At 45.1% G+C, this 137,585-nt stretch overlaps 1 protein-coding gene across 3 annotated transcripts; it reads right to left on the bottom strand.

Moving 5' to 3' along the window:
* Window positions 1-32,746: 32,746 nt before the first annotated feature.
* Window positions 32,747-116,918, bottom strand: CFLAR (CASP8 and FADD like apoptosis regulator). 3 transcript variants are annotated; one of them, XM_040357208.1, is made up of 11 exons: window positions 116,818-116,918; window positions 62,716-63,077; window positions 57,366-57,468; window positions 50,471-50,606; window positions 45,752-45,837; window positions 44,504-44,534; window positions 42,973-43,010; window positions 40,963-41,013; window positions 39,655-39,739; window positions 37,343-37,859; window positions 32,747-32,910 (listed from the first exon to the last, which is right to left on the bottom strand). In XM_040357208.1, the coding sequence occupies exons 1-11, from the start codon at window positions 116,845-116,847 to the stop codon at window positions 32,787-32,789; spliced, it is 1,563 nt and encodes a 520-aa protein (XP_040213142.1). In that variant the 5' UTR covers window positions 116,848-116,918; the 3' UTR covers window positions 32,747-32,786. The 3 variants fall into 3 exon arrangements, with proteins under 3 accessions (XP_040213142.1, XP_040213144.1, XP_040213143.1); XM_040357210.1 differs by lacking the exon at window positions 116,818-116,918 and adding an exon at window positions 92,175-92,644 and having other exon boundaries at window positions 32,767-32,910; XM_040357209.1 differs by lacking the exon at window positions 116,818-116,918 and adding an exon at window positions 78,606-78,638 and having other exon boundaries at window positions 32,767-32,910.
* Between the last annotated feature and the right edge of the window lie 20,667 nt (window positions 116,919-137,585).

The raw sequence follows: 137,585 nt of genomic DNA, 5'->3' as shown, positions 1-137,585 counted from the left end.
ACACCGCCGCAGGTTTACAGCTTAAGTGCCTGATTCAGAAAGCTCTTACCTGTAAACTTGCGGTGGTGTAACGTAAATCCGCTCGGCGCAAGCCCGCCTAATTCAAATGGGGCGGGCACCATTTAAATTAGGCGCATTCCCGCGCCGGACGTACTGCGCATGCTCCGTCCGTCAATTTACCCGACGTGCATTGCGCTAAATGACGTCGCAAGGACGTCATTGGTTTCGACGTTAACGTAAATGGCGTCCAGCGCCATTCACGGACGACTTACGCAAACGACGTGAAATTAAAAATTTCGACACGGGAACGACGGCCATACTTAACATGGGTTACACCACCTAGAGGGCAGCCATAGTTTTACGCGGCGTATCTCAAAGGAAACAACGTAAATTTAGAGCGACGGGTAAAGCGTACGTTCGTGAATCGCCGTAACTAATCATTTGCATATTCTACACTGACCGCAATGGAATCGCCACCTAGCGGCCGGCCTAGAATTGCATCCTAAGATCCAACGGTGTAAGTCAATTACACCTGTCGGATCTTAGGGCTATCTATGCGTAACTGATCCTATGAATCAGCCGCATAGTTACGATGGGCGGATTACAGAGATACGACGGCGTATCAGGAGATACGCCGTCGTATCTCTTTTGTGAATCTGGCCCTCTTAATTAAAAAAAAAATAGATAAAGGAAAACTACTTTTAGTGCACACAAACGGCAGATATAAAAGGTTAGACTGTTATAAAATACCATATTCTGTGTGCCCACTAAACTATGATTGGCGGTTATAGAGGAATGTGATTCGTTGCATGTTAGATGTGATTTCGGCATGATATATGCTCAAAGTTTTATGAATTCTTCATGTAAAAAAAAAGTAATAAATTTAATTCTTCATTTAAAAAATAAAAATAAAGGAAAACTACTTTTAGTGCACACAAACATCAGATATTAAAGGTTAGACTGTTATAAAATACCATATTCTGTGTGCCCACTAAACTATGATTGGCGGTTATATAGGAATGTGATTTGTTAAAGGATCACTAAAGGAATTTTTTTTTTTTAGCTAAATAGCTTCCTTTACCTTACTGCAGTACTGGTTTCATGTCCTCATTGTTCGTTTTTGCTTTGAAGTAGCTGTAATTCTGCTGTGATCTCCACACTTCCTGCTTGTCTGGTTCCTTATGAATAATCTCATGGCAGCTTTTCACTGTGGTCTAAGCTGTGTGTCTAAAACTCCTCAGAACCAATCAGATTCATTTTAAAAACAAAACACGGCCCTGGATTTGTTTGTTTTCGTTCTGTGGGTCTCTTTACTTCACATAAACATGAAACCAGTTTAAAAACGAAAGTGAAACTGCAGGTACATTATATGATTGAATTTAATCTATTTTTAATCATTTTTAAAATGAATCAGTTAACTTTTATGTCTCTATACCCTGTAAACAGTCATTTCACAAAACATTTTTTTTTTCTTTAGTGACCCTTTAAATTGCAAATATACTGTTATGTCGCAGCACATATTTGGTGGGATTGGGATATAAGAAAGGTAAACTACATGTTTTACTTAGGAATGGGGATAATTTGAAACAATCAACTATTTTATATAGTAGAAAATGCATGTCTGTACTGAAAGAATGTGGCTCCCAGCAGGGGTTTCAGTCCAGATTTCAATGTTTCAGTCCCGATTTCAACCCGATTTTTGGGCTGAATTCGGTCCCGAAATGGACCAAAAGACTCACAGGACTCCTCTGCAAATTTGCAGCGGAGCCGCAGCGGAGATATGTGAACCGGCTCCATAGAGAGCTGGTCAAAATCTCCTGCTATTGCAAATTGGATGAGGAGAATCCACATCAAATTCGCAATAGTGTGAACCCAGCCTAAGGACTTGTTTACACAAGATGTACTGAAGTATGTTTTTAAAGCGAACTTACACCAACATTTTTTTATTTTAAAGTCAGCAGCTACAAATACTGCAGCTGCTGACTTTTAATATAAGGACACTTACCTGCCCAGGGCGCCCGCGATGTCCTCACCCGAAGCCGATCTGTCCCTTGGCTCTCGGGTGGAGATGCCGCCATCTTTGGTAAGGGAATCAGGAAGTGAAGCCTTGTGGCTTCACTTCCTGGTTCCCTACTGCGCATGTACGAGTCGCTCTGTGCTATTTTACTGGTCCCTGCTGTCTTGTGGGACCTGTGTGTCTCCCAGAAGACAGTGGGGGGGCCAGAGGAGGGGCCGGACATGGTGTAGATATCCGCGGATACTGCGGAGATCTATGCCCAGAAGTGGAAGCAAATACCTGTATTACACAGGTATCTGCTCCCCCCTCCCCCCTGAAAGGTGCCAAATGTGACACTGAAGGGGGGGAGGATTCCGAAAAGTGGAAGTTCCATTTTTGGGTGGAACGCTTTATCCTCCCTAGCGGTATGATTATGTCAGATTTTTGATGCTGAAAGCGGTACATTGTTTCGCATTGAAATTTGGCGTTTTATATTGTAGGCCTGTAATTCTTAGGAATAACTCACGTAAATCTGTCCAAACAAGAGTCTAGTAGACATCCCGGGTATGATAAAGTTTGAAACGCAAAATCATAAATTATAATAAATAATTATTAAAAATAATATTAGAATAATAATAAAATTGATTCAATAATGTAATCAACTCAAAAACACTGAAATTTGAACAACTGTCGCTGTCATCACTTTCAGTGTCTAATGATGAATTTCCCTACAAATCACAAAATTCTGCAAGTGATTCTAATTTATTATTGCTGTTTTCTAGCTGGTCTATCAGGTAGGGGCGTGCATTGTTACGGCGGTGCAGCGTATCGTATTTACGCTACGCCGCCGTAAGTTAGAGAGGCAAGCGCTGTATTCACAAAGCACTTGCCTCCTAAGTTACGGCGGTGTAGCGTAATTCAAATGAGGATGAGGGGGCGTGTTTTATGTTAATTCTTGGTGACCCGACGTGATTGACGTTTTTCCCGAACGGCGCATGCGACGTCCGTGGAATTTCCCAGTGTGCATTGCTCCAAAGTACGCCGCAAGGACGTCATTGGTTTCGACGTGAACATAAATTACGTCCAGCCCTATTCGCGAACGACTTACGCAAACGACGTAAAAAATTCAAAATTTGACGCGGCAACGACGTCCATACTTAACATTGCATACGCCTCATAATAGCAGGAGCAACCTTACGCCGAAAAAGCCTAACGTAAACGACGTAAAAAAATAGTGCCGGGCGTACGTAAATTTGTGAATCGGCGTATCTAGGTCATTTGCATATTCTATGCCGAAAACGACGTAAATATGCACCCTAAGATACGACGGTGTAAGAGACTTACGCCAGTCGGATCTTAGGCTAATGTCGGCGTATCTTGCTTTCTAAATGCCGGCGCAGCTTTGAATTTACGCGGCGTATCTATAGATACGCCGGCGTAATTCAATGCTGAATCTAGCCCATGGTCTTTCTCAATTTTTTTTTTTAGTTGCCATAAACTGGCATTTTTTTTTTACCAAAAATAAAAACAGATTCTTATATAGCACAAAATGTAACAATGTAAACCTCTAGGCAATAACGCAGACTTTTTTTTTTTTTAACAAAATTGTCTATCTGCCCATATTACGATGGGGTGTTGGCACCCCTGAACAAGCCACATTTTGAGGATGCACACAGTCTTTTTAGGGTCAACATCTGCTATCTGCCATCATAGGTGATCAATGGTCATGTTTTGTGGGTGCAACCCCTTCTTCCTTTCACCTACTTGAGTAGCGAGGAAGGGGTTGCACCCACAAAACACGGAGCTAGATATCCCGAGATGGCAGATAGCACATGTTGACCCACTGTGTGCATCCACAAATTTGGGCTTGAATGAAAAAAATCACAAATTTGTGTGTAAAACTGGGAACCCAAACATTTTTAATTTTTATTTGCCCCCCAAGTCCTCCATTATGTCCTTCAAGCTTTTATCAATAAAGGCCATTTTTTGCTTGATTTCTGACATATCCCTACTGCACGCCTTTATTTGTAGGAGGAGATTTTGGGTTTTGGAATGGGAGGATCGAGGCCTTTTCTCTGGCACATAATCATCCCCTAAAAAAAAGGGGGGGGGAATTACACATCTGCAGGCCTACATCTCGTATTACCTGAAGCTGTAGTGACAGATACTGACCTGTTGTAACTTCAACCACTTCTCCTTCCTCCACATGGGTGGGCGGTTAGGTGTGGGCTCCTTGCGAGGTCGGTTTTTTTGGGGCTCAGAGGAGTGGTTTCCTCCCAGTCTTCTTTCTGAGAGTGAAACAAAAAGTACATTTATCACACACACATATTTGAGGGCAAAAATCGGAAGATAAACATTGCTTGGAAGTGGGGTACAAGTTTGGGCAGTTACAAGCAGAAGACATGTTTTTTTGGCAAACTCTATTCTTGAACACTCACCTTTTTGGGACACGTTTCACACATGTAGACACCCCCAAAAATGCACAGGAGCACCTGTGTAGGTCACCCTAAAAAGGTTGTTCTGGTGGCCCACACTAGTGTTCCTGAGTGCAGATGTGTTAAAAGCTGTGGAGTGTCCTCTCCTTTAGACTGATCTAATTTTGATTTAAATTGTAGTTACAAACACATCAGCTAGACACCTATTTAAAGGGTCACTAAAGGAAAAAAATGTTTTAGCTGAAATGGCTGTTTACAGGGTATAGAGACATAATAGTTAACTGATTCCTTTTAAAAATGATTAAAAATAGATAAAAACCAATCATATAATGTGCCTGCAGTTTCGTTTCGTTTTTGCTGTTGTTTCCTGGTTCTCTGATGTACAGAGCCAGAGAGCCAATAGAGGGCAGTGATGGATTGTAAAACGAAACTGGATTGGTGCTGAGGAGTTTTGGACACACAGTAATCACACCTCCTTGATTAGTGACCACAGTGAGAAATCTCCCAGTAGTGTGGTTATCAGGAAACAGACAACTGGGAAGTGTCCAGAACAGAGAGGAATTACAGCAACATCAAAGCAAAAACGAACAATGAGGACATGAAACCAGGACTGCAGTAAGGTAAAGGAAACTATTTAGCTAAAAAAAAATCCTTTAGTGACCCTTTAAAGATATTTTTGGAATATAAGTAATCAATCCAAGATAAATAAAGTTAACCCTGTATCTTCTAAAAACATTGTATGTAGTGGACGAACGGATGTGTTTCCTCATCAGGCTCCGGGCTTGTTGTGTCGTCGTTAGACAAATTTATAAGTACAGACACCTGCTCATCTGACTCCGCCACGTCGTAGTTTCTGGATGATTTAGGCCGAATTGGAGTCACCTGCTCATGTGATACCGCCACGTCGTCTTTTCTGGATGAACTAGGCCGAATTGGAGACACCTGCTCAAGTGATACCACCACATCGGGTTTTCGGGATGATCTAGGCCTCATTACAGACACCTGCTCATCTGATTCCGCCATATCGTCGTTTTCTGATGAACTTGGCCTAATATCAGACACCTGCTCAGCTAATTCCGCCATGACGTCGTGTTTAGACGAACTTGGCAGAGTATCACACACCTGCTCAGCTAATCCCGCTATGTCGTTTGCGCACCGAAAGAGAAGGGGCGGGCAAACATCGAGTAAGAAGGTCATGGGAGGGCAATGTGTGTGGAGTGTCACGCATGCGTAGTGTATATAAAGCTTTAACACACATGTGTCGTACGTACGTTCGGGGTGCGGAGGAAGACGTTTGAACGACGAGCGTGTGGACGAAGGTATGCTTTGAACTTGGGACATCAGTGGCCTATACTGCAAAGAGATTTAAGGGCTATATGGAGATAAAGATTACTAGAGTTTATAGACTGTGATTGACATTAGTATATTTGTCTTTGATTGGCAGAAAAGATTAATCCATTCAAAGAAAAGCCATTCCTGGGGGAATTCATTGATAGGCTAAGGGAGCCGCCCGTTCTTTGGGCGACAAAAGACCCCAACCACAGGAACAAAGAGCTAAGGACAGCAGCACTGAATAGCCTGCTCCCATTTGTGCACACTCGCATGCCCAATGTAACAGCTGCACAGCTGGAGAGTAAAATTTCGACCTTGAGAGGCACATACAGGAATGCGCGCAACAAGGTACTGGCTTCTCAGAGGTCTTGAGCAGCAGCAGGGAGGGTATATGTCCCGAAGTTGTGGTACTACAGCAGAATGTCCTTTCTGGATGACCACCTTGAAGTAAGGGAATCACTTTCCAGCCTTCCCCCCAGACAACCCACCCGAAATACCACAAGACAAAGCTCCAGCCTTCCCTGCAGCCAAGCTGATCCTTCTCTAGGTGAGCCCTCTCAGGAGCAAGAGGAGCCTTCCATCCTGGAGGAAGACCCGGATTTGGCTGTCTGGAGCCAGGTATCGTATTTTAAATCTATTTTTTTTTTTAAAAGGCTGCAAAATAGATGTTAATATGTAAAAAACAAAGAATGTTTGATCTAAAAGTGTTTTCCATATAATTAGTCAGTAGTGGCTGAAAAAGTTGGGGAGAAAAGAATGCAAACTGCTGGGGTCAGAATGATTGTCTTTTCAATTTATTGAAAATCCTTTTGCAACAGTCATGAGCTGCAAAGTGTGTGTGATTTTTGAACCCAAAATTGAAACTGTCCCTTTTTTAAACACAGGAGGACATCAGCCAGGATGAGGGTCTGGAAAGTGCCAGGCAGGAGGAGGCCAGGGTGAGTGTCACAGAGGAGGTGACAGGAGTGAGTGTCACAGAGGAGGTGGCAGGAGTGAGTGGCACAGAGGAGGTGGCAGGGCCAAGTGGCAGCACAAGGTGCCAGGTGCCTCCCATCCGCCCTCCTACAAGAAGGGCCAGGAGGGATATGCGGGTGAGCGAGGCAGCACTGGCCCTGATTAGAGAGGCACAGGCCACCCTCCAGCAGCCAATCACCCCTGAAGAGGGCTATGGCACCCTTGTAATGGCCAAAATGAGCCAAATGAGCAAGGACCAACGCCTCTTATTTGAGCCCCTTCTTATCAGTTTGGCGAATAAGGGGGTGAGGTGGATACTTACTGAGGACACGGTAATTTGTAGCCATGGCCATCCTCCCCCACCAGCTTTTTCCCAACCTCCTCCTCCTCATTCTTCTCCTCCTCCTCCTCCACCTTCTTCTCCTCCTCCTGGCACGAGTACACCTCCGGAGGCACAGCCTCCAGTCAAGCAGAGAAGGAAGGCTGCAGAGAAGGCTGCAGAGAAGGAAGCAAGGAAGGCTGTCAGGAAGACCAGGAAGTGATGGCCCTGCTTCAAGGTGGTCTGACAGAAGGCAGCCTGCTGTAGTACCACAACCTTGGGACATCTATCTGACCTGCTGCTGTTCCTGACCTCTGGGAGTCCAAGACCAGATTGGGCTCCCTCCTTTATGTGCCTCTCAATGTCCCAATTTTAGTCTCAACACAAGACTGCACAAATGGCAGCAGGTTATTCAGTGATGCCTTGTATTTATTTCCTTTATATTCTTTACCAGAATAAATGGTCATTGTTGGTTTACAGTTCATACTTGTCTATGTGTTTTTCCTCCAACCAAAAATGTAGCTTGTGAGTAGTCAGGTTAACTTTAAAATAATACAAAAGGTGTAATTATAAAGGGACAGATCAGATAAGACCAAACAATAATGTTACAATGGTGGTAACTTGACACCAAAAACAAACAAACATGGAGATGACTAGAAATGTAATGATAAATAATTAAAAATGAAGATCTGTATTTGAAAAAAGAAAAAAGATTTTGGGCTATATAAAATATTCCAAAATATTCATGAGATCAGCATGAAAAAGGTTTCAAAAAGTTAGTCAGAACTCTGTATGAATATCAGCAGCAAAAGAAGATAATTATTTTTCATTTTTGTCCCATTTTAAAGATGATTTAAATGCGCAGCTTTTAAACGATGCAATAATTTTGGCAACGTAACGAATGTGCTATCTCCATTACAAATGCTACTTTTACCGAAGGTGCGCTCCCGTCTCATACTTTATTCTGAGCATGCACAGGTTTCTTAGCATACACACGTTTGCGTTTCTCGTCGAAAAACCAGCCCGACGAGAAACACGACGAGGAGGTTGAGACTCCCGTCGAGGAAAAAGAGAACGGGAGTTCCTCAACAGTTTCCTCGATGAAAAACGTACACACGACCGTTTTCCTCGGCAAAAAGGCTCTCCCACCAAGTTTCTTGGAAAACTGTTGTGTGTACGAGGCCTGAGAAGACTTCAACAGGGGCATCTTAGACTAAACCGGTCGGGCACATACATTGGTCCACACCACTTCCACACTGCGCAAATTGTGTAATTATGACATCTATCTTTATTTTGGATGCGGTGTTGTGAGATGATTACTTTTTAATTTGACATTTTTTGCATTTAATGTCTGGCCGTTTTTGGATTTTAAGAATTTATTTTTAATCTTTTTTATGCTATGAGGAGTCCTTCTCCTTGTTTTTTCCAGTTTTCCCCCCATGTTTGGAGCTCATTTGGTCTAGCACTAGCTGGTGTTGTTTCACCCACGGTCCTATTCTGAGTTGGAGCAGAGTGAGTCACCAGGAGGTTGATTCATACAGCATCCTGCCAAGGAGATTATCAATCCAGTGGAAGCGAGGAACACCATTACAGCAAAGACCAGATCGGGCAATTGGCCCTCTATGCAAGTATGACCCACCACCATATGGTGTAGTTTGGGTTCACTTTATCTGGTAAGGGTATCTCACCTGACTATTTGTTTCTGGAGGGATCACGTTTCTTTGAAAATACATTTTCCATATTGATTCTACAAGATTGCCCCATTTGGACTGTTTCATTTTTATGGACACATATATATATATATATATATATATATATATATATATATATATATATATGTCACGTATAATAAAGGAGTTGTAAAGGAAACATTTTTTTTTGCTGAAATTACTGTTTACAGGGTATAGAGACATAATAGTTAACTGATTCCTTTTAAAAATTATTAAAAATAGATACAAATTAATCATATAATGTACCTTCAGTTTCTAGTTTCGTTTTTGCATGTTGTTTCCTGCTTCTGTGATGTACAGAGCACAGAGCCAATACAGGGCAGTGATGGTTTGGAAAACGAAACTGATTGGTGCTGAGGGGTTTTAGACACACAGTAATCACACCTCCTTGATTAGTGACCACAGAGAGAAAGCTCCCAGTACTGTGGTTATCAGAAAACAGACAACCAGGAAGTGTGGAGATCAGAGAAGAATTACAGCAACTTGAGAGCAAAAACGAACAATGAGGACATGAAAACAGCACTGCATTAAGGTAAAGGAAGCTATTAAGATAAAAAAAAAATCCTTTACAAACCCTTTAAGTTGTTTATTACACATTCACAGTGATACGTTTGAATTTGTTTATTACACTTTAGTAATTTTAGGACTCCGGTTACAGGAGTCCCTGTTATAGGCGCTGCACTTTTATTTACTTAGTTTGTCACAAACATCTGTTGGATGTCTGATATGAAGGCAATATAGTCTTTGCGGAAGCGTAAGAGTACTCCCAGGAGTTTGATGTTGAGGTCTGGACCTGTCAAGAGGACATCGTTTAAGGAGACACCCTTGAATTTGGCACTAGAGTCAAACACTACTCTGATTTGACCTGGCTTTTTGGGATGGTACACCCCGAATATAGGGAGGTACCAACATTCTTCAGAGTATTTAAGGGCGGGAGCTATCTCGGCGTGACCGTTCTCAAAGATCTTCCCCATAAAAGAAAAGAAATGTTCTTTCATCTCTGGCTTTCTTTGTAAATTACGTATAAGGGAAGCAAAACGTTGTAGCCCTTGTTCTCTGTTAATAGGGTAAATGTTGTCTCTGAGGTCTGAAGGGAAGAGGTGCGACCCAGCTGTTTATGCTATCTTTGACTAGTCCTTTCTCCATTATTTCTAAGAAGAATTTGCCCTCAATAGACGTTGCCACACGATTGTCATCTTTAGTTCTTTGGAAGACTGTGCACCCTAAATGGTCTCGGTCACTGTCATAGGCAAAGTTGTCACTAGCGAGGCTTGTGAAGGGACAAGCCAAGTGGGTGGTGTAGGCCGATCCCTTAACAAGGAACTGGTTGTGGCATGGCTGGAAAAGAGAGGGACGCCTATTCTCTAGGGTATTTGTGAGCATGTTGCTAACGGGGTTAGGTTTGTGCACACTTCCTAGACAGACATCTCCTATGATGACCCATCCGAGATCTAACCTCTGAGCATAAGGAGCGTTGTTGGGACCATTAATTTGAGCTCTTAATTTGTGGACTCGCAAGATATCTCTCCCAAGGAGTAGGATAATCTGAGCCTGAGGATCAAGTTCTGGTATCAGATGCGCTGTGCGTTCCAAGTGTGGGTGATGGACTCAACTTGGTACCCGGATGCTCTCCTCCCTGTCGTCTCCACTATTCCTGCACAAGTTTTTAAGGAGTAGGGAATGCTGGGGCCTTTAATTCCAAAGATGTAAAAGAAGGTTGAGCTGGCTAATGACTTGTTACTTTGGTTATCCAAAATTGCGTAGAGCTTAATATCTTTGTCTTTTTGGCCTGCTAGGTAGACTTGACTAGGGATATTTTGGAGCAGGACCTGCCACCTATGACCCCTTTGCAGACCTCTGTACATGAGTGAAGTGATCTCTGGTGCAGTTGAAAATGGTGTACTCTTCCTCTCCGCCATGCTCACTAGTGCTGAGAGTGTGTTGTAAAGTCCATGGAGCTGGCCCAGGATGTAAACCTGTGTTGTGATCTGAGCTGTCACATTCTGTGCATTTTAAACTGACCTTACAGTCCTTCTTGAGGTGAGATGTTAAAGAGCAGCATCTGTAACAGATGTGGTTCTCCTTGAGTAAGGCCTTGCGGTCCTGTAGGGTTTTCTCTCTGAAGGCTCTGCATTTTAGGAGAGGATGTGGTTTCCGATGCAAGGGGCACTGCTTACCAGGATCTTCAACCTTTGTCTCCAAGTTAGAGAAGCTGGCAGACCTGTGAAAAGAATCTGGAGGATTTACGTTAGTTTTGTGTAGTGCTACTGGAGGTTTACGAGGGTTAAGTCCTGAAGGAGCAGCACATGACAACGTAAAATCAAAACTTGGATCATTTCTTATTTTAGCTTGCTGACACACAAAGTCCACAAAAACAGAAAAAGGAGGGAATGGAACATCATGCTGTCTTTTAAATCGAGGTCCCTGTGTAATCCACTGCTCTTGCAAGTTATAGGGTAACTTTTGTACAATGGGGTTGACACCTCTGGCTGTGTCAAGGAATGAAAGTCCGTGTAAGTCCTCCTCGGATTTAGCTACTTGAAGTTCCATTAGCAAGTCACTTAGCTTCCTAAGTTTCTGGTAGGCTTTGTTGGGTATTTTGGGGAAGTTATCAAGTCTTGAATAGTGCACTTTCTACTGCTTCTGCTGAACCATAAACACTCATCAAGTCTAACCCAGATCGTTTTAAGACCAATTTCTGGGTGGTTTATATTTATTGTCCTTATTCGCCTGGCGTGCTCGGCAGACTAATTTCCAAGCCATTTGATCAGGAGGTCTATCTCTTCACTGCAAGAAAAACCTAGGTCTCTGATGGCATTTTGAAAGGAAGACCGCCAGGCTCGGTAGCTTTCAGGGCAGTCATTAAACTTTGCAAGTCCTTTGGTGACTAGCTCACGTCGTGCAAAGAACCTTGCAAAGTCTATGGTGGCTTGGTTAACCTGCTGTGTGTTCCCATAGTGATATGGCTGTGTATAGTCATACCTTTTGAGGGTGTCCAACCGGCCTCTGTCATACCGTTCTGACTTGGACGTTGGTTCCGGAGGATGATTAGAAGGCTCTGTTACCTCACGTATAGGGAGTCTGTCGTAGGAGGCATGTATTTCTCCTATTTGTAGGCTGGAGACTTGTCGCTGACTTGCGGAGGTACCGTGTAATGTCTTTGGCTTGTCTCTTTGACGTCATCTTTGTCACTGCTTGGCTTAAAATGTTGACTGATGTAATCTGAAGTTCGTTGTAGAGAATATTGAGTTTCAGCTTCTGGGTTGAGAATATTGCTGCGACTGCTGCATTCGCTTCTCGGGTATACAGCTAATTCTAAGGCCTTTGCTTCAGGTATGGTAGCTGCTGCTTTCTTTTCTACGGTGAGTTTCTCTAGGGCTACTTCTAGGAGGGCTTCCTCGGCCTCTAACTGTGCCTCTTGCTGCGCTTTCTGTGCGTCTAACTGTACTTTCTGTGCCTCTAACTGTGCTTGTTGCTGCGCTTTCTGCGCTTCTAACTGTGCCTTCTATGCCTCTAACTGTGCTTGTTGTTGCACTTTCTGTGCCTCTTGCTGCACTCTCTCTGTCTTTAGCTTCACTTTCTCCCTCTTAATCTGCATTTCTTGCTCTGCAAAGGCTGCTCGGGTCTTGGCGGCTTTGGCTTTTGCACGTGCGATAGCGAGTGCATTGCTTGCGGAGGACGATCTAGAGGAGCCAAAAACTTGGGACCTTGTCTTGAGTGAGGATGCCTGGCTATGTAAAATGTTGCTTGCAGGAATGCTTGACTGTGTAGAGACTGCTGTGTCGCTGTATGCAGGTGGCTGCGCTGACAGGATAGCAGGCCTCTGTGTAGTCACTGTCCTAAATCCCACTTGCTGGATAGCCGCATGTTTGCCCCTGGCGTATATGTAGCTCAACATACAGCTTAAACCTTGCATCCCAAATAACCAGACTGTCTAACTTTGGATCTTTATTACGATGAACAGGTGGTGGCCATATAAGATGCGTATGAATAATGGTGAAACTAGAGATAAACAAATAAATGAACATATAAGAATTATATGAACACAAACAAATGTATACTAGGCATATAGATAAACAGTCTTTATCATACCAGCGATGCTGTCCCAGGAGGATCAGGACTTAGGAAACATGTTATGCAGGCTTAGCTGACTCCATGTGGACTGTCCAGTGGAAAAGAAATGAAAGAGTGGTGATAGGAAATAACACGACAGGAAATGTACATTACCATAGAACTTGCCCATCAACAGTCCTTTGTTAAGTGACATCTAGTGGACAATATTTGAATTACAAGTCCAGAAGATATTACTGCATTTCCTTATAGGCCAAAGGCATGACAAGCCCAGTAAGCAAGTGGTTAAAGAACATATATACAGGAAAGGTTACCACTCCTTAAACATTTAGGTCACAGGTGTCAAACACAAGGCCCGCAGACTGAATCCAGCCCTCCAGGCCATATCATGTGGCCCTCACACCTCTCCTGCAGCTGCAGGAGAGCTCCAGCCTACCTCTGGTCATCCTCCAGACCCTTACTGTCTGCTTTCAAGCAATACATCCAGCTTCTTCCCAGTAGCAGCATAAGGAAAGGGGGGTACACTGTGATGTAAGGGAGAGTGGGAGACTCAACTTCTGATGGTGGGGTGGCTCCTGAAATCTAATGTAAGTGGAGGGGATGCGCTGGACATCTAATCTTACAGATACAACCAGCCCTTTTGAGGGCAATCATAATGCTGATGTGGCCCACAATGAAATTGAGCTGGACACCCCTGATTTAGGTGGTTTGTGATGCCAATCTAATCATCAGGAAAGTTGTCACAGGATTTGCGGGATCTGTGCATGATGCACACATATTACGCCAATCTCTAATCTATGAGAATTTCGAGGTTCAAAATATATCTGCAGGTTGGTTGATGGGCAAGATGCCTTCCTTTTTAAGCTTGTTTTTTAAACGTTGTGCGATATGTTACCGCATACTCGAATGAGGTACTATATCACTTCATGAATTGTGCCCTTGATTACAGTGGCCCAGATTCAGGTAGATCCGCGCAATATTTGCGTGGGCAAAGGGCAACGATTTTTGCTCTGCGCCCACGCAAATATTTCGATTTGCCCGCGATTCACGGAGCAGCAGCTCCGTAAATTGCGCGGGCGCTATGCTAATTAGCCCTGCGTAAGGGCGCCTAATGTAAATGATCCCGCCGGGGGCGGGAATCATTTAAATTAGGCGCGCTCCCGCGCCGAGCGAACAGCGCATGCTCCGTCGGGAAACTTTCCCGACGTGCATTGCGGCAAATGACGTCGCAAGGACGTCATTTGCTTCTAAGTTAACGTGAATGGCGTCCAGCGCCATTCACGAATCACTTACGTAAACGACGTGAAATTTAAATTTCACGAGCGGGAAGGGCGGCTATACTTTAGCATTGGCTGCCCCTGCTATTAGCAGGAGCAACCTTGCGCTAAAGTCGCCGTACGGAAACTCCGTACCTTGCGTGCGCAGGGCCCGCGCAACTTTTGTGAATCGGTGGTAGTATGCAATTTGCATACTATACGCCGATCACAATGGCCGCGCCCCCTAGCGGCCAACGCAAGAATGCAGCCTGAGATATGAAGGCATAAGGAGGCTTATGTCTGTCATATCCTAGGCTGCAGTCCGCGTAGCGATGTTCCTGAATCAGGGGCATTCGCTACGCGGGAGCAAAACAGCTATTGCGCCGCGCAACTATGGTTGCGCGGGCGCAATAGCTTCTTGAATCTGGGCCAGTATTTACCTACCTAGTATTATATGTGACTTTTGTTCAGAAGATTGCACTTCTGCTCTGCTGTTTGACATGTACAGTTTGTAGATTAACCACTAGAGGGAGCTCTATGGTCACTTCCTAAGGCTGGATTCACACTTATGCATATTTGGTGCTTTTTGCATTTTGCAGATTTGCACTACAGATTGTGTTCCATAGGAAACTATGTAAAATGGACTGCAGTGCAAACCTGCAAAATGCAAAAAGCACTTAAACTGCATAGGTGTGAATCGAGCCTAAAATAGAATTAAAGATGATCGTTATGCAGCAAGTGGGTTATGTTTTTATTGAATCTGATTTAATGAAAGACCCATTTCCTGGGTGGCAAGTATCAATTGCCCAACTCATAGATATGAAGTGAGAGAAGAAAGCACAACCATTGTGTACAATTAAAAAAATCAGTAAGCAGGACTTGCTGGTGTAATCATAAATAATATGTTTTGTCCCAAATCCATAGAAAATTACAGAAACTAGGAAATACATCATTTATTTTTTTATAGTTTTAAAAGGGTGTTTATGCCATGAATAGGGATGAGATCTGAGACGTTGGCTCGTAAAAAACAAAACAAAAAAAGGTTCATGAATTTTGACATTGTAGACAAGGGCCTCCTTTGGCTTCAGTCATAGATGGGATTTCATTTTAAATGTGTAGATGTATTTTACATTCTGCTTTATTTATTATGTTGTAACAACTGTAATGGGGTTAATTGTTAGTTATAGGCCGACTGTCATTACACTGTAATTTACAGAGAAGTTTTTTTAATGGGATTTTTGGCAGTGCAAATTGTACCAAAAAAGTTTCTTTAAAACTTAATACATTTTATTTGTACATCATTAAAAAGTTTGTATGACATAAAAAAAAGTTACCAGGTTATCATTTTATCACGTCATAGAGAGCATTCTCAAACTAGGTGAGGATGTGACATTTTTAACCTGACATGTTTCGCCCAAAAGGGCTTCCTCAGGGGATTGGTTAAAAGATCACTGTTCAAAGTTCAAAGAAAAAGGAATACCATAATAATGGGAAACAATATACACTTATACAGAGAATATACAGAGAAGAAAACAAGAAAAAACACATAATGGTACAACCAATACTATTTATATTTATTATTCGCCATGTCCAGCCATTCAGTAGCTTGACCAGGTAAAGTACCCAGGTACACTGTAATATGTTTGTAACATTTTAATCTTGGATTGGTTTTCATGTACTTGTTCGTAATTACTTGAGTTGTCATTCCAGTAAGTGTTCACTTTAGGAATTCCATTTGTCGCTGTTTGCACTGAGTGTGGGGTGGTATTTAAAGTGTCATTAAGTACTTTCAGTCCGGGCCTTTTCTGGCACTTTTTGTTCACATATAACAGTTTTTTGCTAAAAAATTACTTAGAACCCCAAAACATTAAATATATTTTTTTAAAGCAGAGACTCAAGAGAATAAATTGGTGGGTTTTGTAATTTTTTCATGTCACATGATAGTTGCACAGCAGTTTTTCAAACGCAATTTTTTGTGAAACAAATACAATTTTTTGAATTTTAATACAAAATACACAACCACATTTTTTAGTAATATATGAAAGACGATGTTACACAGAGTAAATAGATACCAAACATGTCACGCTTTAAAATTGCGCACGCCCATGCAACGGCAACAAACTACGTAAATGTTACTATCCATAGACGACATTTTAAAAGCCCTTAAAGCTTACCATTTTAGATTTACAGAGAAGGTCTGGTGCTAGAATTACCGCCCATGATCTGATGTTTGCAGCATCACGTGTCGGATAATCGCTGTTTGCATTCTTGCAGGACCACAGCGCGCGTTCACCTTTGCACGCAAGCACGGGAGGATGGGGGCTCTTTGAATTTTTTTCCTTTTTTTTTTAAAGATGCAGCATGCAGGACTTTTGGAGTGCCTTCAGAAAATGTGGCAAAAATGTGCAACCTAATAGTAGTCTATGAGACTGCGGCTAACCAGAAGTAACATGCAGGAAAACTGCGAGTACACCACCACTGCGGCCAAACCACAGCATACCAGTGTGAACCCAAAGGATTGTTTACACTTGCATCCGGCACTGTCACTCCACTGAAAAGTGATCCATGATGAGGTCTTTTTAGAGGCATTTGACAGTTAGTGAGGAGGTGATATCACATTTCCTCACTGCCTGTTTTAACTTCCTAAATGCATGGTAAGCCCACTTAAATGCACAAAGAACCAAGTACAATTATAGCCAGAAGAAAGAAAGCTCTATACTTGCAGTTAAGAAAAGGTTCTGCTGGGGGACAACATAAGGAAGAGGATGGAAAGGGATTGGGCATAAAGATGGCAAGAAGGCATTGAAGGAAAAGTGAGACTGAAGTAAGTAGGGAGGCTCTCTTGGGACCCTGATGTAAGTAGGGAGGCTCTCTTGGGACCCTGATGTAAGTAAGGAGGCTCTCTGGGGACACTGATTTAAGGGGGGCTCTGGAGACCCTGATGTAAGTGGGGGGGCTCTCTGGGGACCCTGAAGTGAGGGGCTCTATGGGGAACCTGATGTAAGTGGGGGGCTTACTGGGGACCCTGATGTAAGTGGGGGGCTCTCTGGGGACCCTGATGTAAGTGGGGGGCTCTCTGGGGAACTTGATGTAAGGGGAGGCACTCTGGAGACCCTGATGTAAGCAGGGAGGCTCTCTGGGGACCCTGGTGTAAGTGGGGGGGGCTCTTTGGGGACCCTGATGTAATGAGGGGGGCTCTGGGGACCCTGATGTATACATGTGTATGCCCATCCAAACATATGACTTTGTTTACTTCGCTGTTATGGGCTCTGGCCCCAGATCTTTTGTAGACCTAGCAACGCCTCAGGACAGCAATGAGCTCACTGGTGTCTCTGGAAATAGGCAGAGGGGCATTTTTTTTTTTAAATGCTTCATTTTTTTTTCTTTCTTATTTGGGGGCTGGCAGGCAGTCATTTAAAGCTGACCCAGTAACGCTGACAAGTTAATGTCCTTGATACACAAAAAGTGAGCCAACAATTCAGCCTACCATAATCCACCTACAACTGAAATATCAGTTTTGGGTGCACTGACCCTACAATAATGCCACCAAAATAATAGACAAATAATCCTGCTTTCACATAAGATTGCTTTATTTTATAAATGATAACAGTGATATAATAATATAAGAAAACAATAGTTCATACTTGTAATAATTAGTATATTTTAGTACATAAATATAAAAAAAGTTCTGCATTTACTACTAGCAACTCATAAATGAACCTTACAATGGCTCTTTAATTTAATGTTTAGTAATGGTCAGTAAAATAGATGTACTATTTTAAAAGTGTGTATAGACCTGAACCAGCATGCCAAGAACTAGTTACAACTCCATAGTGAGAAAGTATGAGCAATGACACTGACACCAGGAGCAGAATAGATATGCATACAGGTATATGGAGTGAATGGCTTGCTTCTGTGGTCATTTTGTTATTCAGCCAAGTAGACCTTTTTTCTCCCCCTCCCAGTGCTTTAAGTGGGCCAAAAGAGGTGCCGGTACTCTATTAGGCGCCGGTGCTCCCCCCCCCCCCAATACTGAACATGAAAATACCCTTGGCTGCGTGTGATGGGCACAGTGGCTGCATTTGATGGGCACAGTGGCTGCATTAGATGGGCACAGTGGCGACAATTGATGGTGGCACAGTGGCTGCGTGTGGTGGCACAGTGGCTGCGTGTGGTGGCACAGTGGCTGCGTGTGATGGCACAGTGGGTGCGTGTGATGGCACAGTGGCTGCGTGTGATGGCACAGTGGCTGTGTGTGATGGCACAGTGGCTGTGTGTGATGGCACAGTGGCTGCGTTTTATGGGCACAGTGGCTGCGTTTTATGGGCACAGTGGCTGCATGTGATGGCACAGTGGCGACAATTGATGGCACAGTGGCAGTGTGAGTTGGCACAGTGGCTGCATGTGATGGCACAGTGGCGACAATTGATGGCACTGTGGCTGCGTGTGTTCGCACAGTGGCTGCATGTGATGGCACAGTGGCTGCGTTTGGTGGCACAGTGGCTGCGTGTGATGGGCAGAGTGGCGACAATTGATGGCACAGTGGCTGCGTTTGATGGGCACAGTGGCTGCGTTTGATTGGCACAGTGGCTGCGTTTGGTGGCACAGTGAGGCTGCAATTAATGGGGGGTTTTTTTAGTTAGAGAAGGCAAGCTCAAAATAACTCAAAAATATGCCATTTTTTAATTAAAAAACTGATGGTCACCTCAGTCCAACCCCCCCTCCCTCCAATACAGTCAATTCTTTTCTTACTTTCTTCTGTTGCAGTCCTGAGTACAGGATCCAGACAGAAGCAGCACTAGGAACTGTAGACGCAGGCTGAGCTGAGGCTCCTCATGACTTGGGCTTCTTTACTTGCCGCGGACACAGCTCCCTGCGCGAGTCCTCCTCTCACCTCGCCTCCGGCGTGATGTCACGCGGCGCACGCCGGGGAATGAACCAACTCTCCTCCATGGGGGGGGGGTCAAGGAAACGCACAGGACAGGAGTGACAGGACAGAGGAAAGGGAGCCAGGAGCGCACTCAGCAGCAGTGAGTCGGCTCCGGCGGGGCGGCATACAGTTTCTATTGTGACTGCGCTGCCTGTCTGACACACATTACCGGCCCGCAACTCGACAAGCCCACCGGCTGCGTTCCGGTACTGTAAACCCACGTACTGGGCGCATGGAGAGGTGCTGGTACTCTCCAGGGCCATTTTTGGAAGTGGCGGTACTGAGTACCGCCGCGTTCCGGCCCAGTTAAAGCACTGCCCCCTCCTGTAGTCAAAGGGAGGGGGAGAGAACGGCACTCCACACCAGGGAGAAAGCCTTGCATTACGGTGGTGAGTTACAGACAGAAGAACAGGAAGTGAGGATTTCTCAGAAGAAATAAGGACATTTAAAAGCAAAATCAAAGGATGAGGTAAGTGAAGGAGGACTGCACTAAGGTAAAGGAGGCTATTTAGGAAAAAATGTACCTTTACAACCCCTTTAAAGTACAACATGAATAATCTGCAACACAATACTACACTCTCAAACATATTAATGTAATTCAAATATTGTTTTTAACAATATTTTCAATTTGCTGCTTTAAAATACCATGAAAGTCCTTGTTCGGGCACTTCCTGTCATGAGTTAAACAACTGTCTCACAATTGTACCCTTGCGTTGTCACCCTGTTACATGTGTCTTAGGTGGAGACTACAAGTGGCATAAGTGAAAACATGTGGTACAGGCTTGGTCTTCTGTTGTAATTATTAGGATGCAATTCTCGAGCAATGATATGAAGCCACTGCTAAAGCGAGTGTATGTAAACAGGAAAAAAAGGGGAAAAAAAGGAAAAAAATAAAATAGAAAAAAAGGAAAAGGGTAAAGCACTACCATGTATTAAGATGTGCTGCATTACCAAATAAAAGTACATGCACCCTTTTAGGTGCATTTTTTTGCCTTAAAGTGACACTAAAGGATCATTTTTTTTTTAAATAACAAACATGTCATACTTACCTCCACTGTACAGCTCGTTTTGCACAGAGTGACCCTGAACATTCTCTTCTGGGGTCCCTTGGTGGCTCTCGTGGCTCCTCTCCACATTCGATAACCCCTCTTGGAGAAGAGCTCTCCCGAGGGGGTTACCTTGCGGGTGCACTCCTGAGTCATACACTAGGCGTCCATAGACGCTGAGTCTATGACTCGGCCCCGCCCCCCGCGTCATTGGATTTGATTGACAGCAGCGGGAGCCAATGGCTGCACTGCTATCAATCTATCCAATCAAAGTCGGGACTCCGTGGAGAGGAGGAATGGACACAATACATATTAACACACTTATGTTATTGTACCGCAACAGTGTGAACCCAGTCTCAAAATTAATTGTACTATCACACAACTAAATTACAGTTAAAAACAAAACAAAGACCTCATTTAGACTAGTGGTGGTGGTGGGGGGAGGGGCAGCATTAAAAACACGGTTGAAAACTCATCCCAACTACCCCCACCCCCCTTAAGGCCAATGGCAGAAAATGTGGATGTACATATACTGCAGTCAGAATCCTTCACATACGCAGCAAAAACTATCCAACATGTGAAGATAGTTCAAGAATGGGGAAGCACCACAAATGCCTTTGGAACCACGTGCAATGCACGCTCTTGCGGCACATTTGTTCATCAAAAATGGGATTAAAACAGGCAGTGAGGAGGCATCACATCGCCTCTTCACCACCTGTCAATAACCTCTGAAGAGCAATCTGAACGCAAAGTGCTTATCAGAGGAGCAGCAGGTTTAGATGCATGTCTAAACCTAGCCTAACAAAGGTTCTAAGGCTTCCCAACACCATCCAATACAATTAAATAAATGTTTTCCCTGAGATTTAACTGAAGATAGCTTTTTGCTTGATACAATCATCTGTTTTTTTTTTTTAAAGACTGTTAAGTGCAGTGAGACTGTAAGAGCCGGTTCACACAGGGGCAGCACGACTTGCCGAGTGACTCGGCAAGGCGATCTACACACGAGTTTAGAGGCGACTTGCAAAATTACTTCTGTATTGAAGTCAATGCAAGTCGCCCTGAAGTCATCCCAAAGTCGTACAGGGGCCTTTTTCTAAGTTGGAGCAACTTGAGTCGCTCCTATTAGACCGGTTCCATAGTACAGAACAGAGCGTGAATTGTCAGGCAGGTAAGTCGCCTGACAAGTCACCCCTGTATGAACTGGCTCTAAGTGTGATTGTACATGGTCCAAACTTTGATGATGACCTACATTTAAGCTGCCTGAGATCAACAAAGCTCATACTTTGGGGTGGGGGCATCAGACCACTGTATACAGTGGCTCTGCTGCTAAAGCTGCAAAATAAACAGTAACGGTAATAACGCCTGTTACTATTCTAAAACGACTTGATTTGCTGTGTATAATTTGCTGATAAAATATGACTGGGCTTTAATAAACAAATAATACAAATCTCAAAGTATGGTACAAAAATCACTTTAAGCTAAAAACAGCAATAATAGCTGAATATATGTGCCCACTAAAAAAAAAAATCATATCTTCCCATTAAACCTATAAATCTATGATCAAATGGCAGAAAATTGGTAGAAAAATAGATTTGTTTAATTCATCAGGAATAAATGAGCGATCTAAAATTTTCAAAGAAGATAATATACAACTGCTTTAGAAAATGTATAAAAACAATCATTTTTTTCCAAAATTATACCAGTAATGTTAACATTAGCACACACAAAGCTAAAGAAATTCCATATAAAAAGTATAAAAAGTATATATGATTTTTAACTGTAGTAAAAAAAAAAATATGGATGCCTCAAAGCCTATGTAGAATAACAACCCTATTTTAAAAATATTACAAACTAGATTACAAAAACATAGCCATTCATTATTGCACATAATTTGTATGCATCTTTTTCGCACATTTAATGAGACTTTATATTCTTTATATTTATATATATATATATATATATTTTTTTTTTACACATTTATGCACTGTATTATAAACCTATATTGATTATCGATATCTTTTCACATTGGTCATTGTTTAAAATGGCACTGGATTTATAATGGTATATATTTGGAATGGTTTATATATCCATAGAATATTGTTCATGCACATTCGGAACATTATACTATATTGATTTATTGCATATATTCCACTTTGTACATTCGAGTCAGTGCTATATTCATCTGTATGCGTCACGTATTGGTATATCTGTATAGCGCTTCTCCATCTTATCTAATTTCTAAAGCTTTTTAATGTGGTCAAAATAGTGTTAAAGACTTTGGACCCATCTATAATGAAGAGCAAACACCACTCTTTACAGGACACCACAGTGATTCCTCCAGGTTGCATCTGCGCTTTACGATTAATTCATCAAATGGAAGCTGCAGTGTCCTACACAATGTTCGCATAATATAAGGATAGGAGGAGAGCTCTGTCACAAGTCTTGCATCAGGTTTTCTCCTCCTACAACATTTTTTTTTCCCCAATTTTTTACATTCCAGATTTGTTGGCTGACACCTTTCACCTTGCTACACTAGCCGCTGTTTAATGAGAGTCTAAAGCCCCGTACACACGATTGGAGTAATTCCATCGGAAATTCCAATGAATTCTATCAGGGTTTAGATCAGTGGTTCTCAACTTGGGAGTCCGGACCCCCTTGGGGGTCGAACGATGATTTGCCAGGGGTCACCAAATCCTGGGCTGTTCCTGAAGCCCACACTACTCTCCCAGCCTTTTTGCGGTCGCCCACCATGGCTATCCCTGGAGCCCACGACAGCCCACTCAGCTTCTTCGCTGCCGTCCATTCAGTTCACAACATGGCTGGGAGGCAGAGACTAGAGATCAGCTGACTGGTGAAGAGCGTGAAGTGGAAGGGGCTGGAGGAGACCCTATCTCCTGATTTTGGCATAGGTGTCACCATAAAGTCAGAGACACAGTGAAGCCTGGGAGACAGTGAGTAACACTACCTGTGATTATAGTTGCCATTAAAAGTCCTCACTACAGTTCTCAGATCAGCAGATGACCTTCATCAAGAGCACCTAAGTTGGCTGATCAGAACTCCCCCTAGCACTGCCACTCATCCCATTCACCAACACCCCCGACCAAGGAGTAAGAGAAGGAATAAAAATAGAGAATACATGGAAGGGAGTGGAAAAGAGGGGGAGGAACAAAGAAAAAGGGAGAGAAAGAATGAGGCCCCGTACACACGTCCGAGGAACTCGACGGGCAAAACACATCGTTTTGCCCGTCGAGTTCCTTGTGAAGCCGCCGAGGATCTCGGCGAGCCGAAATTTGCCATTGAACAACGAGGAAATAGAGAACATGTTCTCTATTTCCTCGCCGAGGTCCTCGTCGGCTTCCTCGGCCGAAAGTGTACACACGGCCGGGTTTCTCGGCAGAATTCAGCTCTGAACCGAGTTTCTGGCTGAATTCTGACGAGAAACTCGATCGTGTGTACGGGGCCTAAGAGAAAGAACAAGAAAAATGGCTAGAGAGAGCGATGGCGGAAAAGAACAAGAAATTAGGATAGCGAGAGATAAAAGGGAAAGAAAGAAGAACAAAGAGCGAGTGGTACATCCAAAAATGTACAATAAGGGGGTTTAATACTGTACGAGTAGAGGAGAGCGCTAAATGTCTGTGGGTTAGGGGCACAAATTACTTGTCTTGCTTTGGATGCTGGCAACCCTCGCTACGAAAATAATTTTACTGTTAGGGGTCCCCACAACTTGTGAAATGTTATCAAGGGGTCACGGCACTAGAGAGGTTGAGAACCACTGGTTTAGATAGAGAACATGTTCTATTTTACTCCGATGGAATTCCGTTGGAATTACGATGTGAGTTTGGCCGGGTAAAAGCCTGATCTTGTGTGTGGGGCATTATGGGAAATTCAAACCTGATGATGACTTTATTTAACCCACTATGCTTCTACACAGTGATGTATAGTAATGTAACACAATTATAAAGCACTATATGTTGTAAAGCTTTATTTTAGCTGTGCTGTTTTATTATAAATAATTTAAATAAATAAATTAAAACATTTTAAATATATATTAATTAGGCATTTATTCTACAAAGAGTTTAGAAAAAATATGACAGGATGAAAAACAGCAGGTCAGATTAGGCTGCATTCACACCTGAGCGTTTTCAGCTCATAAAATCCCATTCATTTAAATGGCCCCTGTTCACATCTGAGCATTCTGTCACCTAAAGAAAAATGCCCATAGCTCAAAAAAAGTACATGAGCTTCTTTTTGGGCAGACTACGCTGTAAAAATTGCGACAAAATCGCGCTAAGAACACGTGAATTTTCACCTGAAAACGATACGCTCAGGTGTGAATGCAGCCTAAGGCCCCTTTCACACTAAGGTGGTGTGGACTTTAGCGGTAAAGTTCCACTAGTTTTAGCGGTGCTTTACCTCTGTTATAGCGGCGCTTTGTCCACGCTAGCGGGGCTCTTTTAACCCCCCAGAAGGGGTTAACAGCGCCCGCTTAGCGCTGCTTTCAAAGCTCTTTTATAGTGCTTTGAAAACACGCCAATGGGCAATGGGCAAGGGCGATGGACACAGCTTCCCCACCGCCCCAAAGATGCTGCTTGCAGGACTTGTTTTCCTGTCCTGCAAGCACACCGTCCCAGTGTGAAAGCACTCAGGCTTTCAAACTGGGGTTGCAGAAGAGGCAGTTTACAGGCGCTATTTTTAGCGCAAAAATGCCTGTAGAGCGCCTCAGTGAGAAAGGGGTCTAAAAGAATTGTTTTTATAAAGCTATTGTAAAAATAATAAGTTAATAATATTTAGTTAAAAAACTAAGGGCCGGATTCATAAAGAAGATATGACGGCGTATCTCTGAGTCCAGCCTGTCGTATCTATGCGCCTGATTCATAGAATCAGGTTACGCATAGATCTCCCTAAGATCCGACAGGTGTAAGTGACTTACACCGTCGGATCTTAGGCTGCAATTCTAGGCCGGCCGCTAGGTGGCGATTCCATTGCGGTCGGCGTAGAATATGCAAATGAGTCGTTACGCCGATTCACGAACGTACGCTTGCCCGTCGCAGTAAATTTACGCCGTTTCCGTAAGAGATATGCGGCGTAAAGATAAAGCTGCCCCCTAGGTGGCGTAGCCAATGTTAAGTATGGCTGTCGTTCCCGCGTCAAAATTTGAAATTTAACGTCGTTTGCGTAAGTCGTCCGTGAATGACGCTGGACGCCATTTACGTTAACGTCGAAACCAATGACGTCCTTGCGACGTCATTTAGCGCAATGCACGTCGGGAAATTTTAGGGACGGCGCATGGGCAGTACGATCGGTGCGGGAACGCGCCTAATTTAAATGATCCACGCCCCCTACCCGGATCATTTGAATTAGGCCGGCTTGCGCCGGGCGGATTTACGCTACGCCGCCGCAACTTTACAGGCAAGTGCTTTGTGAATCAAGCACTTGCCCGTAAAACTTGTGGCGGTGTAACGTAAATGTGATACGTTACGCCGCCGCAGATTTACGCGATTATACGTGAATCTGGCCCTAAAACTTTGTACCATCATTAAAGAGATACATTTATCTATAAATTGTTTTTAAAGAAATTGAGAGTGCCAGCTACATAAAAAAAAAAAAAATTTACTTCACACTCTCAATCAGAAAAAGGAATTTTTATAAATTATAAATGCTGTAAACAACTTGAATAATAATCACACCTCAGATAAAGCCCATTTTCTGCACCTTCACACCTTAGATCAACCCAAATCCTGCACCTCCAGATCTCAAGTGAGACCCAATGCACGCACCTTCACGCCTCAGATCAGCCCCAATTTCTGTACCATCACACCTAAGATCAGCCCCTTTCTGTGCCTTCAGATCTCATATACGCCCCAATACATGCACCTTCAAATACCAGATAAAGCCCAATTTCTGCACCTTTAGCACTTCAAACCCAATTTCTGCACCTTCACACCCCAGATAAAGTCCAAATTTCTGCACCTTCACACCCCAGATAAAGCCCAATTTCTGCACCTTCACACCCCAGATAAAGCCCAATTTCTGCACCTTCACACCCCAGATAAAGTCCAATTTCTGCACCTTTACACCTCAGATAAAGCCCAATTTCTGCACCTTCACACCCCAGATAAAGCCCAATTTCTGCACCTTCACACCCCAGATAAAGCCCAATTTCTGCACCTTCACACCCCAGATAAAGTCCAATTTCTGCACCTTCACACCTCAGATAAAGCCCAATTTCTGCACCTTCACACCCCAGATAAAGTCCAATTTCTGCACCTTCACACCCCAGATAAAGCCCAATTTCTGCACCTTCACACCTCAGATAAAGCCCAATTTCTGCACCTTCACACCCCAGATAAAGTCCAATTTCTGCACCTTCACACCCCAGATAAAGTCCAAATTTCTGCACCTTCACACCTCAGATAAAGCCCAATTTCTGCACCTTCACACCCCAGATAAAGTCCAATTTCTGCCCCCTCACACCTCAGATAAAGCCCAATTTCTGCACCTTCACACCCCAGATAAAGTCCAATTTCTGCACCTTCACACCCCAGATAAAGTCCAATTTCTGCACCTTCACACCTCAGATAAAGCCCAATTTCTGCACCTTCACACCCCAGATAAAGTCCAATTTCTGCACCTTCACACCTCAGATTAGCCCCAATGTCTGCACTTTCAGGTCTCAAATGAGCCCTAATTTCTGTATGTTCAGACCTCATATCAGGCCCAATTTATGCATTTTCACACTTCATATCAGGGCAAATTTGAGCACCTTCACACCTCAGATCAGGGCAAATTTCAGCACCTTCACACCTCAGATCAGGCCAAATTTCTGCATTTTCAGGTCTCAAATGTGCCCAAATTTTTGAACTTTCAGATCTCATATCAGCCCCAATGCTTGCACCTTCACACCCCAGATAAGGCCCAATTTCTGCACCTTCACGCTTCAGATCAGGTACAATTTCTGCAACCTCAGATCTCATATCAGCCCCAATGCTTGCACCTTCACACCCCAGATAAAGCCCATTTTCTGCACCTTCACACTTCAGATCAGGTACAATTTCTGTACCTTCACACCTGGAATCAGGCCCAATTTTTGCATTTTCACACCTTAGATCAAGCCCAATTTCTGCACCTTCAGATCACAGATCAGGTATAACACATGCACCTTCAGATCTTAGATTTGCAGGCCCACATTCTACTTTAGACATTAGTGTCTAAATATGACTGTGCAGATCCTTCTCTATGTACTCTTACACCCAAGCTTAACTCTGGCTATAATTTCTGCTTCGCACTCACACTAGTGATGTACTGAACTTGCCTGGATTCAATTCGAGCAGGGTTCTGTGAACTTCAGACATTCACAGAATGTCTTTGAAGTTCAAGAGGAACCCATGGGCATTCAACCCTTATTGAAATCAATTGGAGCCAAATATGGCTAAATAAAGATGCCCATTTTCTGTTCTAATTAGCTAGGGGGTGTAAAAAATAGCACAAGGGTAGTACTGGCCTGGGAAGCGTGTACCAATGTGTTAGCCTTCCTTTGCCACTTACTGCGATTGCCAGCAATAGATGGGGGCGGTGGACACGTTTATGTTTCACCTGTGGTGTTTATATTGGTCCAGCAGTGCACCAACACCTTTGCAGCCATTGTGCTATATGCTGGGTGTTCGGTGTGCTCCTGTACCTTTTAAGGAGTGGTGGCTCCCCTTCAGTCCACCTGCGCTCATCTATCCATTAGAATGCATGTGCCTCCACTGTGGGGACACTCATTGTTTAGTGTTAGGACCACATATTACAGGGTGTCTTGGCGCGGCTCTGTGGCTCACGCATGTGTTTGCAAATGCGTGCGGACAAAACCCCTGTTTTTAACGCATACTGTAATGCCGGGTACACACGAGAGGATTGATCCGCGGATACGGTCCGCCGGATACGGTCCGCTGGAAATCCATCCCAGGGGATACAAATCCGCGGAAACAGATCCGCTGGATTGTACACACCAGGGGATCTATCCGCTGGAGCCGGTCCGCGGATAAATTCCAGCGGATGGATCCTCTCGTGTGTACGGGGCCTGAGACAGGTTAATTTGGTTGTTCTGCAGGCTGGTCGGTAAGGAGGCTTGGTTTTTTCCCTGCCCCCTCCTAGGTTTTGTTGTTATCTGTGCACCATGTAAGACAGGGGTGGCAAACACAAGGCCCGCGGGCCGAATCCGGCCCGCCAAGCCTTGTCATGTGGCCCGCCAGCCTCCACCGCTTGTTCCAAGCCCGCGGGCCAGTGCCGCCCGCTCTGTGGCCTGTTGATAAACAGGCCGCACAGCGAGAGGTAAGCGGCGCCCGCGGCCTGGACAGGGTTAACACAGGTCGCGGCCGCCGCTCACCTATCGATATGCGGACGTGCCTGTGTCATCTCCGGGCTCTGGCGCAGCTACGTTGGCGGCTGATTGGCTGAGCTGTGTGTCTCTCTCACACACAGCTCAGCCTCAGAATCAACGCTGATTCGGACGCTGCTCCTCCTCTTCCCGCCTCTCTACACTGTCTGGCCCGCCCACACCCCCTGTGTCTTCCCCGCCCACACATTCCCAGGAAAATGTGAAGATTGAACACAATCAACACATGTTTAAAAGCTGCAGGCAGCCCGCCCCTGACCCTCCATCCTGGGGTGAGTAAGCTCACCCTCTCCCACCTCCCAGTGTATATATAAAATGAATTTAAGGGGTGCTCTGTGGACTCTGATGCAAGAGGGAGGCTTTGGTGGGCAGAGCCTCCCTTACATCAGAGTTCCCCTTTACTACCAAGTCCACAGCATTACAAGGGGGTCTGTGTGGACTCTGATGTAATGGGGGTCTGTGCGGACTCTGATGTAATGAGGGTCTGTGCGGACTCTGATGTAATGGTGCTCTGTGCGGACTCTGATGTAATGGTGCTCTGTGCGGACTCTGATGTAATGGTGCTCTGTGCGCACTCTGATGTAATGGTGCTCTGTGCGCACTCTGATGTAATGGTGCTCTGTGCGCACTCTGATGTAATGGGGGTCTGTGCGGACTCTGATGTAATGGGGGTCTGTGTGGACTTTAATGTAAGGAAGCAGGGGGCGGGAGGAACTGGAGATCTGCACAGTGAGCAGAGAGTAAAAGGGGGGCATGATTGCAGGGACACTGTGATATAAAGGGGACTGCACTATAATCATTACAGTGCAGTCCCCTTTATATCTAAATCACAGTGTCCTTGCACATTACAGCATGTATGGCCGACATCCCCCGGTCCCTGGAAAAATTGGCTGCTCAGTCTAAAATGCCAGGCCTATTGATTTCTATTAGGTTGTGTGTTTTTTCTGCATTTTCTGAAAGCGCACTAAAATTCCTACATGCTTCATCTTTGGCACACAGTCAGAAAATGCAGCAAAAACCTGCAACCTGATATATATCAATCCCTGCCCTCTGTACATAGTGCACCCCTGAATCCCTGCACTGTGTACGTAGCATAATCCTGACGTAATCCTGAACTCTGAATTCTGTATGTAGTACAACTGGCCCTTTGAGGGCAACCACACTGCTTATGCAGCCCTCGACGAAATTGAGTTTGACACCCCTGATGTAAGACATCCACATCAGTCTGTAAACCAGAGGATCTTACACTCATGTCCATGGCCCTGGTGTAACTAAGGCTAAGAACCACCAGCACTACAAGTCTGTGTGAGTACACGGATTGAGGGGTACAGCCATTAATCACCAATGCCAGCATACAGCACTCAAGTAAGTGCAGGGAGCCCATTTCCATTCAGAGTGAAAGTTTTTTTTAAGGAATTTCCAACGAAAATAAGCTAAAATCATTATCTATGGCAGTATATGACTATAGTGAGAAAAACTGGTAAGAGACTTTGTTTGGGTTTTACATGTCCTCGCCGTTACTTATAGAATTTTTAAATATAAACTGTAAGTTTCTCATGAAAAGGTTGCTATGACATTGTGACTGTTATGAAATAGACAATGTGGTTATGTCAAAATGATATAAATATATATAAATATACATACATACACACACACATATATATATATACACACATACATACACACACACACACATATATATATATATATATATATATATATATATATATATATACATACACACATACATACATACATACACACACATATATATATATATATATATACACACACACATATATATATATATATACACACACATACATACATACACACACATACATACATACACACACACACACATTTAGGCTTCATTTGAACGTGCAGTTTGGGGGGGCAGCAAAAATGTGTGGTTAATCTGCATTTTTGCTGCCCGCCAACCACCCCCCTTAAAGTGGAAGTAAACCCTCCTCCTATCATTTTCAGCCAAGGAAGCTTCCATCTTGGCCTCTGTTTAATCTTCAACTGACATTATGCTGTACAGTTATGACACCAGCCATTGGATGGTTTCACAGCTACATTCCTGGCACGTGCCGGGAATGAAACTGTGCTTTGAAACTGTTAAATCGATGTGTTTACTTCCGCTTTAAGCTGCAATAAGCAGGGGTGTTTACAAGACATTAGTTATGATGCTTCAAAGTTTACCCGACATGTAGCAATTGGTGGGTGGAAAATAATGCACGCACTTGCAGTTTACATGTCGGCAAAAATGGGGCTAAAACAGGCAGCGAGGAGATGTCAGTAGCCTCTGAAGCATGACCTGAACGCAGTTCAGGTTTCAGAAGAAAGGGAGATTTGGACGCATGTCTAAATCTACTCTTAAAGCTGTCTGTTTTTTCCTATGTAATGTAATATGGCATACAAGATTGGTAGACAAAAAAAAAAACAGTATACAATTAATGTAATGCTGAGAACCTATGTTAATAGAGCAAAAATACAAAGCCAGGGCACGAGGAGAAAGGTTAAGCTAAAGAAGACATTATTTTGCCCAGTTGTGTATTTGCCTCTTTAGTTCCACCATATGAAAATTGGGACTGTCCAATCACAGTCTACTGCGGAGACGCAAGTGGGTTTTACATACATACAAGCAGTCCCCGGGTTTTCTGTAGGTTTGTTCTTAAAGTGGATGTAAACCCTCACCTATACCTAGTGAAGTGAACAGCCTCAGATTATACACAGAGATGAAACAGATCTCCCTACATAATTTTCACATGTATATCTACTCTCTTCATCTGTACATATCCTTTAGAAAGTGCTCTTCGTGTTAGGAGATTTTCTCTCCCTGTTCAACACTAGACATGTGCACAATGAAATATTTTGTTTCGGAATTTCGTTTTCATCCGAAAATACATTTATTTAGTTACTCCCGAAATTCGTTTTTATTTATTTTGTTTCGTTAAAAAATGCATTTGTCTGAAAATCCAAATGAATTAAGGTCGAATCTGTGATTGAAGTCTTATGGTGTCTGTCAAATGTTCTAAGAAGATTCGACGGAGCAGCTGTACGACGCCGCAATAGTACATTTCCGGTCAAATGTTCTGCCTACAAGCTATAGAAGAATTCTAATGTTGTATGACACTAGTAATAATTATATTTATAAATTATTAATACTAGTCAACCAACATTCAAATTCTTCTATAGCCTATGGGCCGAGCATTTGACCGGAAATGTACGATTGCGGCATCGTACAGTTTAGCTGCTTATCGAACCTTCTTAAAACTCTTGACAGATACCATAAGCCTTCAAAGACAGATTCTACGTTTGTATGTTTTTTGCTGGTTCATCAAATCTCTATCGTTCATGTCGAATGGTCTACCCCAACACTGTCTGTATAATGTGGAATCTTTTCTCTCTCTGTCGAATCTTTCCTCTCTATGTAGAATAATCTTGGACTAATAAAGTTAACGTTAGGCAGATTCGACCGCAGGTTCGATAGACACAGAATGCTATTGTCAGCGTCATGTCGAATCTCCTATCTATATCGAACTGTTGTAGCAACGAAAACGAAAATAAAGCATTTTTTTATGTCAGATGTTTCGGATTTCGGATTCTGCGTTAAAACGATAACGAAAATACCCGAAATTCAGACAGAATTCATTCGGACGAAAACGAATGCACATGTCTATTCAACACTGCAGTGAAGCCTGGGCAGCCAAGACAGCTTATTGGAAGAAAGGCACACCCCCTCTCCTCACTGGCAAAGGAATTAAGACTTGTGCATAGCTCTGTTTTTAGACAACAAGCCAATTGCTAATCTATTCATAGCAACCTCCCCCAGCTCAAATTTCATGAATTGGGTTTACATCCACTTTAATTTGAATTTGTATGTAAGTTGAAACAGGTACATTTTTTAAGTGTAACTCCAGCCCAAAAAAAAGTTTACGTTTTTTGGATAGCATAGGGAAGGGTAACACCCATGTAACGTTTGTTTTGCTGTCTGTGCCCCTGTTCAGAATATATCACCTCACTTTCTGTCCCTGGGTTGTTGTGGAAACAAGGATTGGTGATAAAGCTTCACTGGAGACACATTTTTCCCACTGTAACTCTTACAGGAGTGAATTTCCTTTCCATGGGGTAGATTTTCGCTCACTTGCTGTTTTCTCCATCCAATTGTAAGTATGAGTGGTATGTACGTTGCATGTTTTTAACTCGAGGACTGCCTGTATACTACTAACTGTATATGTGCCATCCTTTACCTACAATATTCACTATGATGGATCCGTCTATTCAACTCGTCCCATTTAATGGCAAGATGGTTTTAATTTAGTACTTCTATTATTTCATGCTGCATGAATAAAGAGTTTTTTTGTGAGAGTATGCTGGAGCAGTACTGAGTATCCGTTTTGCTTGCTGTATATAATCTTATTAAGTTCTGTGTGAATCTCTTGAATGTCCTGGTGTTTCCTGCAGCCAAAACAAAGAAATCATTTGTTAACAACTATGTAAAACAGATTAGAAAAATAAGGTTTAGCTACTGCAGTGCACTGAAAGAGAAACATAATAAACATATAGAAATATGAAGTGTAATTTAAAGTGTACCTATGTTCAAAATATAAAATGATATATTCATTTCAACATTGAATTTCAATAATATCTAGCCTACTCCTATTAATCTGAATGATCTTAAAGTTTGAAAACTTCTCACTTCTCACTCTATAAATAGGCACTGCTGTGTCACATATTTCACAGAGCCTGCCTTCTGAACTACAGAGGTGCTGAGAGGAGGGGATTTAGAAAGCAGAGTTAGTATGGGAATCCCTTTCCAGGCAGCAAGGTACCATGGGATATATAGTCTTTATGAATCAAAAGTAAACAGCAGAATAGAAGTGCTAAGGCATGCAGGGAGTTCAGAAAGTTGTAAAAAGAGATGGTCAGCAGACAGGCAGCACTGAAAACATGAAATAAGATTTTTCTATTAAGCCATTGTTTGTATTGCTATTACAATGCTGATGTTATTAATGAAAAGTGTTTGTTATGATCATGGAATTCCTGTAAGTGTATTTCTGGGCTGCAAGTAGAGCAAAACACCTGTTGATTCTTCCAAGAAATCAGTGAGCTCCTAGCTTCCAGCTCTGCCTGATGTCTCCCTTGCAGGATTATAGAACACCTCCGTCTTATGTTATGAGGATGGGAAGCAGTGGTGCTCACAATGATCAGCTTTTATTTATTCATGTAAAACGGTTATGCCAAAACGAAAAATTGTTTACTGCAACGGCCTATGAGATGTTAGCTGAAGTTCAGCTTCAATTTGTTAGTCATCCAACTAAAGAGAAAGTAAACCCTCATAGCATAGCATACTAGCTCATTATGAATTATCTGAGATCGAAGCCCCCGCAGCATCCCTTGTTCGCCTCCTCCGACGCAGCCATGATACCCGGAGTGACTTCCGGGTATCGATGCTCCGGCGCTGTGATTGGCCGGAGCAGCGATGTCACTCCCGTGTAGGCGCACAGGAGCCGCCACTAACGGCATGATGCCGTTAGTAGCAGCACGATGCCATTAGTAGCGGCGCGCTCAGTGCGACTGCGCCCAATGTCTACGGCGCATGCCCCTGTAGACATCGGTGCCGTTATTATTTGCAAATATCTCCTAAACCTTTTAGGTTTGGGAGATATTTCTTGCACCTACAGGTAAGCCTGAGGCCCCGTACACACGGCCGAGGAACTCGAAGTGCCAAACACATCGAGTTCCTCGGCCAGTTCAGCCCTGAAGCCGCCGAGGAGCTCGGCGGGCCGAGAGCTCCCATAGAACAACGAGGAAATAGAGAACATGTTCTCTATTTCCTCGCCGAGGTCCTCGTCGGCTTCCTCGGCCGAAAGTGTACACACGGCCGGGTTTCTCGGCAGAATTCAGCCAGAAACTCGGTCAGAAGCTGAATTCTGCCGAGGAAACTGGTCGTGTGTACGGGGCCTTAATCAAACCTTACCGTACTCCAGATGGAAAATGCTGCTGTCCAATGGTGTCTGCTTTACTACTTCATCTAGAATGCAGACACATTGGGGTTTATTTACTAAAACTGGAGAGTGCAAAATCTGGGTCAGCTCTGCATAGAAACCAATACGCTTCCATGTTTTATTGCCAAAGCTTAATGGAACAAGCTGAACTTAGAAGCTGATTGGCTGCGATGCACAGCTGCACCAAATTTTGAGTGCATCAATTTTAGTAAATCTCCCCAACTGGGACAGGAAGTGTGTTACTGGCTTGATGACCAGGCAAAATAAAGGAAAAAAAGCTTTAAAAAAAAGAAAACCAATGCAGCCAACACATCTATGGATTGGTAAGCTGCAATATATTGCATTTTTTGTTTTTGTGTTTAATTGCTTTAGGCAAAACTGCTTGGATTTCAGTGGACAAGAGGCCCTGTGTTGTCGGGTCACTACAGAAAATTAGGAGCTCACTGGATTTGTAGCAGGATCAACAGGTATTTCTCTGTATTTGCAGTGTTTGTAAAAGGATAAATCCTGGGATACCTGGGCATTATGTATTTATTGTAGAGAGATTATATATATATATATATATATATATATATATATATATATATATACATACATACATACATACACACACACACACACACACACACACACATCCTTAGAGGGGAAATTGCAAGAACCAGGAAGAGGTAGCTGGCATACTGATGATGGAAGTAGAAAAGATGGCAGCAAGGGACCTTGCGAGCAGCAGCAAATTGCAACAGGACAACACTGAAGTTGCTGGCTGTGTGAGTATGTATTTTGAGGATATACCAGGGAACAAGGAAAAGGCAGATTAAAAAAAATAACATGGAGCACAGTGCCTCTTTGAGGAACACTGAGAAGGATTTAGGCCCCGTACACACGTCCGAGAAACTCGACGGGCAAAACACATCGTTTTGCTCGTCAAGTTCCTTGTGAAGCCGCCGAGGATCTCGGCGAGCCAAGTTTCCTCATTGACTAACGAGGAAATAGAGAACATGTTCTCTATTTGGCCCGACGAGTTCCTCGTCGGTTTCCTTGGCCAAAAGTGTACACACGACCGGGTTTCTCGGCAGAATACGGCTCCGATCGAGTTTCTGGCTGAATTCTGCCGAGAAACTCGGTCGTGTGTACGGGGCCTGAGAGATAAATATCCCTACATATTATTTTCTTTAGAAAAGGACACTTTCTGGTTTATATATTATTAATGCTTGAAGCAGAGGCTACTCTTATATATTACCCAAGAAAGCCATTTTTTCCACACTAACTATATCAGCATGTTTGTCATCTAAGTTCAGCTCAAGCATAAAATCAAAGTAGCTAGGATTTGCCGTATTGCAGAAAAGCTGAGTGACATTATGACATTCGGAATTACAAAAAAAAATGGAAAAGATGAGGAGGTCATATCAATTATACTTATCTGAGTTCTTTGTATTATTCACCTTAACTCAATGGGGTTGATTTGCTATAACTGGAGAGTGCAAAATCTGGTGCAGCTCTGCATGGTAGCCAATCAGCTTCTAACTTCAGCTTGTTCAATTAGGCTGGGTTCATACTAGCCCACAGTGTGTGGGTTGGATGTGGGTGCAGGAGTTGCACCTGTTCCCATGCCCGCAACCACCCGCAGCCAAAATTCTGCTGCTCTTACAAGATACACGGGGCTGCCATTCATTCTGAATCGCACCCCCATGCTTCTTAGCCTACAGTGGGTTTGCAGGTGTGGGAACTGCAGGGTAATCAAAAAGACCATGCGTTTTCCCTGCGGCCACATTTTAAAATGCAGGCTGCCGTGCCTGAGCAAACGTCCTAAGTTTTGACAAAAAAACTTGAAGCCGATTGGTTTCTATGCAGAACTGCACCAGATAAAGTATTCTCCAGTATTAGTAAGGCTGGATTCACACTGATGCAATGCGTCACAGCGTACGTGATTTGCACAGGAATCGCACCACATTTATTTTCAGTTTACACAGCTCAAATTGCACCACAGCCCCACAAAAAAGGTGCTGGCACCTTTTTATTTGTTGCACCTGAATCAGAATGCAAGGGTGTTTGCACCCATGTGATGCAATTCAAGCAAATGCACTGTGTTCTGCAACTTATTTTTGGGGTGTTGTTAACTTTTAATTGACACCCGCACCAGACTGCATGAACACCATGTGATTGCTATGCAATGTGATGTGGGAAATGCAACAATTCCTGTGCATTTCTCGCATTGCATCAGTGTTAACCTAGCCTAAAATCAACCTCAATGTCCAATGTCTGGGCATTGTTGTTCTATCATGGTGCCTGGTTCCGGACCACAGAACAAAAAGTGCTGAACGTTCTGATAATTTTTTCATCATATGAAGGTCTTGTGGCAGCAGGTTTTGGTTGTGTCAGGTGGATTTTATATTTATATACAAGTCTGTGCCTAAAGCAGTTCTAATGCAGGTTATACATAGGTCAACTACAGGTTAAAGAAACCCGTCAATGTATCCTAAATGTTCTCAGAAGCATCTCAACTGATGTCATCAACACAAGCCCTAAGTCTCAAAACAAAGTCCCTAGCTTCATTATGAACAAACATTTTGAACAGTAAGGCCCCGTACACACGTTCGAGAAACTCGACGGGCAAAACACATCGTTTTGCTCGTCGAGTTCCTTGTGAAGCCGCCGAGGATCTCCGCGAGCCAAGTTTCCCCATTGACTAACGAGGAAATAGAGAACATTTTCTCTATTTGGCTCGACGAGTTCCTCGTCGGTTTTCTCGGCCAAAAGTGTACACACGACCGGTTTCCTCGGCAGAATACGGCTCCCATCGAGTTTCTGGCTGAATTCTGCTGAGAAACTTGGTCGTGTGTACGGGGCCTAAGTATTTGGCTTGACACAATGGTATGCATTACCTTCTTTTCTTGTCACCTAATAAGTCATTAAGTGTCTTTAGGTACAAAGAAGGGGAACCAGAAAGTCTCTGGAGCTGCCGCTCAGCTGCTTTACAATGACTCCAAAATATGTCTGCTTCATTTGGTGTGTTGGTAATACTTCGCCTTCTCTCTTGGCCTGCTCCACTGGCGGTGGGACCATCAGCTTCCAAGGAGCCTCCATCGTGCTGCACTTCACAATCGTCAGTGATATAGTTTTGTATAAAGAAGAGTTTTGGTTTTCCTACCAAGTTTGGACATGACCTCCCAGTGAAAAAATTCCTAATTTTATCCAAAGGAAGTCCTGGTGAGCATTCGTCTACGAAAAAGAGAGAGTCTGCATTCCCCCGGCTGATTAGGATACATATGAAAATGTCATATTGTTTGAGCTGTTCCATGTTAGCAACATCTTGCAGCATTGTTTTTACTTCTTCAATTCTTGCGTATGTTTTAACATTGACGACAAAATGTAGATTCTGAAATATATGTTCAAGCATTGCTGTAGAAAAAAAAACAAGTGATTAAAACCATCAAATGTGAGAACTAGAAAATAAATGAAATTTCTTTGTCAACACTTTTTATCTCTAACCTAAACTACAATAATAATATTTCTCCAGCAGCAGTACTCTTTTGATTATTCAGTAAGCAAATAATAAGAAATGTTTGATCAAAGCTGAACTTGTGGGAATAAATTATTATTATTATTTTTATTATTATTATTCTGACTGCAAGAGTTAAAATAGAACTAAAGACAATGGGGCAGATCCACGTACCTCCGTGCATCTTTCCGCCGGGCGCAGCGTATCTAAGATACACTACGCCGCCGTTACTTTTTTTTTTTTTCTAATTCCTCAAAGAATTTGCGGCGTAAGTTACGGCGGCGTAGTGTATCTTTGGCGGCTTAAGGGCGCGGAATTCAAATGGATGTAATGGGGGCGTGTTTTATGTAAATACGTTGTGACCCGACGTAAACAAAGTTTTTTTTTTAACGGCGCATGCGCCGTCCGTGGGGGTATCCCAGTGCGCATGCTCGAAATGAAACCGGAACAAGCCAATGGTTAAGACGGTGACATCATTCTAAGCAAATCCCTATTCGCGAACGACTTACGCAAACAACGTAAAAAATTCAAAATGCGAGGCGGGAACGACGGCAATACTCAACATTGAGTTCGCCTCATAATAGCAGGTTTAACTATACGCCGGAAAAAGCCGAACACAAACAACGTAAAGAAATGCGCCGGACGTACGTTCGTGGATCGCCATAACTAGCTAATTTGCATACTCGACACGGAATTCAACGGAAACGCCACCAAGCGGCCGGCGGAAAAAATGCATCTACGATCCGACGGCGTACTAAGACGTACGCCTGTCGGATCGATCCGAGATGCAATCGTATCTTGTTTTGTAGATACAAAACAAAGATACGACGCGCAAAATTTGAAATTACGTGGCGTATCAAGAGATACGCCGGCGTAATTCTTTCATGGATCTGGCCCAATGTTGGCCACCATGTCAACCTTTTTCTCTTAGTTATTGTCATAGACGGTTTACTTGCTGATGTCAAATTGAAAGAACTGGTAAAATGTTAGAAAAAGTCGATCCTCTCCAGCCAGTTCTCCCAGTTTTTTCAGTTTCTCCAGCTCTCCCCATCTCCACCAGCTGTGTGTAAGGCCCCGTACACACGGCCGAGGAACTCGACGTGCTTGGCACGTCGAGTTCCTCGTCGAGTTCTGGGATGAAGCCGCCGAGGAGCTCGGCGGGACGCCTTCTCCCATAGAACAACGAGAAAATAGAGAACATGTTCTCTATTTTCTCGTCGAGCTCCTCGGCGGCTCCATCGAGCCAAAACTGTACAGACGACAGAGTTTCTCGGCAGAATCCGGGTTTTGACCGAGTTTCTCGTGAATTCTGCCGAGAAACTCTGTCGTGTGTACGGGGCCTAAGTCGCTGACAGTCTGTCACACAGTGGGGGAGATTTACTAAAACTGGAGAGTGCAAAATCTGGTGAAGCTCTGCATAGAGACCGATCAGCTTCCAAGTATTATTGTCAAAGCTTAATTAAACAAACCAAAGTTAGAAACAGATTGGCTGCCATGCACAGCTGCACCAGATTTTGCACTCCCGTTTTAGCAAATCAATCCCTGTATGACAGAGACGCAGGGAACTGTTCTACCCTGGGAACTTGTCACTCAAAGTGTGGCAGTGCTAGAAAGCTGAAAATTGGCCTGGACTGAAAGGGGGTGAAAGTGTCTGGACTTGAAGTGGTTAAATACATTAATAATAAAAACAGTTACCTGAGTCATTTCCAACACAGTCAATAATCAGGCAGAAGCCCAATGGCATGGTTCTTACAGGATACCTGTCATCATTCGCCTCTGCCTGTGGAGGACAATGTTTGTGCCACATTATTATATATTTTCAGTCAAACAATTAGAATCTCTATTATTACATCACAGATAAACAAAACTGCTAAACAGGTAAGTCTATAATAATATGCATATTTGAGTTTATTACATGAACCTACCATGTCTTTAAAATACATTTTTAGCTGATATTTTAGAGGAACAAAAACAGCAAAACATGGAACACCAGGGAAGAAACCAAAAGGATAAACAGGCCAGCAAGAGGGAGGCTGCATCAATATTCTAATGCAGGGACCTTCCTTTTGGATTTTTTTCCTGTCAGCATTGCTTTAAGAGTCGAGCAGTGTGTAAAGTACTAAAAATAGGAGTGCTGGTGTACCCCGTAAATTCCTAAAATATCTTTGAGTACAGGACATAGGAATTGATGGTTATATGATGCTACCTTCAGGTGACTGGACAATGGCAAAACTTTTGCTGGCACCCTACGACCAGTGTACCCATATAAGCCTGCCAACTCCATGAGTCTTCAGTTTTGTTTAGCAAGCAGTGAGGAGATTACAAAGGAAAAGGGGAGGAATCTGTGTCCTGTACTGTACTCCAGGAAATGGAATGTATAGGCAAGTCCTGCTCGCCCCCTCCCCCCTCAAAAGGCTTTCTCCACACCAGGGAGAAAGCCTTGCATTACTGTGTGGAGTTACAGACAGAAGAACAGGAAGTGAGGATTTCTCAGAAGAAATAAGGACATTTAAAAGCAAAATAGAAGGATGAGGTAAGTGAAGGAGGACTGCACTAAGGTAAAGGAAGCTATTTAGGGGAATAAAATTGTACCTTTACATCCCCTTTAAGGATGCCTCAGGCATGTATGCTTTGCACTGCATAATGACAGCTCGAAACATCACATTTCTATATAGGAGGATTATGCATTGTATCTTGTTTCTGCCTGCTTGCTTTGCACTTTAATAGTTATATGGACTGAATATTCTGGTATGTACATCCTCTGTGCATAACACTTTTGTTATACTGGAAAATAGCTTGCCTAAGCCTAAATTATACCATTGGGCTACTGTCTTCATGCACAAGGCATTTGACAAAAAGTTAACTAGAGATCACTTCACTGTGTGAAGCAACTTTCAAAATGACATTACACTGGTAAAGTTTATGAAATTTTAGTGATTGCAATCAAACCTACTAGTCAAGGTACAGTTACAACTATAGAGGGTTTTGCAAATCTGCTTTTACCTGCAATTGGGGAGCCCTTGAAGCAGTAGGAACATGTCTTGATTGGACTGGCTGTATCGAAAGAAATGAAAACCTGGTCAAATGCAGCCTCAGAGGATCATTCACAATGTAAAATGAAATCTGAAGATTTGCGATTAATTCTTTAAATGCTTGAAAAACATAGCCCATCCACACAAGCCCCTAAAGGCATGTCCACATAAACACCAGGTGCAAAGTACACTCATTACTGGGGCCTCATGTCAGATATGTTATTGATACTCCCTAGAGAATGTATACAGTATGTGTTTGGACCTGCTTTGTTTGGGTGATCTACTGAAAAGAACTGCCGACACAGCATCGATAGCTTTCTAAAACTGTAACCAAAATCGAACCAACTAAACTATGCTCTCACACTGAGCTATTACTCAGTGCTCATTTGTTATACTACACAGCTCGGTGTTACATCAGCTCTGAGAATCGAAACTTGGAGTATGTGTATGAAATGAAACCTGATTCAGGATACTGAATTTGAATGAAAACAGTATATAGTAATATAATAATATAGTATATAAAATTGTGAGCAAGAAACTGTAAAGCCTATGTATAAATTATTTATAATTTTTAGAACACTGAACAAAAAAAGCAACCTGATTAAAACCTTGTGTGCACTGCATATAGCAAACAATAATCTGTTTCTTTATAAAGCCTACATTTCAAAATGACTTGTCCTCACAATCTAAAAATGAAAGCAAAAGTAGTCTGAAAAAATATCTAAATGTATTTTTATAAAGACAAAGTAAATGTGTGTAAATAAGCTAGAACACTCTTTACGACAATTTCTCTGTGTTCTGGTCACATGGATGAGTAAGTGATTATTACGTCAATATCATAAAATACTTACTAACCAACTATGTAGTTCAGATAGTAATACAGGGTACCAGCAACAATATTTAAAGCGGTAGTTACCCTTAGATTCATGCTCATTTTGTCTAGGGGAATCGGCTAGTTGTTTTAAAATCGAAGCTGTACTTACCGTTGTAGAGAGCGATCTTCTCCGCCGCTTCCGGGTATGGTCTTCGGCACTGGGCGTTCCTTCTTGATTGACAGGCTTCCGACGGTCGCATCTATCGCGTCACGATTTTCCGAAAGTAGCCGAACGTCGGTGCGCAGGCGCCGTATAGAGCCGCGCCGACGTTCGGCTTCTTTCGGCTACTTGTGCCGCGATGGATGCGTCTGTCGGAAGCCTGTCAAAAGACTGTCAATCAAAATAGGAACACCCAGTACCGAAGACCATACCCGGAAGCGGCGGAGAAGATCGCTCTCTACAACGGTAAGTACAGCTTCGATTTTAAAACAACTAGCCAATTCCCCTAGACAAAGAGAGCATCAATCTAAGGGTAAAAAAAAATTATGGGTGAACTCCCGCTTTAAACTCAACTGTATCTTATGATGATATTATAGAATATCCAAGTCTCTTATTGTTTGTTTAACATACCTAGTAACTGCCACAATAATTATCAAACAAAAGACAAAGGAATATTTAGCAGCTTAGCAACTTTGTGTACTTTTAGTGACGGCCTTAAGCCCCATACACACTATCAGTTTTCCTGATGGTTTTCTCTTCAGGTTTACCAAAACCATCTAATATGAGGTCAAACCTTAAGCGTTTCAATTTGAATGCAATCAGGCAGGTCCTTGTACTACATGGTTTTGGTAAACCTGAAGAGAAAACCAGCAGGAAAACTGATAGTGTGTATGGGGCTTGAGTGGTTAATATTGCATTCCCACATTACAATTTCATATATGTAAGTTACTGGTAATATTGACACAACCACACAAGCTGTAGTTCACAAACCACTATTACCAGAAGCCGCTTTGACCTGATTTATATTTAAAATAGTAGAAATACTGTTCATTTACTGAAAACAATGAAAAAGTGTGTGTCAGATTTGAACATGTGTGGCACCCCGTTAACAAAATGTATTTCTTAGATATACAGGATCATATGTGAACATGAGTAGCCAATGATACCTGTATGATTGGACTGGTTTCCTGTACTGGGATTGACACTAGAAAAGACAAAACAGTTATAATTTTAGCAAGGCAGTGAACAAAGGTATTTAGGTTAAGACAGTCTCCTGAACCACTGAGATACAATGAGCATAAGTATCCCCCCTTAATAATGTTACCATCTATTTGGAAATATGAGCACAATGCTTCTTGAATCATTAAGCTTGGGCTCTTTATAGTGTTACCATCTAAATTTTACATGGATTGGAGTCAGAGTTTTATATAACTGAAAATTACATAAAGTTTAGGTGGATCATACAGTAAAAAATGCATAAATATTCACTCCCTTTTGCTGTGAAAGTACTATATAAGCCCTGATACAACCAACTATGTTTAAAAGCGACATTATTATCCCACCTCTGTGAAATAAAGTGGTGTTAAATACATCCGAAGGACAAAACAATTATAAGATAACATTTGGAGAAACACCAACCAGGGTTGGGTTATCCATAGCACCTTCCATTGTTAACCAGATGAGCTCTTGTACCTGTACATTTTTTTCAATTTATTTGTAGGGTTGCTTTAATTGACATCATATGCAAATCAAAGACCACCCCTTCATTTGCATTTGAGGTAAAGAAGAGTAAATACAACGTAACAATAATGTTATTACATTGTATTTCTCAAATCATTTTCCGATCACTGTTGTTCACAACAGCCGCTGCTGTGATGCAGAGTAAGCCCTGGCTGTCATTTTGACAGCTGGGGATTGGCCAGCAACAGTGGCTTTAGATTTGTGACAGGGAAAAAAATTACAGTGTGCAGCTCTTGCAATGGATTTTTGTTGATATTTGCAGACACTCGGGCCTTTGTCTGACCAAAATCACATTGGAATTCCAACGGAATCCCATCGAAGTAAAAGAGAACATGTTCTCTATCTAAACCCAGACGGAATTCATCGGAATTTCCGATGGAAATTATCCGATGGGGCATACACACGGTCGGAATTACCGATGGAAAAAGTCTGTCTGACTTTTTCCATCGGAAATTCCGATCATGTGTACGGGGCATAAGTCTCCAATTGTTAAAAAAAATAAAAAAAATAAACATGGCACAGCGGCAACTTTGTCTGTAGATGATCATCTACCAAAACACAGTGAAAAGGTAAGAAGGGCATTATTCATAGAAAAGACCAAGAGGCCAAGGGAAAGAGCTACAAAGATTCACAGCTGAAATGGGAGAAGCTGTTAGTGGGACAACCATAAATCTGGATTTTTCACAAGATTGCTGGAAAAAATACAATTCCTTTTGGAGTTTTCCAAGGAGCAGTAGTAAACATATGGAAAAGGCTCTCAGATATAAGACTAGTTTTGAACCTTTAATGATGGTGATAAATGCTATATGTGCCAGAAAGCCAACACTATGCTTTACACTGACAGAAGAATTTTGGTGGTAGTGCACTTCTTTATTATCATCTTTATACAGGATTTATAGTGAGTATACTATAGTAAATTGAAACAACCTCCAATTAAAAAAATATTGTAATCTTTACCTTTATGTCCATTGCTCAAATTTACATGTTTCTGAAAAAGAAATACCTTAACGTTAAATAATTGTATTTATGTTTGCACAGATGTTTTTTCATGGTTTAACACAGTAAGCTTAATTCAAAGAGCTTCACACATAAATAGTGTGGGAATAAACAAAGGTGGCATCATCTTCATATGATAGGAGGGTTTAGTTCTACTTGAGCTCCTAGCTAGGCAAATGCACTAAAGGCATAAATGTAAACAACATAGGGCCAGATTCACAAAGCAGTTACGCTGGCGTATCTATTGATACGCCAGCGTAACTGCTAGTTTGCTCCGGAGTATCTTTGTTTTCTATCCACAAAACAAGATACGCCTAAAGCTGGGCTAGATCCGACTGGCGTACATCCTAGTACGCCGTCGGATCTAAGGTGCATTTTTACGCTGGCCGCTAGGTGGCGTTTCCGTCGATTTCTGCGTTGAGTATGCAAATTAGCTAGATACGGCGATCCACGAACGTACGTCCGGCCGGCGCATTTTTTTACGTTGTTTCCGTACGGCTTTTTTTGGCGTATAGTTACCCCTGCTATATGAGGCGTACTCCATGTTAAGTATGGCCGTTGTTTGCGTAAGTCGTTCGCGAATAGGGCTTTGCGTAGAATGACGTTCACGTCATAAGCATTGGCTTGTTGCGGGTTAATTTCGAGCATGCGCACTGGGATACCCCCACGGACGGCGCATGCTCCATTCAGAAAAAACGTCATTTACGTTGGGTCAAGACGTATTAGCATAAAACACGCCCCCATCTCATCCATTTGAATTGCGCGCCCTTACACCGACACAGATACACTATGCCGCCGTAACTTACGGCGCAAATTCTTTGAGAATACGGGAAATACGATGTAAGTTGCGGCGTAGTGTATCTGAGATACACTACACCGGACGGAACAATGCTCCACGCTACGTGGATCTGGCCCATAGTTTACATGAGCATAGTTTGCAATATATGCATTCCTAAGGGAATCATACATATCAGGGATATGCAATTAGCGGACCTCCAGCTGTTGCAAAACTACAAGTCCCATCATGCTTCTGACTCTGGTGTCATGCTTGTGGCTGTCAGAGTCTTGCTATGCCTCATGGGAATTGTAGTTCTGCAACAGCTGGAGGTCCGCTAATTGCATATCCCCAATATAAATGATCACAAAGTACAAGCATTAATCTGAAAATGCATATTGTGTACTGGCTCTTGTATCAGCTGAATGACTTACAAATGTAGAAAATACTTGTTTCCTAGGTATTGGCGGAGGTACAGCAATTTTATTGATGCAATGATGACTGCCATTTTCAGTATGACCTAAAAGAAAGACAATATTTAACTTATAATAAAATCTTATCTTTAAGTGTACAACTGGGCACAATAAAAAAAAGTGTATACATTACATTGCTGCAATACATGCACATGTCTCTATGATTTGTTATTTATTAAATGCTACAAATACAAATAAATAGCTTTTGCTGCTGGACTACAGAACACCTCCTTTCTATCACATGAGAGAACTGGAATCACTGGTCAAGAACAAGCAAGCAGCAAGTAAAGTCATAAAAAATCTGAACTTGTGATCTGTATAATTGTTTCAGATCTCTGCCTACAAAAGTAATACATTTACTGGTTCACTTAACAGCCAAGCATCTAGCATTTTAAGGTATGTCCAGGTTTGGCAGGCTCCACAAACCTATAGTACAGATTTCCTTCAATAAGCACAAAAAAACAAAGGGCCAGATCCACGTACAGCGGGCGCAACTTAATTTTTGGGATTTAAGTTACAGCGCCGCAAAATCTCTACCTAAGTGCCCGATCCACAAAGCACTAGAAATTTTCGGCTGTGTAACTTAAATCTGTCCGGCGCAAGGCGTGCCCAATCTAATGGGGCGAGTCCCATTTAAATTAGGCGCGCTCCCGCGCCGGACGTACGGCGCATGCTCCCAACGCGATTTTCCCAACGTGCTTTGCGCGAAGTTAGGTTACGCCGAGTTTTGTGAATCGCGCCGGGTAAAAAAAGTTGCGTCGGGGAAAAAAAAGAGTTGCGGCGGGAAAAAAAAAAATTAAAAATAAATTTGACAGCGTCGCGGGAAAGAAGGGTCTACTTTTACAAGGTGTAAACAGTTTACACTTTGTAAAAGCAGCCCTAATTTTGCGACGGCAAACTAATACTTACGGAGAAAAAACGAAGCGTAAAAGCTTCGTGGATGTCCGTAAGTGCTAATTTGCATATCCGACGCTGGATTTCGACGAGAAATGCCCCCAGCGGTGGCTGCGGTACTGCATCCTAAGATCCGACAGTGTAAGTCCCTTACACATGTCGGATCTTCTGCCTATCTATGAGAAACTGATTCTGTGGATCAGTTCCATAGATAGAAACAGGGATACGACGGTGTATCAGTAGATACGCCGGCGTATCCCTTTTGTGGATCAGGCCCAAAGTGCATAGTGCAATAATCTATACAAACTAATAACATTATACCTTTTAGTTTCATCACTATCAAAATGTCTAACAGGTTACAATGTATTACTGCACTGTCAATGCGTTGCCACATTAAATAGGCTTACTTTGAGGCAGTTATTTACTCCTGCCTATAAGCCCTGCTGGGAAGGTTTTACACTCACTTCCTGTCCTGCTCACACTGCCATTCTTGGAACAGGAAGTGAGAACAAATCTTCAACAAGGACATATTTTTGACCTTGTGAGATATATTTCCCCTAATTTCCTGCACCATGACAATGATGTCACTGAGATAGAAAGTGAAGAAAAATTACAGGCAAAGACCGTAATAAAAACTGGACAGGAATTTTCATACTTCCCACCTCAATCAAAAAAAAGACAACTCTTCACCTAATGGAGGCCTAAGGTTCCCACACTTTTGGAGATACTGCAATGCCGCACAACTTGCGAGTCTGGGTCACCATAAGAGGCTATTGATCATCTCCCATTATCCATACACAGTTTGTTGTGTCTACACCCATGATATAGGAACTACCCTCCAATCCAATCACCCAACATTCCCCTTATGTATGGGATGAAATCAAATACTCTGGTGGTCTGATATCCCCACATTTACCCCTTCTATCAATTATTCGCAACCCTTATTTTTATACCAAAAGGCATGAAGTCCTTCGTGGAGGTCCAAAAATATACCACTTGCCCGGGTTTTTCAGTTACTTGCAGGTTAAACATTAAGTTTTAACCTTTGTCTATTTATACAGTGAGAGATTATCATTTGCTTCACATGAATAGAAAAGCAAAGGATGACCCACATTCCCCTGGGCTGATTTCTCTTCTATATGGCAATCAAATAACTAAATTATACTTCTACGTCCCTGAATTATGTACAGAAATGGGAACAGGGACATCAGAAAATCATGTTTACACAATGTTTTAGCGATAGAAACAAATTGTAAAGTGCTGCTTCAGTGGTATATGTTTCCTTGTCGGTCAGTACATGTGACCCCTTGCAATCCTACTTGCTTTTGCAATTGTTCGGACATAGGCACATTTCTGCATACCTTGTGGACATGACCTGTTGTCCAAAGACTGGTCGCATGTATATAGAATCCTGCACAATCTATTCTATCTTCCTATTAACCCATACAAAGCACGCCTTAACTGGAAACCCCCGGTATTTCCAAGCACCAATTTATACCCATGACTCTTCGATAGCTGTGAAACAGACTGAGGCCTCGTACACACGACCGGTTTCCTCGGCAGAATCCATCAAGAATCTTGGTTGGAGAGCTTTTTTGCCGAGGAAATCGGTCGTGTGTACGTTTTTCATCGAGGAAACTGTCGAGGAACTCAACGAGCAAAAAAGAGAGCAAGTTCTTATTTTCCTCGACGGGAGTCTGAATTCACTCGTCGTGTTCCTCGTCGGGCTGGTTTTCGACGAGAAACTCGAGCGTGTGTATGCTAAGAAACCCGCGCTTGCTCAGAATAAAGTATGAGACGGGAGTAAAAGTAGCATTTGTAATGGAGATAACACATGTTTTAAGCTGTAACAGACTGAAAAGTGCAAATCGTCTCTTACCAAACTTTTACTTAACACGCAAACACATGAGATTAGCAAAACCAGCCCCCAGAGTTGTGCCAGTGCAATCGAACTTCCCCTGCTGTTGTATGTGTTGTATGTCACCGCGTTTGAGAACGAGGAGATTTTGTCTTGACAGTGTGTACGCAAAGCAAGCTTGTCGAGTTCCTCGACAAGCCTAACAAGGAACTCCTCGAGGAAAACGATGTGTCTTTTCCGACGAGTTCCTCGGCCGTGTGTACGAGGCCTGATAGCCATGCTTTTGCTATTGAGACTTGTACTTGATGGAAGACTTTAATGGACATTACTTAATGAGAAATTAAAGGGGTTGTAAAGGTTTGTTTTTTATTTTCTAAATAGGTTCCTTTAAGCTAGTGCATTGTTGGTTCACTTACCTTTTCCTTCGATTTACCTTCGAAATGTTTTTTTTCTTTGTTTTCTTTGTCTGAATTTCTCACTTCCCGTTCCTCCTCCGTAAGCTGTTCTGGCTGACTAACACCCAGCCAGAACAGCTTGGATGATGGGGGCAAGCTTACTGAGGAGAAACAGGAAGTGAGAAATTCAGACAAAGAAAAAAAACATTTAGAAGGGAAATCAAAGGAAAAAAGGTAAGTGAACCAACAATGCACTAGCTTAAAGGAACCTTTTTAGAACCTAAAAAAACAAACCTTTGCAATCCCTTTAACCTCCCTGGCGGTATCCCCGAGCATGACTCGGGGTGGGTTTTTCTTGCTGCGATCGGTATCCCCGAGTCACGCTCGGGGTAGACATGCAGAGCCTGCAGCGTGCGCTGGCTTACCTTGTCCTGGATCCAGCGATGTCACCGCGCTGTGTGAGCGAGCGGGACCTCGCTCGATTCACACAGCGTCCTCCTGTGCCGCCGATCTCCGTTCCCTGCGACGTTACGACGCACGGGAGCGGAGATCGGCGCCAAATTCAAAAAAGTAAACAAACACTATACATACAGTATACTGTAATCTTATAGATTACAGTACTGTATGTAAAAAAAATACTCCCCCCTTGTCCCTAGTGGTCTGCCCAGTGCCCTACATGTCATTTTATATAATAAAAACCTTTCTTTCTGCCTGAAAACTGTAGATTGTCCATAGCAACCAAAAGTGTCTTTTTATGTCAAAAATGGTTTTAGATCAGCTAGAAAACAGCGATAATAAATTATAATCACTTGCAGAATTGTGCGATAGCGATTTGCGGGGAAATTCGTCATAAAAAAAAAAAAATAATGACAGCAACAATTCTGCAACTGAAAATTTTTTAGTGATTTTGATTTGATTACATTATTGAATAATTTTTATTTTAATTATATTATTACTTGCTATAATTATTTATAATTATTTATTATATTATAATTTAAAATTTTGTTTTTAAAAAAATGTCATACCCGGGATGCCTATTAGATTCTTGTTTGGTCAGATTTAAGTGAGTTATTCCTAAAAATCACAGGCCTACAGTATAAAACACCAAATTTCCTTGCAAATAATTGTACCGCTTTCAGCATGTTTTTTCAGACAGAATCATACCGCCAGGGAGGTTAAGAGCTACATTTTAATGCTCTATGCCAAAGTTCTACAAGGTCTGGGAATCGTGGGTTACCAATTTTTTACCAGCCAATTTTGAGTACCATCTTGACACATAATGGCTGAGAATTCTCCCTGGCCAAACCTTGCTCCCTTTCTTTTACCTAAGGTATCTTAGTCCTTGCCCTACCCCTTCCATAACTTCTCTTTGTTTCCCTTCGCAACTCTTCTCCCTTAGCCCATCAGTTGCTACTCATGACATTATCATCATTGTTTATGATATCTGATTATGAAACTTTATATTTTCATTTTAAACACGTTCTAATAATGATTGAACAGGGAAAAAAGGGCAACTTTTGAGCAGTCTCTTACCTTTTTGTTTAAACTTGAGGATTTTATTTTTGAGGTCTACCCTGTGAATTGTTTGGAAACTCTGCTCTAATAAGTCCAGGTTCTCTGATGATATTAGGTTATTTTTTTCCATGTCACTTACAAGACTCAGGAAAGTCTGTGGAAATAATAACAATCTGTTTAGCAAATAATATTTATTTTCCTTAATCAAATGGTGGTGCTCAATAAGACCCCAGTGACCAAGGCTGTGTGATGTGCAGACAGACATTCACTTCCACTGATAGCAGAAAGGTGTAAACAAAGTGATTTTTTATATGGTAATATTTATCTGCACCAGCTATTACGGTATATCAAAAATGTGTAAGTGGTAGTGTCAAGGTTGTAGATCCCATTAACATTAACGAAATATAGTTTAGATACACCAGGGAACAAACTTATATTATCTAAGTTGATAGACCTTTTTAGGTCTATCTGTAAAACACGTGCCCTAATGGAAGACGCGCCAGACCAAAAGGATAAAAGAGTGCAAATTAATTTATTAGTTTATACAAAAAAAAAAGCCAACATGTTTCGGGGGTCAGAAAAACTTCCAATTCACCCGGGCTATAGAAAAAAAACACAATATAATGCAAATGTGGCTGATAAAAGCATAAAAGTCTTTCAATCATAGAAAATCATGGCTATACATACAGTATATCAATTTGTATGTGCATATGTAACTATACACATCTATACAGTACATGTACACATGCATAGAAATGAAAATATAGAAATATCTGATGGCAAGTGGTAGTGCGTGTTAGTTTTTAGAATTATTAATATCAGAAGCTACATGGTCAATACATAACATTGTATAAATATATATATAACAAAAATAAATACACAAAATTATTGTAGAGAAAAGGGAGGCTTGTGGTGGACTATAATGGCATCATATGTGCAACTGATAAACAGTCAATATTTTAATTAAAAGGTTTTTATTACAAAAATAGAAACATTCCATAACATTTACAATAAAATATCAATTGTGACAACCATGAATCAACTTATCGTTGGCACATATTACCAACGATATATACAAAGTACAAGTAATTGCGCAGTGTATGTAAACTCTACATGTCTCATGTTTCGTGGTTACTTGATGTCCGCTTCCTCAGGAGTCATACATAGGCGCATAATTTGTTGAAAGGTATGTACAAGGAATATGTCACGAAACGTGGATGCTGTGTCAGGTAAGTGGCCAAGAGCCCACTCCACATGAGGCAGCTACCTGATTCAAGCGAAAATCTGACTGGAGGACATAGAACCCCATTTTTCACACCAATTTAATCTGTATAAAGGGGCACACCCACACCGTTCACAAATATTTTCCAAAGGAATATATCAGATCCACCTCTGGTCACAATATATATGAAGAACTCAGACCTCCCTGTACCCAGAGGGGCTACTTATATATATAATATACCAAGTGACATTGATTGGGATAGAACAGACGTCTCTTTATAGAAGGTTATACCTATGTTTTGAGCCATCCTGTGACTTTCTGTATCCTCCGGGGTGGGTTGCCATTCATGGTCCAGGCTCTTGGCCACTTACCTGACACAGCATCCACATTTCGTGACATATTCCTTGTACATACCTTTCAACAAATGATGAGCCTATGTATGACTCCTGAGGAAGCGGACATCAAGTAACCGCGAAACATGAGACATGTAGAGTTTACATACACTGCGCAATTACTGGTACTTTGTATATATCGTTGGTAATATGTGCCATCGATAAGTTGATTCATGGTTGTCGCAACTGATATTTTATTGTAAATGTTATGGAATGTTTCTATTTTTGTAATAAAAACCTTTTAATTATAATATCGACTGTTTATCAGTTGCACATATGATGCCATTATAGTCTACCACAAGCCTCCCTTTTCTCTACAATAATTTAATGGGACGAAGGCATCACTTTATAATATTGATATACCTCAGCACTTTATTATAAATACACAAAATAAAACAATTGACAATAAAATAAAGTGTGTCATCATTAAACAGATGTTTAAAAAATAGGGCTTACAGATTTAAAAAGAACAATTTTAAAAAATGAATCACACCCTTTCACTTACCATCTGATATATCTTTTTTTTTTCTCCATTTCTATGCATGTTTATGTGAATGTGTATACATATACAGTATCTGTTTTTGCCCTCCCACTATTTTGTATGTTTGTTTCGATCAAAGCCCCAGCACCTTTTGAATGCTTTTTTCTTCATTAGGTCTATCTGTTTCATCCATGTCAGTTTCTTTTTCAGAATGGAAAAGAAATTGGAGTGGGTTCTGCACCAAATTAACTAAAATCTCAGCCATTTTTAGTCCGAACTGGAATGCGGGATGTGAGCTCTCCGCCAGGGCCGGATTAACAATGGGGCTGATGGAGCTGCAGCTCCAGGCCCCTTTCTCAAGATAGGCCCATTTGCCCAAAAAAAAAAAAAAAAAAAAAAATTTTTTTTTTTTAATAATTTTTTTTTTTTAAGATCGAATTTGGGGGGTTGTAGCTCGATGACCAGAGGTCACAGAAACCCTACATTTGTGGGTAGGCATGGGAAGAGCTACCCCACAACTGGTTAAAATATGGGACGGCTATCATTTATGGTTCCAGAGATACAGGCCTGCTTGCACAGCCTGTCAGAAGCTACATTCAGAGCGGCCAATATAAATACAAGCTGACACACTACAGCAGACTGATAGGATCACAGTGCTTATAATAATTATTTGTATATTACTCATGGTAATTAACCCCTTGCCACCCAGGCCAATTCTGACACTTCTCTACCAAATGTAAAAATCATCATTTGTTTTTTGCTAGAAAATGACTCTATGGTGGTCTTTGCACTTTTTATGTTGCAGGGTATAGAGCTGCACGATTCTGGCTAAAATGAGAATTGCAATTTTTTTGCTTAGAAGATAGATCACGATTCTCTCACGATTGTTGCGGCGAAACATCATCTTTCACATAAAAAAAAAAAATGGGCTAACTTCACTGTTTTGTTTTTATGGTTTTTATTATTCATTGAAGTGGGAAAATGCAGTGTGACATAAAATATTGCAGCAATTGCCATTGTATTCCCTAGAGTCTCTGCTAAAATATATATAATGTTTGGCGGTTCCAAGTAATTTTCTAGCAAATAATATTGCTTTCTAACTTAAAGCGGATGTGCCATGGGGAAAAAATATTAAAAGCCAGCAGCTACAAATACTGCAGCTGCTGACTTTTAAGATTAGGACACTTACCTGTCCTGGATTCCAGCGCTGATCGCAGCAGAGCACGAGCGATCGCTCGTCTCTCTGCTGCTCCCCCCGCCATCCACGCTGAGGGAACCAGGAAGTGAAGCGCTGCGGCTTCACTGCCCGGTCCCCTACGGCGCATGCGCGAGTCGCGCTGCGCCCGCCGATTGGCTCACACGCTGTGTGCTGGGAGCCGAGTGTTCCCAGCACACAACGGGCGACAGACGGGAAGTCAGAAAAACCCGTCTTTCGCCCGTAGCGTGTGGCCGGAAGTGGGTGCAAATACCTGTCTTTAGACAGGTATCTGCACCCCCCTCCCCCTGAAAGGTGTCAAATGTGACACCGGAGGGGGGGAGGGTTCCGATCAGCGGGACTCCACTTTAGGGTGGAGAACCGCTTTAAGAAACAAGTGTTGGACTTTAAGTGGTTAAATTTAGTTACAATGTTTCATTTTGTTTACAAACTTCGCAGACTGCCCAGATTTGTTCTTTACACACAGAAGTGTATCCCTTTGATCTAAGAAGGAAGTGTCAGTTACAATGTTTCCTGTTAAAAACTTGGCAGACTGCCAAGATATTTTCTTTTGACAGCTGAAAGTCTCTCCACTTGTTATATGAAAGAATCAGCAAACTCTGCATTGAAGATCGTCAGGGGGGTTGAATCGAGATCACAATTTTTTTAACGATTAATTGTGCAGCTCTAGCACAGTATTTGCGCAGCAATTTTTCAAACATGTTTTTTTGGAAAAAAATGTTTCATTCATTAAAAAAACAGTTAGTTAGTTAAGTTAGCACAATTTTTTTTGGTATCCTAAGCGATGCTTTACATTTTTTTAGGTTACATGTTTAGAGTTACAGAGGAGGTCTAGTACTAGAATTATTGTTCTCGCTCTAACGATCGTGGCGTATGTAACCTGTGTGTATCTGGCTCTGATACTACCAGTGCCTACCCAGCCACTGACTAGTATCTCTCCCCAGCCTGTCCCCACACACCCTCTCACCTGCTGACCTGTGGATGGGGGAATCACTCCTGCAGTGTTATTGTGTTCTGCCAGTGAGTACAATGATCAGTGTTGCTAACTTTAGCTGGCAGCACTGATTGTTTTAAGAAAAAAAAAACAGGCTGGTTGTACTCAAGTTGATTAATAGATTGACTTGTGTAAAACCAGCTAGCCCATACATAGATTGACTATGGCTGGTCTCTGCATAATTGGCGTAATTTCAATCCATGTATGACCCATTTAACCACTACTCAGTCCCTAAATATCCTTCCACTCCTGTACATAGTGCTCACTGTCATACTCTCCACACTCCTCTCCTGTACATAGTGCCCACTGTCATACTCTCCACACTTCTCTCCTATACATAGTACCCACTGTCATACCCTACACACTCCTCTCCTATACATAGTACCCACTGTCATACCCTACACACTCCTCTCCTGTACATAGTGCCCACTGTCATACCCTCCACACTCCTCTCCTATACATAGCGCCCACTGTCATACCCTTCACACTCCTCTCCTGTACATAGTGCCTGCTGTCATACACTTCTCTCCTGTACTTAGTGCCCACTGTCGCACCCTCCACACTCCTCTCCTGTACATACTGCTCACTGTCATACCCTCCACACTCCTCTCCTATACATAGTGCCCACTGTCATACCCTCCACACTCCTCTCCTCTACATAGAGCCCACTATCATACATCTACATTCCTCTCCTGTACATACTGCCCACTGTCATACCCTCCACACTCCTCTCCTGTACATACTGCCCCATCATACCCTCCACACTTCTCTCTGGTACGTACTACCCTCTGTCATACCCCCTCACTCTTCCTGTACATACTGCCCATTGTCATACCCTTCACACTCCTCTCCTGTACATAGTGCTTTTTTCCGTACCCTTTGTACTCCTCTCCTGTACATAGTGCCCACTGTTAGACCCTCCACATTCCTCTCCCTCACCTGCACATACTTCCCACTTATATACCGTCCATACTCCTCCCCTATGTCGCTTACCCACAAAAACAGTTCTTTAAAATTATACTGAATATCCTCAATGTTACCAGCTCTAGAATAGACACACTTCTGTTAGTTCAACTAAAGGAAATATCAGTTCTCATATTTGTTCTGCCCCATTATTAGTACTCATTTAATTTTGTGATTACTACTATGATGTATAGAGGAACATCGGGGATCTCAGCTACTCTAAATATAGCACTTATATAAAAAAGTGTCCCTGAAAATATTTTTTAAATGTTGGCAACTGTGCACTTAGGCACTGCCCAAGGGCCACTGTCCACCGAGTCAGTAGGGGGCCCCATGAGAGGCTCCTGGGATCCTGTGATAATAAAGCGGTAGTAAACTTTCCTGACATTACTACTTTTTAGAGGCCCTGGGGTAGGTTATGCCACAACGTACAAGTATGCACAGCATATTAGCACATTAGTGTACACTTCAATTTTCAGACTGAGCCCTCCAGTGCTGCGATGAATCAGGCGTGGCCTGGACACTTCCATCTTCACCCGGTCTTCCTTCTGGGTTCTGTGCCTTTGGTCACTTGCCTTGGCTGGGCTGCGTTCATGTCATTCCCACGCATTTATTTATTTATTACACCCCATTCACACCTCCGCGACAAAACGCCCGACGCCGGCCGCTCGTGCCGCTGGAGGGGAGAATTCCCATTGCTGTCTATGAGATGGTTCACATCTCATAGACGCCGTACACCTGCGGCATGAAAAAAAGTCCTGGACCCTTTTTTTCAGGCGGCATTGGCGTTCGGCCATACAAAGCAATAGGAAGGATTTGTAAAAAAAAAGTTACACTATTCGCGGCAAAATACGCCACGTACGCAGCGTTACTTGTCGCGGAGGTGTGAATGCAGCCTAAAAGGCCCCACCAAAATCCTCAGCACCAGGCCCATGATGTTCTTAATCTGGCCCTGCTCTCCGCAGACAGTGGACACCCCTCTTTCTGCTCATGCAGCTATTACACTACACGAGCAGAGCCTGGAGAGTTAACAGACTTCCTTCTACCTCCTACTCTCAGCTGAGCAGGGAGTGGCAGGTAGAGAGATCCAGAGCCTGCAGCTAAACTGCTCTGTGCTGTGCTTGTTGCAGACACCGCATAGAACATGAAACGCATGGCTTCCAATAACCAAGGGGCTTCCCACACATATTTGTTAATTAGGCCCAGGAAGTTAGAAGAGTGGCACAAGCAAAAAGCCTGCACCACTCTAAGTTCCCTCCACAGTTGTACAAATTATACAGCAATGGTCAGCATAAAAGCACTCTGGTCAGATGTTGCACTTTATAGTCACTGGTCAGGTGCAGCACAACAAAGAGGGCTTCTCTGGGGCTTGTGTGTATTGTTCTTTTTGGCCAACAAATGTGTTTCTTCCAGGCATCAAGGAGTGCTCAGGTGGCAATAGGATTACACACGGCCCTTGTGCTTATGCTGAGACACGTGCTGTTTTTTGTTGACATTTTAAAATCTTGCCTGTGACAACACAAGTTATGTGATGTAATTACTGTATATTCACATCTGTTTTAAAACATTTATGAATCATTTAAGCCAACTGGATGTTCCAGTGAATATAATGGCTATAGAATAGCACTGTAGTTAGTATACATGCCTTTTTGATGTTTCCAATATTCCTTAGTTGATTTTTCAACAAAAACAAAAATGATTTCAAATCTTCTTCCTCCAATTGTCCATTGATGTCTACCAGTAGATAACTGCAAGGGTAAGAAAAACAACTTTTAAATCATTCATATATATTTCTTAAAGTGATTGTAAGCAATCACCTTGTAAAACAACCCATTCAGTTTAAAATATAATTGAAAGGCAAATATTTTTGTATAGATATAAAAAAACATCATACACAGTAAATAGATTTTTTTTTTTTATTTGTGATCACATTCCCTCTGTTCTCAGCTGCAAAGAACCGGGGGAGGAGAAGCAGCAGCACACTGAGCTTCCCAGTGAGACCGGGTTCACACCTATGCAAATTAGAGCTGCACGATTCTGGGAAAAATGGGAATCGCGATTGTTTTGCATAGAATGAAGATCACGATTCTCTCACAATTCTCATAAAAAAATGATTTAAAGTTATTTTCAACACAAAACGGAGATTATGTGGTTAAATACAGTGGCCCGGATTCAGAAAGGAGATACGACGGCGTATCTCCGGATACGCCGTCGTATCTCTGAGTGTGCGTGGTCGTAACTATGCGACTGATTCAGAGAATCAGTTACGCATAGATTTCCCTAAGATCCGACCGGCGTAAGTGTCTTACACCTTCGTATCTTAGGCTGCATATTTACGCTGGCCGCTAGGTGGCGCTTTCGTATATTTACGCAAGGAATATGCTAATTAGGTAGATACGCCGATTCAGAAACGTACGTCCGGCCGGCGCATTTTTTTTACGTCGTTTAAGTTAGGCTTTTTCCGGCGTAAAGTTACCCCTGCTATATGAGGTGTAGCCAATGTTAAGTATGGACGTCGTTCCCGCGTCAAGTTTTGAAAAATTTACGTCGTTTGCATAAGTCGTTCGCGAATAGGGCTGTACGTAAGTTACGTTCACGTCTAAAGCAATGACGATTTGCGGCGTAATTTCGAGCATGCGCACTGGGATTTTTTCACGAACGGCGCATGCGCCGTTCGTAAAATACGTAAAATACGATGGGTCACCGTCCATTTATATAAAACACGCCCACATCATCCCCATTTGAATAAGGCGGGCTTACGCCGGACAACATACGTTACGCCGCCGTAACTAAGGGCGCAAGTTCTTTCTAAATACGGAACTTGCGCCCTAATTTACGGCGGCGTAACGTATCTGAGATACGTTACGGCCCGCCTAAAGATACTCCAAAGTATCTGAATCCGGCCCAAAATATGTAAATCTGACAGACTGTTTACATGTTAAATTTTAAAAGCCGCAGCAAACCTGCTGACCTTACATGCTTGCTAATGTGAAAGAACACCTCTGTTTTTCACATTTAACTAAATGTGAAAATCAGAGGTGTTCTGTCACATTAGCAAGCATGTAAGGTTTGCTGCTGCTTTTAAAATTTAACATGTAAACTGTCTATCAGATTTACATATACTGGCCCAGATTCACAGAGAGCGGGCGCACATTACGCCGCCGTAGCGCAAATAATATACGCTACGCCGACGCAGCGCAGAGAGGCAAGCATGGAATTCACAAAGCCAGTGTTTCGAAGGCGTAAGTCGGCGTAGGTGGAAGTGGGCGTGAGCCATGCAAATGAGGCGTGACCCCATGCAAATGATGGGCCGAGCGCCAGACAGATACGTATCACCAACTGCACATGCACCGAGACGAGGACGCATCCCTCTGCGCATGCTCATAACCACGTCGGAACAACTGCCTAAAATACGCCGGATCACTGCCTACGACGTAAACGTAACCTACGCCCAGCCACACACACGTCCAGCGTAAACTCCGTAAAATACGCCGGCTTGTGTTCCCTGGTGCAGCATGTCTGCTGCTGGGTTACACCTCCTTTATGGGGCTTAACTTTACGCCGAACGTACAACTAATGCACACATCACGTAGCCTGCGTCGGGCGCACGTACGTTCGTGAATCGCTGTATTTCCCTCATTTGCATATTTCAATGGGAGCGCCACATGCGTCCAGCCTAAATATGCGCCCATGCTACGCCGGCGTAGGCAAGTTACGTTGGCGGGATGAAGCCTGTTTTTAGGCGTATCTTAGTTTGTGGGTCCGGCGCACAGATACGACAGCGCACATTTGCACTTACACGGCGTATCTTGAGAGACGTTGGCGCAAGTGCTTTGTGAATCCGGGCCACTGTATTTAAGCACATAAGCTCCGTTTTGTGTTGAAAATAACTGTTAAATTTAAAACTCTGTTGGGTGTAACAAGATGTCTGCTTGCCCCCTTCTCACTAACATTACTGTGCAGGAGTGTGGGGTGGAGCAAGATGGCAGCGACGAAACGTCACTTCCTGACAAGACAGCCGCCGCCGGGTGTACCAAGATGGCTGCCGCTCAGGAGCTAAGCCGAAGCCGGGGACTTTCCTATGGCCGCACCCGAAAATCACGGGTCATATAGCCTGGAGATCGCGTTTCGGGTTTCCACGCATTCAATTTGCATAGCAGGAGAATGTGACTGGCTCTCTATGGAGCCGGTTCACATATCTCCGAAGCCTTTTTTGGTGCGTTTCAGGTTTGATTTCAGCCCAAAATTCGGGCTGAAATCGAACCTGAACCGGTGAATCAGCACGCACCGGACCCCTGGTGTGCGCTACATGTGGCGACAGTGTGAACCTGGCCTAAATGGCTGTGTAGTGGGGGCATGTCAGGACGTTTCTGATCATCGGAGAAGAGCAGGCTGAGTTCCCAACACAGCTAGAGAACTGACCACGATATGCTCTCCTGCTTAGTGTAGTCAGTTTTTAGTAATACAAAGAGAACAGGATACTTTCTCATACAAGTACATGTTACAGCAGGCAAATATCAGGAAAATGAAGTGTTGGTTTAACAAACTTTAATTCTTGGTTTGGCTTGGTGAACTTTGAAAGTAAATAGACATTGAGCCAGACGTGAGCTGCGGATCATGTGAAATACATATATTTCCACACAGGTTAAGCAGCATAGGAAGCAGGAGGGGGTAGGGAACATTTTTAAACACAGTTGGTGTTAGGCAGGAATTCTACTTTAAGGTATATGTGAACCCATTTAGTTTAAAATAGAGATGCAATGTTTGTGTATAAAATGAAAAAAAAAATGCTAACACACTTTTTTTTTTTTAAGTGATCACATCTCAGCTGCATAGGAGGATTGGAAAGGTGGGGTGGAGCCTTTGGGGATGGTGGGGCATGTCAGCAAGAGGCAGAGAAAGAGCAATACACTGATCTTCTCAGTAAAAAAAATGTTTTCCTCAGTTTAGGCCGATACGTATTCTTCTACCTATTTTTGGTAAAAAAAAATCGCAATAAGCGTGTATCGATTGGTTTGCGCAAAATTTATAGTTTTTACAAAATAGGGGATATTTTTATTGCATTTTTATAAAAAATTTTTTTTTTACTACTAATGGCGGCGATCAGCGATTTTTTTCGTGACTGCGACATTATGGCGGACACTTCGGACAATTTTGACACATTTTTGGGACCATTGTCATTTTCACAGCAAAAAATGCATTTAAATTGCATTCTTTATTGTGAAAATGACAGTTGCAGTTTGGGAGTTAACCACAGGGGGCGCTGAACGTGTTAGGCTTCACCTAGTGTGTGTTTACAACAGTAGGGGGGTGTGGCTGTAGGTGGGCTGTGCAGGGGGCGTGTCAGCTAAAGTCTTGACCATTGAAGGATAGGTAGTCTGTGCTCCCAGCATAGCCATAAAACTGACCGTACTGGGGTGGATGTGCTCTCATGCCTAGCATGGTCAGTTTGGAATCGGAAAGCAGGGAGGCTGGCAGGATCACCAGGTATTTCACACAGAGCAAGCAATACAAAGAGAATAGGATACTTTTTAACATAAGTAAATAGTACGACATACACATGTCAGTAATATATAAAAAGAGGGGTCACCCAGAGAGGATTGGGATTTTAAAGGCAACTGAGTATAGGTACGAAACCAATAATTGAAAATATAATTTATTAGATGTAATTAGGAAGTCAATAATATGAACAACATTAGATTTAAATGTTTTTTAAGAACAATATAAAAATAACAGAAACAGTTACAATGAATACAAATTCACATTGATATTGAGTAGAGATTACGCCCGACATGTTTCAGGATCTTATCCTTTCCTCAGGGGCATTCCCTTGTGGAGAACAGTGTATATCTATAACAAGAAAGTACAAAAAACGTTGGTAACACAGTTCCATGTCTCTGTGTTACTAAAGTTTTTTTGTACTTTGTTATAGATATACACTGTTCTCCACAAGGGAATGCCCCTGAGGAAAGGATAAGATCCTGAAACATGTCGGACATAATCTCTATTCTGGAGACAATATCAGTGTCAATTTGTAATCATTGGCCCAGATTTAAGAAGCAATTGCGTCTGCGTAACCATAGTTACGCAGCGCAATTGCTTACTTGCGCCGGCGTTTCGAATGCTCCTGATTCAGGAACCTCGATACGCCGACTGCAGCCTAAGATATGACTAGCGTAAGGCTCTTATGCCCGTCATATCGTAGGCTGCATTCTTACGATGGCCGCTAGGGGGCGTTCCCGTAGTGGTCAGCGTATAGTATGCAAATTGCATACTAACGCCGATTCACTACCCTACGCGAGCCCTGCGTATGCAGTTTACGTCGTTTCCGTTCGTCGGGTTTCGCATAAGGCTGCTCCTGCTAATACCAGGGGCAGCCAATGCTACGTATACCCGTTGTTCCCGCGTCGCGAAGTTTAAATTTTACGTTGTTTGCGTAAGTGAATCGTGAATGGCGCTGGATGCCATTTACGTTCACTTTGAAGCAAATGACGTCCTTGCGACGTCATTTGCCGCAATGCATGTCGGGAAAGATTCCCAACGGAGCATGCGCACTACGTTCGGCGCGGGAACGCGCCTAATTTAAATGATCCACGCCCCCTACGGGATCATTTCAATTACGCGCCCTTACGCCGGGCATTTTTGAGGAGCGCCCACGCAAATTATGTGACTACTGCTTCGTGAATGAAGCGCAGCGCAAATAATTTGCGGGGGCGCAGGGCAAAAACGGGACGCTGCGCCTCCGTAAGAAGTGCGCAGCGGTACCTGAATCTGGCCCACTGCAACTGTTTTTATTTTGATATTGATCTTAAAAAACAGTCAATTCTAATGTTGTTCACATTATTGACTTAATTACATCTAATAAATTATATTTTCTATTATTGATCCCAACCCTCACTGGGGGACCCCTCTTTCTGTATATCTATATACAGGATGGTGGCAACATCATAGTCCAAGTAATAGAAATTTAATATAGGGCAACAGAAAATATTTACCTGTATTCTGAAACTATTCTCTTTTGTTTCATTATCATTTGTTCAGCTTCATTTTTTGTCATCTGTAGGTATTTTTTTAGAAGATCGAACCTTTTCACCAGCCGTAACACTTCAACTATTCCATGTACATATTTTGTTTCATTTAATTCACTTAACAGCTCCCGGACATTTGTCTGAGTTGTGATGTCTCGACAAGCAAACAATATCATGTCTCGCTCCTCTGCTTCCAACTCTTCCTCGACCTGTAGAAGTGTTGCACTAGAAACACAATGCTTGCTCATCACAGTAATCTGCGGCGCAGGACAGTCAGCATTTAGAAGATAAGATGTCCTTTTATGGAAAAATAGTGGATTTGGGGCAATCTATAGAAAAAGCAGAGGTGAAAAATGTAAATGGAGAGATACCAGATTTTTGTATGACATCAAATCCTATATACACAAATGGATGAAATGACTTTAATTTCCTGAAAACAGGCATCTGAGGTAAAGCACCTAATCCCTCAATTGACCAGTAACCCAAACTGACAATATTCATACATATAATAAAAATCCTTTGAATAAAACATATGATACACTAAGGCCTCGTACACACGACCGAGAAACTCGACGGGCGAAACACATCAAGTTCCTCGTCGAGTTCCTTGTTAGGCTTGTCGAGGAACTCGACAAGCTTGCTTTGCGTACACACTGTCAAGCCAAAATCTCCTCGTTCTCAAACGCGGTGACATACAACACATACAACGGCAGGGGAAGTTCGATTCCACTGGCTAAACTCTTGGGGTTTCTTTTGCTAATTTCATGTGTTTGCGTGTTGAATAAAAGTTTGGTAAGAGACGATTTGCACTTTTCAGTCTGTTACAGCTTGAAAAATGTGTTATCTCCATTACAAATGCTACTTTTACTCCCGTCTCATACTTTATTCTGAGCAAGCGCGGGTTTCTAAGCATCCAGACGTTCGAGTTTCTCGTCGAAAACCAGCCCGTTGAGGATCTCGACGAGCCAAATCAGACCCCCGTCAAGGAAATAGAGAACTTGCTCTCTTTTTGGCTCGACGAGGTTCTCGACAGTTTCCTCGACGAAAATGTACACACAACCGGTTTCCTCTGCAAAAAAATATCTCCCAGCAAGGTTCTTGCTGGTTTTTGCCGAGAAACTCGGTCGTGTGTACGAGGCCTCAGAACATATAGCACCACACACTGACAGATCTCCAAATCAGTTCAATAACCCCAAAAGCCTCTTGTGAGAAGCAAACTTTGTGATCACAGCACTGCCAGACATTTCACTGCAGTGGCGGGTAATGATAAACTTTTTTTTGGGGGGGGGGGGGGGGTGGCAACTTTAAAGTGGGCTGTATTAATGAAGGCTTAAAAAAACAAAAAACAGACAGGACCTTTTGATCTTTTTTTAATGCAGTACACCACAAGCATGCCATGTGCTTTGTGGTGCACTTCACTGTGGGTGCATTACTGGCTACTGTGAGGCCTGGTACACACGATAGGATTGATCCGCGGATAAATCCTCTGTGGATTTTGATCCCATGGAGTGTACTCACCATCGGATCGAAATCCGCGCCGAATTGACACCGCAGTGACGTGCGCGACGCTGTCATATAAGCAATTCCACGCATGAGTCGAATCATTACGACGCATGCGAGGGACGGGTTCGGACGGATCGATCCGGTGAGTCTGTACAGACCACCGGATCGATCCGCTGGAGCCGATTCCAGCGGATAGATTTGTAAGCATGTCTACAAATTTTTATCTGCTGGAAATCGGAAATATCCGCGGATAAATATCCGCTGGAACGTACACACCAGGGCATCTATCCGCTGAAACCGATCCGCTGAGATTTTTCAGCAGATGGATCCTCTCGTGTGTACGGGGCCTTATAGGGCTTTGGGGTTCCATTCAAAATGAATAGCACAGCAACAGATCACAGTTCCATTTTGATGGTTACATGCAATGTAATATCATGCACTAAGGTAAGGCACACGATCTGACTTTTTGACAACAAACCTCCAACGGACCTGTTTTTGCAGACAATCCAACTGTGTGTACGCTCCAATCGGACAAAATGTTTCGCTTTTTCATTGGACAAATGTTCGCTGTGTGAACAGACAAACTTTCCGGCAACAAATGTCCTACGTTGGCTAATCTGATCGTGTGTACACAAGTCCATCGTACAAACACGCATGCTCAGAACCAATGATAAAAATCAGACAACAATAGCAGAAGTTGCCCAAAGTGTGGCAGTAAAGAGCAGAAAAACCACGTAGTGCGTCTTTTACGTCACTATGTTTGTGTTTGTTGGCTGTGTGTATGCAAACCAAGTTCACGGACAACTTCCTTCGGAGCAAAATCCACACAAAAGTCAGTTGGAAGTCCGATCGTGTGTATGAGGCTGTACACTACCTTAATGCATGGAAAACAGACATGACTTCCACTTAAATGCACCCAACCCACTGTGTATGTGAAGTGCAAGTGCAATGCAGGCTGCTGTAACATTGGGCTGGGGTGCCATTAGAAATTAATGGAAAATAACTGTGTGTTGTGGTGCCTTTCAAAATGACGTGCGGTAATTGAATGAAAACCAAAGTTCTTTTGCTAATGTAGCACTACCCCTGTAGGAGCTGCTGGATTAGTATTGGGCCTTGCACGTTACCTCAACATTCGTTGTCTAGGGGAAGAAAGTCTGTAAAGAACTCCAATGTCCACACAAGTTGCAAAACCTTTAGCTGTTTGGATGGAGGCGCAGGGGAAGGTTCAGGCGCATAGTACAGATCACTGGGGAGAACTTCTAAGTCCCAAAAAGATCACTCACCACTTCCTTTCGAGTGGGTATTGCTCACCAGGATAGACCCCTCTCACCTGGCCTAGCAGCCGGAATGATGCACAAACAATGATCAGTAACAGTCTCTGCCACAGACTGGTTGCAAACAAAAGTGAACAGCCAGGAATCCTCTGTCACAGGATTTGGTACCTGAACTTCCAGCCATACAGTTTAAGAGCCTTTTAAGCCGACCCGGCGAAACTGTAGGGTAATATGGATTGTAGATCATCCCTTAATAGAGTCACCAGGCCTATCCCGAGACATCAGCCTTCCGCTTGGTCCCATCCTAGGCAGGTCCTCTCCTGGTTTTCTCCATTAACCCCTTAACGCCCGCCGCACGACTATTTACGTCCACACAATGGCACGGACAGGCAGAAGGACATATATATTTGTCCTTGCCTTCCCGCGGGTCGGGGGTCCGATCTGGACCCCCCCCGCTGCGTGCGGCGGGCGGACTCCCTCGGGTCGCGATCCGGAACGACGGCGTGGCTATTCGTTTATAGCCGCTCCGTCGCGATCGCTCCCCGGAGCTGAAGAACGGGGAGAGCCGTATGTAAACACGGCTTTCCTGTGCTTCACTGTGGCGGCGCATCGATCGTGTCATCCCCTTTATAGGGGAGACACAATCGATGACGTCAGACCTACAGCCACACCCCCCTACTGTTGTAAACACACACTAGGTGAAGCCTAACACGTTAAGCGCCCCCTGTGGTTAACTCCCAAACTGCAACTGTCATTTTCACAATAAATGCAATTTAAATGCATTTTTTGCTGTGAAAATGACAATGGTCCCAAAAATTTGTCAAAATTGTCCGAAGTGTCCGCCATAATGTCGCAGTCACGAAAAAAATCGCTGATCGCCGCCATTAGTAGTAAAAAAAAAATAATTAATAAAAATGCAATAAAAATACCCCCTATTTTGTAAACGCTATAAATTTTGCGCAAACCAATCGATACACGCTTATTGCGATTTTTTTTACCAAAAATAGGTAGAAGAATACGTATCGGCCTAAACTAAGGACAATTTTTTTTTATATATATATATATGTTTTTGGGGGATATTTATTACAGCAAAAAGTAAAAAATCTTCGCTCTATTTTTGTTTATAGCGCAAAAAATAAAAACCGCAGAGGTGATCAAATACCACCAAAAGAAAGCTCTATTTGTGGGGAAAAAAGGACGTCAATTTTCTTTGGGAGCCACGTCGCACGAGCGTGCAATTGTCTGTTAAAGCGACGCAGTGCCAAATTGTAAAAACGCCTTTGGGCATTTAGCAGCATATTGGTCCGGGGCTTAAGTGGTTAAGTAGCTTCCTCTCGACAGCTCAGGATCACTTAAAATCATAGGCCCCAGTCAGGACGGCTGGGCCTACTTGGTAGAAGTACAGCCTCAGGCCAACAAGGCCCCGAGACTAAACGACCATCACGGACCTCGAGCCAGGAGGGCCTCGAGGCAGAGCCTCTCACAACATGGCCTCTGTCCCTTAAGTATCCTTCCCCAGCATGCCCAGCAGGAAGATCACTCCCACTGGGCTGCTCCCAGGAAAAGACACCCAATGCACGGTAGCCTGCCTGAATTCTAACATTGGCCGGTGGTGGTATCGCCACCTACAGGCAACAGTGGGAAAATTCCTCCAAGCACAGCCACAGCCAGAACAGAGGCTGATTTTGAATCAATCATCAAAGTCTGAGCTAATTATCAGCTCAGACACCCACTAAATTTAACATAGCGCCTGGTCATCAGGAGCAGGGCGCTACACTAACATGCTTTAAAAAAAAAAACACATTTGAATTATGTTTAGTATCATAAAAACAACAAATGTAGCACTCTACAATTTTTCCTAGAAAATGTCGCCATCAATTTGGTACCTAGACACAACTATTAACATCAATTCTTGTATTTTTCCTGACTAAATAAATATCAAATATTAATTATTAGCTTGTTTAACCATAACTGTAGTTCTATCAGTGTATATTTATTACAAAAAATAATAAAACTTCACAGTGTTTCACAATAATTGGCCAGGTAAAACTGCAAGGGAAATATCAGCACCAAATAGTATAAAAGGGAAAGAGTAAGGCCTCGTACACACGATCGGTTAAACAGAGGACAACGGTCTGATGGACCGTTTTCATCGGTCAAAACCGATCGTGTGTGGGCCCCATAGGTTATTTAACCAGCGGTTAAAAAAAAGCCAACTTGCTTTAAATTTAACGGATGGATTCCTAACCGATAGATCAAAACCGATCGTTAGTAGGCACAACAATCAGTTAAAAATCCACGCATGCTCAGAATCAAGTCGACGCATGCTTGGAAGCATTGAACTTAGTTTTTTTAGCACGTCGTTGTGTTTTACGTCACCGCGTTTTGACACGATCGGTTTTTTAACCGATGGTTTGTAGGCGCGACAGGTCATCAGTCAGCTTCATCGGTTAACCGATGACAACGGTCCATCAGACCGTTCTCATCGGATGGACTGATCGTGTGTACGAGGCCTTAAGGAAAGTAAAGGAAATGAGTCTCACATATTCTATCATTTTCATAACCTGGAGATACAGCTGCTGCAACCTGCTATGTGAAACACAGAAAACATCTTCTACAAATCCAAATGATTCCCAAGTCAACCTGAAAGTAATTAGGACCATGTTACACCAGCAACTTTATGGCAGGGATTTGTAGCACCTACAAATCTTTCTGATTATTTTCTCTGGTGACGACAATGAATAAAGTGCATCCATGGTGATACTAAAGGCGATTCCAAAAAAGGCAATTGCTCAGCAGCGAAGTTATAAATCGCTGGAATCGCTGTCAAATAAATGACTTCACCAACTGAAATTCCTTTTTCTCTAAAGTCATTTTCCATAATGTTATCAAGCAATACAGCTTTACAATCAGGGTTTCATGCCTTTTCTTCTGTTATCATTTCAAAATAGTGTCTTAAATACTCACCTCCTGTATATTCTGCTGGGCACATTCTTCTTCACATAGAAAGCATTGGCTATTCCTTATTGAATTATTATCCTTTTAAATTCACAAGATACGTATGCCCACAGCAAAATGCAAATGTACTTTGGAAACGAAAGTGAAAGAAAACTATCAAATGGAAACAAAACTCCATTACATCATACGCTTTGGTAATGGGGGTTTACGACTCATCAATCACAATGAAAGACGGAAAAAAAATACTCTTCTCCTTGGCCATTTTTAACCGCTTCAGCCCCGGAAGATTTTACCCCCTTCCTGACCAAAGCACTTTTTACAATTTGTCACTGTGTCGCTTTAACTGAAAATTATGCGGTCGTTCGAAGCTGTACCCAAACAAAATTTGAGTCTTTTTTTACCCACAAATATATCTTTTTTTTGGTGGTATTTGATCACCTCTGCGTTTATTTGTTTTTTGCACTGTAAACAAAAAAAGAGCAACAATTAAAAAAAAAAAACAATATGCGCCAGATCCAAAGAGCAAGTACTTTCAAATTTCCCGCGTTGTATCGTTGTTTTGAATCCTCAAAACAAGATACGACGGCTTCTGGGTTAGATCCGTCAGGTGTACGTCTTTGTACGCCTTCGGATCTAAGATGCAATACTTCGGCGTCCGCTGGGTGGCGTTTTCCACGTCGGGTATGCAAATTTGCGATTTACGACGATCCACGAACGTAGGCGCGGCCGTCACATTTTCTAACGTCGTCTGTAGTCGGCTTTTTCCGGCGTATAGTTAAAGCTGATCTTTTTCGGCGTATACATAGACTTGCCATGTTAAGTATGGCCGTCGTTCCCGCGTCTAAATTTAATTTTTCTTTATTTTTTGCGTAAGTCGTCCGTGAATAGGGATGGACGTAACTCACGTCTAAGTTAAAAGAAATTACGTCCTAGCGACATCATTTAGCGCAATGCACGGCGGTAAATTTTGGGACGACGCATGCGCAGTTCATTCGGCGCAGGGACGCACTTCATTTAAATGAAAGCCGCCCCCAACCCACCCAATTTCAAATCCGCCGCCAGAAATACACTACGCCACCGTAACTTACGGCGCAAACTCGCTGAGGATTCGAATATACGCCAGGTAAGGTACGGCGGCGTAGTGTATCTCTGATACTCTGCGCCGATCTAAATGTATGTGGATATGGCCCTATATTTTTAACTTTTTGCTATAATAAAAGTTTTTTTTAAAAACAAACTTTTTCCTCAGTTTAGGCCAATATATATTCTTCTACATATTTTTGGTAAAATAAATAAATAAATAAATCGCAATAAGCGGATATTGATTGGTTTGCGCAAATGTTATAGCGCCTGCAAACTATGGGAAAGATTTTTGCCATTTTTATTATTTATTTATTTTTTACTAGTAAAGGGGGTGATCTGCGATTTTTAGCGGTACTGCAACAATGCGACGGACAGATCAGAGACTTTTGAAACTTTTGTGGGACCATTGGCATATATACAGCGATCAGTGCTATAAAAATTGACTGTAAATGTCACTGACAGGGAAGGGGTTAAAACTAGGGGGCGATCAAGGGGTTAAATGTGTGTTCCCTCAGCATGTTCTAACTGTGTGGGGATGTGAGTGACTAGAAGAGAAGATATATTGTTTTTCCTACTTCGTAGGAAGAAACAACATGGCTCCTCTCCTCTGACAGAACAGGGATTTGTGTGTTTACACACACAAATCCCTTGCGCTGGCGCTCGTGCATGCAATTGCGCATGGCCGGCGGCGATTGTGCTCGCCGGCCACACCCATCGTGTCCCCCACCGTGCAGCAGGCGTGTGCCCTCTGATGGCTGAAAACGGGTAGGATGTACCCGTATGGGATTTCGCCCAGGAGAGCCATTTTGACAGTGATCTTTTCCCCCACTTGCTGTCACAACCTACAAAAAAACCTGTGTTGTTCTTTCACAGAGTTCTGTGAATGTGAAAACTACATGTACTGACAGCCTTTGCAGCTGTCGGCTTAGGCCTCGTACACACGACCGAACATGTCTGTTGAAACTGGTCCGCGGACCAGCTTCCGTGGACATGTCCGACCGTGTGTAGGGCCTAGCGGACCGGATTCCTGGCCGAGCGGACAGGTTTCCAGCGGACAAAAGTTTCTTAGCATGCTAAGAAACATGTCCGCTGGAAAGCTGTCCGTCGGACATGTCCGATGGTCAGTACGACTCATCGGACATGTCCGCTGGCCCGAAATCCCGTGCATGCGTCAAAGTGATTCGACGCATGCGTGGAAGCATTGAACTTCCGGGTTCGCGCTCGTCGCCGCCACGTCAACGCGTTTTCTGTCCGCGGGGAATATGGTCTGATGGTGTGTACACACATCAGACCAAATTCTGCCAGCAGACATGTCCGATGAAAACGGTCCGCAGACCGTTTTCATCGGACATGTCGGGTCGTGTGTACGAGGCCTTATAGTTCTCGAAGAACTACCAGGACACTGTTGAGCACTTTAGTAGTTCAGGCGACAAAGCAACCTGGAAGATTAGAAAACCTTGCCCAAGGCCTCAGCACTACTGCAGTATGAAGACTGCAAACCTGGAAATATCCAGTACACTTTCAAACTATACAAAATTGTGTCCCTGAAACCCCAGCTAACCTGAAACAAGCCAGTGGGTGGCCTAAATCACAAAAGCATGAACTGGTTAAAAAAGAGCAGCCCTGCGCATAGTAGACATAGTAGACTTTGTTTCCTATATGCATTCCATGTGTTAAAAGCAAACTAATTGGACAATGTTAGCATTTATTAGCGTTTATAAGGTTCTATATTTAATTTAAAATCTTCGTTGTAACTTATTCATAAAATAGAGATACATAAACATCTAACATGGTGTGCTTCCATGACACAGAGATTGAACGAGATACTTGTTTTTTAATTGTTTTGCCCCGTACACACGACTCGGTTTTCTGATGGGAAAACTGCGAAGAGAGCTTTTTGCTGGGAATCCCGGCCGTGTGTATGCTTCCTCGCAGTTTTTCCAATGGGAAAACTGCCAAACCCGCCGGCCACAAAAAAGAGAACCAGCTCTCTTTTTTCCTGCCGGGATTCCCAACTGACTTTTTCCCGTCAGAAAACCTGGCCATGTGTAGCAGAAAACGACCATTTTTGTCCGTTTTCGTGTGGGGAAAAAATCAGATGGAGCATAAAAAGTAGGGATTCCCGAGGAAAAGCTCTCATCTGAGCTTTCCCGACGGGAAAACTGATCGTCTGTACAGGGGGAAAAGTAGAGAGCAGGTTCTCGGTTTTCCCCTCGGGATTTCCGTCGAACCTTTTCCCGTCGGGAATCCCGGTTCTGTGTACTAGGCATTTCTGTCCAACTAAAACTCTATACCAGGGATCCTCCAACTACGGCCCTCCAGCTGTTGCGGACCTACACATCCCATGAGGCATTGTAAAAAATCTGACATTCGCAGACATGACTAGGCATGATGGGAATTGTAGTTCCTGAACAACTGGAGGGCCATAGTTTGAAGACCCATGCTCTATACAGTAGGTGGCATATACCTAGGAGAGAGTGGGGAGATGTTTCCCCAACTCAGATTACATCCAAAAAGACTCATTAAAAGGTTACTAATCCCAGGACCCTTTTATCAATATAACCGGTCTCCCACAGTACACAGAACATGGAAATGTAATTATTTTAGTAAATATAAACTGCTAAATACCCTATCTCATCAGGAGTATATAGCAGTCCCATGACTTCTATCAGTGTCTGGCCGAGCATGGGTTAAAGCTTGTAGGAGGAGTTTTCATTCTCCTCTGAATGTCTTATGAAGCTGCGTGACCCTTGGCCCTCTGCCTGGACAGTGCTGATTGGCCCTGTGCTGATCACATCCCCCAAAAAAAAGAGTTTGACAAAAGGAGGCGCCCTGAGTTCCATCTACCAGTGCGCATGCTCCGAAATGCCGTTACAACCCACCAGTGATGTCATCACGCCCGGCACCGCGTTCCAGCCCTCACCACTGTCCTGATCCAAGCCTCGGTTTTATTGCTGTGGTCCCAGAGATCCTGCTGGCTAGGATTTCTCCCCCATAGGTAGAAAAATCAGCTGTTCAGATCGCCGCTCTGCAGTGAACGCCACGCCAGTGTGGATGGACTTGTGCCTTACTTCCTTCACCTCCATGTAAGTGGATAATGCACTTGTATCTCATTAAAATGTTTACAGTTCTAACCTAGAGGCGCCTGTGTTTCTCTTCTCAAAAAAAAAATAACAACCTCTCTAGCAATACACACCAAACTGAGCAGATGCAGAGTGCCTCCAAGGCTCTGTTCTATCAGCAGATGGATTGGGGACAGTAAAAGAAGAGAAGGATCAGAAAAGACAGGATCAAACTACCTTTTTACACAATGCTGAGGATTAACCTCTTAGGTTCCACAGTGACTATAACAAGCATGCTTTACTGGATATACAGACTGATTTTACTGTTGTGGTTTTAGTAACACTTTAAGGGCTTGTTCACACCACGAGCCATCACATCTGCATCCCTGCACCTGATCAATCACCACAAAGAAACATAGAGAACAATAGTTTTTTTATGTGCCTTGTTAATACCACAATGCAATATTCTGCAATGCTAAACACATTTGTCACACTTCAATGAAATTAAGAAGAAAATAAAAAATAAACAATGCAATATGCCCCTCACTGCACTATGCAATGGGCCTGTTAACTGCTTGCCGACCGCCGCATGCACTTATACGTCGACAGAATGGCACTCCTGGGCAAAAGGACGTACCTTCTCCTAGTGTCATTGTCACTAATCACCGCTTCCTGTAATCAAAAGCGGTGATCACTGTCTTGTCACACACAGCCCATCCCCCCTACAGTTAGAACACGTCCCTAGGCACACTTAACCCCTACAGCGCCACCTAGTGGTTGACCCCTTCACTACCAGTGTAATTTTCCCAGTAATCAGTGCATATTTATAGCATTTATAAAAATGACAATGGTCCCAAAAATGTGTCAAAAGTGTCTGATGTGTCCGCCATAATGACGCAGTCACGATAAAAATTGCTGATCGCCGCCATTACTAGTAAAAAAAAATATTAATAAAAATGCCATAAAACTATCCCCTATTTTGTAGACGGTATAACTTTTGCGCAAACCGATCAATAAACGATAATTATTATAAAATATTGTTTTTTTTCAAAATTGTCGCTCTATTTTTGTTTATAGCGCAAAAAATATAAAAAAACACAAGGGAAAAAAATACATTCATTTTGTTTGGGAGCCACGTCGCACAACCACGCAATTGTCACTTAAAGCGACACAGTGCCGAATCGCAAAAAGTGGCTTGGTCTTTAACCAGCAAAATGGTCCGGGGCTAAAGTGGTTAAAATTGACGTGCCTTCTGGGCTTAGTTTTTATGATGTGTTGTATGTCTTAAAGCTAACCCTTATATGTCCAATCTGAATTGTGCAGACCTTGGTTTCCATGTATTATATATGTGCAATGCTTATTATTTCTTCTTTTTTTCACTACAAGTATTTGTCTATTGTGCACTCAATAATTTAATTTAATTATTATCCTTCCTCACATACACGCACTTGTCAGTGGCTCTAGGATCCCCATTGCCATTGGGCGTCCAAGGCTGCCAAACATATTCACCTGTATCGGCCCACGCACCTTACCATAGTTTCAGGCCTCGTACACACGACCGAGTTTCTCCGCAAAAACCAGCAAGAAGCTTTTTTTTTTTGCTGAGGAAACCGGTCGTGTGTACACTTTGACAAGGAAACCGTCGAGGATCTCGTTGGGCCAAAAAGAAAGCATGTCTTCTTTTTCCTCGACGGGAATGGGAAAATTTGGCTCGCCGAGATCCTCGGCGGCTTCACAAGGAACTCGACGACCAAAACGATGTGTTTCGCCCGTCGACTTCATAACCCATCCAGGGCAGTCTGAAGTTCATCATAGGGGTCACCTACTGTAACTACCTCAGGGGCCCTTGATATGAGTCCACCGCACAGAGGTGCCCGACATTGATTTTCCCTCACACCCTCATCCACATGGAGTGTTAACACCGGTGACAGTATTTATAGGAACCATTTTTAGGTCGCGCCATCACCCCTATACCACACCACTTCTATCTTACTATACACCTCTCTTTTGGGGGACCCACTAGGGGGGCAGCAGCCTATATACCCAAACCATAGCGCGGAACTCACCACATATTTTTCATTTAAATATGTGCAATGTTTCAATAAATATTATTTGTTAAAAATAAATAAAACATTTTGAATTTTAGAATGCAGCTGCTGTGAATGGACCATAAAAATCTGAGGAAAAAAGTTGCTGCTAATAGGAACCAATCAATCTTAAAACCCATTTTCTTATATGAATGACCAGAAATTCGGGCTGTAAAATTTACATCAAGCAAAATCAAATTGGTACCAGTTGTAGCCAGCATATCTCTACACCAAGATCCAAATTCCACAGAAAAAAAACACATATTTAATATAGATCTGTCATTCACAATAAATCTAGAAGTTGCACAGAGATATTTGCAGGTGATGATTTAGAAGATACTGAACTATTATCAGTTAAGCTGAAAAGAAGAAAAAAAATGATCATATTTATCAAAACAGAAGCTTGGGTTGCATACAAAGCACTGGGAGATACATAGATTCAGCCAGAAGACTTGTGTCTAACAAATCAAGCAAGGTTGTGCCCAACTAACAGCCAACTAACCTGATACTACCTTTCTTCGCGAATCGGTGACCCTAATAAGAGAAGTAAGGCATAAGAACTCGCAAAAGGCAAATACACTCGTGATTATTCTGATGTGGAAAATCCCTAAAGAAAATTATTTTGCTATAGGTTAAAGCTTTGAGCAAAGTCTTAAGGGACTTTATTCTGTTTTGCTGAATACTGTACAGGTCATTACGTCTGTAGAATGTATCATAAAAGTTTAATGAGAAACTGGAAACTACAGTACATTCATCTACTGTGACATTGGGATTTTCCAAAAGCAAAAAGAAGATAGAGTATTGTAAGAAGAAGACCGACCCAAACCAAAGGTCATGAAGACAATGCTTTCTATAATATAATTAAAAAAGGTCTGGTTTCATTTTTTTTATTTGTAATCAGTAGAAACAAATTTTGTCTCTTTTTTTCAAAAGTTTTTATATTTTGTAGACTAGCTCCTGTGTTAAATTACTCTATAGCAGTGGTTCTCAACTGCTGTCCTCAGGACCCACTAAAGCCCCGTACACACGATCGAAATTTCCGATGGAAAAAGTCAGACGCAAATTCCGACCGTGTGTATGCCCCATCGGAGTAATTCAATCGGAAATTCAGATGAATTCCATTGGAGTTTACATAGAGAACATGTTCTATTTTACTCGATGGAATTCCGTCAGAATCCCGATGTGAATTTGGTCAGACAAAGGTCTGATCGTGTGTACAGGGCATAACAGTCCAGATTTTAAGTATTACCTTGGGGAGATGCAGACTAGAATACTGAAATCATTGAGCAGCAAATGATATCACCTGTGATGTATTTCAGTTATCTTGGAAACCTGGCCTGTTAGTGGGTCCTGAGGACAGGAGTTGAGAACCACTGCTCTATAGGTACAGTATTTAAAGGGCTTGACGTATATGAGATTCAGACGCAAGTCAAATTCAGTGGAGGACATTTATCATCAAGTAAATTAGTGATGTAATTAGTCGGAAATCCGGCTGTGTCATTTTCACCAAAATCTATGTGTGTTTACAGACCAGTGCGTCTTCAAAGGTCATATTTATTACTGAAGACGAGACAGATTTCCTCTCTAAACAGATTCATAGTTAGGAAGTGGTCAGGGACAGGTGTTATTGAGTCAGTTTCAGTCAAAGAAGAAGTTTGCAATAAACCATAATCCATCTCTTGCATTGGTACAAATCAAAGTGGTTTCTTTAGTAGTATAAACAATGCTGCAACACATCCTTCTTTCAGTGTAATCAACAAAGGATTCTTATAGGTAGATTCAGTAAGAGTTAGGCCGACTTATCAGTAGATAAGCCGGCCTAACTCAGAATCTACGCCGACGTATGTTTAAGTGTATTCTCAAACAGAGATACGCTTAAACATATCTAAGATACGACCGCTTGCTCCGTCCTATCTTAGATTGCAATTTTTCGAATGGCCGCTAGGTGGCGCTTCCATTGCGGTCGGCGTAGATTATGTAAATGAGTTTGTACGCCGATTCACGAACGTATGCCCGGCCGCCGCAGTCGATTTACGCCGTTTCCGCAAGGCCTTAGGAGGCCTAAAGTTATTCCACCTATTAGGTGGAATAACAATGTTAAAGTATGGCCGCCGTTCCAGCCACGAGATTCGAAATTTTAACGTAGTTTGCGTAAGTCGTCCGCGAATCGGGATTTACGTCGTTTACGTCCACGTCTAAATCAATAGGCCCGTGCGGCGTACGTAACCCCAATGCACACTGGGAAATGTAGTCGCCCGGCGCATGCGCAGTGACAAAAAAACGTCAAAAACATGAGGTCAAGCCTCATTGCCATTAAACACGCCCCCCCCCCCCCAACCCATTTGAATTAGGCGCCCTTACGCCCGCCGCATTTACACTACGCCGCTCTAAGTAAGGAGGCAAGTACTTTGTGAATCATGTACTTGCCTCTCTTACTTAAGGTGGCGTAGTGTAAACACGCTAGGCTACGCCGACCTATATTTGCACGCCCCTACCCGAATCTACCTACTAAAGTGCTTTAAACATCAGACATGAAATATGAACAAAGCATATCCTTCTATACTGTGTACTTGTCTTTATAAAAAGCACAGAGTGCGATTTCTCTCTACTTCCGCATTCCTCTATTATCTGCATGAGTCCAATAGATAATTTGTGATGGAGAACTTCAGCACACAGCCTGTAAATGACAGCCACAGTTGCTCATGTTCTCTGTGTACTGTGAGGAGGGGGTGTGTCCCTTCCCTTCCAATCAGGGCTCAGAGCTCTCTTCCCTGAGCTCTGTAGTGCGAGACTTCAGATCCCCACCCCCTGCTTTTCAGAGCTGAGAGATGCTGTATAAAATGCATGGTTTTGGAAGGCTGTAGGAAGATTTGTTTTGTCTCTGTGCATCACCTGATGGTAGCAACTTCACTAGGGTGTATGTAAGGGTTTTTATCCAATATGTATTCTGCAACATATTTTTGGTAAAAAATAAAATCCTATTATGTATATATTTATTGGTTTGCACAAAAGTTACAGCGTCTACAAACTATGGGATATTTTTCTTTTTTTTACTAGTAGTGGCGGCAATCAGTGACTTATAGTGGGACTGCAAGATTGCGGCGAACAAAATCGGACACCTGACACTTTTTGGGGACCAGTGACACCAATACAGTGATCAGTGCTAAAAAAAAATATGCACTGTTACTGTACTAATAACACTGGCAGGGAAGGGGTTAACATCAGGGTCATACAAAGGGTTAAATGTGTTTCCTAGGAGTAATTGCTAAATGTGGAGGGGGGGTGCTTTGACTGGGGGAATGTAAAGACTCGTGTTCCTGCTTAGCAGGAACACAGAATCAGCAAATTCCCCTCTTACAGAAAGGTGATCTACCTTGTTTACATAAGCAGATTGCCGTTCTGCCTCTCTCCTGAACAATCAGAGGATCCTGGCGAACATCGCGTCCGCCGAACCCGCTGATTGGCTCCCACTGTGTCCAATCACAGTGGGAGTTGGTCGCCAGCAGCGCACGCTCGTGCCCCAGACCTGGAACTGTCAGATTACGTATCAGGTACGTGATCTGGCGCAGAGCAGCCGCCCTGCCGCAGTAAATCTACAGTGGGCAAGTTATACTTACAAGCAGGAGAGCCCTAATATCAACATTTGACATTTAATACAATTTTCAGTGTACTGGCAAATCACATACGTATCCCCTTCTGTATCCCATCTCCAAAAAAGGAGTCTCCTGCTTTCCCCAAAGGGAAACCCATCCACCAACTTGTAGCTCTACTAGGACCTTAAATGATACAAGAGAAAACTGTAATGATGGGCATACACTGCTTTCTAGCAACATACAGAAGGATCTATATCCTGTTACAGGGGTTATTTTTTAGGGTAGTTAACCACTTACCCCCCGGACCATATTGCTGCCCAAAGACCAGAGTACTTTTTGCGATTCGGGACTGCGTCGCTTTAACAGACAATTGCGCGGTCGTGCGACGTGGCTCCCAAACAAAATTGGCGTCCTTTTTTTCCCACAAATAGAGCTTTCTTTTGGTGGTATTTGATCACCTCTGCGGTTTTTATTTTTTGCGCTATAAACAAAAATAGAACGACAATTTTGAAAAAAATGAATATTTTTTACTTTTTGCTGTAATAAATATCCCCCAAAAATATATAAAAAAACATTTTTTTTCCTCAGTTTAGGCCGATACGTATTCTTCTACATATTTTTCGTAAAAAAAAATCGCAATAAGCGTTTATTGATTGGTTTGCGCAAAAGTTATAGCGTTTACAAAATAGGGGGTATTTTTATGGCATTTTTATTAATATTTTTTTTACTAGTAATGGCGGCGATCAGCGATTTTTTTTTTGGTATTGCGACAATATGGCGGACACTTCGGACATTTTTGACACATTTTTGGGACCATTGGCATTTTTATAGCGATCAGTGCTATAAAAATGCATTAGATTACTATAAAAATGCCACTGGCAGTGAAGGGGTTAACACTAGGGGGCGGGGAAGGGGTTAAGTATGCCTGGGTGTGTTCTTACTGTGGGGGGGGGGGTGGTGGCCTCACTAGGGGAAACACTGATCCTCGGTTCATACAGTGTATGAACCGAAGAAAAGCATTTCCCCTGCTGACAGGAACGAGAGCTGTGTGTTTACACACACAGCTCCCGTTCCCCGCTCTGTACCGAGCGATCGCGTGTGCCCGGCGGCGATCGCGCCCGCCGGGCACACGCACGGGAGTCGGGGGCGAGCGGGGGGCGCGTGCGCGCGCCTCCGGCGGCGCGCGTGCGCCCCTAGTGGCGGCTAAAAGGTAGGACGTCATAATACGTGATCTCGCCTAGGAGAGCCACCTTGTGGACGTATTATGACGGTGCGGCGACGGCAAGTAGTTAAAGTGAATCTGTGTCAAGATCTTGTACATAGGTAGAACAACCCATAAAAGCACTTTTAAACAAGCGCATGTTTAACTTTGTATCTAAAAGTATTGTAGATTTTTCAAGATCACAAAATAGGCATTAAAGCGGAGTTCCACCCAAAAAGGGAACTTCTGCTTAATCCACTCCTCGCCCCCTTACATGCCACATTTGGCATGTAATTTTCTTGGGGGGGGAGGAGTGGGGGCTTCAGGAGAAGTGGGACTTCCTGTCCCACTTCCTCCTTCTGCCCAGGGACCACTAAGGCGATACGTCATATTGCCTTTTAGCGGCCCCTCCCTGTAGGCGATCACCTGGGACACGTGACTGGTCCCAGGCGATCACCTGTCCAATCAGGGAGCGCTGCGCCATTCGCGCATGCGCAGTGAGTGCCCGGCTGTGAAGCCGAAAGCTGTCACGGCCGGGTGCCCACAGTTGCAGTGGAGGTGCCGGCGGTGAAGTGGGGGACCTGAACGAAGCTCCCAGCGGCACGTTGCTGGACCGTGGAACAGGTAAGTGTATGTTTTTTTTTTTTGTAAAATTATTTTTATTGAATTTTTCAAGACACATACACAATAACAGGCCACCAACGCGACCAACATTTACCGGTCATGACACATAGACCGGTGTACAAACCAAAACCCAACCAAGAGAAAAGGGGGAAGGGGGGGAGTGGGAGGGGGGGGGAAGAAGAGGGAGATAACAAAAAAAAAAAAAAAAAAGGGGGGGGGGGAACAAATACTTGCATTAGACATATTCAACACCGGTCAAATGTAATGAGATGGATTATAATGCAATGAAGTCCAAGCTTGACCGTTCCCCCTTACACAGTATAAATAACGCCTTCTTGCCGACCCTCGACCCCAGTACCGAGCTAAGAAACGGATGCTCTTACTCCATCACAGAGGACCGAACCCCTCCATAATAGGCAATAACAAGTACCCTTTTCAAAGTGAACAGTCATCATGAGACATATCCTGCACCCCTCCGGCGCCCCTTCCCACACTTTCCCTGACCCCCTCAGCCGTCAGACCACGCATGCCTCCTACCTATCCAGCTCAATCTGACACTGTATCCACAGAGGCCATCCAGCCCCCCCATACCTTATCAAACTTGGTCAATGCCCCTCTATTTAAGTAAGTTGCCTTATAGAATGGGATGGCTTTGTTGACTAACACCTTCCAGGCCGTCACCGTTGGAGCTGAGGAACTTTTCCACGAAAGGATGATTCTTTTTGGCATAAAAAAGCAGCAGAATGAGAAGAGTCCTTATAGCCCTGGTCGTGGCCAGGGGTTCAACTAGTTGCAGAAAACATACCTCCACAGTCATGGGGATCGAGATAGAGGTGACCGACCTAATGCAATCTATCACCGCCTGCCAGTAAGCCCTGACCTGGGGGCAATCCCAGAAGACATGCATAAAATCGGCAGAGGGCATGGAGCACCGCCAGCAGGCGGAGCCCTGACCTCCGAACATTCCAGCCAGTCTGGCCGGGGTCAGGTATATCCTATGCAAGAACTTGTAGTGTATAAGCCTGTCCCTAGTGGAAACCAGGGCCTGAAATGCCGCCCCCCAGATATCGTCCCAGTCGTCCCTGTCCAATCCCGGGGCTACAGCCACCCAAGCACTCCTGCAAGGCGACAGCAGCTTGGTAGTGTCCCGAAAGAGCTCCTGATAGAGGCTAGATACCGTCTTAGGAAGTGATTCGCTACGGGCCAGCGATTCCAAATCCCCGATCTCTAAAGTCAAAGGAATCCCACCAAATTGAGCCAGGAATGCATGGCGCAACTGCAGGAACCTAAAGAAATGGGTATTGGGAAGGTCATAGCGCGCCTTTAGTTCATCAAACGTCATAAGTACGCCGTTCCCCACAATGTGACTTAAGGTCTTTATCCCATAGGCCGCCCACACCACCGGGTCCGGGTAGTCCAGAAAGTGTGACAAATTAGGATTTCTCCATAGAGGCGTTTTAGGGGAGAGGGTGAGGCGATCAGAAGGCCTCAATTCTCGTGCCACAGACCATGCTCTGATCACTGACCTCATGGAGTGCGTCAAGGGGTAAGGGGCCCTCGGGCCTCTATAAACCAAGTAGGAGAGTGCCTCATAGGAACCCACACAAGCCGCCTCCAATGACACCGCAGCATCATCCGGAGCAGAAGTCAGCCAACGGTGTGCAACCGTCAGCTGGCCTGCCAGGAAGTACCTATGAAAGTCGGGTACCGCCAGACCCCCCTCCCCCCAGGGTTGTTTAAGGATGGCCAACTTGAGACGTGGGAGATTACCCTGCCACAAGAAGGAGGAGATCATACCATCTATGGCCTTAAAAATGGACTTTGGGATCCACACCGGAGAGTTCCTAAGTGTATAAAGCAGGAGAGGGAGAATCTTCATTTTAATAAGATTGACCCTACCAATGAGGGACAGGGGAAGATTCTTCCAGGAGTTCAACTTCCTAGAGACAGTGCTCAACAATGGGGACACATTAAGGTTGACAAAGTCTGACACAGAGTTTGAAATTTGTAACCCCAGGTACCTAATCTGAGTCACCCACTGTAGGGGATTAGAAGGGTCAGCCTGTCCAGGCGACACATGGGACCGGAGTGGGAGGATTTTTGACTTGGTACAGTTGACCTTGAGGCCCGAGACCACAGAAAACCTGCTCATCAATGAAAGTGCGGCATGTAGGGAAGGACCAGTATCCCCCAGGAACAAAACCAGGTCATCTGCGTAAAGAGCTAATGACTCAGTCAGAGTACCCACCTTGATTCCCTCAATTTGAGGCGAGGATCGTAATGCAATTGCCAGGGGTTCCATCACCAGGGCGAATAGGCCCGGCGACAAGGGGCAACCCTGCCTGGTGCCTCTGAATACCGGGAAGGTGCTCGACACCTCACCATTTAGACGAATTGCCGCCACCGGACTACTATATAGTAATGATATCCAATTGAGGAACACAGGGCCGAAGCCCATACGCTCCAGTACCTGGGTCATGTAGCCCCAATCAATGGAGTCGAACGCCTTCTCAAGATCGAAAAACACCAGGGCCCCCCCGTGAGATATGTCCCCGTCAATCTGCGTGTGGGCGTACACTCTGCGTAAATTGATATCTGTAGCCTTCTTGGGCATGAACCCTGTCTGGTCAGGTGAAATTAAGTGTTCTAGGCAGGGCATCAACCTATTAGCTAACATCTTGGTCAAAATTTTTAGGTCCATATTCAGTAGAGCAATTGGCCTATATGAGGAACAATGGAGGGGGTCCTTCCCTGGCTTGGGAAGCACAACCACCTGGGCCTCGTACCACGAGGGGGGCAAACTTCCCACCTCCAAACATTCCCTATAAAGGGTCAGCAACCTGTGCGAGACCACATCTGAGTAAGTCTTGTACCACTCTGCCGGAATCCCATCAGGACCCGGTGCCTTTCCATTTGGGAAGGAAGCAATAGCCACAGCCAGCTCCTTAGGAGAAAAAGGAGCCTCCAGGAGCTCCACCGCCTCCCCAGGCAACACTGGGATCGGAAAGGAGTCCAGCAGGTCCGTCAGAACCTGATTGTCGTACTGTGGGATAGCCGCATAGAGGTCAAAGCAGTAGGACACAAAAGCCTGCATTATCCCCTCCCTGACCCCTACCAAGGCTCCTCCCGCCGTGTGTATGCAAGGAATTGCCACAGGAGGCCTAGCATCTGCTGCTAAATATGCCAGCAATTTTCCGTTCTTGTCCCCCTTCTCAAATAAATCTTCCGCCTTACATTTAAACGTGCATTGCGTAAGAGATTGCAGATGAACCAAGAAGGCCCTTCTGGCCATCTGCAACTCCGCAAGTGTGGAGGCGGAGGGCGCCTCAGCATGAGCCTTCGCACACCGAACCTCATGGACCTGGAGCGCCTCCGACTCTGAATTCTTCTCAGTTCTAGCAGCCTTGATAGCAGCAATTTACACACCCCGGGTGGACGCTTTAAACGCATCCCATACCATGTGCCCACCCGTAGAGCCGTCATTGACCTCCCAGTACTCAGCAATATGGCCGGCAACCAGCGGCTCAACCGATGGTTCATCAACCCACCCCGGGTGTAGTCTCCAGATCCTCCGACCACCCCCCCCCAGGGCGGCACAGCGTCACCTGCAAGGGGGTGTGATCCGAGAGACCCCCGGCCAGGTAACCAACATCGGTCACCAGCGGCAGGAGGGCCGGATTCGCAAAGGCCAGATCAATACGGGAGGAGGATGAGCTGACGTGGGAAAGATAGGAGTAACCTCTCTCACCAGGATGTTTCCACCCAGTGCCCGAGATCCAGATTCCGCACCCGGTTCGGGTTAGAAGCGTCCAACTCATAATCCATCACATTGTTAAAATCCCCAGCCACTAGCAATTTTAGTGGACCAAAGGTGGCAATCTTCTCTAAAATCAGGTACAACACCTCCTTGTGAAAGGGGGGAGGGATGTAAACATTTGCTATAGCCAACAGCTGAGAGTCTACAGTGAGAACTACAATAGCATACCTCCCTTGAGGGTCCGTCACCACATGTTCTATATTACATTGCAATTTCTTATGCAGCAAGATGACCACACCTCTGGCGTATGAGGAGTAAGTGGAGTGCACTGCCCTCTGTATCCAGCTCCTGTTCAGGGAAAGGGTTTTACTACCCACCAGGTGGGTTTCCTGCAGGAGGACAATATGTGGGTTCAGGGATTTGAGGTACTGTAAGACTAAAGAGCGTTTGAATTTAGAGTTTAAACCGCGGACATTCCACGATACCAGTTTAATATCATTCATTGGGTCGGGAAAGAGAAAAATATTTGAAGGGCAGGAGGGGCACGCGAATCAAGCCAGCCAGGGGGAAGGAGTCTGGACACAGAGAGCCACAGGGTAGCATATTACAATAATTCAATAGACATGTCATGAAGGGTATCACATACTGTAGCACGTACATGGGGCGAGGCCCCAAAGCAGAGGAAAGGTGAAGGCAAAAAGTCAATGTCCCAAGGGTAAAAAAAGGGAGGGGGGGGGGGAAGAGGCAAAAAAAGAAGGGGGGGGAGAAACAAAACATGCCAGTAAGAAAAATTAAAAACGTCTGGCAAAAATACAGGGGAAAAAACATCTCACAAACCCCAACGCCCTGTTTGCTCCAGGCGAACCAAACTAAAAAACGGTATCACCGCCGGAGAAACTTTGCACCCAAAACGTATAGAACAGCCGTGGAACGTCTCAAAAGTCCATCCACTTCAAAACAGAAAAAAGAAAAAAAAGTTGTGGGGGGTTTCAGGGAATCACGCGGGATTTTCAATCCGTGCTTAACCGTACCTGCTGCTCCTGTCCGGAACGGATGATTGACCGCTCATAACAGTCCAACCAGCTTTCAGCTATGAAGTTCCACAACAAAGTGTAACCGGAGCATAGCATTTAAACACTGCAGCATGGAACCACTGCTCCCAGCAAGGACATCGTAGACAGGTAAGTGACTTCTCCCCCTAGGTCGACCACATCGCCACCTCGACCCCCGACCTCAGCAACTCCTCAGGCCAGTGAATCCAGCCAATCCACCGCTTCCATCGGAGAATCAAAAAATTTTGCTGAGCCCCTGTGAATCACCTTCAAACGGCTAGGATAGAGCATGCTGTATACCAGGCCCTTCTCTCTCAAGCGACGACGGACATCTGTGAAGGAGCGCCGCTTCTTCTGCAGCTCTTGGGAGAAGTCAGGATACAGGTGAATCACAGCATTTTCATGTTTCAGTTCAGGGTGTTTACGGGCCTCGGCCAGGATCGTGTCCCGGTCCCTGAAGTTAAGCAGGCGGACAAGGAAGGCACGCGGCCATGCGCCTGCAGGCCTCCTACCGGCAGGTACCCTGTGAGCGCGTTCCACCACATATACAGGGGACAGGTTCCGCAGGCCCAGGAGATCTTTAAAGAAGGATTCTGCAAACTCTACCGGGTTGGCGCCCTCCGCACCCTCAGGGAGCCCGACCACCCGCACATTATTGTGGCGCAGGCGGTTCTCGGCATCCTCAGAACGGGCCATCAGGACTCTGACCTGCTGTTGCAATTCCCCAACAGAATGGGAGGTGGAAGCCACTGTGTCCTCCATTATTGACAAGCGTTGCTCTGCTTCAGACAGGCGGCCCCTGAATTTGTCCATGTCCTGTCTTATGAGCCCACACTCTATAGCCAGCGTGTCTATCTTACCCTCCACGGAGGATTTGCTGTCTGCAATGGCCGCCAGGATCGCGGCGGTGGATCGGCCCTCCAGCTGCCCCGGGGGACTTCTCACCTCCATCTGTGACTCCTCCAGGTCCAGGGCCTCGAGATCCGCCATCCAGGACTCTGTCTGCACCGCTACCGAGGCCGGAGAAGATGAGGAAGGTTCCAAGATGGCCGCCGCGCGTGTGGTCAGCGGCGGAAAACGGGACGAATAACTCGTCGCCTTCTTAGCCGAGTTGCGCTTGCCGGGCATCGGGAGGACCGGGGGAGCCCCCCAGACAGGAGGGAGAATTTTGCTGAGCAGGATGGCTCTTAGAATCGAGGATGGAGACGGATACTGTGCACGGATGGCAGGAGCACAAGCTTAGCACGTCCGTTCCTCTCTACATCCCGGCCACGCCCCCAGGTAAGTGTATGTTTATTAAAAGCCAGCAGCTACACTTTTTGTAGCTGCTGACTTTTAATAAACATAAAAAAAAGGCTGGAACTCCCCTTTAAAATCTAAGCTTTTTTCTGTGATAACAGATCTTAGCATTCTGCCAGGCTTATATTGTAAACAAGCAGCAGGGATTTCAAAGCTGTTAGGCTGGCCATAAACTGTACAAACCCTGTACAATCTCCTATAGATTTACAAAAAAAATGTAACATGAGGGCAACTCCACTTTTGTGGGGAAAAAATATCAATTTTTTTTTTTTTTTAGCATACACAATTGCGACATATACAGTAGTTATTGAATGTCATTAAAAATTCCCTTTCAATCTATAGCGCTATAATTTTCTGTAAAATGCAGTTCAATATGGCAACCTGGAGGTGTTGTGTACACATATGGTGTACAGAATGCCCCTAGATATGCGATGTCCTACTTTTCTGATTGGCTTACTGATTTTTCCAGAAGTCTGCACCAAGATACCAAGTCAGATTTTTGGTATCCAATGCAACAAAAATTTATTTTGGAAGTCTTCCAGTTTAGCCACACACCTGAGGCTTTGGATCGTCTGTGGACACTGCGGGGAACTCCTGCTCGAAGTAGTCTCACCAGCCAAACCTCCACAGGTGCTGCAAGCGGAGTAGAACAAGAATGACGCTATCCCGGCCTGGAGTGATATCAAGAGCCCACCTGCCATCGCGCGAGTCATGCTGGAAGCTGCTTCTCCTGTCTCAACTGCTGCCCCAGGACCCATCGCTTTGGTCGCTCCTCAAGGCAGCAGTCGGGCCCACCTGCTCAATGTCCATGTCACAGAGGAAAAGGGTACTGGATTTGGGTAAGCCTGCGAGGGGTGAAAGTGGTGTGCCAATAGGGCAGGTGATACCTGTGACCATTAAGAAAGACAATACAGTTGTGCCAGTTAAAGCCAGCTACACGCGCAACTATCTCCCTGAAGGCCAGGTGATTCACCTCCAACCGGATGCTGTTTGTTAGAGCGTTCCAAAGTCTAGGTCCATGGATTCCAAATCTTCGTTCTCCTTTGGACTTGTATCTGGCTTTGGGTAGAGTAGATTTTGGTTGATGGATCGCAGAACGCGATTGGGGTTGTGACATTTAAATTGTTCGCATAGATATTGGGGTGCATTTCCTCGAACACACTTATGTGTCAGACAGAGTGCCTTAAAAGTGATTCTGTCTTTTACTGGCAACCAATGAAGGGATCTCAGTGAAGGTGAGATTGATTCCCATGTTTTTTTCCCAGTCACGAGTCGAGCGGCCGTATTTTGAACGACTTGCAGACGAGTGATTTGGTATTTTGGGAGTCCGAGGTAGAGAGCATTTGCATAGTCGAGTCTGGAGTTGATAATTGTACCCACCACGACTGCTGTGTCTTCTTTCGGGATAAAGGGAAAGAGTCTACGTAGCAGGCGCAGCAGATGGTGGGATCCGCTGACTACTGACCCTATTTGTGCATCCATTGTCATGTGGGTGTCAAAAATTACTCAGAGACTTTTGACTTTGGTGCTAGGGGTGATGGTTTATCCCAGAATGGGCGGCGGTGTCCATATTGGTGCGGGAAGACTCTTTCGGTTGGCGTAAAACAGGAGAAGTTCTGTTTTTGAGCCGTTGAGTTTAAGGTAACTCTCCGTCATCCAATTTTCTATCAAAGTAAGGCATCTCTCTAGTCCGAGATAATGATCCTTATTGTTGCAGATGCGAAAATATAGTTGCGAATGAATGGGGTGTCTCCGCCAATGGGCAGGGATTTTCTTGGGTCCCTTGGCCTGCTGGGAGAGCCTAGTTATTTGGTGATCGGGGTCCTGTGCCATCTGGACAGCTGTCTGGGTGGATTCTGACGGCCAGAGAACCAGCTGTCGTTGGAGGTAGAGGGGGAAGCTGTCGCCACTAAGGGACCATCCACTTTGCTACCAGAGACCACTGTGAGTAGCTGAAACAAGTACCTGAGCAGTATTCTCACCAGCCGGGGGCGGTGAAGAATTGGCAAAACTTTAGCAGGTGTCAAGCCAGGGACCCAGCCAATGGAGGCGACACTTGCGGAGCATTACCGTGTGCCAAGCCAGGGACCAAGCAGGTCAGTGGGGTAATGCTTGAGGAGGTCCGGTTGTTTTTGTGTTTATTAAGAGTCAACAGCTACAAAAACTGTAGCTATTGACATTTAATAAACACACACTCAGTTGTCCCACGATCCGCCGATTTGCTCACCCAAGCTGTCCCTTCCCACAGACTTATCTCCCAGTGCCGGCATTTCAACTGTGGGTATCCGGCTGTGACAGCTTGCGGCTTCACAGGCGGGTACCCACTATGCATGTGCAAATCTCGCTACATCTCTTGAATGGTCAGACAGTCTTCTGGGTCCTGAAGACGGCAGGGAGGGAAGGGGAGAGGAGAACTTCCACTCGGATCACCTCCCCCCCCTCCCCCCCACCCAAAAAAAAAAGACAAGCCAAATGTGGCAGGGGAGGAGTATTTAAAGCAGAATGTCCCCTTTTGGGTGGAACTCCACTTTAAACTGCTCCCAGCAAATGGTATTTTTTTTTTTGCATTGGTCCCTGCTGTCAGGGCTCAGCTCCTAAAGTGTTTAATAATCCCTGGTGTATTAGCCTTGAAAATGGCCAGGATTGAAAAATTCAGCTCTCGTTGACTTTGGATTAATGTTTGAAATTGTGAGCTATTCAGCGACTCTCCCGCAAACTGAACCCAGGTTCATTTGTCTCATCCTTAGCAGTTACTTGACTGCTCGGGTGATAGCATACCACTTGTAAGTCGTGTTATTGCAGCCTATATTATTAAAGCATTTAAAGAAGAAAGAAACATTATACAATACATTACAATACATTATAATCATGAAATTACACAGATGATTTGGAGCTAAGTGTTTCTTATTTACCATTGTGAGCAGGGCTGGTGCAAGGATTTTTGACACCCTAGGTGAAACCTCATTTTGCCACCCCCCTTGGCCCCACCCCTGCCCCCACCCCCTTTGCCCTGCCCATGTATACCCCACCTTTTTAATGAAGCGCCCAGCAAATGCAGCCCACCAGCGCCCATCAAATGCAGCCTCACCACCGCCCATCAAATTCAGCCTCACCAGCGCCCGTGAAATGCAGCCTCACCAGCGCCTGTCAAATGCAGCCTCGCCAGCGCCCGTCAATGAATGTTTACTTGCTTCCATTCATTCGGGAGTCGGGACACAGACACAGTCCTCCGCCGCCGCTGCGCCTTTGACACAATGTGCGAACGAAGTAGTGGCTGCCTGCTGATGCTGAGGTTTAGTTGCCTGCTGCAGAGAGAAGAGAGTAGGAACACCAGTGAACGGGCGCCCCCTAGGTAGCAGTGTGCCCGTCCACTGCTGCCTAGTTTGCCTAGTGGTAACACCAGCCCTGGTTGTGAGTAATGCATGAGAGCATGCAATAAAGATGATCTACCATTATAATTTTTATTTTACAGTTCTGTCCTCTATGGGACAAAGTATGTGTAGTACTTTGTTCTGTGTTTCAAAGTGCTTTCCAACCCTAGTTATGAGTGCCCTCCTGCCATGTCTGATTCAACAACAACTTTAAAGGAGATGGCTAATTTATAGCTGCAGCTTGTCTCAGTTGTTAACCCTTTCCCGAGACAAGTAACAGCAAAAGGAATGCAGAGGCTGACACTCCTCCCCTGCATACATAGTTTAGTCAGGTTGAAGAAAGACACAAGTCCATCTAGTTCAACCAATAAAAAGGGGGGGGGGGTGAATCATACAATCACATATACACAATCCAATACCCACAGTTGATCCAGAGGAAGGCGAAAAACCCCAGCAGAGCATGATCCAATCTGCTACAGAATGGGGAAAAATTCCTTCCTGATCCCCCGAGATGTAATGGAATATTCTCTGGATCAACTTTACCTATAAATGTTAGTATACAGTTATAATATGTACACCTAGGAAAGAATCCAGGCCTTTTTTTAAGCAATCTACTGAGCTGGACAGAACCACTTCTGGATGAGTCTATTCCACATTTTCACAGCTCTAAGGCTGCTTTCACATTGGGCAGCGGAAGTGCGGTGACGGTATAGCCGCGCTATTTTTTGCGCCGCTATACCGTCGTATTTACCGCGATATTCGGGCGCTAGCGGTGAGGTTTTAACCCCCGCTAGCGGCCAAAAAAGGGTTAATACCACCCGCATTGCGGGCGGTATTACCGCGGTTTCCCATTGATTTCAATGGGAAGGCGCGGTATAGGAGCGGTAAACACCCCGCTCCTATACCGCTCCAAAGATGCGGCTAGCAGGACTTTTGAAACGGTCCTGCTACCGCACCGCTTCAGTGTGAAAGCCTTCGGGCTTTTACATTGAAGCCTGCAGGGCATGATTTTTTCATGCGGTATAGCAGCGCTACTTTTAGTGCTGTACTGCATGAAAAACACCTCAATGTGAAAGGGGTCTTACTGTGAAGAAACCTTTCAGCTTTTTGGGAATATATCTCTTTTTCTCCAGGCATAAAGAGTTTCCCCTTGTCCTCTGCGATGACCTTAAAGCTGACCTTCAGTCATTTTTTCTAATTTCCATCTATTTAATCTTCTGCCCTTGTTGTTTTAACTTTGGATAGTAAAACATTGCTTTTCTGCCAGTAAATACCTTATGCAGCCCACTTCTCGTTTCTTGTCCTCTCATAGGTGTGTGCAGCCTATTGCATTAGGTTGTGCGCCCCAAAGCGCAAACATACATGGCTTTCTCTGCAGCCTCAGCTGCACTGAACAGTGAATGGATAGTGCTCTGTGCTGAGAGGCTTCTTGTTTATTCACAAACTGAAGCATATTAAACGCAGTTTACTATGCTTCAGTTATCAATGAACACAGTGAGTGTGTTCATTTAAAAAAAGGAAGAGGCTGGTAATTGACATTTACTAGCCCCTTTCCCCACTCTCCATTCTAGGGGTGCAACACAAGGGAAAGCCTAGGCCATGGGTCTTCAAACTACGGCCCTCCAGTTGTTCAGGAACTACAATTCCCATCATGCCTAGTCATGTCTGTGAATGTCAGAGTTTTACAATGCCTCATGGGATGTGTAGTTCTGCAACAGCTGGAGGGCCGAAGTTTGAGGATCCCTGGCCTAGGCTATAGTGGGAATCGGCACTGCATTCAGTGATTGGGGTGTGCCCAGGCACACCCCATGCACATGCCTATGCATGCTCTTATACTTTACTCACAGCATTAGTTGCGAAACACTCAGCTCCAAAACATCTGTGTAACTTCCAGATTAGAATATACGCTGTCAGCCCTTGTAACCAGTTTCTTTACATTTCAGATGATTGAAATTAATTTAAAGCATAGTTTCCAGTGCCTCCTGGAGGGTCTGCTCATGAACGAGTCCCTGTAAAGTAACCACAATGCAATAAACATGCAATTAGAAGGACTGAAAGTAAACTTGCTGAGTAACAACATAGCAGTAATAGGTGTGGTGGTTTAACGCTGTAAAAAAAAAAGTGGTTTGCTATGTCGAAACCCTCAGTAAAAGGTGAATATTTCCACAACTACAGCTATTCTCATCAGACTTGTGTAGTGGCAGGGAGTCACACATTCGGAACACACAAAGCACATGGGTGGAGTGTCCTTTGTGAGTGTGTTCTGTCTAAACTGACTGCAGCAGACATTTTGTGACTCGTCTTTCACTTCCTGAATTGTTTCTGCAGGTATTAACATGTCGTACATTACATTATTATTGGGAAATCTGCCATGTTTCCTCATGCTCCCTGTGATGTCGTATTCCCAATGTGCACACTATATAGAAGAAGGCAGTAAATTATTGAACAGCATACTTTTGCAGCCCCCTTTCCTGATCCTGCTATGATTATGTATGAGCACTCTGCCCCACTACTGCTAAGTGCGTCATGGTGGCTATGGCGTGCTTTTTTCACTATCCTCACCAGAACTCCGAAGATTTTAACCCTCAATGCGCGGATTCTGCTGAGAGGATGACGCTGCCATTGCTCGGCTTCTTCCTGTAATATGTGACTGGGAGTGGCAGATTATTAACCTTGTAGTTGCTGAAAGTCAGCTGTTCCTCATATATGTCAGTGCAGTGACTACAAATTCCTTCTAGTTTCTGGACTACAAAAAGGCCCCATTTTAGGAATTTTTATCCTACTTTCAGTTTGCCATAGACAAGTATTGTAAAAAGAAAAAGAGAGGGTGACGTGTTTCTCTGGAACAGGAAAGTGAGTCAGACGCATTCCATCTGGGAACATTGTGTCCCTTCATAACGTCTGTTAGGGGATTTCCCAAAGCCATGGCTTTTATCAGCATTCCTGGCAACGGATAGATTCACCACACATGTTACAATCCGATTCTACCACCGTCTCTCTACAATCTCCTTTAGATTTACTAAAACTGTAATATGAGGACGCAGCTAAACACTTTTAGGTAGATTCAGAGAGAAGTGCCTAAACTTGCGGCGGCGTAGCTTAGCATGTTTAGGCTACGCCGCCGTAAGTTAGCTAGGCAAGCACATGATTCATAGTGCCTGCTATGTTACGGCGGCGTAGCCTAAAGCGGGCGGGCGTAAGGGCGCCGAATTCAAATGTGTGGAAGGGGGCGTGTTTAATGCTAATAAGGCTTGACCTTACGTTTTTGACGTTTTTTTTTACTGCGCATGCGGCGGGCGCCTACATTTCCCAGTGTGCATTGCGGCCAAGTACGCAGTACGGGCCTATTGATTTCGACGTGGACGTAAACGACGTAAATCCCGATTCGCGGACGACTTACGCAAACAACGTAAAAATTTCGAATTTCGCGGCGGGAACGGCGGCCATACTTAACATTACTATTCCACTAGGGCCTAGCTCTAACTTTACGCGGCCTATCTCTTACGCAAACGGCATAAAAGTACTGCGTACGTTCGTGAATCGGCATATCCCCTCATTTACATATTCTACGCCGACCGCAATGGAAGCGCCACCTATTGGCCATCCAAAATATTGCAATCTAAGATAGGACGGCGCGAGCCGTCGTATATTAGATATGTTTAAGCGTATCTCTGTTTGAGCATACGCTTAAACATAAGTCGGCGTAGATTCTGAGTTAGGTCGACTTATCTACTGATAAGTCGGCCTAACTCTACCTGAATCTACCTATTTGTTCAGTTTGTATCACATCAGGCAGGCCTTAGGCCAAATTTGCACCAGGCATTGCCGATGCACGCACTTTTGTGTACTTGTGTGTGCATTTTTTGCATGTTTTCACTTGAATAAGCTGCCCTACACGCAACAAATGCATCAATGAACCTCTTGCACCTTTACGGGCATAGATCTGCGTGTGTAACTATCAGATTAATATATCTACTCTCCCACAATGTAATAATAATAAAATCAATTTTTTTCAAAGTACTAATAAATACTGTATATGTTTATTTCCATCAACTGGAAGGACAGGGCAGGGCAGGCCGGCAGGGGCCCCAGTGCATTACTTTGCCCAGGGGTCCAGGATGCTATTAAGACAGCCCTGATCTAAAGGAGATTGTACAATCAGATTGTGTAGTGTATGGTCAGCCTTAGGGGGCCTGTTCATACTCTCACATTAGAATATACACATGTATTTTTCTCTAAATCTATAGTGAATTCTTAGCATTTAATTTGGGTTATTCCAGTGTTTTGCATGTTTTGTCCTTTTTATTTTCGTCGTCGCTTTTCTTTTTGCTTTTTTTGCAGTTTTTGGCAATTTTTGGAGCAACTATGAATGATTCTGCACCAAAAAAAAAATATTATTTCAATACTTTCTCAGTGATAAAGACACAAGTCCATCTAGTTCTACCAAAAAAATACAATCCTTCACCCACAGTTGATCCAGAGAGAGGCGAAAAACCGCAGCAAAGCATGATCCAATTTGCTACTGCAAGGGAAAAAAATCCTTCCTGATCCCCTGAGAGGCAATCAAATTTTCCCTTGATCAGCTTTACCTATAAATGTTAGTACCCATTTATATTATGTACATTTAGGGAAGAATCCAGGCCTTTTTTAAAGCAATCTACTCAGTTGGCCGGAACCACCTCTGGAGGGAGTCTGTTACACATTTTCACAGCTCTTATTGTGAAGAAACCTTTTTGTATTTTGTATTTTTTCCTTTAACCACTTAAGGACCCCTTCACGCCGATATACGTCGGCAGAATGGCACAGCTGGGCACATCAACGTACCTGTACGTTGCCCTTTAAGCCCAGCCGTGGGCTCCGTGACCGCGGCACTCGTGGACCCGATCACCGCAGGAGTCCCGCGATCGGTCCCCGGAGCTGAAGAACGGGGAGAGCTGTGTGTAAACACAGCTTCCCCGTTCTTCACTGTGGCGCCGTCATCGATCGTGTGTTCCCTTATATAGGGAATCACAATCGATGACGTCACACCTACAGCCACACCCCCCTACAGTTAGAAACACAGATGAGGTCATACATAACCCCATCAGCGCCCCCTTGTGGTTAACTCCCAAACTGCAATTGTCATTTTCACAGTAAACAATGCATTTTAAATGCATTTTTGCTGTGAAAATGATAATGGTCCCAAAAATGTGTCAAAATTGTCCGAAGTGTCCGCCATAATGTCGCAGTCATGAAAAAAATTGCTGATCGCCGCCATTAGTAATAAAAAAAAAAAACAATTAATAAAAATGCAATAAAACTATCCCCTATTTTGTAAACGCTATAAATTTTGCGAAAACCAACCGATAAACGCTTATTGCGATTTTGTTTACCAAAAATAGGTAGAAGAATACGTATCGGCCTAAACTGAGGAAAAACATTTTTTTATATATTTTTGGGGAATATTTATTATAGCAAAAAGTAAAAAATATTTCATTTTTTTCAAAATTGTCGCTCTATTTTTGTTTATAGCGCAAAAAATAAAAACCGCAAAGGTGATCAAATACCACCAAAAGAAAGCTCTATGTGTGGGAAAAAAGAACGCCAATTTTGTTTGGGAGCCACGTCGCATGACCGCGCAATTGTCAGTTAAAGCGACGCAGTGCAGAATCGCAAAAACTGGCCGGGTCCTTTAGCTGCCTAAAGGTCCGGGTCTTAAGTGGTTAAAGATTCCCCCCTTGTCCTCTGTGATGATCTTAAAGTGAATAACTCAACACCAAGTTCACTATATGGACCACTTATATATTTGTACATGTTGTACCTTAGAGCAGGGGTGGATCCAGAGTCTAGTCTCGGGAGGGGCACTACCAGTAAATATTTTTTTGGGGGGGCAATTTATCAGGGAAATGACTGGTGTTAGCGCCTCAATGATCATGGCACCATGGTTGTTATTAGAGTTGTCCCGATACCGCTTTTTTGAGACCGAGTACAAGTATCGATACTTTTTTTCAAGTACTCGCCGATACCGAATACGATACTTTTTTATTATGTCATGTGACAGTGGTGTTTTTTTTTTTTTTTACACAATTTTTTTGTTACTATTTTTTTTTTACAGTGATTTTTTCTGTCTTTTTTTTTAGAGGTTAGTGTGTTGTTTTTTTTATTATTATTGTTATTATTATTTACATTTAATTTTTTTTAATTATTTATTGCAATTTTTTTTTTTTTTTAAATCAGCCCTGTTGGGGGGGGCTTTGGTGAGATATCAGGGGTCTCCACTTTAAGACAGAGAAAGGGACTAAGGACACAGATTCCCCAGTCCCTTTCTCTGCAGCCTCAGCTGAAATGAATAGAGTTTACGATGCTCAGTTATACACAGTTTACGATGCTCAGTTATGTGAATGGACAGAGTCAGTGATCACTGACACTGTCCATTCGGAAAAGGTAGGAACCAGGTTTAGCAGCTCCTACCTCCGCTCTCCATCCTGACAAATTGAGGGGGGAGAGCGGCACGGAGGAGGAGAAGACAGCAGGGGGAGAGCGGCACAGAGGGGGAGAAGACAGTAGGGGGGAGAGCGGCACGGAGGGGGACAAGAACGCACGGGGGAGAGCGGCACAGAGGGGGACAAGAAAGCACGGGGGAGAGCGGCACAGAGGGGGACAAGAAAGCACGGGGGGAGAGCGGCACAGAGGGGGACAAGAAAGCACGGGGGAGAGCGGCACGGAGGGGGACAAGAAAGCACGGGGGAGAGCGGCACGGAGGGGGACAAGAAAGCATGGGGGAGATCGGCATGGAGGGGGACAAGAAAGCACGGGGGGAAATCGGCACGGAGGGGGACAAGAAACCACGGGGGGAGAGTGGCAATGAGTGGGAGAAGACAGCACAGGGGGAGAGCGGCACGAAGAAGACTTGTAACTCCCCCCACCACCCGATACCTGACTGCCCAGGTATCGGGTGAAGCATCGGAGCATTTCAGCCGAGTACAAGTACTCGGGAAATGCTCGGTATCAGTACCGATACCGATACTAGTGACGGTATCGGGACATCCCTAGTTGTTATGGTATCGGGATGATTGAAGCGCATTATTTATATTATTACATTGTAATATAAAATGAAATGGTTCAACTCACCATAATGCAGAATCAGTGAGAGCCCTGAGTGTGTCACTTGCCACGCCACCTGCCACCAGATGCAGCTTGTCACTTGCCACATCACCTGCCACACGTTGCGGATTGTCACTTGCCACATCACCTGCCACACGTTGCAGATTGTCACTTGCCACGTCACTTGCCACGAATTGCGGAATGTCACTTGCCTGCCACCAGATGCAGATTGTCACTTGCCACGTCACCTGCCACATGTTGCGGTTTGTCACTTGCCACGTCACCTGCCACATGTTGCAGATTGTCACTTGCCACGTCACCTGCCACAAGTTGCGGATTGTCACATCACCTGCCACAAGTTGCGGAATGTCACTTGCCTGTAACCAGATGCAGATTGTCACTTGCCACGTCACCTGCCACAAGTTACAGATTGTCACTTTCCACATCACCTGCCACATGTTTCGGGTTGTCACTTGCCTCATCACCTGCCACATGTTGCGGATTGTCATTTGCCACATCACCTGCCACATGTTGCGGATTGTCACTTGCCACATCACCTGCCACATGTTGCAGATTGTCACTTGCCACGTCACCTGCCACAAGTTGCGGATTGTCACATCACCTGCCACAAGTTGCGGAATGTCACTTGCCTGTAACCAGATGCAGATTGTCACTTGCCACGTCACCTGCCACAAGTTGCAAATTGTCACTTGCCACATCACCTGCCACATGTTGTGGATTGTCACTTGCCACGTCACCTGCCACAAGTTGCAGATTGTCACTTGCCACGTCACCTGCCACATGTTTCGGGTTGTCACTTGCCACACAACAGATGCATATTGTCACTTGCCCAGTCACCTGTCACAAGTTGCAGATTGTCACTTGCCATATCACCTGCCACATGTTGCGGATTGCCACTTGCCATGTCACCTGCCACAAGTTACAGATTGTCACTTTCCACATCACCTGCCACATGTTTCGGGTTGTCACTTGCCTCATCACCTGCCACATGTTGCGGATTGTCATTTGCCACATCACCTGCCACATGTTGCGGATTGTCACTTGCCACATCACCTGCCACATGTTGCGGATTGTCACTTGCCACATCACCTGCCACATGTTGTGGATTGTCACTTGCCACATAACCTGCCACATGTTGCAGATTGTCACTTGCCACATCACCTGCCACATGTTGTGGATTGTCACTTTCCACGTCACCTGCCACAAGTTGCGGAATGCCACTTGCCTGCCACCAGATGTAGATTGTCACTTGCCACCTCACCTGCCACACCTTGCGTATTGTCACGTGCTAAGGTGGTGTTTGCTTGTCAGAGTCAGGCAGCAGAGAGATGATGTAATCTCTCTGCTGCCTGCACAGTGAGGGCGGAAGTTAGTGCAGTAAAGCAGGGCAGGTGTGGAGCGGTGAGAGATGATGTCATCTCTCTGCTGCCTGCACAGTGAGGGCGGAAGTTACTGCAGGGATGCAGGGCAGGTGCGGGGCGGTGAGAGAGGATGTCATCTCTCTGCTGCCTGCACAGTAAGGGTGGAACTTACTGCAGGGATGCAGAACGGGCGCGGGGCAGCGAGAGATGATGGTATCCCCCCCCCCCCCCCCGGCCGCCGGCTTGTTGATTGGCCAGCCACCCGCTCACCCACAGAGCAGACCAGCTGACCATCCACTCTCTAAATCTTACTCGCGCCGAACCGCTAGGCATGTGCAAAAGGGAAAAAATTGTTTAGTTTTGTTTTAATTCGTTATTTAATTAATTACGTTAAGTTAGATTCGTTACATGTGTTTTAAAGTCGTTTTCGGAATTCGGTCGTTTTCGACCGAATTCGAAAACTCCGGTCAAATTTGAAAATATTTTGACCGGGTTCGATAATATTTCGATCGGATTCGAAAACAAATTCTATTCGAATCGAATTAGAAAACAATTCGATTCGAAAACAAATTCGAATGAAAATTGAAAGCAAATTTGAATCAAAATCTAAAAAATATAAATCGATTTCTAAAAAATAATACAATAAAATAGAATATAAAATAATAAAACAATAGAATGAAAATCAAAGAATAGTAAAGAACAGAATGGAATTTAATAGAATGTAATCAAATACAATAGAATATGACCTGGCTTCTTCTATCTATCTTCTATCTATCTTCCATTTTCTGAAATTCGAAATTCATATAGAATGAACTCAAATTAGAATAGAAAAATATTAGAAGAGTATAATAATAATATATATATATATATATATATATATATATATATATATATATATATATATATATATATATATAAAGGTGTATTTTATTCTACTCTATTCTAATATTTTTCTATTCGAATTTGAGTTCATTCTATATGAATTTCGAATTTCAGAAAATGTATTAACCCCTTCCCTGCCAGTGGCATTTTTATAGTAATCAATGCATTTTTATAGCACTGATCGCTATAAAAATGCCAATGGTCCCAAAAATGTGTCAAAAGTGTCTGAAGTGTCCGCCATAATGTTGCAGTACCGAATAAAATCGCTGCTCGCTGCCATTACTAGTTAAAACATTTTTTTATAAAAATGCCATAATACAAAAAATATGTCAAAGAATACGTATCGGCCTAAACTGGAGAAATTTTTTTTTATATATATTTTCGGTGATATTTATTACAGAAAAAAGTAAAAAATTTATTTTTTTTCAAAATTCTCGCTCTATTTTTGTTTATAGCGCAAAAAATAAAAACCGCAGAGGTGATCTAATACCACCAAAAGAAAGCTCTGTTTGTGGGGAAAAAAGGACGCCAATTTTGTTTGGGAGCCACGTCGCACGACCGCGCAAAAAGGGGCCCGGTCATTGAGCAGCAATATGGTCCGGGGCTGAAGTGGTTAAAGAGTCCCCAAATATTAGAAACAATGGCCCTGAAAATAAAGAGCTACATTTTTTTAGGATCCGTGGGTGGATGCCATCTGGTTCAGGTGCTTTATCCACCTTTATTCTGTCTATTTTTTTTTTTGGACCATATCACTTTTGAGCCATTGTGGATTTGGAGCTTTGTCACTACCACCCCTATTATGGACATGAGCTCCCCCATGCTCCTTTGTATACACAGAGCTGAAGAAAGTATTTAATAAATTTGCCCTCTCTTTGTCCCCAGTCACCCACTCTACATTATATTGTAAAGGGCCTACATGCTGAGACCTGACCTTTTTACTATTAAAATATTTGAAGAATTTTTGGTGGTTTGTCCTAATTTTTGCATCCTCAATTTCCTTTTTTACATATTCTGTTATATTATTCTTTGTAACATTTAAATGATGATAGCATTCCTTCATTTTTATATTTTTTAAAGCCCCTTTTTTATTATTTATAGCCATTTTAACTTTGGCCGTGAGCCACATAGATTTTATTTTTGGCCTTTTAAACTTATTTCCCATGGGAATATACCGTACTATGCAATGAGTTTACATAGTCAGTTTGAAGATTTCTCATTTATGTTATGTGTCCATTGATGCCAATATTCCCAGTCTAAATCATGGAGAGCAGCCCTCATCCTTGGAAAATTTGCTCTCTTAAAGTTACCGTATTTGCCGGCGTATAAGACGACTGGGCGTATAAGACGACCCCCTAATTTTCCAGCCAAAATGTTGGTTTTGGGATATACTCGCCGTATAAGACTACCCCCTTCCTACTAGTCATGCCTCGCCTCACGGTGCCACCATTACATGCCAGACTGTGCCCCATTATATGCCAGACTGTGCCCCATTACATGCCAGACTGTGCCTCATTACATGTCAGACTGTGCACCATTACATGCCAGACTGTGCCCCATTACATGCCAGACTGTGCCCCATTAAATGCCAGACTGTGCCCCATTACATGCCAGACTGTGCCCCATTACATGCCAGACTGTGCCCCATTACATGTCAGACTGTGCCCCATTACATGCCAGACTGTGCCCCATTAAATGCCAGACTGTGCCCCATTACATGCCAGACTGAATATTGTTAATAAGCTCTGCATGGTTTGAGATTACCAGGTTCAACAAAGCTTTGTTCCTAGTCGGGGCCTCAATAAAATGGATCATAAAATTGTCTTGTAAAAGGTTTATACATTTGCCCTTTAACTGTCCCAGCAGTGCCATTACGCCAGTCAATTTCCAGGTAGTTCAAATCCTCATTTATATTACTGTCTCAGCCCTTGCAGCCCTTTTCATCTGTGCAACGAGCTGAGTCGCCACCTCCTCACTAACACGGGGAGGTCTATAAACAAACTCCAATGACAAACTTTGTAGTACGTACACCAATGAACAGTTCCACTCATAATGCTTCAGACTCATCACACTCTCCATCAACTAGGTCCTCTTTCACACTCGCTTTGAGATCACTTCTCACATAGAGACAGACACCACCACCCTCCGTTTTACCCTGTCTTTCCGAAAGAGAGCCAGGAATATTAATAGCCCAGTTATGAGAAGAATGAAAGGGATGTTCGGATATTAAAGAATTTTGATTGATCTTGGAGTGCAGCCATCTTTTATTTTAGTACAAATTACCATTTCCAATGGTTGTTTGTAACATAGGAGGAGATATATCTCCTTTAAAAGCGTGGTGCTCATCTACTGTCAATAGCCTTGGAAAGTAGAACTATAAACTAGAAGTGTAACATGTGCTGTATCTGTGCACACAAATAAGGGACTGTTAGCCTCATAACTTCCCTGGTACTCAGATCTGACAGTTGGCAACGAGGACCTTATTCCACTAATGTTATTTTATAATAAATAATTAACATCTGTTCCCAACACTTTAATTAAAACAAATGTCTCTGTTTCATATGGGAAGCCATTATTAAATGTGACACTAGGGCCCATATTCTCGTAGATCGGCGCATATTTAGTGTGGCGTAGCGGATCTCCGATGCGCACCGCCGGCTTAACTTGGCGAGATTCGGACCATATTCCTGGACCACATGCGTCCTACGCAGCGCTTGCGTAACTTAAATGTGTCGGCGTAAGTAGGCGCAAGTGATGGTAGGAGGGATGTGGGCGTGAAGCATTCTAATGAACCGTGACCCCATGCAAATGATGTCCAGACCGAACGGCGCATGCGCCGTACGTGCCCCGCCCTCTGCGCATGCGCACAATGACAATAGGCGTAAATCCCTGCTGAGTTGGGCCGGCCCAGTGTATAAAAGCCTCAGCACATCCGCCCAGCTAGTGCAAAGTGACTCCCTTGGATTTCATTTTTTGGAGTTTACACTTTGCTGCTGCTATGCCAGGCCCAAGGAAAGACCGACGGAAAAAAAACTTCAGCCATGCTGAGAGGGCAGTTGTTGTCTCAGCAATGGAGCACTTTGATGCCAGGCTCCATGTTGCTGATAGTGGCAGCACGAGCAAAATAAAAAAGGAGGAGATTTTAAAAAGAGTGGCGGCACAGGTCAATGCCCTTGGCCATGAGGTGAGGACCCCCCAGGACATAATAAAGAAAATGAATGACCTGCGGGGTGTGGTCCGAAATAAAATGGCCACCATTGCCAAACATGCCAGGGGCACTGGAGGTGGGCCACCCTGTCCGATCCGGCTTACAGAGGAGGAGGAAGTGATAGCCCGCTGCCTGCGGAGGGAGCAGGTGGAGGGCCTGGAGGGCCATTACTCCAGTGAGCCGCCCATGAGGACAGGTAAGTGTGTTTTATCTTCTATCTGGTGTGTAGCATGTTTGGGGGGGGGGGACATGTGACAAGTGTGTGGGTCCACCAACATGTGAATTTTTTGTGTCATCCACAGGTGTGCAGGAGGGAGCTGGGCCGTCTACTGCTGGCAGTGTCCGTCCAACACCATCCCCCCAGCAGCCTGCTTCAGTGGCTGACCCCCTGGGAAGCCAACAGGCTTTGTTGGAGGGGAGTGGGCAGTCCTCCGCGCAGGAGGTGGTTGAGGAGGAGATTGCCCATGAGGAGGTGGTGGGCAATGAAGAGGAGGTGGTCCAGAGCGAGCAGGAGGTGTTTTTATTTCTAGAGGACTCGCATGAGGTGCCCGGACCATCACACCACCACCGCATCTCCAGCCCCTCAGGGTCTTCCAATACCCTCTCCAGCCCCTCCCGTCCCATGCCCCTCACCACCAGCCCCTCACGGCCCTCCCCCTATTCAAGGGCCACAGGCACTCCTGTCCCCAGGAAGGCCACTCATAAGACCAGGGGTGTGGCAGGAGTCCTGCAGGAAAAGCTGGCCAGGCAGCAGGACCAGCAGAGCCGCCATATGGGGGACATTGTGGAGGAGTTGAGGCGGCTGAATAATAGCCTGTCCTCCTCTGATGATGTGGTGGGACATGCATGAATGAATGAATGAATGAATGAATGAATGAAAAACTTATAAAGCGCGGCGCATGCGAACTGAATCGCTTCTGGCCGCTAGTTGTTCGTGTCTCATGACATCAAAAGAGCAGAGTTTTGATCCGTCTTCTGAAAGTCAGGTGGTTTTCCTCCAACCGAATGCTGGTTGGTAAAGCGTTCCATAGTCTAGGACCCTGAAAAGCAAACCTTCTTTCTCCTTTGGACTTGTATTTGGTTTTTGGTACCCTGACCAGATTTTGGTCGGTGGATCGCAGAACGCGATTCGAATTGTGAGGTTCTATCTTGTCGCAAAGATATTGCGGAGCCTTCCCATGGATGCACTTATGTGTCAGGCAGAGTGCTTTAAATGCAATTCTGTCTTTTACTGGCAGCCAGTGAAGGGTTCTCAACGAAGGTGAGATTGATTCCCATTTTTTTTTCCCAGTCACCAGTCTGGCGGCCGTATTCTGATTGACTTGCAGACGGGAGATTTGGTACTTTGGGAGTCCGAGGTACAGGGCGTTAGCATAGTCCAGTCTGGAATTCACGATTGTTCCCACCACGACTGCTTCGTCTTCTTTGGGGATAAATGGAATAAGTCTGCATAGTAGGCGCAACAGATGGTGCGCTCCGCTGACTACTGACCCTATTTGTGCGTCCATTGTCATGAAGGTGTCAAAAATGACTCCTAGACTTTTGACTTTGGAGCTGGGGGTGATGCTTTGGCCCAGAATGGGCGGCGGTGTCCAGGTTGTTGCCAGTTGGCTCTTTCGGCTGGCGTGAAACATAAGGAGTTCTGTTTTTGAACTGTTGAGTTTAAGATAACTCTTAGTCATCCAGTTTTCTATCAAAGAGAGACATTTCTCTAAACTGAGATGATGATCCTTTTTGTTGCAGATGCGAAAATACAGTTGCGTATCGTCTGCATAAGAGTGATAGAGTAGTTCTTGGCTACTGATAATATCAAAGAGAGGGCGAAGATAGATGTTGAAAAGCACCGGTGACAGGGGGGATCCTTGGGGGACTCCACATGACACCGTGCGCTTTTCCGACGTGAAACAACCCAATTTAACTGTTTGTGATCGGTTTTCAAGAAAGGAAGAAAACCATGGTAAATCACCTTCTGCGACTTCTGCTACCTTGGCTAGTTGCATCAGTAACAGTTTGTGGTCTACCGTGTCAAAGGCTGCGCTTAGGTCCAGCAGAAACAGGAGACAAGATTCTCCTTCGTCTGCGGCCTCAAGGGCATCGTCCCATATTTTGAGTAAGGCCGTTTCTGTCCCGAGTCCGGGACGGAAGCCTGATTGTAATGGATCCAGTAGATTGTGGGTATCTAGATGCTGTTGCAGCTGTTGTACCACTACTTTCTCCATTATCTTGGAGAGAACATTTAGGCCTGTTATGGGACGGCGGTGAGTTGGGTCCTTGGGATCCAGGTTAGGTTTTTTCAAGATGGGCTGGATTGTGCCCTCTTTCAACAGGGATGGCACCGTGCCTTCCTTAAATGACTGGTTTATAAGCTGTGTGATGGGTGGTGCCAGGATGTCGGCACATTCCTTCAGCAGTTTGGTGGGGATGATATCATTGGGCGATGTGCTGTTCCGCAAAGCACCAATGATATTTTTTGTGGTATCGATGGAGATCGGTTCCAGAGTGAACTTTGTTGATTGTAGAGCGTTTCTGTGGGTGTTTTGTGGTTGATTGACGGTGGGGTTGAGGGGGGTATTGTTTTGCATGATGCTTTCCCGGATTCTTTCAATTTTGTTGAAGAAGAAATCCGATAGTTCATTGCAGAACTCTTGGGTGTCTGAGTTGGGGACTTCAAGACATCCTGGATTCATGGTCTGGGTGACCATCTTGAAGAGTTCGCGGGGGCGGTTTAGGGCGCTGTTAATCGCCATAGAAAAATGGTGTTTCTTGGCTTTGAAGATTTCTTTATGATATCGTGTTGTTATTGCCTTGTAGATGATGAGGTTATCCTCTGCAGGACTTCTTTTCCAGGCGGCTTCCGCCCTTCTGCGCTCTTGCTTCAGAAGCGACAGCTGGTTGTTAAACCAGCCGGACTTTCTTTTTCGGATGCAGGCTTTGCGTTTCGGTGCTACTAAATCGGCTGACTGTAGCAGGGCTGCGTTTATGGCATCCAGTGTATCTGCGGCTGTTTGATGTGGATGGATTGTTTTGATTCTGTTTCCCAAGGTAGATTTGAAGAGTTCCGAATGGAGCTTCTTCTGAGATCTAGCCCAGTGTATTGTCACCGGCTTGGGTGCTTTTATCACTGGGGGAATTTTGGAGATTATGAAATTAATTGCATGGTGGTCTGTCCATGGCAATGGTTCATTTTCTAAAATGCTTATTTTCAGATTTTGTCTGAAAATTAGGTCGAGTGTGTGACCTGAAGCATGTGTTGGCCCGCATATAAGTTGCTGTAGCCCTAATCCCTCCAGGTGATCGATGCAGGCGTCCGCAATGGGATCCTGTGCGGAGTTGGCCCACAGATTAAAGTCCCCGAGCAGCAAAAGGTGTTTGCTGTTAAGGGTATAAGTGGATATAAACTCCGTTAATGATGGCAAAAACTGCGATTTTGGCCCAGGTGGCCTATAGCAGAGGAGAATGTGAACAGTCTCCTGGGGGGAAGTTTGAAGTTGAAGAGTAATGCCGCATACAGACGGTCGTTTTTTGTGATGAAAAAAAAATGACGTTTGAAGTGATGAAAAAAAACGACATTTTTGAAACTTCATTTTCAAAAACGATGTAGCATACACACCATCATTTTGAAAAATGATGAACAAAGTGACGGCACTCTAAAGGGGAAGTTCTATTCGCCTTGAGGCTGCTTTTAGCTGGTTACTTGTTAGTAAAAGATGATTCGTGCTTTTTTGTCTGTTACAGCGTGATGAATGTGCTTACTCCATTATGAATGGTAGTTTTACCTCCCGTCTCAAAACTTGCTTCTGGGCATGTGCGGGTTTAAAAACGTCGTTTTGCCCACACACTATCATTTTCATTGACACAAAAAATGACATTTTGAAAAACGACACAAAAAATTCGAGCATGTTCGAATTTTTTTTTGGTCGTTTTTCTGAAGACATAAAACAACATTTTCCCCACACACTATCATTTTAAATGACGTTTTCAAAAACGTCATTTTTTTTCATCACAAAAAACGATCGTCTGTATGCGGCATAAGGGTTTCCATGAATGGAAGAGGATTTTGAAGGGCTGGCTTAGTGATTGTAATGCGATTCTTGTGGATCACCGCCAGGCCTCCTCCTCTTTGCCCTATTCTGTTTTCCGTTATAATGCGATAGTTTTCTGGCACCAATTCTCCGAGAATGGTGTTGCAGTCGTCTGAGAGCCAGCTTTCTGTAATAAAGAGGCAGTCTAGATCGTTTTGTAGTAAGAAATCGTGGATTTCTGATCGGTGTTTTACTGCCGATCTTGTGTTGATCAAAGCACATGATATGTGCTCGAGCTGGGTTAAATAGTTAAAATTTTTGATGGTCGATCGTCGATCGAATCTCAAAAGTTGCTCTATTTTTAAGGCCTTTTTGGTGACGGCTGGTAATGCTGTTGCGAATTGTCTCAGACCCCGAATAGAGTCCGCAGAGTATCGCAGATTAGCCATTGTCGCCAGTCACATTGTCGTCAGTCTTTCCTAATTGCGGCGGCCGCGAATGAGGCCTGGTCTTGCGCGGATGCGGGAAGAGCCGCGAGTAGGGTGACCACGTGTCCCGGTTTGCCCGGGATCGTCCCGTAATATACATTTTTGTCCCGTGTCCCGGGAGCCTTCAAACCGGGACAATAGAGAGTCCCGCAATCAACTGCCTGCCACACTCACTGCTGCTGCTGTCGCTGTAATTAAATGATTCTAAATCACTGGTTGCTAGGGAAGCCCCGCTTGGCTTGTAGCAACCAGTGACGTCACCGTGTCCCGCTCTCTGCGCCTCCGACTCCTCCCCCACCTCCTCCTCCTCCAGCGGCCAGCCGCGGTTCTTGCTGCAGAGAGAGCAGCAGCATCGTTACAGGGCAGGCAGAGACAGTGAGTCACTCACCGTCACCTACCAGTACCGCGGCACAGACCAAGACCTCCTCCTCCTCCCCTCCAGGCCTCGGTTGCTCAGCTGGACTCGATCCGCCGTCCGTCCTGACTGAGTCCCGACCTCCCGCGAGTCCCGACTTCCGCTGCGCCGCGCCGGCCATCCTTGGAGCAGGGGCAGAAAAGGTAGGTGCAGGGGAGGGGGGGGGGGTTGACCATGCAATGGGGGGAGATATTATACAGTCCAGATTACAATTTGCAGGGGCAGCAGAGGTGACAGTGAGAGAGGGGGGGGGGGGTTGCATGGTGCACCCCCCTTTTCTCTGTCACCTTTGCTGCCCCTGTAAATTGTAATGTGGACTGTATAATCTCTCTCTACCCAGTCCTCTGTCACCCAGTCACTCTGTCCCTCTGTCACCCAGTCACTCTGTCCCTCTGTCACCCAGTCCCTCCGTCACCCAGCTCTCCGTCACCCAGTCCCTCCGTCACCCAGCTCTCCGTCACCCAGTCCCTCCGTCACCCAGCTCTCCGTCACCCAGCTCTCCGTCACCCAGCTCTCCGTCACCCAGCCCTCCGTCACCCAGTCACTCTGTCACCCAGTCACTCTGTCCCTCCGTCACCCAGTCCCTCTGTCACCCAGTCCCTCTGTCACCCAGTCCCTCTGTCACCCAGTCCCTCTGTCACCCAGTCACTCTGTCACCCAGTCCCTCTGTCACCTAGTCACTCTGTCACCCAGTCACTCTGTCCCTCCGTCACCCAGTCCCTCTGTCACCCAGTCCCTCTGTCACCCAGTCCCTCTGTCACCCAGTCCCTCTGTCACCCAGTCCCTCTGTCACCCAGTCACTCTGTCCCTCCGTCACCCAGTCCCTCCGTCACCCAGCTCTCCGTCACCCAGCTCTCCGTCACCCAGTCCCTCTGTCACCCAGTCCCTCTGTCCCTCCGTCACCCAGTCCCTCTGTCACCCAGTCCCTCTGTCACCCAGTCCCTCTGTCACCCAGTCCCTCTGTCACCCAGTCCCTCTGTCACCCAGTCACTCTGTCCCTCCGTCACCCAGTCCCTCCGTCACCCAGCTCTCCGTCACCCAGCTCTCCGTCACCCAGTCCCTCTGTCACCCAGTCCCTCTGTCCCTCCGTCACCCAGTCCCTCTGTCACCCAGTCCCTCTGTCACCCAGTCACTCTGTCACCCAGTCCCTCTGTCACCCAGTCACTCTGTCACCCAGTCACTCTGTCCCTCCGTCACCCAGTCCCTCCGTCACCCAGTCCCTCTGTCCCTCTGTCACCCAGTCACTCTGTCACCCAGTCACTCTGTCCCTCTGTCACCCAGTCCCTCCGTCACCCAGCTCTCCGTCACCCAGCTCTCCGTCACCCAGTCCCTCTGTCACCCAGTCCCTCTGTCACCCAGTCCCTCTGTCACCCAGTCACTCTGTCCCTCCGTCACCCAGTCCCTCTGTCACCCAGTCCCTCTGTCACCCAGTCCCTCTGTCACCCAGTCACTCTGTCACCCAGTCCCTCTGTCACCCAGTCCCTCTGTCACCCAGTCACTCTGTCACCCAGTCACTCTGTCACCCAGTCACTCTGTCCCTCCGTCACCCAGTCCCTCCGTCACCCAGTCCCTCTGTCACCCAGTCCCTCTGTCACCCAGTCCCTCTGTCACCCAGTCCCTCTTTCACCCAGTCACTCTGTCACCCAGTCACTCTGTCACCCAGTCCTCTGTCACCCAGTCCCTCTGTCACCCAGTTCCTCTGTCACCCAGTCCCTCTGTCACCCAGTCCCTCTGTCACCCAGTCACTCTGTCACCCAGTCCCTCTGTCACCCAGCTCTCCGTCACCCAGCTCTCCGTCACCCAGCTCTCCGTCACCCAGTCACTCTGTCACCCAGCCCTCTGTCACCCAGCTCTCCGTCACCCAGCCCTCCATCACCCAGCTCTCCGTCACCCAGCTCTCCGTCACCCAGCTCTCCGTCACCCAGCTCTCCGTCACCCAGCCCCCCGTCACCCAGCCCCCCGTCACCCAGCCCCCTGTCACCCATCCCCCTGTCACCCAGCTCTCCGTCACCCAGTCCTCCGTCACCCAATCCCCTGTCACCCAGTCCCTCTGTCACCATGTCCCCTGTCCCCCAGTCCCTCTGTCACCCAGCCCTCTGTCACCCAGCCCTCTGTCACCCAGTCCTCTGTCACCCAGCCCTCTGTCACCCTGTCACCCAGCCCTCTGTCACCCAGCCCTCTGTCACCCTGTCACCCAGCCCTCTGTCACCCAGCCCTCTGTCACCCTGTCACCCAGCGCTCTGTCACCCAGCCCTCTGTCACCCTGTCACCCAGCCCTCTGTCACCCAGCCCTCTGTCACCCAGCCCTCTGTCACCCAGTCCCCTGTCACCCTGTCCCCTGTCACCCTGTCCCCTGTCACCCTGTCCCCTGTCACCCTGTCCCCTGTCACCCTGTCACCCAGTCCCCTGTCACCCAGCTCTCTGTCATCCAGTCCCCTGTCAACCTGTCCCTCTGTCACCCAGTCACTCTGTCACCCAGTCACTCTGTCACCCAGTCCCTCTGTCACCCAGTCCCTCTGTCACCCAGTCACTCCGTCACCCAGTCCTCCGTCACCCAATCCCCTGTCACCCAGTCCCTCTGTCACCCAGTCCCTCTGTCACCCAGTCCCTCTGTCACCCAGCCCTCTGTCACCCAGTCCTCTGTCACCCAGCCCTCTGTCACCCAGCCCTCTGTCACCCAGCCCTCTGTCACCCAGCCCTCTGTCACCCTGTCACCCAGCCCTCTGTCACCCAGCCCTCTGTCACCCTGTCACCCAGCCCTCTGTCACCCAGCCCTCTGTCACCCTGTCACCCAGCCCTCTGTCACCCAGCCCTCTGTCACCCTGTCACCCAGCCCTCTGTCACCCAGCCCTCTGTCACCCAGCCCTCCAGTCCCCTGTCACCCTGTCACCCTGTCCCCTGTCACCCTGTCCCCTGTCACCCTGTCCCCTGTCACCCTGTCCCCTGTCACCCTGTCACCCAGTCCCCTGTCACCCAGTCCCCTGTCACCCAGTCCCCTGTCACCCTGTCACCCTGTCACCCAGTCCCCTGTCACCCAGTCCCCTGTCACCCAGTCCCTCTGTCACCCAGTCCCTCTGTCACCCAGTCCCTCTGTCACCCAGTCCCTCTGTCACCCAGTCACTCTGTCACCCAGTCCCTCTGTCACCCAGTCACTCTGTCACCCAGTCACTCTGTCACCCAGTCACTCTGTCCCTCCGTCACTCTGTCCCTCCGTCACTCTGTCCCTCCGTCACTCTGTCCCTCCGTCACCCAGTCCCTCTGTCACCCAGTCCCTCTGTCACCCAGTCACTCTGTCACCCAGTCCCTCTGTCACCCAGTCCCTCTGTCACCCAGTCACTCTGTCACCCAGTCCCTCTGTCACCCAGCTCTCCGTCACCCAGCTCTCCGTCACCCAGCTCTCCGTCACCCAGCTCTCCGTCACCCAGCTCTCCGTCACCCAGTCACTCTGTCACCCAGCCTTCTGTCACCCAGCTCTCCGTCACCCAGCCCTCCGTCACCCAGCCCTCCGTCACCCAGCTCTCCGTCACCCAGCTCTCCGTCACCCAGCTCTCCGTCACCCAGCTCTCCGTCACCCAGCTCTCCGTCACCCAGCTCTCCGTCACCCAGCTCTCCGTCACCCAGCTCTCCGTCACCCAGTCACTCTGTCACCCAGCCCTCTGTCACCCAGCCCTCTGTCACCCAGCTCTCTGTCACCCAGCCCTCCGTCACCCAGCCCTCCGTCACCCAGCTCTCCGTCACCCAGTCCTCCGTCACCCAATCCCCTGTCACCCAGTCCCTCTGTCACCCAGCCCTCTGTCACCCTGTCCCCCAGTCCCTCTGTCCCCCAGTCCCTCTGTCACCCAGCCCTCTGTCACCCAGTCCTCTGTCACCCAGCCCTCTGTCACCCAGCCCTCTGTCACCCAGCCCTCTGTCACCCAGCCCTCTGTCACCCTGTCACCCAGCCCTCTGTCACCAAGCCCTCTGTCACCCTGTCACCCAGCCCTCTGTCACCCTGTCACCCAGCCCTCTGTCACCCAGCCCTCTGTCACCCTGTCACCCAGCCCTCTGTCACCCAGCCCTCTGTCACCCAGCCCTCTGTCACCCAGCCCTCCGTCACCCAGTCCCCTGCCACCCAGTCCCCTGTCACCCTGTCCCCTGTCACCCTGTCACCCAGTCCCCTGTCACCCATTCCCCTGTCACCCAGTCCTCTGTCACCCAGTCCTCTGTCATCCAGTCCCCTGTCACCCAGCCCTCTGTCACCCAGCCCTCTGTCACCCAGCCCTCTGTCACCTGTCACCCAGCCCTCTGTCACCCAGCCCTCTGTCACTCAGCCCTCTGTCACTCAGCCCTCTGTCACCTGTCACCCAGCCCTCTGTCACCCAGTCCCCTGTCACCCAGTCCCCTGTCACCCAGTCCTCTGTCACCCAGTCCTCTGTCACCCAGCCCTCTGTCACCCAGCCCCCTGTCACCCAGCCCCCTGTCACCCAGCCCCCTGTCACCATGTCACCCACTCCTCTGTCACCCACTCCTCTGTCACCCAGTCCCCTGTCACCCAGTCCCCTGTCACCCAGTCCCCTGTCACCCAGTCCCCTGTCACCCAGTCCCCTGTCCCCGTCACCCTGTCCCCGTCACCCTGTCACCCAGCCCCCTGTCACCCAGCCCCCTGTCACCCAGCCCCCTGTCACCCAGCCCTCTGTCCCCTGTCACCCAGCCCTCTGTCCCCTGTCACCCAGCCCTCTGTCCCCTGTCACCCAGCCCTCTGTCCCCTGTCACCCAGCCCTCTGTCCCCTGTCACCCAGCCCTCTGTCACTCTGTCACCCAGCCCTCTGTCACCCAGCCCTCTGTCACCCAGTCCCCTGTCACCCAGCCCTCTGTCACGGGCCCGCTGATTTCATGATACGCCCCTGCCCCCAAAACTGGCAAAAAAATTAGTAAAAAAACGTATTTTTTTTTGGGGGGGGGGGTGTCCCTGAATGGCAGTTTGGAAATGTGGTCACCCTAGCCGCGAGACGCCGGACGTGATGGGTGGAAGACTGTCCAAGTGAGCCGTCACTCGTTGAGTCTTCTCTCCTGGATTGGGAGATGTGTGCGTCTCAGGATTGCGGGGACAACCTGGTGCACACATCTGCTCATGCTGGTTTGTGATATCCCAATCAAGTCTCCACTTGTTCTTTGAAAAGAACCAGTGGCCAGGAAATGCAATGTTGCCAGGACCTTCACCAGTGGCTGCACTGCATGTGAGCGTTGTGTTGGGCTGGTGATGTCATCCTGCAGGGCTCTGGTAATTTCCAGGATGGCATCAGGGCTGAATCTGAAACGCCGATACACCTCCACATCAGCCATGCCAAAGAGGCTAATGCGCTGTGGGTATACCCTCTCACGTGCCCTCCTACGTGCCCTCCTCCTTCTACGCGCCTCTGCCTCTTCGTCTGCATACACTAGTAGTGCTAAGACCTCGCCTGCCCCTGGCATGTTGGCATACGAATGTGTTGTCCTATAAGTGTGGTTGCTCAGCTCGTCCGGGATGGTGCTGCTGTATTTGCTTTCAAGCTGACTTACTCAGGTCTGGAGCAAAGTTAACCGAGCTTTATGAGGAGTAACTTTCAGCCGGACATTCGTCTTATGCGCACAGCGCGTAGCCTACGCCGATCGCGCGTAGGTTCGGGAATCTGCTTATGTACATCATTTGCATATTTGAATACTAATTCTATGGCCGCGTAGGATGCCTTCAGCGGAAATATGCGCCTACGCCGCGTAAACTTAAACGAGCTAGGACGGACGGGAGCAGCCTTGTTTCTGGCGGATCTGGTTCTGTGACTGCGGCGCTTAGATAGGATGGCGCATCTTTACACTTACGCCGCGCATCTCCATATACGCCGGCGGAACTTCTTTAAGAATATGGGCCTAGAAGTTTAGGGTAAAAGACTTGGTGGTCATCAGAGATGTCACCACTGGGGAGATATAAAGATATGTCAAACGATCACCCTGTTGCCTGACTTGATGTCCACTTGCCCGCCATGCTGCAAGCTATCTTAAATGGATACCTGATATCTGGAGCAATGTCTATATACAGCATGCTTGTGGGCAGGCAGGACCGTATTGGGGTTGTTTGTCATGTCCTCCATGTTTTCCCATTTAATCGTTGGCCTGGGTCACATGGAAGACCTACACCACGTAGGTTCATCTGGGCTACGTTAGGCACTTTACACACACACACACCTGGGATACTCTACTTTGTGTCATCTTTACCAATTCCCTGGGGCATGGCTGAGGTTGCCGTGGGGGAATACTCCACCTTACGGCAGACCTCTACACTTAGAGATGAACGTACACCATGTACACTGACACCACAACTGTTGGTTCCATGTGAAAATGTACACTTCTCTGTATTATGCATTTAGAAGGGGCATGCTAAGCCAATGTCCACATCCACCTGTCCAGTGTTTTCCACTACTACTCCCAAGTAGTGCAGTGAGCCCCATCGTGCACTCTGCTCGATGCTTGGAGGATGGAATGGTTGCTGTAACACCCCATGTGGCACAGATTCCCCCTGCTGCCTGGGACCCTATGTCATTCACTGGCCCCTTCCTTTTTGTGAACGAATACAGTAAGTGATTGGCACTGATCACTCACTGTGTTCATACATAACTGAACCATAGTAAACTGTTTTATATATACACAGTGTAGGGTTTTAGCATTGGAGTGCACACCCTACTGCAATGGGCTGCGCACACCTTTGAAGCTTGTTATACTCTCTGTGGAACCTAAGGGGTTATTCCTCCGCATTGTGTAAAAAGGCTGTTTGATCCTGTCTTCTCTAATCCTCCCCTTTTTTTTACTGTCCCCAATCAATCTGATGTTATAACAGTGCTTTGGAGACACTCAACACATGCTCAATTTGATGTGTACTGCTAGAGAGTTGTTTTTTTTTAGGGGGGGGGTCAATCAGCACTGTCCAGACAGAGGGTCAGGGGTCATGCAGGCTCATAGGACAGTCAGGGAAGAATGAAAACTCCTCCTACAAGCTTTAACTAGACACTCATGGAAGATACAAGACTGCTATACACTACTGGTGAGAAAAAGATTTAGCAGTTTATATTTACTTAAAGAATTGTATTTCCAATGTTCTGTGTGTAGCGCCCCCTTACTTTCAGTATGGGCACTACGCTAAAGTTAGTGGGGAATGGTAGAGTTATTTGCTCCCATTCACAATTTGTTAAATTATGGGCTGCTGTCATTCCGGAACTGTCCTGTAGGTCAGTCTGCCCTCCAGGGGTGTTGTTTCCACCCCTGGGCGACAGGTGGCGCTAAAGGGGTTCTGGCGGAGCCACTTTTCCCCAGCAGCCAATTAGAGGAGTTTTCCCTCGTGGGGAATGCTGGGGAGGAGTATATCTGTGGCAGACGCCATCTTTATTGGTTCTTCCCGCGGGTTCCAGGTTCCAGGTGCGGCATCCACCTTTAGGGTGCGCGCATCCAGCGGACCCCGGCGATGGCCTTCCAGGCCGGGGTCGTATGCTACGCGGAGCTCCAAACTGCTGAGAGGGGCCCCAGTGACTTACTGGGTCCCCCGCTTTACTAAGAAGATCCCAGGCTGGGTGCCGCCCGATTGGGGGGTCGGCTTGAGGAGAACCCAGAGGCAGGTTTCCAACAGAGCTTGAACGAACCATCGGGGATCTGGTGACTGCAATGCTGACAGGTACTCTTTGTACCTATGTTCAATCTACCGGGAGGATTCGCTCAATTCGTCCATTTAGCTCATTTAAGTACTAGGCCTGTGGCAGAGGCCCTAGAGCCAGGTCTGTGGCAGAGGCCTGTTCCTCCCAGCAACTTAAAGTGACACTTCGGCTGCCAGGCTTGTGGCAGAATTCTGTCCGGGGGCACTTCACCCACTCTGGCTAGAGTGGCGACGAACGATGACTACCATTATTGTGCTGTTGAGAGCAGGATTGCTTTTTTTATTTCCAGGCCTGATACCGCAAGTTCTCTATCGCTTCATCAACCTTTCCTTCCTACTGCTTGTTGATGTTGGATATGTTGGGCCTGAAATAAAGCATTTGAAAACCCTTTCTTCGTGTATTGGACATTCGCTCACTACTTTATTCACCAACTGCACCCCTAGACAACATTGAGGTAACTTAATATGCCGATCCCAACAACAAACCAGTGGCTCCTGTGGGGGTAGCGCTGTTACGTGTACTGTAAGGGGTCAGATATAGTGAATGCAGGGTCCTGGGTTTAGTAACTCTTTAACGCTGCCAGGGATGATTACAATGATCAGCCTTGATTTATTTATGTAAAACCTTTAGAAAAAGTGCAGCTGCTTATAAAGCATGAGCTGGGGTTTTGCTTCAATTTGTTAGTGTATTTAAATCTGCTAGTGCATCTAACACTCCCCTAGTAGACTGCTAATGTTGCTGTCCAAAGGTGCTCCTTTAGAGTCGGTTCACACTAAGGCTGCATTCACACCTGAGCGTCGGTCGTTTGGTCGTTTTTGTGGGCGTTTTTTTCTGGCGTTTTGTCGCGCGTATTCATGCTTATTTGCGCGTTTGCATACAGCGTTGTCCGACGTTTTTTACTTCGACGTTTTTTATTTTAGCCAATAGGAAAAATTATCATCTTTTCATCACTTGTTGCTATGTTGGTAGATTTTTTTAATCTTCTGCATGGGCGACAAGTTCTATTGATTAAAGCGACGAAACGCCCGTAGCAAACGCCCGATGTCGCGCAAGTCGCTTGAATCGAGCGTTTCCATTACTTTCTATGGGAAATGGAAATGCTCAAATACGCCCAAACCGCCCGATACGCGCAACAAAAAAGGGTCCGGGACTTGTTTGAGCTTCAGGCGATCGTCGTTTCAGCGTTCGGCGTTGAGATGTGAACAGTCTCCATAGAGACTAATGTAATTTCGACCCTCCGGCATATTGTAGCGTCGCGCTTCAGGCGTTAAAACGCCTAGGTGTGAATGGAGCCTTAGGCGGCACGACTCCGGGGGCGGCTCTGCAAGTCGTCCTGAGGACGACTCCAGAGGCGATTTGCAAGACGACTTCTGTATAGAAGTCAATGCAAGTCGCCCCGAGCCGCCCCTGAAGTCGTACAGGGAGTACATTTCTAAGTCGGAGTGACTTGCGTCGCTCCGATTAGAACGCTCCCATTGCACTGCATGGGAAGCGACTCGTCAGGCGGCTAAGCCGCCTGACGCGTCGCCCCAGTGTGAACCGACTCTTATCCAGAGTGGTGTCTCTCTAATAAAGTAGGTATGTTACGGGTCAGATCACCAGGTGTAAAAAGCTGCCACATCTAATGATTTGTAAACTGAAATATTACATTTTTGGATTTGAGTTTATTGTTGGATTTGGGTTTCAGTATTTCCTGGTAGCAACAATGTAACTTATAATACAGGTAATCACCAGTAGGTGTTGAAACTCTGACTAGTCTCCAGAATATAAACGTAAAATCCTAATATAGATAATAACACCAAATAGTGTCGCAGTCATAAAACAGGACTTTGTAGGGCTGGGTAGAACATTAATCAAAAGCAGATCCATTTCCATATACAGACCGAGGACAAATCTGTAAAAGCTGTCACTATACCTGGAGCTCTGGGACCATTAGTATCTATGTATGTAGATAACAATACATTCCTGAGCCTCACCTGTATTTCAACTAACCTACATGATACCTACATCTCTTTCTATAGACAGACTGCTTTCAGTTACCACAAAGTCCAAGAATTACATAAAGTACCATACCTTCATTGTGGGGCAGCAAAGGGAGGTCATCCTGTTCAGCCGGGAGAGGTTTAGAGAAGAGCGAGTAGAGAGGAAGTTGCATCAGGAGGATTTCCCTGTAAATATCATATGACGTGCACGCAGCACAGGAGTCATAGCTTTCCCATTGTACGGTCTAGAGAAATCTGTTTTCTCATTAGCTCAGTGTATGATATACAGCCATGGCCAAAAGTTTTGAGAATGACACAAATACTAACTTTCACAAAGTCTGCTGCCTCAGCTTTTGAGATGGGAAATTGCATACACTCCAGAATGTTATGAAGAGTGATCAGACGAATTGCAAATAATTGCAAAGTTCCTCTTTGCCATGAAAATTAACTTAAAGCGGAGCTCAACCCTAAAGTGGAACTCACGCTGATCGGAACCCTCCCCCCCTCCGGTGTCACATTTGACACCTTTCAGGGGGGAGGGGGGTGCAGATACCTGTCTAAAGACAGGTATTTGCACCCACTTCCGGCCACACAGTTTCTGGTAAACTGCGGGCAGAACGTCACCTCCCGTCCTCCCCCCGTTGTGCTCTTGGAACACTTGGCTCCCAGAGCAAAGCGGGAGGAAATCAGCGGCGCAGCGCAACTCGCGCATGCGCCGTAGGGAACTGGGTAGTGAAGCCGGAGCGCTTCACTTCCTGCTTCCCTCACTGAGAATGACGGGGGTGCAGCAGAGTGATGAGCGATCGCTCGTCCTCTGCTGCGGACGGCGCTGGACTCCAGGACAGGTAAGTGTCCAGATATTAACCACTTGCTTACTGGGCACATAAACCCCCTTCGTTCCCAGGCGAAATTTCAGCTTACAGCACTGCGTCGCTTTAACTGACATTTGCGCGGTCGTGCGACGTGGCTCCCAAACAAAATTGGCGTCCTTTTTTTCCCACAAATAGAGCTTTCTTTTGGTGGTATTTGATCACCTCTGCGGTTTTTATTCTTTGCGCTATAAACAAAAAAAGAGCGACAATTTAAAAAAAATATATATTCTATAATAAATATCCCAATTTTTTTTTTAAAAAAACTATTTTTTTTCTCAGTTAAGGCCGATACATATTTTTCGATGTATTTTTGTAAAAAAAAAAAAGCACTGGTTTGTGCAAAAGTTATAGCGCCTACAAAATAGGGGACAAAATTATGATTTTTTTTATTATTATTTTTTTTACTAGTAATGGCGGCGATCTGCGATTTTTATTGGGACTGTGATATTGCGACGGACGTATCGGACACTTTTGACACAAATTTGGCGCCATTCACATTTATACAGCGATCAGTGCTATAAAAATGCACTAATTACTGTATAAATGTGACTGGCAGGGAAGGGGTTAACACTAGGGGGTGAGGAAGGGGTTAAATGTGTATCCTAGGTGTGTTCTAACTGTGTGGGGGGAGGGGGGTGACTGGGGGAGGTGACTGATGCTGTGTCCCTATGTACAAGAGACACAGATCGGCCTCCTCTCCTCTGACAGCACGTGGAGCTCTGTGTTTACACACAGAGCTCCACGTCCCTGCTGTGTCACCGACGATCGCGTGTACCCGGCGGACATCGCGGCAGCCAGGTACACGCATCGTCTTCCCAGTGATGCGCCGGGACAGTGTTTACCCGCTGCGCGCCCCCCAGTGGCGCGCGCGGGTAATGCTTTTAAATGACGTCCAAAGACGTCCAGTTGGCACTTGAGAGCCGCGCTGTTGACGTCTTTTGTCAATAGCGCGGGTCTCAAGTGGTTAAAAGTCAGCAGCTGCAGTATTTGTAGCTGCTGGCTTTTAATATTTTTTTTTCATGGCACATCCGCTTTAATCCCATAAAAAAAAATTCCACTGCATTTGTGAAGAAGGCTTCAGGGTGCCCAAGAAAGTCCAGCAAGCGCCAGGACCGTCTCCTAAAGAGGATTCAGCTGCGGGATCGGAGTGCCACCAGTGCAGAGCTTGCTCAGGAATGGCAGCAGGCAGGTGTGAGCGCTTCTGCACGCACAGTGAGGCGAAGACTTTTGGAAGATGGCCTGGTCTCAAGAAGGGCAGCAAAGAAGCCACTTCTCTCCAAAAAAAACATCAGGGACAGATTGATCTTCTGCAGAAAATATGGTGAATGGACTGCTGAGGACTGGGGCAAAGTCATATTCTCCGATGAAGCCTCTTTCCGATTGTTTGGGGCATCAGGAAAAAGGCTTGTCCGGAGAAGAAAAGGTGAGCGCTACCATCAGTCCTGTGTCATGCCAACAGTAAAGCATCCTGAGACCATTCATGTGTGGGGTTGCTTCTCATCCAAGGGAGTGGGCTCACTCACAATTTTGCCCAAAAACACAGCCACGAATAAAGAATGGTACCAAAATACCCTCCAACAGCAACTTCTTCCAACAATCCAACAACAGTTTGGTGAAGAACAATGCACTTTCCAGCACGATGGAGCACCGTGCCATAAGGCAAAAGTGACAACTAAGTGGCTCGGGGACCAAAACGTTGACATTTTGGGTCCATGGCCTGGAAACTCCCCAGATCTTAATCCCATTGAGAACTTGTGGTCAATCCTCGAGGCGGGTGGACAAACAAAAACCCACTAATTCTGACACACTCCAACAAGTGATTATGAAAGAATGGGTTGCTATCAGTCAGGAATTGGCCCAGAAGTTGATTGAGAGCATGCCCAGTCACAGAGGTCCTGAGAAAGAAGGGCCAACACTGCAAATACTGACTCTTTGCATAAATGTCATGTAATTGTCGCTAAAAGCCTTTGAAACGTTTGAAGTGCGTGTAATTATATTTCACTACATCACAGAAACAACTGTAACTTATTTATTTTTTTCGAATCCTCAAAGAATTTGCGCCGTAAGTTACGGCGGCGTAGTGTATCTTTGGCGGCGTAAGGGCACGGAATTCAAATGGATGTAATGGGGGCGTGTTTTATGTAAATACGTTGTGACCCGACGTAAACAACGTTTTTTTTTAATGGCGCATGCGCCGTCTGTGGGGGTATTCCAGTGCGCATGCTCGAAATTAAACGGGAACAAGCCAATGCTTACGACGGTGACGTCATTTTACGCAAATCCCTATTTGCGGACTACTTACGCAAACAACGTAAAAAATTCAAATTTCGACGCGGGAACGACGGCCATACTTAACATTGAGTACACCACCATATAGCAGCTTTAACAATACGCCAAAAAAAAAGCCGAACCCAAACGACGTAAAAAAAATGCGCTGGCCGGACGTACGTTCGTGGATCGCCGTAACTAGCTAATTTGCATACTCGACGCGGAATTCGACGGAAACGACACCTAGCGGCCGGCGGAAAAAATGCACCTAAGATCCAACGGCGTACTAAGACATACGCCTGTCGGATCGATCCCAGATGCCGTCGTATCTTGTTTTGTAGATACAAAACAAAGATACGACGCGGGAAATTTAAAATTACGCCGGCGTATCAATAGATACGCTGGCGTAATTCTTTTGTGGATCTGCCCCTATATATATATATATATACAGACTCAGTAGATAAGCCGACCTAACTCAGAATCTACGCCGACTTATGTTTAAGCGTATGCTCAAACAGAGATACGCTTAAACATATCTAAGATACGACGGCTTGCGCCGTCCTATCTTAGATTGCAATATTTTGGATGGCCGCTAGGTGGCGCTTCCATTGCGGTCGGCGTAGAATATGTAAATGAGGAGATACGCCGATTCACGAACGTACGCCCGGCCGACGCAGTACTTTTACGCCGTTTGCGTAAGAGATAGGCCGCGTAAAGTTAGAGCTAGGCCCTATTGGAATAGTAATGTCAAGTATGGCCGCCGTTCCCGCGTCGAAATTTGAATTTTTTACGTCGTTTGCATAAGTCGTCCGTGAATCAGGATTTACGTCGTTTACGCCCACGTCGAAATCAATAGGCCCGTGCGGCGTACTTAGCCGCAATGCACACTGGGAAATGTAGGCGCCCGGCGCATGCGCAGTTCGCAAAAAACGTAAAAAAACGTGAAGTCAAGTGCCATTAACATAAAACACGCCCTCCTCAAACACATTTGAATTAGGCGCCCTTACGCCCGCCGATTCAGGCTACGCCGACGTAACTTAGCAGGCAAGTACATTGTGAATCATGTACTTGCCTCGCTAACTTACGGCGGCGTAGCCTAAATTCCTTAAGCTACGCCGCCGCAAAGTTACGCGAATGTACCTGAATCTACCTATTTGTGCTTTTACCAATTGCACTTTTGTATCCAATTTTTATCTTGTTTATTGGCTGAAATTTTTTTTTTGCTGTAATGCACTAGGTGCTTGCGCCTTCCTGTCTCCTTGTTTTTGTAGTTTCACTTTGGATTCCCCTATCCATGGAAGGTTGTATCTGCCTAGCATTTGAAATTGTTGCACAGTCCTAATCAACAGTGGAAGACCTCTGAGCGCTGCAACTGATCGTTTTTGTAAGGCACAGAAACTAAATACATATGATCATAACTATGAAGAATCTCAGCTGAGGTGTGAAAGTGTAACTTAACTACTTCAGCCCTGGAAGATTTGACTGCTCAACGACCAGGCCATTTTTTCCCGATACGGCACTGCGTCGCTTTAACTGACAATTGCGTGGTCGTGCGATGCAACAAAATTCAAACAAGCTTTCTTTTGGTGGTATTTGATTGCGGTGTTTATCTTTTGTGCTATAAACAAGAGAAGGAGCGACAATTTTGAAAAAAAAAACGCAACGGCCCGGATTCACAAAGCACTTGCCCCGACGTATCTCCAGATACGCCGCGTAAGTGCAAATATGCGCCGTCGTATCTGTGCGCCGTACCCACAAACTAAGATACGCCTAAAAACAGGCTTAATCCCGCCAACGTAACTTGCCTACGCCGGCGTAGGGTGGGCGCACATTTACGCTGGCCGCATGGTGGCGCTGCCATTGATTAGCCATTCAAATATGCAAATGAGGAAAATACGGCGATTCACGAACCTGCGCCCGCCCGACGCAGGCTACGAGAGGTGCGCGTAAGTTGTACGTCCAGCGTAAAGTTGAGCCCCATAAAGGAAGTGTAACTCAGCAGCAGACTTGTATAGGTCTGCATCAGGGAACAGAAGCCGGCGTTTTTTACGTAGTTTACGTTGGACGTGTGTCTGGATGGGCACAGATTACGTTCATGGCGTAGGCAGTGATCCGGCGTATCTTAGGCAGTTGTTCCGACGTGGTTATGAGCATGCGCAGTTCATTCAACGTACTTGTCTGGCTCTCAAACCATCATTTGCATGGGGTCACGCCTCATTTGCATGGCTTTGCATGGGGCAAGCCCACTTCCACCTACGCCGGCCTGCGCCTTTGAAATATACGCCACTCCGACGCAGCTTTGGGAGCACTGGCTTCCTGAATGCAGTGCTTGCCTCTCTGCGCTGCGTCGGCGTAGTGTACAGGAGATACGCTATGGCGGCATAAATGTGCGCCGCTGTCTGTGAATCCGGGCCATTATCTTTTACTTTTTGGTGTAATAAATATCACACATAAAAAAAAAAAAAAAAAAAAAAAACTATTTTCCTCAGTTTAGGCCGATATGTATTCTTCTACATATTCTTGGGAAAAATAAAAAAAATTGCAAAAGTTATAGCGTCTATAAAATAGGGGATTTTTATCGGGACTGCGATATTGCTGCGGACACATCGGACACTTTAGACACATTTTTGGGACCATTGACAATCATACAGCGATTAGTGCTATAAAAATCCACTGATTACTGTATAAATGTAACTGGCAGGGAAGGGGTTAACACTAGGGGCGATCAAAGGGTTAACGGTGTTTCCTCACTGTGTTCTAACTGTAGGGAGGATGAGACTAACTAGGGGAAGAGAGAGATCTCCCCTGAAAGAACCAGGATCTTTGTGTTTACACACACAGATCCAGGTTCTCGCTTTGTCACGAGCGATCGTGGGTGCCCGATGGTCATCGCGCCCCTAGTGGCCAAAAGGCGAAGCCATGTAAGGTAACGCTGCTTCGCCCAGCAGTGCCATTCTGCCGCAGTAAAACTGCTGCGGATGGTTGGCAAGTGGTTAAGAAAAATATTTAAAATTGCAGCTTTCCTTTTTAGATACTCTATTCTGGACCCCCCCAGCAAGGAAAAATCCTTCCAGTTCTCTTTGTTTACAATAAGCTGGGCAGTGGTGTTTGCCATAATCAACCCTGTCTATACAGTGAAGGCAGATTTTCCTAATCAACTGTAACTAGATGTGACCACTGTCTTTCCTAACAAAGGGTTAAAGGATTATTGGCTGGGCTTCTTGCATTGCATGTTAATGAGTACAGGCGTGGGACAGACTGACTCACTGACATTGGTCAAATAACCTTTCAGTTAGTCAACCTTAATATCTAAATAGTAATAATTAATTACAAAAAAAAAATGAGGCATGCTGCATGAATTGTTAACGCATAACAAACACTTAGGCCCCTTTCACACGGACGGCTGTTCTGCCACATTTAAAAGCATGTTTATTTTCTGCTGAAATTCAAGACTCCAGGCACAGAGATCAGCTGCATTTGTACAGTGCGATTATCTGTGGTTGCGTTTACCCGCGGCACGATATTGGACGGGGTTCTGACTTGGATCCCTGCCAATACCAAGCACTGTGTATGGTATGAATCTTGAGGGGGAACTCCACGCCAAATTTCAAATAAAAAAACGGCATGGGTCCCCCCTCCAAGAGCATACCAGGCCCTTCAATCTGCTATGGATTTTAAGGGGAACCCCCGTATGCCAAAAAAACGGCGCGGGGTCCCCCCCAAAATCCATACCAGACCCTTATCCGAGCATGCAGCCCGGCCAGTCAGGAAAGGGGGTGGGGACGAGCAAGCGCCCCCCCTCCTTTACCATACCAGGCCGCATGCCCTCAACATAGGGGGGTAGATGCTTTGGGGCAGGGGGGGGCCTGCACCCCCCTCCCTGCCCAAAAGCACCATGTCCCGATGTTGATGAGGACAGGGCCTCTTCCCGACAACCCTGGCCGTTGGTTGTCGGGGTCTGCGGGCAGAGAGCTTATCGGAATCCGGGAGCCCCCTTTAATAAGGGGGCCCCCCACCCTAGGTGAATGAGTATAGGGTACATCGTACCCCTACCCATTCACCTGGAGGAAAACATTTAAAAAAAACACACTACACAGTTTTTTTAAGTAATTTATTAGTCAGCTCCAGGGGTCTTCTTCCGACTTCTTCGTTCTTTCGGGGGGCGTTCTGCCGGGCCCCCGTTTTTTTCTTTAAGCTCTTTTACAAGTGGGGGCCCTGGTCTTTATCGCCGTCTTTTCTGTTCGCTTCTGCCAGGGGGGGGGCGCCGTCTTGTTCTGTTCTGCTGGGGCGCCCGCTTTCTTCTTTAAGCTCTTTTACAAGCGGGCCCCGGTCTTCTGTCGTCTTCTTCCCCTCTTCTCCTTTTTCATTCTGCCGGGCTTCTCCGCTGACTTCTTGCAGCTCTTTTAGCAGCGGGGGCCCAGTCTTCTGTCGTCTTCTTCCCTCTTCTCTTCTTCGATGTTGACACGTCGCTTCCTCCCGCTGTAATGCCGGGTGCACGGCTCGCACCAATTTATATAGGCCTCTTATGACGTCCCAGTCCCATCATGCTTCGGGTGGTGAAGACATAAGGGGGCTGGGTTTACCGGGTGATATCCGCCCCCGTTATGTCATCACCAACATTTTCAATTACTTTAAAAACCTGTGTAGTGTTTTTTTTTTAAATTTTTTTTCCTCCAGGTGAATGGGTAGGGATGCGATGTACCCCATACTCATTCACCTAGGGTGGGGGGGCCGGGATCTGGGGGCCCCCTTATTAAAGGCGGCTCTCGGATTCCGATAAGCTCCCCGCCCGCAGACCCCGACAACCAACGGCCAGGATTGTTGGGAAGAGCCCTGTCCTCATTAACATGGGTACAGGGTGCTTTGGGTTGGGGGGGGCGCAGGACGCCCCCTGCCCCAAAGCACCTACCCCCCCATGTTGAGGGCATGCGGCCTGGTACAGTTAAGGAGGAGGGGGGGTGCTCGTCCCCACCCCCTTTCCTGACCGGCCGGGCTGCATGCTCAGATAAGGGTCTGGTATGGATTTTGGGGTGGACCCCACGCCGTTTCTTCTGCGTACGAGGGTTCCCCTTAAAATCCATAGCAGACCCAAGGGCCTGGTATGCTCTTGGAGGGGGAACCCATGCCGTTTTTTTTATTTGAAATTTGGCGTGGAGTTCCCCCTCAAGATTCATACCAAACACAGCTGATACAGTGCACTGCGATTACCTGCGGTTATGTGCCGATAGCTGCGCCAGATCGCACCTGGACGCATTCAATCTATTTTTTCTATTTGCACATAACCGCAGGTAACAAAACTGCAGGTAACCACAGTGTGTGAAGGGTGTCATAGGAAAGCATTGTGTGCTTCTAGCTGCGGTAAAATCCGCAGCTAAAAGCACCATTCTATCCATCCGTGTGAAAGGGGCCTTATTGGGGTTTTCTGAAATTTGACTGCAAAAGTGGAAATAGGCTTTAAAAGTATAGAGCGTGGTTTTGATGCAATTTTTTTTTCTTTTTTTAGCTGTACATTCACTGTATATAACTGGTTGCTAAGGAGGGAGTCGGAAAGCCGGCCGCGGCGTTTTTAACAATCAATGAGTCATCAGCTGTCAGCGGGTTTTCCTGCTAAATGTAAAAAAAAAAAGAGTTGCCGGCTAAAAAAAAGTGTGAAAAAAACAGCGGTCCATACCAGGCCCTTGGGTTTAGTAAATGGCATGGGGTCCCCCCAAAATCCATACCAGTCCCCTATCTGAGCATGCAGCCCGGCAGGTCAGGAAAGAGAGGGGAACCATACCTGGCCGCATGCCCTCAACATGGGGGGTGGGCTCTCTGTGCCCCCCACCCAAAACCACCTTGCCTCTATGTTGATGGGTACAAGGGCCTCTTCCCAACAACCCTTGCCTGGTGGTTGGTGGGGTCTGTGGGCAGGGGCTTATCAGAATCTGAAAGACCCTTTAACAAGGGGGCCCCTAGATCCCGGCCTCCCCCCATGTGAATGAGTATTGGGTACATTTTACCCCAACCCATTCACCAAAAAACAAAAGTAGTGCAGTCTTCTTTGTCCGGTGTTCTTCATCTGCCGTCGACGACCCTCCTCCAATGCTGCATCCCTCTGGGCTGTCCGCTCCAATGTCAAGCTTGTCTTGTATAACGATGGGGGTGTGGCCATCGGATGATATCATCCAGAGGCTCCGCCCCTTGTAACGTCACCACCCAGGGCATGATGCGCCTGTGACATCACAAGGGGACAGGGGCCCCAGGAAAGTGTCATTCAATGGCCATGCCCCCCATCGTTATTTAAGACATGCTTGACATTGGCGCGGACAGATCAGAGGGACGCAGCATCGGAGAAGGGTCATTGGCGGCAGAAGAAGAAGACCAGAAAAAGAAGACAGGATATTATAATCACCTTATCCAATCAGAGACTGCTTTGCATTCATTGAGAAATTGCAAAGTATTCAGTGAATGGCACCCATGCCGAGTGGCCGACCTCCTGTGTGCACAATGCAGCAGGGCAGCCGCTAAGCACTGAATCCTGAAGCTTGTGGTGATCACTGAAGTAGTGATGTCTACTGCAGTGATTTCCACCTACTGAACTTGGAGCGTATCTACCCTATCAGCTGATAGTGGGCAATAGCTGCATAGGCTCTGGTTATATCTTTCAGGGGAGTTGAACACCGATCTTTCTCTTCCCCTAATTAGTCCCATCCTCCCTACAGTTGGAACACAGTGAGGGAACACCGTTAACCCTTTGATCGCCCCCTAGTGTTAACCCAATGAGTGCATTTTTATAACACTAATCGCTGTATGATTGTCAATGGTTCCAAAAATGTGTCTAAAGTGTCCAATGTGTCCACAGCAATATCACAGTCCCGATAAAAATCCTCTATTTTGTAGACGCTATAACTTTTGCACAAACCAATCTATATACGCTTATTGCAATATTTTTTTTTTTTTTTTTACCAAGAATATGTAGAAGAATACATATCGGCCTAAACTGAGGAATGTGTGATATTTATTACAGCAAAAAGTAAAAGATACTGGGGCAGATCCACAAAAGGATTACGCCGGCATATCTATTGATACGCCGGCGTAATTTTAAAATTCCTGCATCGTATCTTTGTTTTGTATCTACAAAACAAGATACGACGGCATCTCGGAGGGATCCGACAGGCGTACGTCTTAGTACGCCGTCGGATCTTAAGGTGCAATTTTTCAGCGGCCACTAGGTGGCGTTCCCGTCGAATTCCACGTCGAGTATGCAAATTAGCTATTTACGGCGATCCACGAATGTACGTCCGGCCGGCGCATTTTTTTACATCATTTGTGTTCGGCTTTTTCCGGCGTATACTTAAAGCTGCTGTTATGAGGCATACTCAATGTTAAGTATGGCCGTCGTTCCCGCGTAAAAATTTATAATTTTTACGTCGTTTGCGTAAGTCGTTCGCGAATAGGGATTTGCATAGAATGACGTCACCATCGGAAGCATTGGCTTTTTCCGGGTTAATTTCGAGCATGCGCACTGGGATACCCCCACGGACGGCGCATGCGCAGTTAAAAAAAAACGTAATTTACGTCGGGTCACGGCGTATTTACATAAAACACGCCCCCATTACATCCATTTTAATTCCGCGCCCTTACGCCGCCAAAGATACACTACGCCGCCGTAACTTACGGCGCAAATTCTTTGTGGATTAGAAATAAAAAAAATAAGTTGCGGCGGCGTAGTGTATCTTAGATACGCTGCGCCAGGCGGAAGATTACACGCAGGTATGTGGATCTGCCCCATTGTGGTTTTTTTTCCAAAATTGTCGCTCCTTCTCTTGTATATGGGTGATGCTGAAAAATGTATGTAATGGTCTACGTGTACATTATTGCTTTATGGATGTTTATTTATAAATTACCTCTTTGCCTATTGTAAGTTTTTAGGATGTTTATTTAAATAAAATGTAAAAAATTTTATCTTTCAATGTGTCTCACGAAGTCCCTTGGGCAATCCTGTTGGTTTTGTGCTATTATATCTTTCATGGGGCAGAGGCACATGGGGCCATATTCTCAAACAAGTTACTCCGGTGTATCTACTGATACATCGGCGTAATTTGAAATTCCCGCCGGCGTATTATTGTTTTGTATTCACAAAACAAGATATGCCGGATTTAGGCTAGGATCCGACTAGTGTAAATCACTTACACTGTCGGATCCTAAATGCAATACTACGTCGACCGCTAGATGGCGTTTACGTTCAGGTCTCATTTGTTTATGCAAATGAGCTTGATACGCCGATTCCCGAACGAATTCGCGTCGCGTAACCGTTGCTTACGTCGTTTGCGTAAGCGTAAGGTTACCCCTGCTATATGAGGGGTAACCTTACGCCAGTCCCACGTATGCCATGTTAAGTATGGCGTCGGGTCCGCGTCGTCTTTTCCCGTCGGGTACGTCGTTTTCCTAAGTCGTTCTTGAATACGACTTTACGTCAATGACGCACACGTCGGCGTTATTGACGTTTTTCGCCGAGAACTGGAGCATGCGCACTGGGCTATTTTTAGCCCGGCGCATTCGCAGTTCGATCGAAACGGGGGCGCGCTTAATTTAAATATAAGCCGCCCCCTTTGAAATACGCGGAGATACGCCAGGCCTTTTACACTACGCCTCCGCAAACTACGGAGCAAGTACTTGAGGAATACGGCACTTGCTCCAGTAAGTTGCGGCGGCGTAGTGTAAATAGCTTACGCGAGGCCGCCGCAGAATGTTGGAGAATCTGGCCCTTTATGCCCTTGCATATGAGCCACTCATGGGGCCAGATTCACAGTGGAGATACGACGGCGTATCTGCTGATACGCCGTCGTATCTCCTGTTTCTATCTATGCGACTGATTCATAGAATGAGTTACGCATAGATAGCCAGAAGATCCGACAGGTGTAATTGTTTTACACTGTTGGATCTTAGGATGCAATACCGTGGCCGCCGCTGGGGGGAGTTCGCGTCGTAAACCAGCGTCGGGTATGCAAATTAGGAGTTACGGCGATTCACGACGGATTTTCGCGTCCGCTACGTCGCCGCTAGTCTAGTTTCCTGTCGCAAAGTTAGTCGTCGTTTTAGCTGCCCTAACTTTAGTCAGCAAGTGTATTGCTGTCTAAAGTATGGCCGTCGTTCCTGCGTCGAAATTTAAAAATAAACGTTGTTTGCGTAAGCTGTCCGGGAATACGGAATTACGCTACGCGCGTCGCCGTTCGAAAAAATGACGTCACGGCGCGCAATGCACAGCGGGAGTTCGGAAACAGAGCATGCGCGGTAGGTCAGGCGGGGGAGCGCGCCTAATTTAAATGGCACACGCCCATTTAAATTGACCCGCCTTGCGCCCAAGGCCGCCGGCGTAGGTTTTCATCGCAAGTGCTTGGTGAATCAGGCACTTGCGATGAAAAATTGCGGCGGTGTAACGTATCTACGATACGTTACGCCGTCGCTCTCCTATGTGAATCTGGCCCATAGTGTCTGGTTATATTTAAACATACCCCTTTAAATCCTTCCCACTTTTACTGCAAATTGGCCAAAACTACAAATCACTGTGATGCATTTATCTGCATTTATCTGCATCATGTATCTCTTACAGTGCCTAGATTCTGTTTAGATTTTGTTTAGTTCAGAAGGGTGATGGGGGTAGGAAGAGTCCAGTGTTCAGCTTTAACTTATTCAAACCAAAGTATTGGCAAAGCAGCCAGGTACCTAGCATTTTCAAAACACTGCCAGAAATGGCATCCCCCCTTTTTTTCTCATGAATGGTGTACTTTAGGAAATGCAACGTATAAAGAAAGAAGAAGGAACTATTAATCTCACCACATCCATTTCATTCATTTCCCATACCATCTATTGCACAAGATGGGAGTCTTGTCTTTGTGCAGTCAGTTGCCTTACACAACAGAAATATAGAAAAAAGAAACACAACAAATACGGTTTGTGGACAGGAATGGGAAGAAGGGAGTGAGAAAAATACTGAAACAAATATGTCTTTTGTGACGGGAGTCACGTTTGGGCGCAGGGTGACCAATAAAATAATGAACACTGGCCCAGATTCAAGTAGAATTGCGCGATATTTGCGGGGGAGCAGGGCAACGATTTTGCCCTGCGCCCCCGCAAATATTTTGCGCTGCCCTCGATTCACGGAGCAGTAGCTCCGTGAATTGCGAGGGCGCGCCGGCAAATTTGCCCGGCGTTAGCGCGCGAAAGTTAAATGATCCCGCCGGGGGCGGGAATCATTTAAATTAGGCGCGCTCCCGCGCCGAGAGTACAGCGCATGCTCCGTCGGGAAACTTTCCCGACGTGCATTGCGGCAAATGACGTCGCAAGGACGTCATTTGCTTCTAAGTGAACGTGAATGGCGTCCAGCGCCATTCACGTTTCACTTACGCAAACGCCGTGAAATTCAAATTTCACGGCGCGGGAAGGCCGGCTATACTTTAGCATTGGCTGCCCCTACTATTAGAAGGGGCAGCCTTGCGCTAAAAGTAGCCGTACGGAAACTCCGTACCTGGCTTGCGCGGGGGCCCGCGCAAGCTTGTGAATCAGTGGTAGTATGCAATTTGCATACTACACGCTGATACACAATGGGAGCGCCCCCTAGCGGCCCCCGCAAGAATGCAGCCTAAAATCTGCGAGGCATAAGAGCCTTATGCCGTACAGATTTTAGCCTGCAGTCGGTGTAACGAGGTTCCTGAATCAGGAGCACTCGTTACACCGGAGCAAGTAAGCACTTGCGCTGCGTAACCTATGGTTGCGCGGGCGCAAGTGCTTCTTGAATCTGGGCCACTGAGAATATGATTGGATTACTTCAAATGGGACAGTAATATTCATTAACAATATCTCTCAAGAAATATGAAGATTTTATCCCCTGTACACTGTGAGGTCTTTGACCAGGAAGTTTAACTCCTAATATGGGCATTCCAGGTAGTTCAATGTAAGAGACCGACCGTCTATTGCTTAAAGTGGATGTAAACCCCAAATTATTTTTTTTGATGTCACAATGTAGAGTATAATGCCGCATACACACCATCACTTTATGTGATGAAAAAAAACGACATTTTCTGTGAAGTAAAAAATGACCTTTTTGAAACTTCAATTTTCAAAGACGAAGTTGCCTACACACCATCGTTTTCTCACAATGATCTTGCAAAGTGAGGTTACGTTCCACCACGTTTTTCCATTGAAGCTTGCTTCATAAGTAGCTTCTGGGCATGCGTGGATGAAAAAACGTCTTAAAAAAACGAAGTTTTTTGCTACACACGGTCAATTTCTGTGAAGTAAAAAGTGCACTTTTGAAAAACGACACATAAAATTGAAGCATGCTTCAATTTTTTTTGGTCGTTTTTTACAAGACATAAAACAACGTTTTCCCCCACACACGGTCAATTAAAGTGACGTTTTTAAAAACGTCATTTTTTTTCATCACATAAAGTGATGGTGTGTACGCGGCATAAGATTTCCTATCATCTGTGCCCAGTCTTGCCACACAGAGTTAATCCAGCTCTGAGCAATCCACTTTTATTGTTCAGTGAAATAAAACGGACTTACAGATAAAAACCTGTCTAAATAAAAAGTCCTTACCGCCCCCTTACTTCGAGTGACAGGTTATTTACATATCTCGTGCAATAGCCTGGACACATGCACATTTCTGGATGTTTATCATAATATTGGGGGGTGATTCACAGTTCATTGTGACAAGCAGTGGCGGCTGGTGAAGTTTTAGGATGGGGGGGCGCAAGACCCCGCCCCTCCATGTTTGGTCCCTCCCACTTCTCATAAGCCACACCCCATATAGAATCCACCCACTCCGTCCCCTGTATTCTACTTGCTTCCACTCATAGTGTCAGGAGTATACAGCTCAGCATCACAGGACAGAGTATATAGCCCCAGCATCACAAATCATGGTATATAGCGCAGGCTTACAGATTGGCGCAAACTAAAAAAAAATACACTGTTAGTAATGAAGGGCTCTAAATGGGCATGAGATGTCCTGTTTTTTACAAGCCTAAAAATGATCGCGTGTACGTGGCATTAATCTAGGCTTACCTGTAGATGCAAGATTTGTGGTTGGGCTTACAACCACTTTAACAGTCAGCTTTCACTTGTTTTACTTGAGATATACAAATAATAATAATAAGAACTCAGATATAAAAATCTCACAATGTATGGCAATACCCAGCTTGATATAAATTCAGTTATGATGTGACAGCTGCCTTGATTTAACCATGCAGAAAATTCCATTCACTCGTGTAAGCAAGAGGAACTAAACAAAGTAGAAAATCATATGACTTGTCCATATGATTCTTTTTTTTGTGTAGTTTCCAAACATCACGGACTTGAGAACTTCCCTTTACATCATACTTTCATTCTCATTATTTCTTGGCCACTTCTCATTCATTCCACACTGCCCACGCAGAAACTTTTCAGATCTTCTGCATAGCAATAACAAAAAGGAAGTGCATACAGTGACTTGAAAAAAGTATTCATAATACCCCTTGAAATTTTCCACATTTTGTCATGTTACAACCAAAAAAAGGTATATGTATTTTATTGGGATTTAATGTTATAGACCAGGGATCTTCAAACTACGGCCCTCCAGCTGTTGCGGAACTACAAATCCCATGAGGCATTGTAATACTTTGACATTCACAGACATAAATAGGCATGATGGGAATGGTAGTTCCTGAACAACTGGAGGGCCATAGTTTGAGGACCCCTGTTATAGACCAACACAAAGTGGCACATAATTGTGAAGTGGGGAAAAAATGATAAATGGTTTTCATTTTTTTTTTTACAAATAAATATCCTGAACGTATGGTGTTCCTTTGTATTCAGTCCCATTTATTCTGATACCACTTACTAAAATCTATTGACATTAGAAGTAACCTAATTAGTAAATAGAGTCCATCTGTGTGTAATTTAATCTCAGTATAAATGTAGCTGTTCTGTGAAGCCCTCAGAGGTTTGTTAGAGAACCTTAGGGAACAAACAGCATCATGAAGGCCAAGGAACACACCAGACAGGTCAGGGATAAAGTTGTGGAGAAGTTTAAAGCAGGGTTAGGTTATAAAAAATATCCCAAGCTTTGAACATCTCACGGAGCACTGTTCAATCCATAACCCGACAATGCAAAGAGTATGGCACAACTGCAAACCTACCAAGACATGGCCATCCACCTAAACTGACAGGCCGGGCAAGGAGAGCATTAATCCGAGAAGCAGCCAAGAGGCCCATGGTAACTCTGGAGGAGCAGCAGAGATCCACAGCTCAGGTGGGAGAATCTGTCCACAGGACAACTATTAGATGTGCACTCCACAAATCTGGCCTTTATGGAAAAGTGGCAAAAAGAAAGCCATTGTTGAAGGAAAGCCATAAGAAGTCCTGTTTGCAGTTTGTGAAAAGCCATGTGGGGGACACAGCAAACATGTGGAAGAAGGTGCTCAGGTCAAATTAAACCAATATTGAACTTTTTGGCCTAAACCCAAAACGCGACGTGTGGCGGAAAACTAATACATCACATCACCCTGAACACACAATCCCCATCGTGAAACATGGTGGTGGTAGCATCATGTTGTGGGGAAGTTTTTTTTTTCAGCAGGGACAGGGATGCTGGTCAGAGTTCATGGGAAGATGGATGGAGCCAAATAAAGGGCAATCTTAGAAGAAAACCTGTTAGGCCCCGTACACACGACAGAGTTTCTCGGCAGAATTCGGCGAGAAACTCGGTCAGAGCCGGATTCTGCCGAGAAACTCTGTCGTGTGTACACTTTCGGCCCGATGGAGCCGCCGACGAACTCGTCGAGAAAATAGAGAACATGTTCTCTATTTTCTCGTTGTTCTATGGGAGCTCTCGGCCCGCCGAGCTCCTCGGCGGCTTCATGGCTGAACTGGCCGAGGAACTCGATGTGTTTGGCACGTCGAGTTCCTCGGCCGTGTGTACGGGGCCTTACAGTCTGCAAAAGACCTGAGACTGGGACGGGAGCTCACCTTCCAGCAGGACAACAACCCTAAACATACAGCCAGAGCTACAATGAAATGGTTTAGATCAAAGCATATTCATGCGTTATAATGTCCCAGTCAAAGTCCAGACCTAAATCCAATTGAGAATCTGTGGAAAGAGTTAAAAAATTGCTGTTCACAGAAACTCTCCATCCAATCTAAGACTGTGCATTTTTAGTGCTTTTAGTGCTTTTTGCAGATTTGCACTACAGAACGCGTTCCATAGGAAATCATGGTAAATGGACTGTAGTGCAAATCTGCAAAAAGCACAAAAAATGCATAGGTGTGAATCCAGCCTTACAGAGCTTGAACTATTTTGCAAAGAAGAATGGGAAAAAAATTCACTTAGGTAGATTCAGGTACGGCCGTGCAATGTTAAGATGGCGTAGCCTAGCGTGTTTACACTACGCCGCCTTAAGTAAGAGAGGCAAGTACATGATTCTCAAAGCACTTACCTCCTTACTTAGGGCGGCGTAGTGTAATCGCGGCGGGCGTAAGGGCGCTTATTTCAAATTGGTTAGAGGGGGGCGTGTTGTATGGTAATGAGGCTTGACCTCACGATTTTTGACGTTTTTTGCTACTGCGCATGCGCCAGGCGCCTACATTTCCCAGTGCGCATTGCGGCAAAGTACGCAGTACGGGCCTATTGATTTTGACGTGGACGTAAACGACGTAACTCCCAATTCGCAGACGACTTACAGAAAAAAACGTCTTAAAAAATTCAAACCTTGCGGCGGGAATGGCGGCCATTCTTTAACATTGTTATTCCACCTCATAGGTGAAATAACTTTAGGCCGCCTAAGGCCTTACGGAAACAACGTAATTCGACTGCGGCGGCCAGGCGTACGTTCGTGAATCAGCGTACAAGCTCATTTACATAATCTACGCCGGCCGCAATGGAAGCGCCACCTAGCGGCCATCCGAAAAATTGCAATCTAAGATAGGACGGCGCAAGCCGGCCTATCTTAGATATGTTTAAGCGTATCTCTGTTTGAGTATACGCTTAAACATACGGCGGCGTAGATTCGGAGTTAGGTCGGCTTATCTACTGATAAGCTGGCCTAACTCTTTCTGAATCTACCTAACTCTCTAGATGTGAAAAGCTGGTACAGATGCCCAAAAAGACTTTCAGCTATAATTGCATCGAAAGGTGATTCTACAAACTATTGACTCAGGGGGGCTGAATACAAATGCACGCCACACTTTTCACATTTTTATTTGTAAAAAAAAATGAAAACCATTTATAATTTTTCTTACGCTTCACAATTATTTGCCACTTTGTGTTGGTCTATCACATAAAATCCCAATAAAATAAATTTACGTTTTTGGTTGTAACATGACAACATGTGGAATATTTTTAAGGGGTATGAAAACTTTTTCAAGGCACTGTATGTGAACATTCCTGTGCAGTGAACTAAAGTTATCCAAAAAAGCTATTCTATAGAACTTAAAGGATAGGTTCACCTTTTTAAAAAAAATAGGAAAAAAAGTGAATTTAATATATATATATATATATATATATATATATATATATATATATATATATATATATATATATATATATATTTTTGGGGAGCCTGAAAAGCATTGCACACATGACCAGCAGATAGTGACAGACTCTGGGCCAGATCCACGTAGCGGATTGAAATTTTCGGCAGGCGTAGCGTATCGTATTAACGCTACGCCGCCGCAACTTTGAGAGGCAAGTGCTGTATTCACAAAGCACTTGCCTCTAAAGTTACGGCGGAGTATCGTAAATCTGCCGGCGTACGGGCACGGAATTCAAATGTTAAAGATGTGGGCGTGTTTTATGTTAATTTTACTTGACCCAACGTAAATGACGTTTTTTTTTAACGGCGCATGCACCGTCCGTGGGGGTATCCCAGTGCGCATGCTCGAAATTAACCCGCAACAAGCCAATGCTTACGACGTGAACGTCATTCTACGCAAAGCCCTATTTACGAACGACTTACGCCAAATTTTCAAAATTCAACGCGGGAACGACGTCCATACTTAACATTGAGTACGCCTCATATAGCAGGGGTAACTTTACGCCAAAAAAAGCCTTACGGAAACGACGTAAAAAAATGCGCCGGCCAGACATACGTTTGTGGATTCGCGTATCTAGCTAATTTGCATACTCGACGCGGAATTCAACGGAAGCGCCACCTAGCGGCCAGCGTAAATATGCACCTTAGATCTGACGGCGTACTAAGACGTACGCCAGTCGGATCTAGCCCAGCTTCAGGCGTATCTTGTTTTGTGGATACAAAACAAAGATACGCCGGAGCAAAATAGAAGTTACGCGGCGTATCAATAGATACGCCGTCGTAACTTCTTCGTGGATCTGCCCCTCTGTGTGTAAGCTGTCTGGCTGTACATCATACGGCCAAGCAGTCACACACTAACAGGAAGCATCAAGGAACTACCACAGCGCTCAACAGCACTGTGGTAGTTCACTGAGAACTACAAGCCGACAGCCGCAAAGGCTGCTGGACCTTATAATTTTTCTATTCACAGAATGACGTGGACAGGTGGGCGGAGCCCCACATTTCCTGTCACAATGGGGAGCCGAGGGGATGTGGGGGCTCGTGGATTTGTAACATGTTACACCCTGAATATTAATAAAGGTGAACTTATGCTTTGGCCCCTTTCACACTGCTCTGTAGCAAAATCGCGGTAAACCGCATATGCATTTTTATCGCAAGTTTGCGGTACTTAAGATGCGTTTGCCCTGTGTTTTTGGAGCGTTTTTGGGCTGCTTGCACCTGTGAAAAATGTGACACAAAAACGTACCAAAAATGCAAATTGCAGGTGCATTTTTACAGCGATTTTTATTTATTTCAATGGGAAGCTGCGTTTTTGGTGCGGTTTTAAAAAGATGCAGCATGCAGGACTTTTCAAAACACACCGCACCCACAGCACAGTGGTGTAAAAATTCCCATAGGATCTAAAGGGAAAAACGTATCAGTGTGAAAGAGCCCTTTAAAAACATGACCCAACCGTCAATGCCTGTGTGAAAGATCCCTTACTGCATCGGTATCTGTTTACTAACAAAACTTATTGTTGTTTGCTAGATATGGGCTGGGGCATGTTCGAAATCCCACGTTCCCGTTCCTGCCAGGAAGCTGACCCTGCACGTGACTAATCGCAGGCAGTGAGACACTTCCGGGTACGCAGCTGCACAGATAGGGAAAGGGAAGTAACCGTTCCAGGTGGATGTGTTTTGGTGATCAACCTCCTCTCAGAGACCAAGTATGCTGGCAATGCGTATAGCAAAGAACGAAGAAAAATGTTTGGAGAGCCGCACTAAAAGTCCTTTAGTTGCCTTTATTAGTAAAATAGGATAAAAAGCACTACAGGCCACAGCAAGAAAATAGGACACACAGCTGACGTGTTTCACACTAGTACTTAGTGCTTAGTTATAGCACACCACCATTTCTAGAGGAGAGGAGGCGAGAGGCGGCCAGTCATGTGAGCGCCGAGCGGCACTCTGAAATCAGGTATAGACAGCATTTTTTTTTATAAAAAGGCATTTTTTTTTTTTTTAGAAAACACAGAGACTGGGGCACCTATCATTAGGAAACACACAGGATTATATAAAATATTAAAAGTAATTTCAGCAACAGGAGGGAAGAAAGCGGGCACTGTCACAAGCTGACAGGCAGGAAGGGAGGACAGAGGAGCACATGAGATACAGCGGATAACGGAGGCATGTAAA

This window comes from Rana temporaria, chromosome 6 (assembly GCF_905171775.1).
Source record: "Rana temporaria chromosome 6, aRanTem1.1, whole genome shotgun sequence".
NCBI lineage: Eukaryota > Metazoa > Chordata > Amphibia > Anura > Ranidae > Rana > Rana temporaria.
This window is presented reverse-complemented; position numbering and strand designations above follow the sequence as displayed.

Bases quoted from the DNA above. Each gene is read 5' to 3' on its own strand.
- CFLAR (XM_040357208.1), bottom strand. From the start codon at position 116,847: ATGACCTCCCTTTGCTGCCCCACAATGAAG. The intron at 50,607-57,365 runs GCATGTATACTA...TTATTTCCACAG, and splicing joins ATATTGGAAACATCAAAAAG to ACTTTCCTGAGTCTTGTAAG. The intron at 32,911-37,342 runs GTAATGCATACC...TTTTGGCTGCAG, and splicing joins TTAGGTGACAAGAAAAGAAG to GAAACACCAGGACATTCAAG.